Genomic DNA, 121,896 nt, shown 5'->3' with positions numbered 1-121,896 from the left:
AATAGAACTTTTAGGCTTCTCTACCACCATCATGGGGAATATTAGTGTAGAGACTGGGGATGTCAAAGGTGACCAATAGAAGATCATCAGGAAGGTTAGTGAAGTTAAAGATCTTATTAATGAAATCCGTGGAGTCTCTTATATACACTGGTAGTGTTTGGACATAAGGTTTGATATAGTGATCCACAAACTCTGACAAAGGTGATAGTAAAGCGTTCATCTGGGCGACCAGGAGGATTTGACAGGCTTTTGTGCACTTTGGGTAGTGTGTAAAAGACTGGACAAACGGGATGCTGACAATACAAGAATTCACAAGAATTCAGAAATGCTCAACCTGAAATGCAACAACTTTATTCTTCAGCTGTCTCGATACCAACTAACACAAGAGTACAGTCACAGTGCCGCCTAATGGTCAGACAGAGTAATGCACTTGTTTTCAAATATACTACATAGATGAAGGGGAAGACCGAAGGATCAGGACAAACTTTAAACCTCACAAATACAATCAACACTGGGAAGCACTTTTGACTTGTTAAAATCCCATCTTTTTGTCCCTTTTTGTAATTCCAGAACTCCCACAAGAAAATGTTTGTAAGGTGGAGGAGGACGGGGTTTTCAGTGACCGGCACCTCGATAACCTGGAGAGGAGCTGCAGCCCGGACCAGGAGGAACCAGGGCATCCACAGACTGCAGAACTGGAGGAAGACTCCAGCGGTCAGGAGATGAAGCACGAGGACGTAGAGGTGGATGTCTCATTGGTCATTGTCGCTGATGTGAAAGTTGAAAATGTTGAACCAGGACCAAACTGTGGCCAGCTGCTGTTGCACATTTCTCCTGAAGCTCAAAACAAAGATGAGGAAGGGACTGAAAGTTTACGCTCAGACTCCAGTAAAACTGCAGATCCAGAGTCAATGAGACGACACGGTGACCAAGAAGATGCTGCTGTCCCGTCAGACAGCAACTGTAAATCAAAGCTGACCAGGACCCACACGGGGAAGAAGGCGTTTTCTTGCAGCTCTTGGAAGAAAGAGTTCAGTGAAAGTCGTTATTTAATGGATCACATGAAGATCCACACTGGCGAAAGGCCGTACCTGTGCAACACCTGCGGCAAAACCTTTACTACATTATCAAATCTTAAACAGCACATAACCACACACACGGGCGAGAAGCCCTACATTTGCACAACATGTGGAAAAAGTTACAGGCTACGTTCAACCCTGGTGATTCACTCGAGGACCCACACCGGCGAAAAGCCGTACCTGTGCAGCACCTGCGGCAAAAGCTTTATTAAATCATCAGATCTTAAACGCCACATAACCACGCACACAGGAGAGAAGCCCTACATCTGCAAAATATGTGGAATAAGTTACAGGCTACGTGGCCACCTGGTGGTTCACTCGAGGACCCACACTGGCGAAAAGCCGTACCTGTGCAACACTTGCGGAAAAACCTTTACTCAATCATCACTTCTTAAAAGCCACATAACCACGCACACAGGAGAGAAGCCCTACATCTGCAAAATATGTGGAATAAGTTACAGGCGACGTGGCCACCTGGTGATTCACTCGAGGACCCACACCGGCGAAAAGCCGTACCTGTGCAATACTTGCGGAAAAACCTTTACTCAATCATCACTTCTTAAACGCCACATAACCACACACACGGGCGAGAAGCCCTACATCTGCAAAACATGTGGAAAAAGTTACAGGCTACGTTCCACCCTGGTGATTCACTCGAGGACCCACACTGGTGAAAAGCCATACCTGTGCAACACCTGCAGCAAAACCTTTACTAGATCATCATCTCTTAAAAGCCACATAACCACGCACACGGGCGAGAAGGGATATTTGTGCAAGACGTGCAACAAAGATTTTAGCCGCAGAATTGATTTGCTGAGTCACATGAAAAATCACCCGGAGGAGAAGTCTGGTGACTCGTGACAAATGAAGCTCATGTTGTCGTCCTCCGGGGGCAGCTGTCCACTCCTGTCTGGCCCACAGAAGAAGAACCCGCAGAAGTCCAACCACCACCTCCTGTGGCTGATGAGCCTAATCCCCTCCCCACAAGGGTTGCAGGTTCAACACAGATTTATGCTTCTCCATCAACTTGACGCAGAGGGAACCATGTGGTTGTGTACTTTTTTTTAAAGTTCTGCATTGACTTTGTTTGAATCCCTGTTCCTTCTTAAAACTGTTATTTGTTTCTGTTGGTAACCTGCTGTCTCCACGGTTCAAGTAAAGGTTTGTTAGTATGTGCTGATTTTTCTTTAAACGTGACAGTTTATTTCGTTCATCTACAAAGCCTCTCTCACACGCCCTTTTTCCCGTCTGTTTCTTAGGTTAGTCCAAGTTTGATATATTTACATGTTCAGTTTTTACAACGTTCCTCTGAAAAACATGAAGAATCTTCAGAGAAACGAGGACAAAAGAAGAAATGCAACCATCAACACGTCAGAAACAGAACAGCCAACCATCTGTCACCATGTTATAAACTTTAATGTCTGCAGCATTAAACAAAAAACCTTGAAGATTTCAAAAGTCAGTGCAGTCAGATACGGTTTGCTTTTATTTCCCTTTTAAAATGTTTTTATTGATTTTGGTTTAAAGGTGAATGAGGAAATGAGTGTGATGTGGGATAGACATCACGATACTTGAGTCGCGATACAATACGATATTGCAGTATCCAAATTTTGCGATATATTGTGATGTTATACATAGTTCGCTGAAAACTGTAAAAGGGTTTAAGAATTTTAAATCGGAGCTGCACGTACATCAGATTATCCTGTAATTCATGGGACAAACTTAGTCAAAACAATGCAATTCAAATGATCCATGCTGTGTTATTGTAACTATATAAGCTAAAGTTACAACATATTTGTGTATGTTTTTCACATTATTTAAATAATATGAAATTAACTATTATTGAATCACATGTATAAAATCAAGGTGTACTAGATTTACAACTCGTCTGACACATGATTTATTATAAAGCTGATGTTGAGATCCTTGTTGAAGCTGCAGATCTGCAGGTTGGAGAGCAGGAAGAAGAGGGAGGATCATCGGGATCAGATTCCAGGAAGAGGACAGACTTTGGATTTAACCCTTTTATATCAGACATCCGTTTAGGAGTAAATGTCTTTTTACCTCAACTCATATTTAGTCAGAAATAATCATGAAAATGTAATTAAGTTTTAATTTTAGATGGATGAATTATTTTATTGTTTATAATTCTGGAATATTACACTCTCCATATGTAGAAAGAGCAGCAGTGCCCCCTGGTGGTGAGTTATAAAAGCTCAACATAAACCCAAGAGTGAACAATCTATCATAATAATAATAAAAACACAAATTAAAAAAAGACTAGTGCATCAACAAGAGGAAAGTTGTCAGTGACGCAGATTATTGGTACAGCGTGATCAGTACAACCAGCATTTAGCTCAGAAAACAATGTTGAAAGAGAAATGTCATCAAATGAAGTTGAAAAGTGGAGATGCACTTTTGTCCTTTATCCTCAACTTCCTCAATCACGTCATTTTGATCCAGTTTGTTATTTCACTGGTCTTGGCTTCATCAAATGAACATCCAGGGACAGAAGCCGTGCATAGGTGTTCATCCTGTCCAGGTGTTGGAAGGTGAAGTGAAGCCGAAGCCATCGCTTCATCCACTGATCTGTTGGCACGGTAGGAAAACTGATAGGAATCCACTGTGTCAGGAACCATGGAGTTGATGTGGGTTAAAAAAAGATGATCTGCTCTGTTGGTCTCTGGAGAAGGTTTAATGAAAATGTTTCTGGAGACAGACACCAATTCACTAATTACAGGCCTGATTCTTTACTCCAAACATTTTCTAAGATCGTAGAAAAAGTATTTATTTAGAGGTTGGACAAAAGAATGCCAATCAAAAGGCCACGCCACTAATTACGCATTAAACTTCTTGTTTTATATAATTCCAACCTGCCACAATACGAGGAAAAAGAGGCTTCAAACCCCTGCAGAAAACCTGTGGGTGATTCATGCATGAATGAACCGTCATTCTGAGTTTGGGGGTTAGTTTGGGATCTTTATTCCCTCTAGTGGTTAAATGTTGGAAACTGCAGCTTTAAATGAGTCTTGTATATCTATATATTTCACACCAAAATCAGTTTGATAGTTTGATCAGTTTGATATTTAAATGTTTTAATGTCTCAAAGACTTACCATGTGTATTATTTTGAAGCCCATTGCAATAAAAGTTTCTTAACAACATAAATGTTTTATGACAAATAATAAAGAACACATGAATTCAAAAATATTTTTATTTTATATATTGATATTAACAATCAGAAGCTTATCATATAAATTGCGTCAGCTCTCATTGTGTCGGAAAAAATAAAACTCTTTCTAAACCTTCTTGCTTGTGTTGTTTTCTCAGATGTAAATCACTTTGGATAAAAGCGTCTGCTAAATGACAGAAGTCGTAGTAAACCAGTGATGAAAAGAATGTTGTTTGCATTTTGTTCTAATTACTTTCGTTGGTGAATGAAATACTTACTGTAACTGCAAGAAGGAACTATGTCATTTGTTCAGACTCCACTGCAGCCCTTCAGAGTTTGACTTCAAATAAAACAATAAGAGAAGATCTAGTGTTGGAAATATTAATGGTGTTGTGGAGGTTATGCAGAACTGGAATTACTGTGCAGTTTTGTTGGGTTCCTGCCCACATGGGTGTTGATGGCAATGAGAAAGCAGACAATATTGCTAAAAGAGCATTGAAATTGAGTAGTGAGGTAATTGTGGAAATTCCTTTTGGTAAAGGTGAAGCAAAATCATGAATTAGAAAGGCAGTGAGGGATTCATGGCAGAAGGTGTGGGACAACGGTGTAAAAGGGAGACATTTTTATAACATACACAAGTCAATTAACGTGAAGGTTTTCAAAGGAAAGTGTAGGAGAGAGGAAGTCATCATTTCTAGATTAAGATTAGGTCATACTAGTTTAAAATCAACTCTGTATTTAATGTCAAAGTCCGTGTGTGATAAATGTGATGAGTGTGATGTCACAGAGAATGTAGAGCATGTGATTCTTAAATGTGGCAAGTATGAGGTAGAAAGGAACGCTTTAAGAGACAGGATGTACGAGCTGGGACGGGAATGGAGTTTAGTAGGTTATTAGGGAGGAGTGAGGTGATGAGGGATTGTTATAAGGAAATCCTTGTCTTTCTTAAAGATGCAGGGATAGATAATAAGATTTAAATGTGGTTATCTTATTTTATTTAGGTATTTCCTTTTCCCCCCCCTTTAAGTTAGACTGTAACCTGGTGTAATAATGATCCTGATGTTACACACTCCGGTACAGCAGGTGGCGGTAGAACCTAATAACGTTGGTTGTGATCCGCCATTAAACCTAGAGAAGAAGAAGGAGAGGACGGTTCTGTTGTTTCCTTTCTTTTTCCTCTTCAACAATGTCTAAGGTGAATCATCTGAGAGAGTTTATCGGTCAGCGACTAACAGCAGCTGCTGTAGAAATATTGTCAGTGTTTGAAAAAAGCATCTTGGAGTATGAAGAAGAGCTCGACCGTCAGCGCAGACTGTTGGACCTCGCCTGGAAACCTGAAATCAGACTCCACAGAGTCGGTACGTAACCCTGGAAAGTTGAATGAATGAACACATGAGTATGACTCCTACAAGATCCCTTTGTTTCCAGTTAAAAGCCGTGGTGATGAAGCAAACCAACTAAATGGGAAACTCCCCAGCTCAAGCAGCTGCTGATGTGGGATTCGGAAACATCCCGAACTAACTTGTTGTTCTGTTTACTTGGTGCTGCCTTTCATGCTCCATTCAGACTCTGGACCAGACTGAGATTTCACACTTTACACTTAATCCTTTAATCTGTAGAAAAGATGCAGATCACACTGGCTCCGTGTAGATTTTTTTTTTTTTTTTAGATTTATTTATTCAGCACAGTTTAAAAAACAGAACAAGTAACATACAAATGTAAAAGAGAGATTGTTAAAGTGCTAGGCTCCGGTCCAGCCGTCATTACGGTCTAATCAGCTGCTCCTAAATGTTCATGTGCTCCTATTTCAGCCTTTACGGTAAATGAATGAACGCGGCTCAGAAACGGAGAGATATGAAAATACTGAGTTTGAGATAATGCAGATATGTTTTTTTTAAATATATTTTTTTCATTACCTTGATTACACCCATACTTCCACCGTAATATTTACACACTCTTACTGTAAAAGAAAAGGAGGAGGAAAACACTTTTTTTTTTTTTTTTACTTCAGGTTCTGTTTTGAAGACTATAAAAATGAATTCTCCCATAATTTCACCCAATGCCTCATATAGCCCTCTTCATAACTAGAATCACTACAAGCATGCTTAATTTCAAACAATTTTTCTTTAGAAATATTGAAATATTAAGGTGTAAACTTCAAACACTAATTTTCTACAAAGGTCAGAACTTTGCCTTTGTTGCAGAGACTAAAATTGCAGGTTTGACATGTGTTTAACTTAAAGATGGGTAAAATATTGAGTTGTTGTTGTTGAGTTGAGAATGAGCAGACCAATTACTATGAATGAATGAATTGTTGTTAATTAATGTGTCATACACCTCTAAGGTTCCAGCCTATAAGGCCTTACAAGACACAGATACACTAAGCCAGTAAACAAACATCAGCTGCGTACAAACACAAAATTATAAATTCCACTTATAGGTGGTGGTGAAAGGAAACCAGATTCATGTCATACTTTTAATGTCATCACATATCAGACTTATAATATAATAGCGCTGATCGTGTCCCTCTGTGTTTGAAACACAGCGTCAGTCAGGACTCTGGTGCTGCAGCCGCGGTGCAGGACATGCCGGGAACCTCCTCATCACCCACCGCTTCCAACTGGAGAGTGACTGAGGACAGAACCAATGAGTGCCGGGCCACTCTACGGAGCCCCTAAAGGGACTCAGATTTTTTTTAATATATATATAATGAGTTTTAGGCACACGTAAAACTCATTATATATATATATATATATATATATATATATATATATAATAAAAATCTGTGTCCTTTTAGGGGCTCCGTACCTCTTGGTCTCCACCTTCAAATCAAAGCACTTCTTTTTTTTTTTTCTGCAATCCGTCCGTGGCACTCGCAGCGTTTAGCGCAGCAACGACGTGCTGCCACTCACTCGCTTTATTTTTTATTATTTATATACTTTTTCTACTTTTACTGTGACCACCAAATAATGTGGTTTTCCTGCCTCCACCTCATCCACAACATCTCCATGCAACTCCAACGTCTTCATATGCAAATACTACTTTGCATTGCCCATGAAGTGGGCGTGTAGAGGGCGGGATATGAGGCGAATTCACATGCGCAACCTTCCAGCTGGACTGTGATTTATAAAGCGAACATTGCGTGCAAGTGTGCGTGCACACGGTTTTATCAAGCCGGATTTTTTTTGCGCACGCCATTTTTGGCTTTTGGGTGCATGTGCACTTTTAGTATGAATCCTACGCACTGCTTTGTAAAATAAACTGTCAAACCTAGCCCACACAAGTTTAAACTCCAACAAATCTCTGTGCACACAATGAAAAGCTTTTTGAAAATCAATAAAACAAACAAAAGACTTTCCTTCAAAAGTTCTAGCTCGTATTACAGTACACAGGTTATAAATATGATCTAGACAGGATCTATGTTTTCTGAACCCATTCTGCTCCTCCACTAAAATGTTTTCCTCCTCTAGGTACTGATACAGCCTAAAATTTTAAATATATTAGAAAACAGTTTATGAACTGTACTTAAAAAGCTGATTCCTCTATAACTAAGAGGGACCCTAGGGTCGCTTTTAGTTGACTTTGGAATCTGTTTAATAAGTGATTTATACCAATCAGAGGGAACAGTTGCAGATTTAAAACATACTTGTAAAAGAGAGGTCATAAACTAACAATTTTGGTGCTTTCAAAACTTCATTAGTGTGTGGCAATCCTGCAGAATCTTTTTTACAACATATGAAGTTTATGAAGATGTGTGTTGTAGGTAGCTCCCCAAATAATATTACAGTAAATGAGATATGGATATATCAAGCTATAGTAAAGAGTTTGGGAGACAATTTTCATTCACCAAACTACGGAATTTGCCAATAATACCAATAGATTTAGATATTTTTTACAGACATGGTTGATGTGGTTTTTCCAGCTTAAACTTTCATGGATAATTACACCAAGGAAGGTTGTTGATGTAACCTGGGTGAGCGGGTCATCTCCTATAGACAGACCGGTGTTAGATTTACAATATATTTTATTTTTTGATGTAAATATACTAAAATTTGATTTTTTATATTCAGTGATAGTTTGTTAATTTTAAACCATTTTGAAATGTTTTGTAAATCATGGTTAGCCTTTCCCATTAGAGATGAAAAATCATTATGTAAAATAAATATGTTTGTATCATTGGCAAAAAGTACAGGAAACAAGGAGGACAAGGCTGCGGCCAAATCATTTATATGAATCAAAAACAACAGGGGCCCTAGTATAGACCCCTGGGGGACCCCGCATTTTAAGGCGGCCCTCTCTGATGATTTAACATCAATGATAACTGTTGGAGCCAATATGGGTGTTTTTGGTTTCTTTTGGTTGTAAGTTAATTTTGGGTGTTATTTATTTACCAAGCCACAAGGGGTCAGCAAAACCCTTGGTAATGGGTCACGTCACGCAATTAGGTGATAAATACACACAGGTGTGTGGGCGCAGCGTGTTTAGAACCACATGGAGAATAATGTTTCTTACCGCACGCAGCACGCAGCACGCAGCACGTATGTTAAACACTTTATTAAATGTTATATAAACTGCAAAGAAAACAACATCCCACAACAATAAAGAGAGAGAGAGAGAAGATCGGCGAAGCAACAACAAACAAACAATAAGGTGCGTGTAAAGAAGTATTCATCTAAGGTTCCATTCACCACCGTGGCTAATTGGGTCACAACAATAACAAACTGCTGACAGTTATGAATATAATTGAAAAGCCACACACGTGTGATTCCAGCAAATCCACAGTGTAATAATTTTTGAAGAAGAATATCAAAATTAACTGTCAAAAGCTTTGGATAAATCAAGAAAGCTTTCCAAAGCGTATTCATTATTATTGATTGCAGTGTGAATTTTATCAACCAATTGAGTATAGCCATTTCTGTTGAAGGATTTTTCCTAAATCCATATTGGTGTTTATACAGTATATTACAGTCCTGCAAATGTTTCATCATTCTGTTATAGACCAATTTCTCCAGGATCTTTGAGAAACCTGGGAGAACAGAAATGGGCCGGTAGTTTCTAAATACACTATGGTCTCCAGATTTGTAAACAGGGACTACTTTGGCAATTTTGAGGTCATTGGGTATTATTCCAGTTTCTAGAGATTTGGTGAAAATATGGGTGAAAGGCTTAGCAATTGAATGTCTAGTTTTAATAATTAAGTTAGATCTGACCTCATCATGACCAGCAGCTGAGTCTTTCAGGCACATAATTATGTCCAAGATTTCCTTCTCTGTAGGAGGCTTGAAGCTCTGAATAGATCGATAGGAATGTGTGAGAAACCAATATTACCAATATTAACAAAATAATTGTATGCAATGTCAGATGGGTCAGAGTAGACTCGATTTTCATCAACAAATTGAGATGGAAGAGTGGCTGTAGACTTATTCATATTTAGAAGCTGGTTAATGACTCCCGAGGTAGTTTTTATGTTATTAGAAGCCTCATTGAATTTGTCGGAAAGGTACTTTTTCTTGGCAGTTCTAACAAGATGATTATAATTGTTATGAAATGTCTTATAATTTTCTATATTAATTGGGGATGGATTACTGATGAATTTCTTATACAATCTATTCTTAGCTTTCAGAGACTTATGGAGATCTGGTGTAAACCAGGGTTTTCTAAATGCAGAGATAGGGCTGGGCGATAGGGGCGGGCAAAGATATTGATATGGCAATATATTGCGATACATAGTCTCCCGATACGATATCGATATTCAATGTATGTATCGCGATATATTGCCGTATCAATATTTTTGCCCACCCCTAGCTGCACTTTATTTTGTGATTTCAGTGTGGGTGAGACACTGCATTTTATTTTTGTCATTTTAAGTCAGGGGCAAGTAGCTGTTCTGTATTTTTGTGATTTCAATTTCAGTGTGGGTGAGACACTGCATTTTATTTTGAGTATTTTGTATCTAAGAATAATGCACACACTGCACTTTTCATTGTGTTTTTTCATGCAAATATGTTGCATAATTAAAATGGAAAGTTTGAATTACATTGTTTTGACTCAGTCTGTCCAATGCATTATCACTATCATCTCATGTACATATATACAACTTGGATTTTAAGATGTGTAATACATTTTTAAATTTTTCAATGAACTATGTAGAATATCGCGATATATCGGGATATATCGCATAATCGGGATATCGCAATTTGTATCGTATCGTGATGCGTATCGTATCATGAGGTCCTTCCCAATACCCACCCCTACTGGGCGATATGGACCAAAAGTCATATCTCAATATTTTGTAGCTGAGTGGCGATACTCGATATATATCGATATTTTTTCTGTGCCATAATTGGGGGTTCCCCCAAAGCATTATAGCATAGCATCTCTGTTAGCTTCATTTTTTTCTGACGCAAACCCTGAAATAAACAGTCAGTTTTAATACAAAACCTCGTGCCAAATGTCACACAGGTACCTTTTATTAACAGAGGTCTGAACAATATCAAAATGTATAAAACAAATGAAATAAAAATAAACTGCCTGCATATATAGAATAAAAATGCTTCTTGAATAAATTAAAACAAATATCCCTTTCCTGCATAACAATTAAATTAAAATACACTGTGCAATTAATACAATGTAAGTAACAGGCAGACTTTTCCACTGAGGTTGACAGTTGTGCAAATAACAAAACATTTGCGCAAATCTCAAATAAAACATTCAAATTTTTCAAAATCCTAAAATAAAATAAATGAAAAAAAAAATGTAATAATCGATATAAACGATATTGTCTCGTACCATATCGCGTTTGAAAATATATCGATATATATTAAAATCTTGATATATCACCCAGCCCTATGCAGAGACCTTGTTTGCTTTTCTGCTGACAAGAGGAAAGCACCTGTTGAAAGACTAGAAGAATGACTGATATGCTTGTTCAACATCATCATGGGTGTATATTCATCATCCCATAGGCTGTCATCAACCTGCATCTCAAACCGGTCAACATTTCTGTTGTTATACACTCTATAACTTAGAACTAGAACTAGTAAGATGTGAGATGACACTGGCAAAAAACACGATGCTTGGAGGATGCTCATATAGGTGTTCATATGCAGTACTTGTATTTAGATCGTTATATATGACGCGGAAGAAGCCATTTCTAGAACAACAACTTTATTCTTCAACTGTCTCGATACCAACGCAGTAACACAAGAGTACAGTCACAGTGCCGCCTAATGGTCACACAGAGTAATGCACTTGTTTTCAAATATACTACATAGATGAAGGGGAAGACCGAAGGTTCAGGACAAACTTTAAACCTCACAAATACAATCAAACAATCAACACTGGGAAGCACTTTTGACTTGTTAAAATCCTATTGTTTTGTCCCTTTTTGTAATTCCAGAACTCCCACCAGAAAATGTTTGTAAGGTGGAGGAGGACGGGGTTTTCAGTGACCAGCACCTGGATAACCTGGAGAGGAGCTGCAGGCCGGACCAGGAGGAACCAGGGCATCCACAGACTACAGAACTGGAGGAAGACTCCAGCGGTCAGGAGATGAAGCACGAGGACGTAGAGGTGGATGTCTCATTGGTCAATGTCGCTGATGTGAAAGTTGAAAATGGTGAACCAGGACCAAACTGTGGCCAGCTGCTGTTGCACACTTCTCCTGAAGCTCAAAACAAAGATGAGGAAGGAACTGAAAGTTTACACTCAGACTCCAGTAAAACTGCAGATCCGGAGCCAATGAGACGACACGGTGACCACGAGGATGCTGCTGTCCCGTCAGATAGCAACTGTAAATCAAAGCTGACCAGGACCCACACGGGGAAGAAGGTATTTTCTTGCAGCACTTGCAGGAAAGAGTTCAGTAAAAGTTGTATTTTAATGGATCACATGAAGATCCACACTGGCGAAATGCTGTACCTGTGCAGCACCTGCGGAAAATCGTTTAGAAAATCATCAATGCTCAAGAAGCATAAAATGATCCACAAGGGCGAGAAGCTCTATATCTGCAAAACATGTGGAAAGAGTTACATGCAAAATTCCAAACTGGTGATTCACTCGAGGACCCACACCGGTGAAAGGCCGTACCCGTGCAATACCTGCAGCAAAACCTTTACTAATTTATGGGATCTTAGACGCCACATAACCACGCACACGGGTGAGAAGCCCTACATCTGCAAAACATGTGGAAAGAGTTACAGGCAAGATTCCCACCTGCTGGTTCACTCGAGGATCCACACCGGCGAAAGGCGGTACCTGTGTAAAATCTGCGGAAAATCGTTTATAAACTCATCACATCTTAAACGCCACATAACCACGCACACGGGCGAGAAGCCCTACATCTGCAAAACATGTGGAAAAAGTTACACAGAACGTTACAACCTGGTGGTTCACTCGAGGACCCACACTGGTGAAAGGCCGTACCTGTGCAACACCTGCAGTAAAACCTTTACTAGATCATCACATCTTAAAAGCCACATAAACACGCACACGGGCGAGAAGCGATATTTGTGCAAGACGTGCAACAAAGGTTTTAGCCGCAGAATGGGTTTGCTGAGTCACATGAAAAATCACCCGGAGGAGAAGTCTGGTGACTCGTGACAAATGAAGCTCATGTTGTCGTCCTCCGGGGGCAGCTGTCCACTCCTGTCTGACCCACAGAAGAAGAACCCACAGAAGTCCAACCACCACCTCCTGTGGCTGTTGAGACTAATCCCCTCCCCACAAGGGTTGCAGGTTCAACCCGGATTTATTCTTCTCCGTCAACTTGACGCAGAGGGAACGATGTGGTTGTGTACTTTTTTGCATTGAGTTTGTTTGAATCCTTGTTCCTTCTTAAAATTGTTATTTGTTGCTGTTGGTAACTTGCCGTCTCCACGGTGCAAATAAAGAGCTGTTAGTATGTGCTGAAGTTTCTTTAAACGTTTATTTCGTTCATCTACAAAGTCTTTTTCTTCTTCACTTACATTCCCTTTGTAAAGTTAATCTGCAGCTCGATGTTGTCAAACTCTCTCCATCTACTCCGTTTGAGGTTAGTCCAAGTTTTTACAACGTTCCTCTGAAAACATGAAGAATCTTCAGAGAAACGAGGACAAAAGAAGAAATGCAACCATCAACACGTCAGAAACAGAACAGCCAACCATCTGTCACCTTTTTATAAACTTTAATATCTGCAGAATTAAACAAAAAACCTTGAAGATTTCAGAAGTCAGTGCAGTCAGATACGGTTTGCTTTTATTTCCCCTTTAAAATGGTTTTATGATTTAGAAAACAAGAACATTTGGTTTGCAAATGAATGAGGAAATGAGTGTGATGTGGGATACACATCACGATACTTGAGTCACGATACAATGCGATATTGCAGTATCCAAATTTTGCGATATATTGTGATGTTATACATAGTTCGCTGAAAACTGTAAAAGGCTTTATGCATTTTAAAATCTGAGCTGCACGTGCATCAGATTATCGCGATAATTCATGGGACAAACTAAATCAAAATAATGCAATTTAAATTATCCATGCTGTGTTGTGTACGTTTTTCACATTATTTAAATAATATGAAATTAACTATTATTAAATCACATGTATAAAATCAAGTTGTATTAGATTTACAACTCGTCTGACACATGATTTATTATAAAGCTGATGTTGAGATCCGTGTTGAAGCTGCAGATCTGCAGGTTGGAGAGCAGGAAGAAGAGGGAGGATCATCGGGATCAGATTCCAGGAAGAGGACACACTTTGGATTTAACCCTTTTATATCAGACATCCGTTTAGGAGTAAATGTCTTTTTACCTCAACTCATATTTAGTTAGAAATAATCATGAAAATGTAATTAAGTTTTCATTTTAGATGGATGACTTATTATATTGTTTATAATTCTGGAATATTACACTCTCCATATGTAGAAAGAGCAGCAGTGCCCCCTGGTGGTGAGTTATAAAAGCTCAACATAAACCCAAGAGTGAACATTCTATGGTAACAATAATAATAACAAGCAGTGGCTGCTGGTGATAAAAAAAATTTGGGGGGGCACTGGCGAGTGAGGATTACAACACAACTATAAACTGTACTTGAACATAAATTGTTTTGTTATTTTTTATTGCATATCATTACATATACTACATATACATATACTACATATTCATGTAGCATATTTTACATAAACTTATTTAAAAATTTTCAAGTAACAAAATAACATTTTAACAATTTTTCAGATTTTTTCAGTTATCATATAGAGATTTTGACAGATATTGTCTGAAAAATGGTTCGATTATGTTTTTTTTATTTGAAGAATCTAAAATTTGTTTTGTTGATGAGAAAATATGTTTCTCTATTTTTCTTATTTTTGTGAGGGGGATATATATTGTTTTTCGGCACTACCTTGTTCTCTATAGCTGGTATAACATGAATTACTCCTATGTGGGATCAATAAAGTTCTTATTTTTGCCATCTCAGAAAATTAAATATATTATATTTGGTGCCTAACTGTTTCCCAAGTATATTAGTGCATGTGTGAATGAATAAATGAGACGTAAAACGTACATTTCTTTGTAGAAAAGGCGCTTTATGAAAATAAGTCCATTTACTTGTATTAGTTTACAGCGCAGTCTTGAACATCCAATATGGCGGCGACGTTGACGTATCAGCAGCTCCATGGAAGGAGGAGGAGACATGTCTATGCGGAAATCCAGATTGTAACACCTGGCGGAAGAGCGAAAGTTTGGAGCGAACGGAACACGTGAGCAGTGATTCCTTTGAGGAGGACGGTTCTGTTGTTTCCTTTCTTTTTCCTCTTCAACAATGTCTAAGGTGAATCATCTGAGAGAGTTTATCGGTCAGCGACTAACAGCAGCTGCTGTAGAAATATTGTCAGTGTTTGAAAAAAGCATCTTGGAGTATGAAGAAGAGCTCGACCGTCAGCGCAGACTGTTGGACCTCGCCTGGAAACCTGAAATCAGACTCCACAGAGTCGGTACGTAACCCTGGAAAGTTGAATGAATGAACACATGAGTAGGACTCCTACAAGATCCCTTTGTTTCCAGTTAAAAGCCGTGGTGATGAAGCAAACCAACTAAATGGGAAACTCCCCCAGCCAGCCGTCATTCGTACTTCCGTGGTCAAATCAGCCGCTCCTAAATGTTCATGTGCTCCTATTTCAGCCTTTTAATGCAAATGCATGCGGCTCGGAAACGGAACGATATGAAATACTGAGTTTGAGATAATGCAGATAATGCAGATATGCAGATAATGCAGATATGTTTTTCTTCCTTCAGGTTTTGCAGAGACTATAAAAATTAATTCTCGCATAATGTCACCCAATACCTCATATAGCCCTCTTCACAACTACAATCACTACAGGCACAGTGAATTTCAAACAATTTTACTGTATAAATATTAAAGGTGTAAACTTCAAACAGCTTACTTTTCTAAAAACTTTTCTATATTTATATAGACCAAACTGTTATTTGATACTTTAACTTTAATCGTTTATTTAGTAGAAAAGATTCAGATCACAGTGGCTCCGTGTAAGAGGATATTCATATAGGAGTTTTTATGCAGTTAGATTGTTTATATATATATATATATGTGTGTGTGTGTGTGTATGTATTATAACCCCATCTTATCTGATTTCTGTAGCTCCCATAACATACTGCCGGTAGATATATGGCACCTTAAAAATCCCCACTCCAAACAATATTCATGGTTCAAACCAAACAATTTAGCAAAATCGAGGATTGATTTCTGGTTAATTTCGGACTTGTTGTTGGCCTCGGTTTCTGATTGCTCTATTTGCGCTGCTCTGCTCACAGATTTTTTTTTTTTTTTTTTTAATTTAACCTTTATTTAACCAGGAAAATCCCATTGAGATTAAAAACCTCTTTTCCAAGGGAGACCTGGCCAAGATAGGCAGCCGCAATTACAACACATAGTTATAAATGACGGAAAACACCAACAGATAAAATACAATTAAAATTAAATTAAAAAAGCAAGCAAAAAACAGGTACATGTAATGGAGTCGGCCTCAAGTATTTTCAATTTAGATTTAAAATTTCTCAGAGAAATTAACTCTGTTAGCCTCCAATATCAGATCATTCTATCGTCAAGCTAAATTTGGGACCCCCTGGTATCCATCACTGCGGTCCAGCCAGCCGTCATTCGTACTTCCGTGGTATGAAGTACTGAGTTTGAGATAATGCAGATATGTTTTTTTCATATACTTCCACCGTAATGTTTACAATCTCTTACTGTAAAAGAAAAGGATGAAACACTTTTCTTTTAGATCTAAACTTCAAACACCTTTTCTAAAAAGGTCAGTCTCATTTTTTCGCTTAAGCTTCTGTGTTGCAGAGACTATAAAAATGAATTCTCCTATAATTTCACCCAATACCTCATATAGCCCTCTGCACAACTAGAATCACTACAAGCACAGTGGATTTTAAATAATTTTACTGTGGAAAAATTGAAATATTAAGGTGTAAACTTCAAACACCTTACTTTTCTAAAAAAGTCAATCGTCTTTTTTGCTTCAGGTTCTGTTTTGCAGAGACTGTAAAAATGAATTTTCCCATAATTTCACCCAATACCTCATATATCTCTCTTCACAACTACAATCACTACAGGCACAGTGATTTTCAAACAATTTTACTGTACAAATATTAAAAAGAAAACTCCTGCACACCTTCTTCTCACCGTACTCGTGTTTATTGGGCCAACGTTTCGGTCATAGACCTTTTTCAAGGCATCAAACAGATCATAACAAAAGCTTGTCTATTATAGGCTGGTAGGACTATGTGGTCCAATCAGGCGCCGCCACACAAACACCTGAGCACCTTCAAACAAGGTCACATACCGAAATACAGTCAGTAAGCATCACCAAAAACCAGGGAAGAAGAGACAACACCCATAAAGTGCATGCATGAAATGCATCAATCAATGACCATCGAATCCAAAGGTATAATCATTAGAAAGGGAGGATGATTATACCTGTAAAGTGTCAATCTTAGGTAGCAATCAATTAAAAATATTTACAATGAGGGAAGAGAGTCGCACAGCAAAAATCCCATCTAAGTGTTCTGATCTTATACAGTATAACAAATAGGGAGGATGGTACTGTAAACACACAAAGTACATCAAAACTTATAAGGAAAACATCTTAGAATAAATAGGAGTCACCCATTCCCTGGAGAAAGGAAGGGAAAGGAAAACTGGTCAAATTCAACTCACAAAATGTTTAAAGATACTTAAAAGAGGTGTATATATTAGGGCTGGGCGATATGGCAAAAAAAGTGATCACGATTTTTTTTTCCCATATTGAACGATCTCGATTTTTAATCACGATTTTTAAAATCAGAAGATCCCCCCTCCCTTCTGGAATAAAATAGAAAGAAACCAGAGATTAGTTTTTTTTTCTATTAACAAATAAAGCAAATAGCATGTTTTAACAAGAGCCATATAGAAAATGGCACAACAAACAGGTAGTTTTAAGCAGTTTAAAAAAGTTTCAAGTAGTTTTAGCAGACAAAAAACATTTTCATGATCATTTAAAATGTAAACCAACCAAAACATGCGGTTGTTCACAGTTTTTCATTTATTTTGCCTTTTTTTTCACAATTGCATAGATAAAATTGCAATGACATTTTTAACAACAAAACCAGTAAACTAATATGAGCGCGCACACACACACGCACACACATGCACGCACACACACACCCATGTCGGGGCCGCGGAGTTTCTCCCGGTGATCAGTAATGTGTACAGTGTACAAGCAGAGCGAATCACAACTTTAATGAGTGCGGTTCAGTTTGACATTATTGTCAGTCTATGAGAAAAACATTTAATTTTATTAAAATCTAAACCTAATATTTATAGGCTAAAAAAATAAACGTCATTAAAGTAGCCGGCTGGACCTAATCGAGTAGTCGGCTATATGGCCGGCAGTCGGCGCTTGTGGAAAGCCCTGCTTTAAGGAACGGACCAGAATTATGCATGGAATGGTGAATAAACGTAAAACACAGAGCTACGTACGTCTCCCGTCTGGATCCTTACCGACTGCCGCGGCATGTCATGCGCATGATCAATTAATGCAGACAGCGCGGTGCCAGGAAAGCGGGTTGTGATTGGTTGTCGTGCACTTTGCTGCAGCATGTTTTGCACGATCGAACTTAATTTGATCGCGATCACAAATCGAGATCGTATAATCGCCCAGCCCTAGTATACATATATATATATATATATATATATATATATATATATATATATATATATACACACACACACATTACACGTAATACATATAGATACTGGCTATCGTTATTGTGGGGAAGTGTGAGGAAGGAAACTACACATGATAAAAAACCAAATCATAACACTCAAAGGCAGTTCATCATTCCCTTCGGTGCCAGTGTTTGCAAAGTAAAAATCCAGAAGAGCTCTCGACGTTTTAGCAGCAAGTCCAGTTTCCCGACCCCTCCGTGGAAGGCTGACTTTTTCAAGTCCACAAAAACGTAAAGTTGAGATAACATGTTTGTTCTCGTTGAAATGAACAGCCACAGGATAGTTAATGTCTTTTCTCCATATGGAGCTTTTGTGTTCACTTATCCTTTGTTTTAACTGCCTGGAAGTTTTTCCCACATATGCTAGACCGCAAGGGCAGCGTAGCATATATATGACATGTGTAGATGCGCAAGTAATCACCTCTTTGATGGAACATTTTTTATTAGAGTGGGGATGATAAAAAAAAGTTGGTCTTGGAGGTGTTATTGCATTGTGCGCAGTTACCACACCGGTAATTTCCAGCAGGTAAGGGAGCCAACAGTCTCTGAGTAGGTGTCTTAGGTGTTCATCTCTGATGCCTTGTCTATTAAATTCTCTGTACTGCTGCAAATTCTCCGGAGTCTGAAAAACTGCCTTTTGGGTAGGCCTCTTTTGAGGGGAGGAAGATGAAAACTACTAGCCAATAAGAACGTATTTCCTTCGGTTTCTTTGCGGTAGAGTGAAGTGGATAAGGAGCCATTCTTTTTTTCAACCCACATATCTAGAAAATTAACTTTTTCACTACTATACTCCATTGTAAATTGGAGGTTGCTGTCGAAGCTATTCAGTAAGGTAAAAAAGTATTTCAGTTCATTAGCATAAGCTTTAAAGCAGCACAACGTAACTTTCAGCTTTTCTGAGTTTGGCGGCATCTTTTGGACAAAAGCGGTAGTGCTTTACCAGAAAGAACACTACGTTTCCCATGAGCACCAGCGCGTACTGCCGGAAAACTCCTGTCCCGTCGCGTACATTTGTTTTGAGAGAAGACGGGACGCTTTTCTGTTTCACCAAGTGAACTGATTGAACGCAAAAAAAAGATGTTAAACTGCTGGAAAGGAACTGGAATTTACCGGGATACCTTAAACAAGGAAGCCAGGGAGCGGTATATGGAGAAAATAATGATTATTAACGGTCTGGATCCATATGAAATCCCTACTAAAGAGTGCAGCTCCTCGTCGGAGCGCCACTCTTTAGAAGGATTTACTGACGCAGTTCTGCAGAACCCACGTCTTACTACCTTGTTTAGGAGTGTTTGGCAGCTGCTTTGGTAAATGTTTGACTCGCCATGTGTTTCAATGAATTAGTATAATAGTACAACATACAGTACATGTTTTGTATCCCTCTTACTTCTCTTTTCTTTTTTTGACTGCTTTTAAGAGGCTGCGAGGCGTGAGCAATATTTTTTTTTCCTCTGCAGCAAGAAATCAAATAGTTAATATTTTTTCCTCAACAAAATGAATCGCACCGCAGAGAGCTGGCCAACAACTGCGTTTAGCTGGAGAAGTGGGGAATAAAACCCGTTTGAATGATCCGACCCCGGTCTGTGTGTTTGTGGTTTAATAAACCCGTGTTTTGATCCGACGCCCGTCTGTGTGCGTGTTTGTTTGTTTGTTCACTGAGGAACGTTATGTTTGGTCGGACTCGTTACAGCCGCGATCCAACCGAGCCGACGACTCTTTTACTCTTTTAATTTGTTATCTCAGATAATTGGCCGGCCTCCGTGGTTCTGCCTCCAAGCAGGAAAGCGGTGAAAAGTTAAACCATTAACGATCTTTTCCCCACGTCTGTTGTGTGGAGCTGCTGCAGCCACAACACAGCAACGGGTTACCAGCTTCTGTGGAGCTGCGCTCCACGCCCCGCCCATTTTCGTCTCAAATACGAATCGGGAAGGAGGGGGAAGTGACGTATGCCGTAAAGCAGTCAAAGCCGTAAAAATGTGTAGTTTTTTAGTGTGGCATGGTTCCTACCATGCTCCTCAAAGTTACATAGTGCCAGTGAAGGTGATACAGACCCCTCAGACCATGACAGAGGTGTCATTAAACCTGTTGGAAGTTGATGTACCATATGATATTAAGGTGGAAAAGTTACATAGTGCCGCTTTAATTAGACAGAAGATGTCATCAATAAATCTGTACCATTTTAAGATTTTTGGCAAAAAAATATTGTGCTCAGGATTTCACACGAAGTTTTTTTTCAAAGTGACCCACGTATAGATTTGTGTAATTCGGAGCACAAATAGAGCTGGTACCAGATACTTGTAAATAATATTCACCATTAAAGTTAAAGTAGTTTTTCTTCATGATGAAAGTAGCTAAGTCAACAATAAACGTACCCAGGGGCATGAGTAAGTCCTGCAAATACAACTTTTAGGATTCTCTACCTCCATCATGGGGAATATTAGTGTAGAGACTGGGGATGTCAAAGGTGACCAACAGAAGATCATCAGGAAGGTTAGTGAGGTTAAAGATCTTATTAATGAAATCAGTGGAGTCTCTAATATACGCTGGTAGTGTTTGGACATAAGGTTTGATATAGTGATCCACAAACTCTGACAAAGGTGATAGTAAAGCGTTCATCTGGGCCACAATAGGGCGACCAGGAGGATTTGACAGGCTTTTGTGCACTTTGGGTAGTGTGTAAAAGACTGGACAAACGGGATGCTGACAATACAAGAATTCACAAGAATTCAGAAATGCTCAACCTGAAATGCAACAACTTTATTCTTCAACTGTCTCGATACCAACGCAGTAACACAAGAGTAGAGTCACAGCGCCCCCTAATGGTCACAGAGAGTAATGCATTTTTCAAATATACATAGATGAAGGGGAAGACCGAAGGTTCAGGACAAACTTTAAACCTCACAAATACAATCAACACTGGGAAGCACTTTTGACTTGTTAAAATCCCATCTTTTTGTCCCTCTTTGTAATTCCAGAACTCCCACGAGAAAATGTTTGTAAGGTGGAGGAGGACGGGGTTTTCAGTGACCAGCACCACGATAACCTGGAGAGGAGCTGCAGCCCGGACCAGGAGGAACCAGGGCATCCACAGACTACAGAACTGGAGGAAGACTCCAGCGGTCAGGAGATGAAGCACGAGGACGTAGAGGTGGATGTCTCATTGGTCAATCTCGCTGATGTGAAAGTTGAAAATGATGAACCAGGACCAAACTGTGGCCAGCTGCTGTTGCACACTTCTACTGAAGCTCAAAACAAAGATGAGGAAGGGACTGAAAGTTTACGCTCAGACTCCAGTAAAACTGCAGATCCGGAGCCAATGAGACGACACGGTGACCACGAAGAGGCTGCTGTCCCGTCAGACAGCAACTGTAAATCAAAGCTGATCAGGACCCACATGGGGAAGAAGGTATTTTCTTGCAGCACTTGCAGGAAAGAGTTCAGTAAAAGTTGTAATTTAATGGATCACGTGAAGATCCACACTGGCGAAAGGCCGTACCTGTGCAACACCTGCGACAAAACCTTTACTACATTATCAAATCTTAAACGGCACATAACCACGCACACGGGCGAGAAGCCCTACATTTGCAAAACATGTGGAAAAAGTTACACAGAACGTTCCAACCTGGTGATTCACTCGAGGACCCACACCGGCGAAAAGCCGTACCTGTGCAACACCTGCAGCAAAACCTTTACTAATTTATCAGCTCTTAAAAGCCACATAACCACACACACGGACGAGAAGCCCTACATCTGCAAAACATGTGGAAAAAGTTACAGGCTACGTTCCACCCTGGTGGTTCACTCGAGGACCCACACTGGCGAAAGGCAGCACCTGTGCAACACTTGCGGAAAAACCTTTACTCAATCATCACTTCTTAAACGCCACATAACCACGCACACGGGCGAGAAGCCCTACATCTGCAAAACATGTGGAAAAAGTTACAGGCTACGTTCCACCCTGGTGATTCACTCGAGGACCCACACTGGTGAAAAGCCGTACGTGTGCAACACCTGCAGCAAAACCTTTACTAGATCATCATCTCTTAAAAGCCACATAACCACGCACACGGGCGAGAAGTGATATTTGTGCAAGACGTGTTGATGTTTTTAAAAAGAGGCTCAAGACCCATCTCTTTAATCAGGCTTTTAACTGACTCATTTAACTCTTTTAAATTTTTTATGCTCACCCTTATTTTTATTGGATCTTACTGCTCTGTTTTATATTTAGTTTATCCTTTTTTTATCATAATTTATTTTCATTGTTTTATCTTAATGTTTTATCTAAATATTTTAGTCGTTATTTATGGTCTATTTTATACATTTTACTGTCTTATTCCTTTAGTTTTTAATGTCTTGCTTTTTAGACATACTTTTAGGATTTTACGTTATGTTATACTTTTTAAACTCTATCAGTGTATTTTATCCTGCTTTCTTGTAGCTTTTATCTCCAGTGTTTCCTCATGGGGAGCCTCCATGCTGGGAGAGACTCTGGCCTGCAGGGGGTCGTCCTGGGGGTGATTCTGGCCTGGATGGTTGTGGAGCTCTGCACCACGGCTTCACCGCTGTGGTGTGGACTCCTCTATCTGTCCGGGCCGGGATGGTCTCTGTGGGCCCCCCCACCCCTTGTAGCTGCGGGCTATGAGACCTCCTGGCGTGGACGGCTCCCTGTTACCGTTTCCTCACCTGGATCCTCTGTGCCTAGCCATGTCTGCACCGTGTGTCTGCTTGTGTCTGTCTGTGTGTGTGTGTGCGGGGAGGGGGGAGTGGGAGGGGGGGGTGGCATTAATACATTTTATGTTTATGTTTTATGTTATGTATATGTTTGTGGAAAGCACTTTGTGTTACATTTTTTGTTACATTTTTTGTATGAAAGGTGCTTTACAAATAAAGTTTGATTTGATTTGATTTGAACTAAGGTTTTAGCTGCAGAATTGATTTGCTGAGTCACATGAAAAATCACCCGGAGGAGAAGTCTGGTGACTCGTGACAAATGAAGCTCATGTTGTCGTCCTCCGGGGGCAGCTGTCCACTCCTGTCTGACCCACAGAAGAAGAACCCGCAGAAGTCCAACTACCACCTCCTGTGGCTGATGAGCCTAATCCCCTCCCCACAAGGGTTGCAGGTTCAACCCGGATTTATGCTTCTCCGTCAACTTGACGCAGAGGGAATGATGTGGTTGTGTACTTTTTTTTTAAAGTTCTGCATTGAGTTTGTTTGAATCCCTGTTCCTTCTTAAAACTGTTATTTGTTGCTGTTGGTAACTTGCTGTCTCCACGGTGCAAATAAAGGTTTGTTAGTATTTGCTGAAGGTTCTTTAAACGTGGCAGTTTATTTTGTTCATCTACAAAGCCTGTCTCACATGTATTTTTTCCCATCTGTTTCTTCTTCACTCACATTCTCTTTTGTAAAGTTAATCTGCAGCTCCATGTTGTTAAACTCTCTCCATCTACTCCGTTCTGAGGTTAGTCCAAGTTTGATATATTTACATGTTCAGTTTTTACAATGTTCCTCTGAAAAACATGAAGAATCTTCAGAGAAACGAGGACGAAAGAAGAAACGCAACCATCAACACGTCAGAAACAGAACAGCCAACCATCTGTCACCATTTTCTAAACTTTAATGTCTGCAGCATTAAACAAAAAACCTTGAAGATTTCAGAAGTCAGTGCAGTCAGATACGGTTTGGTTTTATTTCCCTTTTAAAATGTTTTTATTGATTTAGAAAACAAGAACATTTGGTTTAAAGGTGAATGAGGAAATGAGTGTGATGTGGGATATAGTGACCCACATCCAAATTTGCGATATATTGTGATATTATACATAGTTCGCTGAAAACTGTAAAAGGCTTTAAGAATTTTAAATCTGAGCTGCGCGTACATCAGATTATCGTGTAATTCATGGGACAAACTAAGTCAAAACAATGCAATTTAAATGATCCATGCTGTGTTATTGTAACTATATAAGCTAAAGTTACAACATATCTGTGTACGTTTTTCATATTTAAATAATATGAAATTAACTATTATTGAATCACATGTATAAAATCAAGTTGTACTAGATTTACAACTCGTCTGACACATGATTTATTATAAAGCTGATGTTGAGATCCGTGTTGAAGCTGCAGATCTGCAGGTTGGAGAGCAGGAAGAAGAGGGAGGATCATCGGGATCAGATTCCAGGAAGAGGACAGACTTTGGATTTAACCCTTTTATATCAGACATCCGTTTAGGAGTAAATGTCTTTTTACCTCAACTCATATTTAGTCAGAAATAATCATGAAAAATGTAATTAAGTTTTCATTTTAGATGGATGAATCATTTTATTGTTTATAATTCTGGAATATTACACTCTCCATATGTAGAAAGAGCAGCAGTGCCCCCTGGTGGTGAGTTATAAAATCTCAACATAAACCCAAGTGTGAACAATCTATCGTAATAATAATAAAAACACAAATAAAAAAAGACTTTAGTGCATCAACAAGAGGAAAGTTGTCAGTGATGCAGATTATTGGTACAGCGTGATCAGTACAACCAGCATTTAGCTCAGAAAACAATGTGGAAAGAGAAATGTCATCAAATGAAGTTGAAAAGTGGAGATGCACTTTTGTCCTTTATCCTCAACTTCCTCAATCACGTCATTTTGATCCAGTTTGTTATTTCACTGGTCTTGGCTTCATCAAATGACACATCCAGGGACAGAAGCCGTGCATAGGTGTTCATCCTGTCCAGGTGTTGGAAGGTGAAGTGAAGCCGAAGCCATCGCTTCATCCACTGATCTGTTGGCACGGTAGGAAAACTGATAGGAATCCACTGTGTCAGGAACCATGGAGTTGATGTGGGTTAAAAAAAGATGATCTGCTCTGTTGGTCTCTGGAGAAGGTTTAATAAAATGTCTCTCCATGAATAAGGACTAAAAATAACGTAAATGTTCAAGACAGACTAATTATCCACAATATTTAACCAATAACAATGAAGTCATTACAGTTTTTCACAATTGTTTAAACACGTTTATTGGAACATCAGACACAATATGCACAACCTGAAACTCATGTTTCAGGTGGCTAAACCAATCCTGCTGAACTCCAAGCACATTTACTGCTCTAGACTCAAATTCCCATTCCATACCACACATTTCTCACAACACTACACATAATTCCCAATACCCTGCACACTCTTCCTGAATTCCCTCTCTTGCTGTTCACACAGAACACACAGTCAATCACATTTCTAAACTCCAAAGGCTGTTGTGCAATATGCAATCAGCAATTTGCCATTGTATTCATATTCATTGATGAAGCGGGTTCAACCTTGTAAAAAGAAGGCGCAGAGGGAGGAATATCATCGGCCAGCATGCCATCACAGAGGTCCCTGGCCAACATCACGTTATAGAAGTCAGTAGTCGATACAAAGTTGTTTTTTTTGCATGTACATCAAACAAGGACCAAAAGGTGTAGACTGCAGCCAAAGCTTATTTTGTCTACCCTTTTACAGTAACACAATGTAACCACTATAGTGCAAGATTTGAAAAAACATAACAAAATAACTACATGAGAAGAACATACATATATATGAGAGAAAGAAAGAAACAAAGTAAATAAATAAGAAAAATAAATAAATGTTGCTCAAACTGGCAAACTGGACTCAATCATCACGGCGTCCTCAATCACCATGCCACCCTTGGCCCCTACAACACTGCACTTCTTCTAGCATTCCTACTCATACTGTAAAATATTACGTATTTGTTGTTACAGTAAAGAATTGTGTGTTGTTTTCTATTTGAGTAGCCTATACATAGGAATACTATATGGTGATATATTCCATCCAACAGCTGAAGGTGTAACACTGAGGCATTCATATAGTGTTTTCCATTCATACTATAGCGTCTTCCATTCTGCACATCAGTGTTCAGTGGGTGCTTAGAAACGTCTACTCAAATGATGTATGTGTTTGGCATTTGAGAAGGAAATACCATTTAGTGAAGAGTTAACACTGTTTTGAGGGTAGAGTGTGCTTTTGCAAGAGAAGTGTAGGATTTTGCATTCTGTGTGTGGATTTTGTAATTTGTGTTTAGAGTTTTGAGAAAGTGAGGTAGTCTATCAGGAAATGTGTTTAAACAATTGTGAAAAACTGTAATGATATGAATGAGGTGGTTAATAATTTTAACAGGTATTTTGTGAGTGTTGGACCAAAGCTGGCAGAAAAATGTGTGATCCTGGATCAGCTGATGGATGGAAGGAAACATTAATAAGTAGAAATCCAGATTCAATGTTTCTCACAGCTGTGGAGGAGAGAGAAATCATAGATATTGTAAGTAAATGTAAAAACAAGGTGTCAACTGACTGTGGTGATATGACAATAGTCAAAAAGGTTATTGATGGATTGTTAACTGACATACAGCTGTAATCAGTCGCTCAGAACTGGGACATTTCCAAAAACAAATGAAAACTGCAAAAGTCATCCCACTGTACAGAACTGGAGACAGACACCAATTCACTAATTACAGGCCTGATTCTTTACTCCCAACATTTTCTAAGATCTTAGAAAAAGTATTTATTTACAGGTTGGACAAATTAATTCCAATCAAAAGGCCACGCCCCTAATTACGCATTCAACTTCTTGCTTTATTTAATTCCAACCTGCCACAATACGAGGAAAAAGAGGCTTCAAACCCCTGCAGAAAACCTGTGGGTGATTCATGCATGAATGAACCGTCATTCTGAGTTTGGGGGTTAGTTTGGGATCTTTATTCCCTCTAGTGGTTAAATGTTGGAAACTGCAGCTTTAAATGTGTCTTGTATATCTATATATTTCACACCAAAATCAGTTTGATAGTTTGATAGTTTGATATTTAAATGTTTTAATGTCTCAAAGACTTACCATGTGTATTATTTTGAAGCCCATTGCAATAAAAGTTTCTTAACAACATAAATGTTTTATAACAAATAATAAAGAACACATGAATTGAAAAATATTTTTATTTTATATATTGATATTAACAATCAGAAGCTTATCATATAAATTGCATCAGCTCTCATTGTGTCGGAAAAAATAAAACTCTTTCTAAACCTTCTTGCTTGTGTTGTTTTCTCAGATGTAAATCACTTTGGATAAAAGCGTCTGCTAAATGACAGAAGTCGTAGTAAACCAGTGATGAAAATAATGTTGTATGCATTTTGTTCTAATTACTTTCGTTGGTAAATGAAATACTTACTGTAACTGCGAGAAGGAACTATGTCATTTGTTCAGACTCCACTGCAGCCCTTCAGAGTTTGACTTCAAATAAAACAATAAGAGAAGATCTAGTGTTGGAAATATTAATGGTGTTGTGGAGGTTATACAGAACTGGAATTACTGTGCAGTTTTGTTGGGTTCCTGCCCACATGGGTGTTGATGGCAATGAGAAAGCAGACAATATTGCTAAAAGAGCATTGAAATTGAGTAGTGAGGTAATTATGGAAATTCCTTTTGGTAAAGGTGAAGCAAAATCATGAATTAGAAAGGCAGTGAGGGATTCATGGCAGAAGGTGTGGGACAACGGTGTAAAAGGGAGACATTTTTATAACATACACAAGTCAATTAACGTGAAGGTTTTCAAAGGAAAGTGTAGGAGAGAGGAAGTCATCATTTCTAGATTAAGATTAGGTCATACTAGTTTAAAATCAACTCTGTATTTAATGTCAAAGTCCGTGTCTGATAAATGTGATGAGTGTGATGTCACAGAGAATGTAGAGCATGTGATTCTTAAATGTGGCAAGTATGAGGTAGAAAGGAACGCTTTAAGAGACAGGATGTACGAGCTGGGACGGGAATGGAGTTTAGTAGGTTATTAGGGGGGAGTGAGGTGATGAGGGATTGTTATAAGGAAATCCTTGTCTTTCTTAAAGATGCAGGGATAGATAATAAGATTTAAATGTGGTTATCTTATTTTATTTACGTATTTCCTTTTTCCCCCCTTTAAGTTAGACTGTAACCTGATGTAATAATGATCCTGATGTTACACACTCCGGTACAGCAGGTGGCGGTATAACCTAATAACGTTGGTTGTGATCCGCCATTAAACCTAGAGAAGAAGAAGGAGAGGACGGTTCTGTTGTTTCCTTTCTTTTTCCTCTTCAACAATGTCTAAGGTGAATCATCTGAGAGAGTTTATCGGTCAGCGACTAACAGCAGCTGCTGTAGAAATATTGTCAGTGTTTGAAAAAAGCATCTTGGAGTATGAAGAAGAGCTCGACCGTCAGCGCAGACTGTTGGACCTCGCCTGGAAACCTGAAATCAGACTCCACAGAGTCGGTACGTAACCCTGGAAAGTTGAATGAATGAACACATGAGTATGACTCCTACAAGATCCCTTTGTTTCCAGTTAAAAGCCGTGGTGATGAAGCAAACCAACTAAATGGGAAACTCCCCAGCTCAAGCAGCTGCTGATGTGGGATTCGGAAACATCCCGAACTAACTTGTTGTTCTGTTTACTTGGTGCTGCCTTTCATGGTCCATTCAGACTCTGGACCAGACTGATGTTTCACACTTTATGAATGAATGAATTAATTATTTTTTATTTCGAACATGTATATGAAACATAAACAGTAACATCTTCATATTCACATATGTTCGAAAAAAGGAGTAGGAAGAAGTCTACACTTTTTCCTAGTTCCTACCCCTTTATAACTCTATGAATTTACATTATTGCTATTATTATATCTACACAATATCCATATAAATATAGTCTATAAATACTATGTAAAACATGCCTATTACCACATAATTATCCATATAAGTATATAGCTAAAAATTAATATTACATGAATATTATATCGATATATAGAAAATACAAATGTTTTATAAATCTATATAAATATACACTATATAACTACATAAATATCCATATAAATATATATATGCTACATACCTAATAAATATATAACATATATTTCATAATTATAACTATCCCTCTCAACATATAATATATACTACATAAATATCCACATAAATATCTAAACATATCTTAAGCAAGTATAATATACCATTTTTCCCTATTTTATTTGTTTCTCACACTCGTTACCCCATTTCCTCTTCCATATACCTGTTTATAAATAATTTTTTGTATCTCTTTTTAAACAGATTTATGTTAGTACCTTTTCATTTCCAGCTCCAAACTGTTCCACAGAGTCTCCACAGTTCCATATGCACATGCTGCACATTGTTGTTCCTACTTTGTTTTCTTTATGTTTACTTTATTTAACAAAAAAATGAAGTTTACAAATTATATATCTGAAACAGAACATAGAAATCACATTTAATGCCAGGGGGGATAAGAGTGGTGCTGCCTTTCATGCTCCATTCAGACTCTGGACCAGACTGATATTTCAGACTTTAAACTTAATCCTTTATTTAGTAGAAAAGATGCAGATCACAGTGGCTCCGTTTAGATTTTTTTTTTAGATTCATTTATTCAGCACAGTATAAAAAACAGAACAAGTAACATACAAATGTAAAAGAGAGATTGGTAATGTGCTAGGCTGAGGCAAAAAGCCCAAGGGGCTTATACGAGGCCTCTACCTGTAAAATACAGCAAAATATTGTACAAATATTTAAAATATGCAGAGTACATGATTTGAGTCTAAAAACAAAGACAAAGCAAATAAACAGCAGCATGAATAGAATACATGGTTTCTACATGATTAAAGAAAAAAATAACAAATCTAGAAATATCATTAGGTAATCTGATCAATTAAATGTGTCCTGAGTTTACGTTTAAAATGATTGAATGAAGTAGAGGTAGACGAGATTGCTGTAGGTGTTCCATAACTGTATCTGATGGAGAACTGACACAAACCAGTACGGAACTTCAGGAGATTTAAATGATTAGCCTGTCTTGTATTAAAATGGTGCATATCACTGTTGAACTGAAAACAATCTTTACATGGCAAAGAAAATGAAACTGGAAGGAACAATACTTTGAAAACCAAATAGCAGGTTTGATATGTATTTAATCCATCGTAGGAACAAGTTTATTGAAATGCCAGGCCTTTCATGATGGAATAGAAATCTTAATCTCAGATGTAAAGTGTGAGGAATCAATAATATCTTATGTTGCTAAATGGGAATTCTTAAAATTTAAAATTCTAGAATTTGCTATTAGTTTTGGAAAATCACGTAACAGAAGTAACAAATTATCCGAAATTAGCAAAGAAATAAATTCTATTGCAATAAAATTTCACAGACTGATGAGGATAAACAAAAATGACAAATTTAGCAAATTAAGCTTGATGAAATCTATCTCAGGAGAGCCGAAGGTTCTTATATAAGATCAAGAGCAAAATGGATAGAGGAAGGAGAGAAAAGCACATCATACTTTTGTCGATTAGAAAAAAGAAGACGGGAAAGAAATTCAATCAAATCACTGGTGATTAAAGATCAAACTGTCACAGATCCAGCTGTGATTGCCAGAGAAATAGTTTCCTTCTACAGTAAGTTTTATTCCTCATCTTTCTCTAGAGATGATGCTGACAACTTTTTTAACTATATCAAAGATCTTATTCCAACTATAGAAAAAGAGTTTGCAGATTTACGTGATGCTGATATTTCTTCTGTTGAACTTGACCAGTTAACAGTTTGTCTTTGGACAAATCCCCAGGGAGTGATGGTCTTACTGCAACTTTTTATAAACATTTCTGGGATTTATTAAAGAACCGTTCTCTCTTATGTTAAAAGAAGCAACTAACAATATCACATTTCCCTCTAGTACGAAACAAGGAATAATAACTGTGATTCCAAAACCGGGTAAAAACCCAAGAGTGTTAGAAAATCTTAGACCGATCACCTTATTGAACCATGACTACAAAATTGTAACCCTCATTTATGATAACAGATTAAAAAAGCACTTGCACAAAATCATAAGTGACTCTCAATCTGGCTTTATGAGGGGTAGATCCATTCACAACAATATTCGCTTAATCCTCGATCTTCTACACTATAATAATTTAATAGAAGATGATGATTTTATTTTGACTTTTATAAAGCGTTTGATTCAATTGAGCACCCATTCATTTTTCAGTGTTTAAAATTAATTGGATTTGGTGATAAATTCATAAATATCTTTGAATCCCTTTATCAAAGTTCAAATAGCTGTATATCTTTACCAGAAGACACATCACCTCGATTTACAATTAAACGAGGAGTAAAACAAGGCTGTCCTATTTCTCCATTTTTCTTCATAATAGCTACAGAAATGCTCTCTATCCTTATCAAAAATTCCAATATTGCACCTTTAGAGGTACTTGGAATACATGTAATCATTATCCAGTTAGCAGATGACACTACTATCTTCACGAAACAATTATCTGAAGTCGCAAAAATATTGCATAATATTGCTATTTTCTCCAAAGCCTCAGGGCTGAAATTAAATTTTAATAAATGTGAGTTAATGCCAATTCACCATAGTCACTTATCAGAGGCATACAACATCCCTATAAAATCTGTTGTCAAATATCTTGGCATTTCCATCTCTAAAGATTCAGCAGAACGTGAAAATAAAAATGTGTGGAGGGTAATTAATGAATGACAAAACCAATCTTAACTCCTGGTTATTAAGAGACATCAGTTTATTAGGTCGTATCTTCTTAACCAAAATGGAAAGTCTCTCCAGATGTATTTATCCAGCAAACTCGTTGTCTATTCCCAATAACGTAATCAAAAAGATTAATCAGGTTAACTTTGATTATATCTGGAGAAAGAAAATTAATTACTTTAGGAAAACTGAACTGACCAAAGAATTCAAAGATGGAGGCCTGCAAGTTATAGATTTAGATTTTATTAATGGAAACCTAAAAAAGGAACTGGTTGAAATCTTTTCTACACAATAAGAGCTTTTGGTATCATATCCCCAGAGTCATTTTTTTTTATATAGATATCTTTATTGAGGGCAGTAAAAAAAGAAAAAAAGATTTTATTATTTTAAGAGAACAATATAATTATCAATATTCCCCCCCCCCCCCCCTTTTTTTTTTTTTACTTTTCATAACATTAATTAAACAAAAATAAATAAATAATAAGAGAAAAAAGAAAAATAAGAAAAAGAAAAAATAAATTAAAAAAGGAAATAAATAAATAAGTAAATAAAGATAAAAACAACAGCACACCCTCTCCCCTTCCCTCCGTCACATGGTCAATAAATTACATCATTCAAAATCATTTAACATATGTCTATTAATACTAGAACAAAAATGAATAATAAATATAATCAAGTCCTGTGTAAACACATTCATTAATACAGTAGATGATTCAGATCATTTCAGTTCAGAGTCATTTTTAATAAACTGGGAGGCATTGAACTGTTACTAAGATGCAACTTTACCGTTCAAATTTCATGCTTTAGACTTAATCGTTTATTTAGTAGAAAAGATGCAGGTCACAGTGTGAGATGTGAGATGACACTGGCAAAAAACGTGATGGTTGGAGGATGTTCATATATGTGTTGATATGCTGTACTTGTAGTTAGATCATTATTTATGACACTGAAGAAGCCATTTCTGGAACAACAACTTTATTCTTCAACTGTCTCGATACCAACGCAGTAACACAAGAGTACAGTCACAGTGCCGCCTAATGGTCACACAAAGTAATGCACTTGTTTTCAAATATACTACATAGATGAAGGGGAAGACCGAAGGTTCAGGACAAACTTTAAACCTCACAAATACAACCAAACAATCAACACTGGGAAGCACTTTTGACTTGTTATAATCCTATCTTTTTGTCCCTTTTTGTAATTCCAGAACTCCCACAAGAAAATGTTTGTAAGGTGGAGGAGGACGGGGTTTTCAGTGACCAGCACCTGGATAACCTGGAGAGGAGCTGCAGCCCGGACCAGGAGGAACCAGGGCATCCACAGACTACAGAACTGGAGGAAGACTCCAGCGGTCAGGAGATGAAGCACGAGGACGTAGAGGTGGATGTCTCATTGGTCAATGGCGCTGATGTGAAAGTTGAAAATGGTGAACCAGGACCAAACTGTGGCCAGCTGCTGTTGCACACTTCTCCTGAAGCTCAAAACAAAGATGAGGAAGGGACTGAAAGTTTACGCTCAGACTCCAGTAAAACTGCAGATCTGGAGCCAATGAGACGACACGGTGACCACGAAGATGCTGCTGTCCCGTCAGACAGCAACTGTAAATCAAAGCTGACCAGGACCCACACGGGGAAGAAGGTATTTTCTTGCAGCACTTGCAGGAAAGAGTTCAGTAAAAGTTGTAATTTAATGGATCACATGAAGATCCACACTGGTGAAAGGCCATACCTGTGCAACACCTGCGGCAAAAGCTTTACTAGATCATCATCTCTTAACCGCCACATAACCACGCACACGGGCGAGAAGCCCTACATCTGCAAAACATGTGGAAAAAGTTACAGGCTACGTTCCACCTTGGTGGTTCACTTGAGGATCCACACCGGCGAAAAGCCGTACCTGTGCAACACCTGCGGAAAAACCTTTGCTGATTTATCACGTCTTAAACGGCACATAACCACGCACACGGGCGATAAGCCATATTTGTGCAAGACGTGCAACAAAGGTTTTAGCTGCAGAATTGGTTTGCTGAGTCACATGAAAAATCACCCGGAGTAGAAGTCTGGTGACTCGTGACAAATGAAGCTCATGTTGTCGTCCTCCGGGGGCAGCTGTCCACTCCTGTCTGACCCACAGAAGAAGAACCCGCAGAAGTCCAACCACCACCTCCTGTGGCTGATGAGCCTAATCCCCTCCCCACAAGGGTTGCAGGTTCAACCCGGATTTATGCTTCTCCCTCAACTTGACGCAGAAGGAACGATGTGGTTGTGTACTTTTTTTTTTTAAAGTTCTGCATTAAGTTTGTTTGAATCTCTTTTCCTTCTTAAAATTGTTTTATTTTTTGCTGTTGGTAACTTACCGTCCCCACGGTGTAAATAAAGAGCTGTTAGTATGTGCTGAAGTTTGTTTATACGTCACAGTTTATTTAATTCATCTACAAAGCCTCTGACACACGTCCTTCTTCTTCACTCACATTCTCTTTGTAAAGTTAATCTGCAGCTCCATGTTGTTAAACTCTCTCCATCTACTCCGTTCAGAGGTTATATATTGTGATGTTATACATAGTTCGCTGAAAACTGTAAAAGGCTTTATGCATTTTAAAATCTGAGCTGCACGTACATCAGGTTATCGTGATAATTCATGGGACAAACTAAGTCAAAACAATGTAATTCAAATTATCCATGCTGTGTTATTGTAACTATAAGTTACAACATATTTGTGTACGTTTTTCCACATTATTTACATAATATGAAAACGGATCTCAAATGATGTTGAGATCCGTGTTGAAGCTGCAGATCTGCAGGTTGGAGAGCAGGAAGAAGAGGGAGGATCATCGGGATCAGATTCCAGGAAGAGGACAGACTTTGGATTTAACCTTTTTATATTTGACATCCGTTTAGGAGTAAATGTCTTTTTACCTCAACTCATATTTTGTCAGAAATCATCATGAAAAATGTCATTAAGTTTTCATTGTAGATTTATTGTTTATAATTCTGGAATATTACACTCTCCATATGTAGAAAGAGCAGCAGTGCCCCCTGGTGGTGAGTTATAAAAGCTCAACATAAACCCAAGAGTGAACAATCTATTGTAATAATAATTGTAGGAGCAGGGATGTATTGTCTCACCATGTAGTGGGTGTCGGTGTGGAGGTGTGTCTGTGTGTGGGTGTGTCTGTGGAGGCGTGTCTGTGTGTGGGTGTGTCTGTGGAGGCGTGTCTGTGTGTGGGTGTGTCACTGGGGCAGAGTGGGTGACTGATTAAGATCACCTGCACCTGCAGTGGATCGGGGTTTTGTTTGTCAGAGAGAGGAGCTGATAATTTCTGTTGACCGCAATATAGGCTAACCAATATACGCATCCACCATCTGTCATTTGAAAGTAAAAAAGTTGAACTTCGGCCTTACAAATAAATAATCAAAGAATGCATCTACTGTGTCATGTTGGTTTCTTGAATTCAGCGTGTCGGACAGATCTCAGCCAATACTCTCTCTGCGACTAATTGTTTGAAAGATAGTCGACTTACAATAATAATAACAAGCAGTGGCGGCTGGTGATAAAACATTTTGGGGGGGCACTGGCGAGTGAGGATTACAATACAACTATAAACTCTACTTGAACATAAATTGTTTTGTTATTTTTTATTGCATATCATTACATATACTACATATACATATACTACATATTCATGTAGTATATTTTACATAAACATTTTACATTTTTCAAGTAACAAAATAACATTTTAACCATTTTTCAATTTTTTTTAGTTATTATATAGAGATATTGACAGATATTGTCTGAAAAATGGTTCAAATATGTTATTTTTTTATTTGAAAAATCTAAAATTTGTTTTGTTGATGAGAAAATATTTTCTTATTTTTGTGAGGGGGATATATATTGTTTTTCGGCACTACCTTGTTCTCTATAGCTGGTATAACATGAATTACTCCTATGTGGGATCAATAAAGTTCTTATTTTTGCCATCTCAGAAAATTAAATATATTATATTTGGTGCCTAACTGTTTCCCAAGTACATTAGTGCATGTGTGAATGAATAAATGAGACGTAAAACGTACATTTCTTTGTAGAAAGGCGCTTTATGAAAATAAGTCCATTTACTTGTATTAGTTTACAGCGCAGTCTTGAACATCCAATATGGCGGCGACGTTGACGTATCAGCAGCTCCATGGAAGGAGGAGGAGACATGTCTATGCGGAAATCCAGATTGTAACACCTGGCGGAAGAGCGAAAGTTTGGAGCGAACGGAACACGTGAGCAGTGATTCCTTTGAGGAGGACGGTTCCGTTGTTTCCTTTCTTTTTCCTCTTCAACAATGTCTAAGGTGAATCATCTGAGAGAGTTTATTGGTCAGCGACTAACAGCAGCTGCTGTAGAAATATTGTCAGTGTTTGAAAAAAGCATCTTGGAGTATGAAGAAGAGCTCGACCGTCAGCGCAGACTGTTGGACCTCGCCTGGAAACCTGAAATCAGACTCCACAGAGTCGGTACGTAACCCTGGAAAGTTGAATGAATGAACACATGAGTATGACTCCTACAAGATCCCTTTGTTTCCAGTTAAAAGCTGTGGTGATGAAGCAAACGAACTAAATGGGAAACTCCCCAGCCAGCCGTCATTCGTACTTCCGTGGTCAAATCAGCCGCTCCTAAATATTCATGTGCTCCTATTTCAGCCTTTACGGTAAATAAATGAACGCGGCTCAGAAACAGAAATATATGAAGTACTGAGTTTGAGATAATGCAGATATGTTTGTTTTTTTTTCATATACCCAAACTTCCACCGTAATATTTACACTCTTACTGTAAAAGAAAAGGTTGAAACACTTCTTTTTTTAACTTCAGGTTCTGTTTTGTAGAGACTGTAAAAATGAATTCTACTATAACTTCCCCCAATACCTCATATAGCCCTCTTCACAACTACAATCACTACAGGCACAGTGAATTTCAAACAATTTTACTGTACAAATATTAAGGTGTAATTCAAACGCCTTACTTTTCCAAAAACTTTTCTATTTTTAGTATTTCAATGTTTTTTTTTATCTTTTACTGTCCTTATTGTTCAGCTATGTTTTTGAATATTTATATTCCTATACTAATAATAATATTTATAGGCGCCTTTCAGGACACACAAGGTCGCCGTACAAAAGGACATTAAAAACAATCAATAAAACATTGCCATCAATTAAAAACATAGCAAAGTACAATACATAAAACGGTAAAGTCCAATAGTGAGATTATTCCAGTTCCAAGATTATGAGTGGGTAACGCACTTTTTTGTAGTGCAGTGGCACAACCACATTTTAACACTGGGTTACATCTGCCTTTCATGGTGGATTCAGACTCTGGACCAAACGGTTATTTGATACTTTAGCTTTAATCGTTTATTTAGTAGAAAAGATGCAGATCACAGTGGCTCCGTGTAAGAGGATGTTCATATAGGAGTTCATATGCAGTTAGTTTGTTTATATATATATATATATATATATATATATATATATATATATATATATATATATATATATATATATATTATAACCCCATCTTATCTGATTTCTGTAATTCCCATAACATACTGCCGGTAGATATATGGCGCCTTAAAAATCCCCACTCCAAACAATATTCATGGTTCAAACCAAACAATTTAGCAAAATCGAGGATTGATTTCTGGTTAATTTCGGACTTGTTGTTGGCCTCGGTTTCTGATTTCTCTATTTCCGCTGCTCCGTTCACAGATCACTATCGTCAAGCTAAATTTGGGACCCCCTGGTATCCATCACTGCGGTCCAGCCAGCCGTCAGTCGTACTTCCGTGATATGAAGTACTGAGTTTGAGATAATGCAGATATGTTTTTTTTCATATACCCATACTTCCACCGTAATATTTACAATCTCTTACTGTAAAAGAAAAGGATGAAACACTTTTCTTTTAGATCTAAACTTCAAACACCTTTTCTAAAAAGGTCAGTGTCCTTTTTCGCTTAAGCTTCTGTGTTGCAGAGACTATAAAAATGAATTCTCCTATAATTTCACCCAATACCTCATATAGCCCTCTGCACAACTAGAATCACTACAAGCACACTGGATTTTAAATAATTTTACTTTGGAAAAATTGAAATATTAAGGTGTAAACTTCAAACACCTTACTTTTCTAAAAAAGTCAATCGCCTTTTTTGCTTCAGGTTCTGTTTTGCAGAGACTGTAAAAATGAATTCTCCCATAATTTCACCCAATACCTCATATACCTCTCTTCATAACTACAATCACTACAGGCACATTGAATTTCAAACAATTTTACTGTACAAATATTAAAAAGAAAACACCTTCTTCTCACTGTACTCGTGTTTATTGGGTAAACGTTTCGGTCATAGACCTTTTTCAAGGTATCAAACAGATCGGAACAAAAGCTTGTCTATTATAGGCTGGTAGGACTATGTGGTCCAATCAGGCGCCGCCACACAAACACCTGAGCACCTTCAAACAAGGTCACATACCGAAATACAGTCAGTAAGCATCACCAAAAACCAGGGAAGAAGAGACAACACCCATAAAGTGCATGCATGAAATACATCAATCAATGACCATTGAATGCCAAAGGTATAATCATTAGAGAGGGAGGATGATTATACCTGTAAAGTGTCAATCTTAGGTAGCAATCAATTTAAAATATTTACAATGAGGGAAGAGAGTCAAACAGCAAAAATCCCATCTAAGTGTTCTTATCTTATACAGTATAAAAAAATAGGGAGGATGAATGTACTGTAAAAACACAAAGTACATCAAAACTTATAAGGAGAACATTTTAGAATAAATAGGAGTCAGGCCCAGTCTCCTAATCCACCTATTCCCTGGAGAAAGGAAGGGAAAGGAGAACTGGTCAAATTCAACTCTAAAAATGTTTAAAGATACTTAAAAGAGGTAAATGGATGAATGAATATATATATATATATATATATATATATATATATATATAATTCATTTTATTTCGAGGCGCCTTTCATGTCAGCCAAGGTCACCTTACAGGATAGAAACAAGAAATACAATAAAACATCCGTAAAAGCAGCAATAGACAGTATACAAATAACACAACAATAAATAAACAACTGGTGAGAAGTAGTGCATGATGTCCGGTCAGAGTGAGTGGGCAAGTTTGAACAGGTGAGTTTTGAGTTGAGTTTTGAATGTGGTGATGGAGTCTATTTGTTTTATGTGTGGGGGGGAGGGAGTTCCAGAGTCTGGGTGCCGAGCAACTGAAAGCTCGAGCACCCATGGTGCTAAGGTGTGAGGTGGGAGTGAAAAGAAGTCCAGCAGAGGTTGAGCGGAGGGTGCGGGAGGGAGTGTATTCTTGCAATAGGTCACAGAGGTAAGTGGGGGCTAGGTTGTGAAGGGCTTTGTGGGTGAGGAGGAGGTTTTTGTAAATGATACGGTATTGGACTGGGAGCCAGTGGGTTGGATAAGGACGGGGGTGATGTGGTCAGATGACTTGGTGCAGGTGATGATCCGGGCGGCCGAGTTCTGTATGAGTTGTAGTTTGTCGGTGAGTTTGGTTGGGAGGCCAGTGAGGAGGGCGTTGCAGTAGTCAATCCGGGATGTGACGAATGAGTGGACCGGGATTTCGGTGCTGGATTGGGACAGTGCTGGACTGGGACAGTGCTGGACGGAGTCTGGAGATGTTGCGGAGGTGGAAGAATGCAGTCCGGGTGATGCTGTGAATGTGAGGTGCAAATGAGAGTGTACTGTCCAGAATGACGCCGAGGCTCTTGACGTGGGGGGAAAAGGGTACTGGAAAGCCGTCGATGATGATGGGAAGGGCGGGAGAGGGTTGTGACTTGGTGAGGGTGGATTTGGAGCCGAGGAGAAGAGCCTCAGTTTTATTGCCGTTGATTTTTAGGAAGTTATTGCCCATCCAGGTATCAATGTCGTGTAGGCAGGTGGTGAGGGAAGTGGGAGGAATGGCAGCAGTGGGTTTGGAGGAGATATAAATCTGTGTGTCATCGGCGTAGGTGTGAAAATGGACCCCATGATGACGGAGAATTGAACCCAGGGGTAGGAGGTAGATGGTGAAGAGAAGTGGACCCAACACTGACCCCTGGGGGACACCCAGGGTGACACCCGTGCACCCAGATTTATGGTTCCGTAGTTGGACAAACTGTTGACGGTCAGTGAGGTATGATGAAAGCCAGGAGAGTGCAACACCAGTGATCCCAATGCCAGCCAGGCGGTCCAGGAGTATTGGGTGAGAAATGGTGTCGAAAGCTGCGCTGAGGTCCAGGAGGATGAGGATGGTGAGTAGGCCGGAGTCAGCTGCACGGAGGAGGTCGTCGGTGATTCTAACCAGGGCTGTTTCAGTGCTGTGATTTGGGCGGAAACCAGATTGGAAGGGTTCGTGGAGGTTATTTGAATTGAGGTGGGACTGTAGTTGTGCTGCAACCACCCTTTCCAGAGTTTTGGAGATGAAGGGAAGGTTGGAGATGGGCCTGTAATGGTTGAGGTCAGATGGGTCTGCACCGGGGTTTTTTTTTTTTCAGGGTGGGTGTGATGGCAGCTAGGTTGAGGATTGGGGGAACAGTTCCAGTGGTGAGGGAGGAGTTAATTATTTCAGTAATCATGGGGGAAATGGATGGCAGACATGCTTTGACAAGCAGGGTGGGGAGGGGATCAAGCTGACAGGTGGTGGTTTTGGCTTTACGGATGAGTTCTGAGATGGTGTGCTCTGATACCGGAGTGAAGTTGGTGAGAGAGCTGGAGAGAGGTTGGTTTGTGGTAGTTATCCAGCAGTAGTAGTAGTAGTAGTAGTAGTAGTAGTAGTAGTAGTAGTAGTAGTAGTAGTAGTAGTAGTAGTATCCAAGGTGGGTCATTTGTGGAAGTGCGTGTTGAGGCCAGTTGCTGGTGAATGATGTTGATTTTGGAGCTGAAGAAGTCCAGGAAGGCGGTGCACTGGTCAGTGGAGATGTCTGGAGGGAGGGTTTTTGGAGGCTGAAGTAAGTGGTTGACAGTTGAGAAAAGGACTCTATTGTTTCCTGTGGCAGAATTAATGAGGTTGGAGTAATATGATGATTTGGCATTATTAAGTGCATTCTTGTAGTAGTGAAGGTGATCGGAGTATATTTGGCTGTGCACAGTGAGTCCGGTCCTTTTGTACAGTCACTCCAGTCGACGGCCTGTGGTTTTGAGCTGGTGGAGGTCAGGGGTGAACCAGGGGGCGGAGTGAGTAAATGAAACTGAGCGGGTTTTCAGTGGAGCCAGGGCAGTGAGGGAGGAGGAGATACAGTTATTGTAGTGGTTCACCAGATCAGCAGGGGAGGAGGATGAGGGAGGATTGGGGAAGGAGCTGATAAGGGTATATATATATATATATATATATATATATATATATATATATATATATATATATATATATATATATATATATATAATCTCACACACACACATTACACAAGTTATACATATAGATACTGGCTATCGTTATTGTGAGGAAGTGTGAGGAAAGGAAACTACACATGATAAAAAACCAAATCATAACACATAAAAGGCAGTTCATCAATCAATCCCTTCGAAGAAGATGTCATCAATGAATCTGTACCTTTTTTTTTTTTTTTTTTTTAAGATTTTTGGCAAAAAAAATATTGTGCTCAGTATTTCACACAACGTTTTCACAAGAATTCAGAAATGCTCAACCTGAAATGCAACAACTTTATTCTTCAGCTGTCTCGATACCAAAGCAGTAACACAAGAGTACAGTCACAGTGCCGCCTAATGGTCAGACAGAGTAATGCACTTGTTTTCAAATATACTACATAGATGAAGGGGAAGACCGAAGGTTCAGGACAAACTTTAAACCTCACAAATACAATCAACACTGGGAAGCACTTTTGACTTGTTAAAATCCCATCTTTTTGTCCCTTTTTGTAATTCCAGAACTCCCACAAGAAAATGTTTGTAAGGTGGAGGAGGACGGGGTTTTCAGTCATCATTACCTGGATAACCTGGAGAGGAGCTGCAGCCCGGACCAGGAGGAACCAGGGCATCCACAGACTACAGAACTGGAGGAAGACTCCAGCGGTCAGGAGATGAAGCACGAGGACGTAGAGGTGGATGTCTCATTGGTCAATGTTGCTGATGTGAAAGTTGAAAATGGTGAACCAGGACCAAACTGTGGCCAGTTGCTGTTGCACACTTCTCCTGAAGCTCAAAACAAAGATGAGGAAGGAACTGAAAGTTTACGCTCAGACTCCAGTAAAACTGCAGATCCGGAGCCGATGAGACGACACAGTGACCACGAAGATGCTGCTGTCCCGTCAGACAGCAACTGTAAATCAAAGCTGACCAGGACCCACACGGGGAAGAAGGCGTTTTCTTGCAGCACTTGCAGGAAAGAGTTCAGTAAACGTAGTATTTTAGTGGATCACATGAAGATCCACACTGGCGAAAGGCCGTACCTGTGCAACACCTGCGGAAAATCGTTTACCCAATCATCAGATCTTAAACGCCACATAACCACGCACACGGGAGAGAAGCCCTACATCTGCAAAACATGTGGTAAAAGTTACAGGCTACGTTCCCACCTGGTGGTTCACTCGAGGACCCACACGGGCGAGAAGCCGTACCTGTGCAACACCTGCGGAAAAACCTTTACTCAGTCATCAGTTCTTAAACGGCACATAACCACGCACACGGGAGAGAAGCCCTACATCTGCAAAACATGTGGAAAAAGTTACACAGAACGTTCCAACCTGGTTATTCACTCGAGGATCCACACCGGTGAAAGGCCGTACCTGTGCAACACCTGCAGCAAAACCTTTACTAGATTATCAGATCTTAAAAGCCACATAACCACGCACACGGGCGAGAAGCGATATTTGTGCAAGACATGCAACAAAGGTTTTAGCCGCAGATTTGATTTGCTGAGTCACATGAAAAATCACCCGGAGGAGAAGTCTGGTGACTCGTGACAAATGAAGTTCATGTTGTCGTCATCCGGGGGCAGCTGTCCACTCCTGTCTGACCCACAGAAGAAAAACCTGCAGAAGTCCAACCACCACCTCCTGTGGCTGATGAGACTAATCCCATCCCCACAAGGGTTGCAGGTTCAACCCAGATTTATGCTTCTCCCTCAACTTGACGCAGAGGGAACGATGTGGTTGTGTACTTTTTTTTTAAAGTTCTGCATTGAGTTTGTTTGAATCCCTGTTCCTTCTTAAAATCGTCTCCACGGGGCAAATAAAGAGCTGTTAGTATTTGCTGAAGTTTCTTTAAACATGACAGTTTATTTCGTTCATCTACAAAGCCTCTCTCACACGTCCTTTTTCCCGTCTGTTTCTTCTTCACTCACATTCTCTTTGTAAAGTTAATCTGCAGCTCCATGTTGTTAAACTCTCTCCATCTACTCCGTTCAGAGGTTAGTCCAAGGTCGTTTCCGAATTCGGACACTACCGCACTACATGCTACATACTGCAAAGTATGCACTGTATACTGCATACTAAATGAACGATTCAGTACGCTGCTCCAGCAGACGGTTCACACAGCAGTGTGCTACAGTGTATCCCAGAATGCATCTCGCACCAAAACGTCAGCGAAAGTTGAGATGTAAAAGCACACACCACAAGCTGTTGTAATTCCAGCTGTAGCGCTGTTAATATGCCACTTTATTACGTTTTAACATCTTTTCAGGCGTAAAAGTAACCGTTTAGTTTAGTAGCAAGTTTCTCCAAATAACGCCTGATAAGAAATTTGATCCGATGTTCCGGGGATCAAAAGAGCCGCCGGTCCGGCCGCATCAGCTGCAGCTGTTACCATGGTAACAGCAGCAGCTCACGGCCGGAGAACAGACGCGATCGCCGGGTCAAACTACGCTGTCGTCCCGGGGAGAAACCTGCTCTGTGGAGAATTGTCGCCGGCTGAAATAAATCATTTAGGAAAATAAATGTTGGTTTAATAGATTAAATCTAACAGTCGTAGCTGTCACGTTAGTTTGTCTGAATATAAAGTGAAGCTTCATGTTTTTACTAGATGGATGGATAGATAGATAGTAGGGGTGTAACAATATATCGTGCCACGAAATTTCGCCATACAAAAATGTCACAATACGTGTCGTGGAGGTGACAAACTGTATCGCGATATTGGGTTATTAATATTAATCTATTGTGTTGACTAGAAACGCGCCTCCGACCGCGGCCGGACCGCGCGGACCAAAATCTTCCTCCGCTCAGAAACTAGTCCCGTTTTGCAGTCCCGTTTTGAGGTCTGAACCTTTACTTATGTAAGTCTGGTGTAGAGTTAAGCCTTACCTTATTAAATTAAACCTTTTTGGGGTGGTGAGTAGGATAAACACGGGGACAACTTCTGCTAAGTTCCAGTGTACTTCAATGTCCGCTCAACAGCGTAGGATTTTAGAACATCAACACAGCACCTAGTGCTGTATCACTCCGCCCAATCTAAAACAGACTAATCACTACAGATAAACTGACTAGTGTCATTATAGACCCTGATTTACAGAATATAAAGAATATATTTATAAAATAATGAACCCTGAATTAACAAAATAACTTTCTTAACAAAAATAATTCCCTCTTACACTTATAAGGTGAGCATGAATCAATCTTTTTATGATGTAAAATTGTATGTATTTATTTACTTGTATTTATTTATTTAATTTTAGTTGTTAAATTTCTGGAAAAGAAAAAAGTAAAATCATACATGAGAGAAACTATTCAGTTTGTGGCAAAATATTTGTACTTGTATGAAACTGAAGATGCATAATGCAAACCTGACATTTTCTTTTAGTTCAGTTTGTGGAAAATGGTTGGCCTGGCTTTCTCTTTAAAACTTAAACAGTTATAAAGCATTACAAACTGTAATAATAGGGCAAACGCACAGCATTATTTTGTATTTTGTGTCTTTCAAATAAAAGACAATTTCCTCATGACTACTTCATTCAAGGTTGTTAAAAAAAATACTGCTATATCGTATCGTATCGTTATCGTGACCTCAATATCGTGTATCGTACCGTATCGTGAGATTAGTGTATCGTTACACCCCTAATAGATAGATAGAAAGAACTTTATTCATCTATCTAGTAAAAATAGAGAACATGAAGCTTCACTTTATATTCAGAGAAAACTACAAACGGCAGACAAAACAAAGCTATGTGTAGCTCAACGGGTTGCGTAAGCGACTTGCGTACAGCGAACGCGGGTTCGATTCCAGTCGGGACAATTTTTGCAAATTTCCCCGATGTGGGACTAATAAAGGATTATCTTATGTTAAATGTTGAAATAGCAGTAAAACCACATTCATTGATGAAATGACATAAGGGATGGAAAGGGATTTTAATAAATGTATTGAAATGAACATATCAGTCTATTGAATTTCATTTTATTTTATTATTAACAAAATTCTTCACTCTAGCTCTCTCTCCATCTTCTCCTCCTTGTCCAAACCCTCTCTCTGCATCTATTTATTTCAGCTCCCGGACAAATTCTCTGTCAAAACACAGCAATGAAAAGTAGTTATTTCATGAAAATACAACGAACTACCGATATATAACGTTGTCATAACACTTAGTTCACTTTTATTTACGTAGCAAGCACACTAAGATAACTAACAAAAACCTAACATACTATTAAAAACCCACAATTTTTAATCGTTGTCCTTACACTAAATTGAATTAAAAAAGGTTATATATTAAAGTTACTTACATTTATATTCCTCCTTCTCCCTCTCCACGGTGCAATTAGTCCTTTCTGCCTTCACATCACATCACTGTCCGATTGCAGCTGTTTTCTCAATAAAGCTTTGAGGAAAAAAGAAAAAAGCGCTGCCCGGCCGAGTCCGCATTGCATTCTGGGATATAGTAAGCGAGGTAGGCTGGTCTGAAGCATGCTGAGGATTTTTTTCCAAATCAGTAAAACATCCGGGTATTTTTCGCACACTGCAGATTTCCTTCTGTTCACATACAGCATACTACTTACTACACTTTGCCCAAATCAGTGTATACTTGTAGTACAGTATGCAAATTCGGAAACAACGCAAGTTTGATATATTTACATGTTCAGTTTTTACAATGTTCCTCTGAAAAACATGAAGAAACTTCAGAGAAACAAGGACAAAAGAAGAAACACAACCATCAACACGTCAGAAACAGAACAGCCAACCATCTGTCACCATTTTATAAACTTTAATGTCTGCAGCATTAAACAAAAAACCTTGAAGATTTCAGAAGTCAGTGCAGTCAGATAAGGTTTGCTTTTATTTCCCCTTTAAAATGTTTTTATGATTTAGAAAACAAGAACATTTGGTTTGCAAATGAATGAGGAAATGAGTGTAATGTGGGATACACATCACGATACTTGAGTCTCGATACAAATACTTGAGTCTCGATACGATACCAAATTTTGCGATATATTGCTATGTTATACATAGTTCGCTGAAAACTGTAAAAGGCTTTAAGAATTTTAAATCTAAACTGCGCGTACATCAGATTATTGTGATAATTCATGGGACAAACTAAGTCAAAACAATGCAATTCAAATGATCCATGCTGTGTTATTGTAACTATACAGGACTGTCTCAGAAAATTTGAATATTGTGATAAAGTTCTTTATTTTCTGTAATGCAATTTAAAAAAAAAAAAAAAAAAAAACAACAAAAATGTCATACATTCTGGATTCATTACAAATCAACTGAAATATTGCAAGCCTTTTATTATTTTAATATTGCTGATTATGGCTTTCAGTTTAAGATTAAGATTCCCAGAATATTCAAATTTTTTTAGATAGGATATTTGAGTTTTCTTAATATGTAAGCCATGATCAGCAATATCAAAATAATGTCGCGTTGTGGCTCTGTGTGGAAGCTAAGCTGCTTCGTCGGGATGCGTGGGTGGAAATCCCTTCACACGACAAGGGATCTTCTGTTTGGAACTTTACTTAACTTGCAGCAGGTGAGTACAGAACATGCAGCGGTTTATATCAGGCCAAGCAATTGTAATGGGTTGTGGGCTCTAGCTCGGGCACAGAACAGCAGTTAGCACTGTCCATGCGATGAGCCGTGAGCACCATTCAACCTAGTTCAAAAACAACTAACTCTCGTCAAGTCTCGTTGTCCTTGCGCGTTCGTGTCCGGTTCACGAACCAATCAAAACCTGCATTCGTTAACAAGTAACCTCCCATGTAAGGGGATGGAGGAGGAACAAACTTCTCTATTGCGACTGCCTTACACTACCCCCCTCCAGGAGTACTGAGTCCCTTCAGTATACAACTAACCATATCTAGGGACTAACTTCACTTAAGTCAAAAAACACTTTAACATACAGTAACTCTAGCTTAAAACGAAATTAATAAACAAATTTAGAGTTTAACTAAACAGTTTCCCTCCATCCATAGCCTAACTACATCCTGAATCTCTCTGGCTTATTAACAATGCGTCCACTGGAGGTTTTAACAGTCTTTTCTGGAATGACCTTGACTGCTCCTCTGTTGTCCTGTCGACCCCCCGGAGTGGTGGGTCGAGGTGTTTCCTCTGGGTCGCATGGCTCTCGAGAAACCCCTTCCTCAGTTGGAACTTGGTCCTCTTCTCCTGGTAATGGCAGCTCTGGCACCAATGTCACATCCTCTTCCAGCTGTAAGGCTGGGTCTTGGTAGCGTTGCATGACTTGGTTTCTTCTACGCTTAACCCAGGCAGGAACCACCTCTCCATCGAACGGTTTAAGCCGATCGTGATGCATAATCTTACTGCGTTTCAACCCCTGAATCTCATAGAGGACAGGACCTCGACATCCTGAGACAATCAGGGGTCCCTTCCACGGAGCTTGAAGCTTGGGGCTTAGTCCCTTCTTTTTGGTGTCATCCTTTACATACACCAAATCTCCCACAGCGTAAGAATGTTCCCGTGCCCGAACATCGTACATCCTCTTTTGTCGTTCTTGTGCTGTACGAAGATGCTCTCTTGCTGTGTTTTGTGCCTCTTCGAGTCCTTTACCCAGGCCGTAAAGGAAATCTGCTACCTCCATTCGGTTGGATTTGAGTTCTGCAGCCCCGGACTGGATATCTTGTGGTTGATGAATCTCTCTGCCAAACATGAGTCTATTGGGTGTGAACCCTGTGATTGCATGACGCGAACTGCGGTAGGCAGAGGTGAGTAGTGGCAGATGCTCGTCCCAGTTCTTTTGGTTTTGGTTCACGTAGCACCTAATCATCTGTAGTAAGGTTCTATTGAACCGCTCCACCTGTCCATTAGATGCAGGGTGGTAAGGGGTGGTCCTGGTCTTGGTGATATGTCGGAGCTTGCATACACTTTGGAAAAGGGAACTCTCGAAATTGCGGCCCTGGTCAGTGTGCAACTCGAGCGGTGCTCCAAACCGAGCGATAAAGCTGTACACAAGCTTTTTCGCTGTTGTTTCGGCTCCTTGGTCTGGAACAGGAAATGCTTCAACCCATCTCGTGAACTGGTCGATTATGACGAGAATGTACTTGTTTCCTGAGCTGGATACAGGAAAGGGGCCAAGGATGTCCAAATGTAGACGGTCCAGAGGTGCTCCAGCTTGGTAATTTTGTAGCCTGGCTCTCTTTAAGGGTCCGGTAGCTTTGCAAGCATTGCAATGCTGGCATTTCTTTAGGAGGAGATGGACATCCTGTGCCATTCCATACCAGTGGTAGCTCTGGCGTAGGCGCTCCAGGGTTTTTGCTTCTCCAAGATGCCCAGAGTGAGGAGGGTTGTGGCAAGCTTGTAGGACTTCTCTTTGCATGGAAACTGGAACGAGTAACAGCAAGGTTGGGTGTTGCGCTCCCACTCGTTCCCATGAATAGTAAAGAACTCTTTGCCGCAGTATCACCTGAGACCAGCAGAGCCAGAACTTCCTCACCGCAGGACTCTCAAGCGTCACCTGATCTTTAGAAGGGATGGTCCCCGCCTCTTTCCATGCATAAAGGATGGAGAGAACCGGATCAGCTTTTTGGAGATTGACCAGCTCCTCGGGGCTGACACACTGCAACCAATTAACTACTGGAGTCCCTGGCTGGCGTGCATGGGACTGCCCTGCTTCCTTCGACTGAAGTTGATCATCACTGGCCTCGGTACCGGATTGGATGCATCTCACAGCCAGTGGCAAAACATCATCAACGTCTTCTTCGAACTTTGACCACTGCTCATGAAGTCTTTGGCAGCGCTTACATCCTCGACATGGCAGATCAGACAAGTTCTCTCCGGCTTGGTAACAGTCACATGGGTGTGACTGCTCGTTGCTTTGCCTGGACATGGCATCAGCATTCGAGTGTTGTCGGCCTGCTCGGTGCTCAATGTTGAAATCATATTGGCTCAACTCTTGGAGCCAGCGAGCTAACTGACCTTCGGGGGATTTGAACCGAAACAGCCAGGTGAGACTGCCATGATCTGTCCGCAACACGAACTTTCTGCCCAATAGGTAGTGACGAAATTGGCGGGTGTAACGGACTACAGCAAGTAATTCACGTCTAGTAACACAGTACCTCTGCTGGGTTGGCGTCAGTTGGTTACTAGCGTATATTAGAACACGCTCTTCTCCCCACTGGACTTGGGACAGAACAGCTCCAATACTATGGTCGGAGGCATCAGTGTCAAGTATGTACTTGCCCTCAACATTGGGGTACCCCAGAACTGGTGTAGTTGTGAGTTTTTCCTTGAGCTGTGTGAAAGCATTCTGGTGTTCATCTGTCCACAGGAATGTGGTCCCCTTCTTTAGTAGATTGTGGAGGGGGCTTGCCAGCTTGGCGAAGCACGGGACGAACTTGCGGTAGTAGTTACAGAGACCAAGGAAAGCTTGCAGATCCTTTAGGTTGGTGGGGGGCTCCCAGAGAAGCACATCCTTGATTAGGGCGGGGTTTGGACGAATCCCGTCACCACTCACAACATGGCCGAGGAAGAGGACTTCTTCTTGAAGTAAGTGACATTTAGATGGCTTGAGCTTCAACCCATAGCTGTGGAGACGCTGGAAGACCTGCGCCAGTCGATCTAGGCTTTCATCCACTCCTCTGCCAAGGACAATGACATCGTCCAGATAGATCAGCAATGTTTCCCACTGAAGCCCCCTGAGGACAAGCTCCATTGCCCTTTGGAATGTGCTTGGGGCATTGCAGAGCCCGAATGGCATGCGTGTGTACTCATAGAGGCCCCACTTGGTTATGAAGGCCGTCTTCTCGCGGTCTTTGTCATCCATCGCTATCTGCCAATAGCCCGACTGAAGGTCAAGAGTTGAGAACATAGTAGCCCCTCCCAGAACATTGAGACACTCTTCAATTTTGGGCAGAGGATATGCATCCTTGACTGTCAGATTGTTTAGGCAGCGGTAGTCTACACACCACCGCACTCCTCCATCCTTCTTTCGGATTAAGACGACTGGGGCGGCCCACTCCGAGGATGATGGTGTAATAACCCCTGCTTGAAGCATGGCTTGAAGATGTGTCTCCTCTTCACTTTGAAATCCAAGAGGCGTCCTTCTTACTGGCTGCCGCACAGGCTTAGCCGATCCTGTATGAATTTTGTGTGTGACGTCGGATAGGAAGCCTAGGTCGGAGTCGTTTTTGGCAAAGAGAGATTGGTAAGTTAACAGCAGCTGGATAAAACGTTGTCGCTGCTCCTCAATGAGTATCTCACTAGTAGAACCAACCAAGCCTTGCAGATGTTCCGGGAGAGCTGACATTTCTGCTACCGTTCCTGCTACCAGTGACGGTACTATCTTTGATTTGTTCTCCTCACTGGACACTGTATTTTGCTCAGGTGAAGATGATAGCTCCTCCGGGTACGCCTCAACCAAGAGACCCAGGCAGGCTCCTTTAGGCAGGGATGCTTTGCTGGTTGAGAAGTTGCATAATCTGACGGGCACCCGCTTCTCCATGGTGGTAGCAACACTTCCGGAGGCTACAGCTCCTGTAATGTTCAAGGGTTCTAGTACAGCTGGAACACCTGGCCTTGGGTCTTCCACCTCACCCCAGACCACACATTCAGATGTGGCTGGTATGGTGGTATTCTCTCCTAGGGTCACTCTGGCCGCATAATAGTCGGATCCATCCCCGGTTGTGACTTTGGAGGGCACAAGTTCACTTCCGATGAAAACCTTTCCACGGGTGTGGATGACAACATCATGCGACTTCATCAGATCTAATCCAAGGAGGACAGAGTCGCGTATGGGGGCTACATGTACATCCCAATTGATAATTTTTGATCCAATTTTAAAGGTGACATTTAGTCCCCGTTTTGCCTCCATGCCATCCCCCACCCCTGCATTTAGAAGGTAGGTCTTTGACAGGCCTGTTAGATAAATATCAGAGAAACTCTGATACAGTTCCTCGGAAATGACTGTGGTCTGAGCTCCGTCTCCGTCTCCGTCCGGTCTGAGTGTCCACCACTGCCTGTGTTTGAATGCCGTTGCCCATCACAGGAATCTGCAGACTCTCACCCTTGTTTTTGGTGCAACCAATCTGAAGTGGTTGGCGGTCTGGATTCCTTCCCCTTTCAGGCGGCGATCGTTGGTCTGAGTCTCTGCCACCATAGTGTGTTGGGCTCTGCGACCTGCTACAGTCCCTCTTGAAGTGTTCAGGTGTTCCGCATTTAAAACATGAACCAGTGGCTCCACGATTTGGACTTGGACTTTGAGAGCGCTTTCGGCTCGGTTGCACCTGATTATGCTCCTTTTTCCTCTCTAGTGGCTGTGGAGATTGTGCTGTTGTTCTAGTTTGCTGGTGGGTTGAATACGTAGAGTGGAACCGTTCCATCTGGAGCTGTAGGTTCCCTACTGAATTAACTAGGGTCTTGACTTGGTCAGTCAGTGCAGCAAACTGATCAGTAGTTACATACTGAGGGGTCTGCACCCTACGAGAAGTTGCAGTGAAGTCCTCGCAGGTTTCTCCATCATCAGCCCAAGAAATGCGTCTTGCTCTGTTCTTCATTTCAGTGTCACGTCCTACAGTAGCTTTGAAGTTATGTTCATGCGCCTCCACACTCTTCTGAGCTTCTGCAAGGGAGCATGGATCTCGGTTCATAACTTCGTAGGCCACTCTTTGATTTTTTAGACCTTTAAGGAAGGCATCAGTTGCTAACTGATCTTGCAGTTGAAGATCCACTCCTGGATATGCAAATGTGACGAGGCGTCGCACTTCTTCTGCAAATTCAGCTGAGGTCTCCCGACCTTGTCGAAGTTCTCCCAACTTCCTCCGAACTGTGGTAGGGGGGTCCCTTTTTCCAAAACGCTGCGTGTGTTGCTCCACTAACAGAACATAATCCTCTCTTGTGCGCTCTGGCAGTGAGCAAACATACCGTACGGCAGCTCCCCTTAAGCATTCATGAACCCTGTCCACTCTCTCAGCAGCGCTCCATCCATACTTCCTGGCCTGGCGTTCAAATGGCAACATAAAAGAGTCCCAGTCCTCGCCTCCATCAAATGTGGCCAGTTTAGGCCTGTGCACTTCCTGCAGGGCGTGCTGACTGTTGTGGCCTGAGCTGTTTGACCTCTGCTCATCGTGGTAGGTCAACAGGCGTGGAGTTTCACGTTCAGGGTCTCGAGCTTCTCTCCGTCCCCTGTCTGTTTCAGGATTTCCTCCTCTCCTATTAGGACCAGAGTTGCGAGTCCGCTGGTGGATGACATCCAGCTCAGCAGCGAAGGGACCACTAATAGGACGTCTTGGTCTTACTGGCATCTCCCAAGAGACTGAAGGTATCGCATCAGGCTCAGGTGCATGTCTGTCTAAGGTGGGAGGTTGTAAAATTCCATCTTCATCCCTGCATGAGGCAACAAGAACCGGTGGGGCTTGCGGCCCAGCAGGATTTCCTCCACTTATGTGCGTTAGGACAGGGGCCAGCATCATTTGCAGGTGCTTTGTCTGTTGATTTTGGTTATCCAGCAAAGCTTGCAACCATTTGGGTGCTTTATCAGGTTCGGGAGAGCCTGCTGTAGCACCTTGCTGTTCTTCAGTCATTTTAATGTTTTTCTTAGTTTATGTAATTATTATTATTATTTATTTCAACTCTGTGGTCTGTTCCATTCCGTTCTGCTTTTGTTTTAACTGGAGTTTCAGCAATGTCCTTTATTTCTTTCTTTTTCTCTTTCTTTCTTTCCTCTTCTCTTTCTTTCTTTCTTCTTCTCTTTCTTTCTTTCCTCTTCTCTTTCTTTCTTTCTTTCCTCTTCTCTTTCTTTCTTTCTTCTTCTCTTTCTTTCTTTCCTCTTCTCTTTCTTTCTTTCTTCTTCTCTTTCTTTCTTTCTTTCTTTCTTTCCTCTTCTCTTTCTTTCTTTCTTCTTCTCTTTCTTTAGGGGGCAACAGGTTGTTATTTTCCTCCTCAGGTAACTGGAGTTATGAATGGGGACGCGCGCCGGCGGTGCGCTTTGATCAGCGCACGTTTACAGTCAGAGCGCCGGGAGCGAGCATGGTAACATTCGCGTCGGCATCCAGCCGGTTGGTTAATTAGCTCGGATTGTTTTTACTACTTCCAATGGCGGTGTACTCACGGATGGAAAGTTTTGGAGATCCCACTTCTGACACCATTTGTCGCGTTGTGGCTCTGTGTGGAAGCTATGCTGCTTCGTCGGGATGCGTGGGTGGAAATCACTTCACACGACAAGGGATCTTCTGTTTGGAACTTTACTTAACTTGCAGCAGGTGAGTACAGAACATGCAGCGGTTTATATCAGGCCAAGCAATTGTAATGGGTTGTGGGCTCTAGCTCGGGCACAGAACAGCAGTTAGCACTGTCCATGCGATGAGCCGTGAGCACCATTCAACCTAGTTCAAAAACAACAACTAACTCTCGTCAAGTCTCGTTGTCCTTGCGCGTTCGTGTCCGGTTCACGAACCAATCAAAACCTGCATTCGTTAACAAGTAACCTCCCATGTAGGGGGATGGAGGAGGAACAAACTTCTCTATTGCGACTGCCTTACAATAATAAAAGGCTTGCAATATTTCAGTTGATTTGTATTGAATCCAGAATGTATGACATTTTTGTTTTTGTAATTGCATTACTCGAAATCACAATATTCAAATTTTCTGAGACAGTCCTGTACAAGCTAAAGTTACAACATATTTGTGTACGTTTTTCATATTATTTACATAATATGAAATTAACATTATTATTTAATCAAATGTATAAAATCAAGTTGTACTAGATTTACAACTCGTCTGACACATGATTTATTATAAAGCTGATGTTGAAGCTGCAGATCTGCAGGTTGGAGAGCAGGAAGAAGAGGGAGGATCATCGGGATCAGATTCCAGGAAGAGGACACACTTTGGATTTAACCCTTTTATATCAGACATCCGTTTAGGAGTAAATGTCTTTTTACCTCAACTCATATTTAGTTAGAAATAATCATGACAAATGTAATTAAGTTTTCATTTTAGATGGATGAATCATTTTATTGTTTATAATTCTGGAATATTACACTCTCCATATGTAGAAAGAGCAGCAGTGCCCCCTGGTGGTGAGTTATAAAAGCTCAACATAAACCCAAGAGTGAACAATCTATCGTAATAATAAAAAAAACACAAATAAAAAAAGACTTTAGTGCATCAACAAGAGGAAAATTGTTAGTGACACAGATTATTGGTACAGCGTGATCAGTACAACCAGCATTTAGCTCAGAAAACAATGTGGAAAGAGAAATGTCATCAAATGAAGTTGAAAAGTGGAGATGCACTTTTGTCCTTTATCCTCAACTTCCTCAATCACGTCATTTTGATCCAGATTGTTATTTCACTGGTCTTGGCTTCATCAAATGACACATCCAGGGACAGAAGCCGTGCATAGGTGTTCATCCTGTCCAGGTGTTGGAAGGTGAAGTGAAGCCGAAGCCATCGCTTCATCCACTGATCTGTTGGCACGGTAGGAAAACTGATAGGAATCCACTGTGTCAGGAACCATGGAGTTGATGTGGGTTAAAAAAAGATGATCTGCTCTGTTGGTCTCTGGAGAAGGTTTAATGAAAATGTTTCTCCATGAATAAGGACTAAAAATAACGTAAAAGTTCAAGACAGACTAATTATCCACAATATTTAACCAATAACGATGAAGTCATTAATGATATGAATGAGGTGGTTGATCATTTTAACAGGTATTTTGTGAGTGTTGGACCAAAGCTGGCAGAAAAATGTGTGATCCTGGATCAGCTGATGGATGGAAGGAAACATTAATAAGTAGAAATCCAGATTCAATGTTTCTCACAGCTGTGGAGGAGAGAGAAATCATAGATATTGTAAGTAAATGTAAAAACAAGGTGTCAACTGACTGTGGTGATATGACAATAGTCAAAAAGGTTATTGATGGATTGTTAACTGACATACAGCTGTAATCAGTCGCTCAGAACTGGGACATTTCCAAAAACAAATGAAAACTGCAAAAGTCATCCCACTGTACAGAACTGGAGACAGACACCAATTCACTAATTACAGGCCTGATTCTTTACTCCCAACATTTTCTAAGATCTTAGAAAAAGTATTTATTTACAGGTTGGACAAATTAATGCCAATCAAAAGGCCACGCCCCTAATTACGCATTAAACTTCTTGCTTTATATAATTCCAACCTGCCACAATACGAGGAAAAAGAGGCTTCAAACCCCTGCAGAAAACCTGTGGGTGATTCATGCATGAATGAACCGTCATTCTGAGTTTGTGGGTTAGTTTGGGATCTTTATTCCCTCTAGTGGTTAAATGTTGGAAACTGCAGCTTTAAATCAGTCTTGTATATCTATATATTTCACACCAAAATCATGTTAATTGATCCTCATTTCCTTCCCTGTGTTCCCTCTGGTCGTACCATCCGAAGTTTAACTTCCCTCTGACTTAACTTACTTTTTTATTTTAATGCCAAACGGTGACTCATGAGTCCTGCATGTGCACGTCAATAATAAATCCACCGACTGGAAGCGCTGAACTAAACTAAGTTGGATGTTTAAATGTTTTGATGTCTCAAAGACTTACCATGTGTATTATTTAGAAGCCCATTGCAATAAAAGTTTCTTAACAACATAAATGTTTTATGACAAATAATAAAGAACACATGAATTAAAAAATATTTTTATTCTATATATTGATATTAACAATCAGAAGCTTATCATATAAATTGTGTCAGTTCTCATTGTGTCAGAAAAAATAAAACTCTTTCTAAACCTTCTTGCTTGTGTTGTTTTCTCAGATGTAAATCACTTTGGATAAAAGCGTCTGCTAAATGACAGAAGTCGTAGTAAACCAGTGATGAAAAGAATGTTGTATGCATTTTGTTCTAATTACTTTTGTTGGTAAATGAAATACTTACTGTAACTGCGAGAAGGAACTATGTCATTTGTTCAGACTCCACTGCAGCCCTTCAGAGTTTGACTTCAAATAAAACAACAAGAGAAGATCTAGTGTTGGAAATATTAATGGTGTTGTGGAGGTTATGCAGAACTGGAATTACTGTGCAGTTTTGTTGGGTTCCTGCCCACATGGGTGTTGATGGCAATGAGAAAGCAGACAATATTGCTAAAAGAGCATTGAAATTGAGTAGTGAGGTAATTATGGAAATTCCTTTTGGTAAAGGTGAAGCAAAATCATGAATTAGAAAGGCAGTGAGGGATTCATGGCAGAAGGTGTGGGACAACGGTGTAAAAGGGAGACATTTTTATAACATACAGAAGTCAATTAATGCCAGAGGTGTCTTCAGTATTGACCTTCATTACTCAGGTAGAAGTATAGATACTAGAGTTTAAAAATACTCCTGTAGAAGTTGAAATATCGACTCAAGTTTTTTACTTGAGTAAAAGTATAAAAGTACTGGTTTCAAAACTATTTAAAGTATAAAAGTAAAAATAATGTAAGGGGGGAAAAAGCCATTAAGGACAAAAGCCATTGAAAATGAATGCATCTTAGTATAATGCAAATATATTAAAGAAGCATATATGTGTACTATTGAGCATTAACATGTGTTTCAGAAAGCAGGAGATATGATGACTAGTTGACTATAAGTATTGTAATGGTGCAAAAAGTCAAACTTCAGAGGCATGTTATCATTTATCCTAACCTTTATTGGAATGTACATCCAAGTTTAGTTGCAGGAATCTGAAGGAACGGATGTAAGAACAAAACTGGACAAGAACATCTGAAACAACCACAACCAAATTCACTCTATCCGGATGGAGCAATTTAACTGGATAGTTTTTATTTTAAAGGCTGAAATGAAATAGAGTAACAAGGCTGTTTTTAAAATGTAAGGAGTAAAAAGTACAGATAATTGCGTGAAAATGTAAGGAGTAAAAGTAAAAAGTCGTCTGAAAAATAATTACTCCAGTGAAGTATAGATAACCAAAATTTCTACTTAAGTAAGGTAACGAAGTATTTGTACTTCGTTACTTGACACCTCTGATTAACGTGAAGGTTTTCAAAGGAAAGTGTAGGAGAGAGGAAGTCATCATTTCTAGATTAAGATTAGGTCATACTAGTTTAAAATCAACTCTGTATTTAATGTCAAAGTCCGTGTCTGATAAATGTGATGAGTGTGATGTCACAGAGAATGTAGAGCATGTGATTCTTAAATGTGGCAAGTATGAGGTAGAAAGGAACGCTTTAAGAGACAGGATGTACGAGCTGGGACGGGAATGGAGTTTAGTAGGTTATTAGGGAGGAGTGAGGTGATGAGGGATTGTTATAAGGAAATCCTTGTCTTTCTTAAAGATGCAGGGATAGATAATAAGATTTAAATGTGGTTATCTTATTTTATTTAGGTATTTCCTTTTTTCTCCCCTTTAAGTCAGACTGTAACCTGGTGTAATAATGATCCTGATGTTACACACTCCGGTACAGCAGGTGGCGGTAGAACCTAATAACGTTGGTTGTGATCCGCCATTAAACCTAGAGAAGAAGAAGGAGAGGACGGTTCTGTTGTTTCCTTTCTTTTTCCTCTTCAACAATGTCTAAGGTGAATCATCTGAGAGAGTTTATCGGTCAGCGACTAACAGCAGCTGCTGTAGAAATATTGTCAGTGTTTGAAAAAAGCATCTTGGAGTATGAAGAAGAGCTCGACCGTCAGCGCAGACTGTTGGACCTCGCCTGGAAACCTGAAATCAGACTCCACAGAGTCGGTACGTAACCCTGGAAAGTTGAATGAATGAACACATGAGTATGACTCCTACAAGATCCCTTTGTTTCCAGTTAAAAGCCGTGGTGATGAAGCAAACCAACTAAATGGGAAACTCCCCAGCTCAAGCAGCTGCTGATGTGGGATTCGGAAACATCCCGAACTAACTTGTTGTTCTGTTTACTTGGTGCTGCCTTTCATGCTCCATTCACACTCTGGACCAGACTCATATTTCACACTTTATCAATTAATTAATTAATTAGTTAATTATTTTTTATTTCGAACGTCTATATAAAAAATAAACAGTAACATCTTCATATTCACATATGTTCGAAAAAAGGAGTAGGAAGAAGTCTATACTTTTTCCTAGTTCCTACCCCTTTATAACTCTATGAATTTACATTATTGCTATTATTATATCTACACAATATCCATATAAATACAGTCAAAATACAAAATATAAATATTACATGAATATTATATCAATATATAGACAATACAAATATTTTATAAATCTATATAAATATACACTATATAACTACATAAATATGCCTATAAATATATATATGCTACATACCTAATAAATACATAACATATATTACATAATTATAACTATCCCTCTCAACATATAATATATACTACATAAATATCCACATAAATATCTAAACATATCTTAAGCAAGTATAATATACCATTTTTCCCTATTTTATTTGTTTCTCACACTCGTTACCCCATTTCCTCTTCCATTACCTGTTTATAAATCATTTTTTGTATCTCTTTTTAAACAGATTTATGTTAGTACCTTTTCATTTCCAGCTCCAAACTGTTCCACAGAGTCTCCACAGTTCCATATGCACATGCTGCACATTGTTGTTCTACTTTATGTTTTCTAAAATGTAGTTCTCCCCTTAGATTATAGCCCCTTTCTCTCTCAGTGAACATTCCTCTCATATTTTTTGGTAGTAGATTATTCCTTGCTTTGAACATTATTTGCACTGTTTTGTATTTAACCAGATCCATAAATTTCTTAACTAGATCCATAAATGTCTTTAGACTTAATCGTTTATTTCGTAGAAACGGTGCAGATCACAGTGGCTCCGTGTAAGATGTGAGATGACACTGGCAAAAAACCAGATCGTTGGAGGATGTTCATAAAGGAGTTCATATGCAGTACTTGTAGTAGTGGTACTATAACTGGTACTATAATAGTACTACAACTGGTACTATAATAGTACTATAACTGGTACTACTAGTACTATAACTGGTACTTATACTGGTACTGTGACTGGTACTACAACTGGTACTGTAACTGGTACGATAACTGGTTCTACTGGTTCTTTAACTGGTACTATAACTGGTACTACAGTTGATACTATAACTGGTACTACTGGTACTACAAGTGGTTGTACTGGAACTATAACTGGTACTACAGTTGATACTATAACTGGTACTACAAGTGGTACTACTGGTACTATAACTGGTACTACTGGTACTATAACTGGTACTACTGGTACTATAACTGGTACTACAATTGATACTATAACTGGTACTACTGGTACTACAAGTGGTTGTACTGGAACTATAACTGGTACTACTGGAACTATAACTGGTACTACAAGTGGTACTACTGGTACTATAACTGGTACTACTGGAACTATAACTGGTACTACTGGTACTATAACTGGTACTTTTATCTTTTATGTTGTGATCTGCTGGAGCAGCAGCATCACAGCAGTAGAAAGAAACAGACTGGAAAAGGTGAGGAAAGCGGGCTCTGTCCTGTACTGTAGTAGTAGTACTAGCTCTGTCCTGTACTGTAGTAGTAGTACTAGCTCTGTCCTGTACTGTAGTAGTAGTACTAGCTCTGTCCTGTACTGTAGTAGTAGTACTAGCTCTGTCCTGTACTGTAGTAGTAGTACTAGCTCTGTCCTGTACTGTAGTAGTAGTACTAGCTCTGTCCTGTACTGTAGTAGTAGTACTAGCTCTGTCCTGTACTGTAGTAGTAGTACTAGCTCTGTCCTGTACTGTAGTAGTAGTACTAGTCATCCATCAGCACCATGGACAGCTCCATCAGTGACCAGCTTCGTCACCCGCCATGCATCACTGAGAGGCATCATCATCATCATCATCCTCACCATCATCATCCTCATCATCATCCTCCTCATCATCATCATCATCATCATCATCATCCTCACCATCATCATCCTCATCATCATCATCATCCTCACCATCATCATCATCATCATCATCATCATCATCATCCTCACCATCATCATCCTCACCATCATCATCCTCACCATCATCACCATCATCATCCTCTTCATCACCATCATCACCATCATCATCATCCTCACCATCATCATCATCCTCACCATCATCATCCTCACCATCATCATCCTCACCATCATCACCATCATCATCATCCTCACCATCATCCTCATCATCCTCACCATCATCATCATCATCATCATCCTCACCATCATCATCATCATCATCACCATCATCATCATCATCATCATCATCATCATCCTCACCATCATCATCATCATCATCATCCTCACCATCATCATCATCATCACCATCATCATCATCATCATCATCCTCACCATCATCATCATCATCATCATCACCATCATCATCATCATCATCATCATCCTCACCATCATCATCCTCTTCATCACCATCATCACCATCATCATCATCCTCACCATCATCATCATCCTCACCATCATCATCCTCACCATCATCATCCTCACCATCATCATCCTCACCATCATCACCATCCTCATCATCCTCATCATCCTCACCATCATCATCATCATCCTCATCATCACCATCATCATCATCATCATCATCATCATCCTCATCATCACCATCATCATCATCATCATCCTCACCACCATCATCATCATCATCATCATCATCATCATCATCATCCTCATCATCACCATCATCATCATCATCATCCTCACCATCATCATCACCATCATCATCCTCACCATCATCATCCTCATCATCACCATCATCATCATCCTCACCATCATCATCCTCACCATCATCATCCTCACCATCACCATCATCATCACCATCATCACCATCATCATCCTCACCCTCATCATCATCATCCTCACCATCATCACCATCATCATCATCATCATCATCCTCACCATCATCATCATCATCATCCTCACCATCATCATCCTCACCATCATCATCATCATCATCATCATCCTCACCATCATCATCATCATCCTCACCATCATCATCATCCTCACCATCATCATCTCCATCATCCTCACCATCATCATCATCCTCATAACCATCACCATCGTCATCATCATCATCATCATCATCACCATCAGCTGCAACCACAATTCATCAGAATTCTCCCACACAGGGCCCTTTCCAAGTTGTCCCTGGCTAGTGGATAGTAGGGGGCCCGACAGACAGCTGACGTGCATTGTTCTTTATGACCTCAAACTCCACTCTTTGTACTGACATGTCAACATGACTTTACCTTAAGCTGGAATGTGGTGTCCTGCATAAGCAACAAGCTTGGAGTGAGATTTGCTCACCTTTTTTATCCAGTCTCAACTTTCTGAGGTCTTTCATAGAAATTACGTTGCGATCAGCCCCAGTGTCCAGCCTGACTTTCAAAACTTTCTTGTTGACAATCAGATCTTCACGCCACTTTTCTTTCTTTGCATCCACTGCATCGATTTGTGAGACTTGTTTTTCTGCTTGGATTGTGCCAACAAAGAAGTCCTGATCTGCCTCGGCCTTGTTTATATGATGCCCTTTATGATTATTTGTGTGTTTGCGTGAGTTGCACATTTTGGCATAGTGATTTTCCCCCTGGCAGGCTTTGCACATTTGTCCGTAGGCAGGGCACTTCTTTCGCTCATGCCTGTAGCTGCATCTTGTGCAGTTTCCTTGAGTTCTCATCTTTACATTCTGTGGTGTGGTACCACTGTCTTTCTGTTTGTCACGTTGTTTTATCTTAGTGACTTTATTGACAGGAATTTCAACCTCTTCATGTAGACTTTTTAGCTGACACCGACTCAACTCACTGGCTCTGCAAATGTCTATTGCTTTATTTAGCGTGAGGTCCGGTTCTCTCAGTAGTCGTCCTCTCACTTGGTCATCTGTGATTCCACACACGATTCTATCTCGTATCAGTGAGTTGGTGAGGTGCTCAAACTCGCAGTCTTTCACTTTGTTTTTTTAAATCAGTCACACATGCATCTCTGTCTCTGATTTTCCTTGCACTCAAATAACAAACAAGTGCCTCAAATATGTCACAATTTTCCTTGGCTCACAATGTTGGCGAAAAAGTTCTTTCAATGTATCATAGTCATCTACGTCTTCATCAAAGTCAAAGGTTTTATATACCTTTTAATTGCTTCGTCCCCGGCCACATGTAGGAACGTGGCTCTTTTCACTGCATCAGATTTTTTGTCTATTCCGCTGGCGACAATAGAGACTCTCCAATTTTCCGCTAGATTTCCTTCTACACTTAATGAGGTCGGAGGTTTCATCTGCTCCATTTTATCTTCCTATCTTTGTTTTACTTCAAGTTTTTACTCTGACACCATGTTATATATGACGCGGAAGAAGCCATTTCTAGAACAACAACTTTATTTTTCAACTGTCTCCATACCAACGCAGTAACACAAGAGTAGAGTCACAGTGCCACCTAATGGTCACACAGAGTAATGCACTTGTTTTCAAATATACTACATAGATGAAGGAGAAGACCGAAGGTTCAGGACAAACTTTAAACCTCACAAATACAACCAAACAATCAACACTGGGAAACACTTTTGACTTGTTAAAATCCTATCTTTTTGTCCCTTTTTGTAATTCCAGACCCCCCACAAGAAAATGTTTGTAAGGTGGAGGAGGACGGGGTTTTCAGTGACCAGCACCTGGATAACCTGGAGAGGAGCTGCAGCCCGGACCAGGAGGAACCAGGGCATCCACAGACTACAGAATTGGAGGAAGACTCCACCGGTCAGGAGATGAAGCAAGAGGACGTAGAGGTGGATGTCTCATTGGTCAATGTCGCTGATGTGAAAGTTGAAAATGGTGAACCAGGACCAAACTGTGGCCAGCTGCTGTTGCACACTTCTCCTGAAGCTCAAAACAAAGATGAGGAAGGGACTGAAAGTGTACGCTCAGACTCCAGTAAAACTGCAGATCCGGAGCCAATGAGACGACACGGTGACCACGAAGATGCTGCTGTCCCGTCAGACAGCAACTGTAAATCAAAGCTGACCAGGACCCACACGGAGAAGAAGGCGTTTTCTTGCAGCACTTGCAGGAAAGAGTTCAGTAAAAGTTGTAATTTAATGGCTCACATCAAGATCCACACTGGCGAAAGGCCGTACCTGTGCAACACCTGCGCAAAATCGTTTACTAAATCATCAGATCTTAAACGCCACATAACCACGCACACGGGCGACAAGCCTTACATCTGCACAACATGTGGTAAAAGTTACAGGCTACGTTCCCACCTGCTGGTTCACTCAAGGATCCACACGGGCGAGAAGCCGTACCTGTGCAACACCTGCGGAAAAACCTTTACTCAATTATCAGCTCTTAAAAGCCACATAACCACGCACACGGGCGAGAAGCCCTACATGTGCAAAACATGTGGTAAAAGTTACAGGCTACGTTCCCACCTGCTGGTTCACTCAAGGATACACACGGGCGAGAAGCCGTACCTGTGCAACACCTGCGGAAAAACCTTTACTCAATTATCAGCTCTTAAGAGCCACATAACCACGCACACGGGTGAGAAGCCCTACATCTGCAAAACATGTGGAAAAAGTTACAAGCAACTTTCCCACCTAGTGGTTCACTCGAGGATCCACACCGGTGAAAGGCCGTACGTGTGCAACACCTGCAGCAAAACCTTTATTAGATCATCAGATCTTAAAAACCACATAACCAAACACACGGGCGAGAAGCGATATTTGTGCAAGACGTGCAACAAAGGTTTTAGCCGCAGAATTTATTTGCTGAGTCACATGAAAAATCACCTGGAGAAGTCTGGTGACTCGTGACAAATGAAGCTCATGTTGTCGTCCTACCGGGGCAGCTGTCCACTCCTGTCTGACCCACAGAAGAAGAACCCGCAGAAGTCCAACCACCACCTCCTGTGGTTGATGAGACTAATTCCCTCCCCAGAAGGGTTGCAGGTTCAACCCAGATTTATGCTTCTCCATCAACTTGACGCAGAGGGAACGATGTGGTTGTGTACTTTTTTGTAAAGTTCTGCATTGAGGTTGTTTGAAACCCTGTTCCTTCTTAAAATCGTATTATTTGTTGCTGTTGGTAACTTTCCGTCTCCACGGTGCAAATAAAGAGCTGTTAGTATGTGCTGAAGTTTCTTTAAACGTGACAGTTTATTTCGTTCATCTACAAAGCCTCTCTCACACGTCCTTTTTCCCGTCTGTTTCTTCTTCACTCACATTCTCTTTGTAAAGTTAATCTGCAGCTCCATGTTGTTAAACTCTCTCCATCTACTCCGTTCAGAGGTTAGTCCAAGTTTGATATATTTACGTGTTCGGTTTTTACAACGTTCCTCTGAAAAACACGAAGAAACTTCATAGAAACGAGGACAAAAGAAGAAACGCAACCATCGACACGTCAGAAACAGAACAGCCAACCATCTGTCACCATGTTATAAATTTTAATGTCTGCAGCATTAAACAAAAAACCTTGAAGATTTCAGAACTCAGTGCAGTCAGATACGGTTTGCTTTTATTTCCCCTTTAAAATGTTTTTATTGATTTAGAAAACAAGAACATTTGGTTTGCAAATGAATGAGGAAATGAGTGTGATGTGGGATACACATCACGATACTTGAGTCAAGATACAATACGATATTGCGGTATCCAAATTTTGCGATATATTGCGATGTTATACATAGTTTTCTGAAAACTGTAAAAGGCTTTATGCATTTTAAATCTGAGCTGCGCGTACATCACATTATCGTGATAATTCATGGGACAAACTAAGTCAAAACAATGCAATTCAAATGATCCATGCTGTGTTATTGTAACTTTATAAGCTAAAGTTACAACATATTTGTGTATGTTTTCATATTATTTACATAATGAGATTTTACCAATATTATTTAATCACATGTATAATATCAAGTTGTACTAGATTTACAACTCGTTTGACACATGATTTATTATAAAGCTGATGTTGAGATCCGTGTTGAAGCTGCAGATCTGCAGGTTGGAGAGCAGGAAGAAGAGGGAGGATCATCGGGATCAGATTCCAGGAAGAGGACAGACTTTGGATTTAACCCTTTTATATCAGACATCCGTTTAGAAGTAAACTCTTTTTACCTCAACTCATATTTGTCAGAAACAATCATGAAAAATGTAATTAAGTTTTCATTTTAGATGGATGAATTATTTTATTGTTAATTCTGGAATATTACACTCTCCAGAGCTCCAAGAGCAGCAGTGTCCCCTGGTGGTGAGATATAAAAGCTCAACAGAATCAGAATCAGAAAAAGGTTTATTGCCAAGTTTGTTAAACACACACAAAGAATGTGTTGTGGTGATTGGTGCAATACAATACAAATATAAAAGCAAATATATAAGAGAGAAAATGTATAAACAAAAATGTACAATATGAGGTTTTTAAAGTGCCGGATATGAGTCTGTACAAAAGTGATTTATGATGTGCGTTAATGTAACGCACAGGTCAGGATTGGAATCTTTACGTTAATGTAACGTAGAGTGGGAAGGGGGGACAGTTCGTGGTAGACGGGGGGGAGGGTGGACCGGGGCCTTGTTGATGAGGACAGCTGCAGTCGGGAAAAAACTGTTCTTGTGGCGTGAGGTTTTGGTTCTGATGGACCGCAGCCTCCTGCCAGAGGGAAGAGTCTGGAACAGTTTGTGTCGGGGGTGGGAGGGTCTGCTGCAATCTTTCCTGCACGCTTCAGGGTCCTGGAGGCTGCAGGTCCTGGAGAGATGGGAGATTGCAGCCAATCACCTTCTTTGCAGAGCGGATGATACGCTGCAGCTGCTCCTGTCCTTCACAGTGGCAGCAGCTACCAGATGATGATGGAGGAGGTGAGGATGGACTCAATGATGGAGGAGGTGAGGATGGACTCAATGATGGCCGTGTAAAACTGCACCATCATTGTCTTTGGCAGGTTGAACTTCTTCAGCTGCTGCAGGAAGTACATCCTCTGCTGTGCTTTTTTGGTGAGGGAGGTGATGTTCAGCTCCCACTTGAGGTCCTGGGTGATGATGGTCCCCAGGAAGCGGTAAGACTCCACCGTGTCTGCTGGGGAGTCACACAGGGTGAGGGGGGCCGGTGGGGCTGCGTTCCTCCTGTAGTCCACCATCATCTCCACAGTCTTTAGAGCGTTGAGCTCTAGGTTGTTCCGACCGCACCAGGGGCCTCATGTACTAAGAGTGCGTGGATTTCAACGTGAAACCGTGCGTGTAATTTACACGAACGCAAAAATTCAGATGTACAAAACTGCGTACGCCCAAATCCACACAGGTTGCTCTGTACACACCAATTAGCGTGGATTTGAGCGTACATGCGGGAGCACAACACTCCTCCCTGTCTCCTCCATCAAATACATATGTTTGAATACGATAATGAAGATAATTATCCATTAAAAACCGCTCATCCAAAAAGAAATGTGCAAAAACAGGTCAAACAAATTAAAAAAAAACATCAGCTGTGAGCTGGAATAAATAATTTATTTGGGGGCATTTCTTCCGATTTCAGCTGCATTGCATTATGGGTAATGCTGTTCTTTGCTTTATGTTGCGTTCCGTGGAGAGTTGTAGTTTTATTATGATCGTAAGGGTTTGTGAATGTTTATGAGCAGCGTTAGTGCATCTTTACACTCTGTTTTCTTGTTTGTATTTTAAGAACCGACACCAGAACTTAAGTTGGTGGAGGAAAAACGGCTCCTCGTTCTGCTTTATTGTCACGCGTATTATATACTGACGGATTAAGACCAATGTACACGTTTATTGAGTCCTAAACACTGTGGATGTCCGCGATCACCTCTCTCATAAGTATAACAATGTGAACAATAGATAGATAGATAGATATAACTTTATTCATCCCCAAAGGGAAATTCAACTGTCCAGCAGCTCATCAAAACATAAAAATCAACCACACTTCCATTCAGACAATAAAAGCACATACATAAAAAATAAACATGAAATATAAGGTTTCAAAAATATAATGTAAAGTGCAAACTAAAATATAGTCCAGTTGTGGCAGAGGTGAGTGTGTGTGTGTGTGTGTGTGTGTGTGTGTGTGTGTGTGTGTGTGTGTGTGTGTGTGTGAGTTCAGGAGGAGTTAAACAGTCTTATGGCTGTGGGGATGAAGGATCTCCTGAATCTCTCCGTTCTGCAGCGCAGTGAGAGGAGCCGACCGCTGCAGCTCCTGCTCCTCTGTTGCTCCAGGAGGCTGTGGAGACGCTGTCTGCTATTGTCCATTATAGCACTCAGTTTGTTCAGTGTTCCCTCTCCACCACAGATCTTAGCGGGTCCAGACTCCTGCCCAACACTGAGCCCGCTTTTTTCACCAGTTTGTCCAGTCGCTTGGTGTCTTTGATTGCAAGGCTGCCTCCCCAACACACAGAAGCAAAAAAGAGTGCACTGGCCACCAGCGTGTGGTAGAACATGGCCATCATCTCCACACACACATCAAAAGACCTCAGTGTCCGCAGGAAGAACAGGCGGCTCTGCCCCTTCCTGTAGAGGGCGTTGGTGTTAGGGAACCAGTCAAGCTTGTCATCCAAGAGGACCCAGAGGTATTTGTATGTACATTCATATTTAAAACATGAAGCATCACGATCTGATTCCTCTGCTGCAGAAATAAAGACAACTTGTGCCGACGGGATTATCGAGGTGCAAACGTGAGAAATAAAGAGCAAAGTTGCTGTAACTCGGAGTGTTGCATCTTCAGGAGGAGAGACCCGGTCCCGGTTCATCACCGGAGAAACACTTTCTGGATCCTGCAGCTCCTGCAGCCGACTCCATATCAGACTCTGAAAGTTGCCTAAACATTCAATAAAAACTTTATTCATTATTTCTCAGTCACATCAGTTCGTACCAACCAACCTTTCCGTGACATCCTAGTTTTATTTTAAAAGACAACTTTACAGAACCGATTTTTCGCTGCAAAATGTATTTTAATGTTTTTCTGTCCAGACACAGTTATGGGATGTTTTAGGATCTGGCTTTAATCTCCAGTACTCGTCCCATACAGTCGTCATGGCGACAGAGATGTCGGACCTGTAGCAGCTCCAGCTGAAGCATCATGTTGGTCTGAACCGGAGCAGCTGGTCCAGTTCAGGGCAGAGATCCAGAAGATCCTCTTGGTACCTGAACCAGCTGATGGTCCAGTCTTAGTCCTGGACCAGCAGATCCAGACTAAACCAGCTGATGGTCCAGTCTCAGTCCTGGACCAGCAGGTCCAGACTAAACCAGCTGATGGTCCAGTCTTAGTCCTGGACCAGCAGGTCGGTGTGATCTGATCATCAGCAGGTTCCTCTAACGGAGCCAAAGCTCCATCAGGATTTGCAGGTTCCATCGTTGAGCTCCTTTAGTTGTTTGTTCAGATCATGTGGTTGATTGTGAGATTGTTGCAGCTCCACTCGTGTGTAACTTACCCGGTGATGTGGGGACTGTCGTGTCCTTCATGTGGTTGTGAACTTAATGTTTACGTTACGTTTCCTCATATTCTGCACTTCACTGCATCACCAGTGAGAGTCACCAACAGACAAAACCTCAGAAAAGTGCGTACGCCAGTCTTGATGTGTGCGTGAAAGACCGCAACTTTCTAAGTTCAAATCAATTTTTGTATATCCGACCGTGAGCGTATAAATTGGCGTACGCACGTTTTTTTGTGCACGTTTTGTACATGAGGCCCCTGGCCCTCACACAGGCTCAGAGGGCTGGGTGGAGAGTACTGTATAAACCTCCATTAACCAGGAGGGTTGGGGATTTACAGTGGAGGCTCCTGCACAGGGTGCTCGCTGTGAATGCCTTTGTTTCTGTTATTAATCCAAATGTTCAGCCTGTTTGTCCCTTCTGTGCACAGAGAGAGACGGTGTTTCATTGTTTCTAAGAGTGTGCTCGTCTTTCTGCTCTGTTTCACCTGCTGAGTCGAATGTTCTCGATGTTTGGTGAGACTTTTTTACACCAGGTGTTCATTTTATGTGTCAGGCACAGTAAAACGAAAAAATCTAAATGTCAATTGTTACATTTTGTCATTGGTCAAGCCAAATTGGTGATTTATGTCAGCAGGAGAAGCAGACTGGAGGGTTCTGTGGATATTGATGTTGGATTAATCTTTTTGTCGGATGTTAAAAGTCAGACTCAGGACTGTTTTTAATTTCTACTGTCTCACTAACAACATAAAGGAGTTTAATGAAATGTGGTGTGTTGGCAAGGTGTTGTGTTCAGTGGAGGGCAGCATGCTGCTCTTTGGAAATATTCTGAGTTGAAATTTATTGGTTTTGTATTGTTTTTGTTTGTACTGAAAGTTTTTGTCTGCGTGTTTGGTTGGACACGTTTTTGAGTAAATAAAAGTGGTTTGAAAAACTCAAAAAAACTCTCTCTGTTTCTCACACACACACACACACACACACACACACACACACACACACACACACACACACACACACACACGGTCATTAATATTAATTCATTAAACCACAGTATTTTTTCTTCGTCTCATTAATGTAATGTACCATTGCTGTGGATCTTGTCTTTTATAATAATAATTATTAAAAAAGATAACATTTCAAACGTTTTAATGTATTATAATTGTTTTGGGGTTTTCTAGATAAAGAGCACACATATTTGGATATTATACAACTGATTCTGAGAAATCGTTTTTATATTGACATTGATGAACATTTACAATGTGAACATATGATCTTGGTACTAACTCCTGTCTAAACTTAATTGTGTTTTGCTGCGGGCGGTGCTCCCTTGCTGAAGGCGGCCGTGTGGCCTGCAAGGGTGGTGGTGACAGAGACTGCCTTTAATGGTCTCCGGGCTGTGGATGACGTGTTCCCGGTGGTGAAGGGAGCATGGGAGGTTGGGATGGAGGGGCCTGGTGTCCTCTCCTCCGGTAGGAGTCGGCCTCTCATGTGGATGGTGCAGCAGTGGAGACTAAACTGGGAGGGGCTGCACCACTACTGTCCATCTGACGTCTCATGTCCATCACCATCAGCTGCAGCCTCCGGTTCTCTTGTATTTGCTGCAGCACATACATCATTGCAGGTGGGCCCTGATACGGCTGTGGCCTACCCACATACACAGGTGCTCCAATGTGAATGGGAGATGTCTCTACAACCTCAGGTGATTCTGACCTGGGCGCCGGGTGAGGGGTGTCATCTCTGCAAATCCCTCTCTATACCTCCATTCAGTCTCCTCTATCACAGCGGGGGATCCTGCAGGGTAACTGACAGCCTGTGGGAGGGTGTACCCTTCATAATCTTCCATCAGTCTTGGTTGTTGCATTCGTCGGCGTGGACGTCCATCTTCACTTGGGGGAACATTAGCCATTATCACTTCTTAATGACCTTATCCAGCTCCAAGGACCATATGTTTTGGAGGCTTAATGATTAACAGTTGTACACTGGCTTTCTCTGTATTTTAATCATGAAGCGCATGTCAAGACTTAAATGAAGAGGCAGGAAGCGGTCAGTTTCCTTTACAGTGCTTTAATCCAGTTTAGAGAGAGCACTTACAGTTATGGTGTGTGTGTATGTGGTTCTGGAATAAACCATAGAATAATAGAAATCAATAAACAACAATAAACATATGTTTAACCATAGCACACAATCCAAATAATAATTTTATAAGCATGAACATCATATACATGAGATAATATCACATTTAACTGGCAACAAAGAAAACAATCAGTGACATTCAGATAACATAACTAATGACTTTTGAACAATTAGTGAAGTAAATAACACTCCTGAAAATACTCACCAGCAGAATTATAAAATATAACACATATGGAAGTTCTTAAATCAACCACTCTGTCAGGCAAACCGTAAGACCAGAGCTACATATTTGATTATTAGTACAAATGGATTTTGAATATCCGATTATTTTTATACCTGATCATTTCTACAGATGTGGGACTTCATGATTTGCTAGAAGTGTTATGCTGCTTAATTTCATATAAATGGGACTTGATTTGAAGAGGTTCATGATTTTCTACTAAAATGTTACAGAAGTGATCATTTGAAAATTGGAACATTTTAAATTGATTAAGAATAAAAAATGTTTTATTCTGAAATATGTTTCCTAGCATGATAAATCAATTGGATAATTATTTTGAGGAAATGTTGAGGTAGCGCTTTTAATGAGTGGATATCAAATATTGTCATCAAAGAAGAATTCTGTTAAAAAAGTAGCCCTTCTTAGTACAGTGTAAAATCAACAAGGCCGACCCCCGGGAACCTGAACATGAAGAAGCAGTTCTAGACGATGGATGGATCATATTATTCATCTTGGTGAGAGCTCACACATAAACAAACCCTTTACCATGACAGAAACCTGACAGTCCAGTAGTGATGTCATGGCTGGAACAGGAAGTGGGTGAGAATAAAGACCAGGATGAACCCTGGCTGCACAGCAACCTTGTGCTCAGATCTGTCTGCAGGTTGTAACTTCATCTTGACTGATTGCAGCTCAGTGATTCCTCTCTGACATCACAGTTGGTCACATGTGCAGCAAACTAACTGCAGCTGACATGAAGTGAATGATCTCAGCTTAACTGAGCTGCAGAGAAACAACATGCTGGTGTTCACTGTGAAGCTCTGACTGGAAACAGACAGAAGAACAACATGTGGATCCTGAAATAACGGCAGCGTCCACCTTTAAAGGACTGGAAGAGGAAGAAGTTTCCAAGGAATCAGAACAGTTTCACCAACATGTGATTCAAGTGTTCTGATGGAAACAGAGACAGACATGTACAGACTCAACTATCTGTCCAACAGAGACGGTTTCTCTGACAGGAGGAGACTCTTGAGACTGAACTCAACACAGAGTCACTGAAGAACCAGGATTGAACCCGAACCTGAACCCAGGAGAGAGGAGTTCAGTGAATGTGGTGTTGAAGGTGTGGAGGTGGATCAGTCTGTCAGAGGAGACGCTGTAGAAGGACAGAGTTCCAGCAGGAACGTCCACAAACACTGCTACTCTGTCAGAGACTGAGGGAGAGGAGGAGGGAGATGTTGGTTTGTTATTGTGCCAGACACAGTACCGACCATCATCAGAACATGACAGACTCCAGGACTGATCGTTCCTTCCAAACCTACAGTCATCAAAGTCTCCTTTCCTGCTGATTCTTCTGTAACTCACTGATACAGAAACTTTTCCTCTCCTCTGGACCTCCCAGTAACAGCGACCCGTCAGAACTTCTCTACACAGCAGCTGAAACCAGTAACTAAACCTGTCTGGATGATCAGGATATAAATGATACCCCCACATATACATAATTTTCCTGTTGTTGTCAGACAGTTTGATGCGTTTGTGGACTGTGTTTGTGTCGATGGTGAGTTGACAGGAATCTGATGGAGAGAACAAACAATCCAGCTGCAGTTATTATTGATCTGTTGTGATCATTGATGGACTTGTGAATGAGTGATGTGTCAGTGTGAAGATGGTTGAATCTGTGAGTGAAATAAAACAAAACTTACACTTCCTCAGACCTGGTGTCATCCATCGTTGTCCAGCAGGCTCCATCCTGAAATGAGGAGGGGGGTCAGACCAGCAGAGTCTCAGCAAACATGGACATTACATGGCTCTCACAGACTGATGAAGGAACAGTCCAACACTTGAACAGATGCACTTGAATGCAGCATCTCTGGAGTCTTGTCCTGTGGTCGTCACGTTCCAGCACAGTTTGAACACATTTTTTTCATCTGATTTCATCTTTGCTGAATCAGGAGCAGGAGGAGACCGTGTCATGGATATTATGGTTATTGTGCTGTGATGGGCCTGAAAACCACACTGCTGTGGTTCTGGGATGTTTACTGGGTCAAGAACGGGTCAGTTGTGAAGTGCATCTATCAGATCTGCTGCAGCACCAGATGAGCTGCAGCAGCTCCGTCTGCTCAAAGATCTCTGCTCAAAGTGTCATGGAAAACATTGTGGTATAAAACATGTAAATGCAGATGAAAGGGTCATATAGGAGCCAAATATGTTGTTGTTCACTGTGTGTGTCTGTGGGTGGCGCTGTGTTGTTACCTGAGCCACAGGTATAAAGGTGATGACGTACCATTTGTTTGACAGATGTTTGGCCTGGAAGGGCGAAAGGTTTTTGACCGCTGTGTCGCTAAAACTGCAAACTGTTATGCTTTGTCTGAGCACAATAAATACACTTTTAATTGCATCAAAAGAAAAACGTCCTGGCTCGTCTGTCACCGCCGGGGAACGTGGGCAGCAGCAGCCAAAAGCATGTTGACCAGGTTCTATCTAGGTCAAACATTCTCAGTAGCCATAAGCATTGGGCTTGGCTCCTTCAGGTCACATCTCTTTTGTAATGTATAACTTCCTCTAAGAGGACTAGCATCCACATGTCAGGTGCAGGTATCTGTATTTTACTCTGTGCAATTAATAAAAATTGCCACAACAAAATCCAGAGAGCCACAAAGATGATGTCCACAACAACACAATGAAGAGTCCAGCACACTGATGTCCTTCTGTCTTCCTACCTGAGAGTGTCCAGTCTCCAGCGGGGATCCTCCAGTCCAGCAGACAAAAGCTTCACTGCTGACTCTCCTGGATGGTTGTAGCTCAGGTCCAGCTCTCTCAGGTGGGAGGGGTTGGAGCTCAGAGCTGAGACCAGAGAAGCACAGCCTTCCTCTGAGATCAGACAGCCTGACAGCCTGGAGACACAACACACAACACACATGCAGAGACTCTGAAAGAACTGCTCTGAGACTAAAGCTGACTCTGTCCTTGTGTTCACCTGATGGCCATCATCAGCTGAAGGAAAAGTCAGAGGATGAGCAGAAACACATCAACAATCCTTCAATATCAACCACAGTTCTAACGGTCAACTATTGAACACTTGGTGGATTCTGACCTGAGAGACTCCAGGTGACAGTGTGGACTTTCCAGTCCAGGACACAGCTTCTTCAGTCCTGAATCCTGCAAGTCGTTGTTACTCAGGTCCAGTTCTGTCAGACTGGAGTACTGAGAGCTGAGAACTGAGGACAGATCTGCACAGATGTCTCTGAGAGGTTACAGTCACTCAACCTGCAGAGGAGAAATGATGAGGTTATTTAGGAAAGTCTGTGTATAACATTTCATGTACAAGACAACTCAAAGGGCTTAAAATAAAAAGATGAAAAAAAATGAATACAAATTTAAGAATTTTAAAGCAGTAATTAAAGACAGACGACATAAGTAAATAAAAAGGTTTTCAACTTGACTTAAGGCTATAGAGAGTTTCAGCATCCCCAATCCATTCTGGGTATAGTTTTAACTCTGGGTATAGAAAGTGTTGTATGGTCCACTCTCCTCCACATGTTCTTTAAATGAAACAGGCTGACTTCACTACTGTCTTATTGTGGCTGTTCAGGTCTGAGTCCAGAACCACTCCCTGATTTGGCTATTTGTTTTTAGCTTCACTACTTGAAGCTGAGTGCTGACGTTTAATCTTATTTACTTGGTTTCAAACGCTATTATTTCTGTTTTTATCTTCATTTAACTGAAAAAAAAGTTTGGCACATCCACTCTTTAATGTGATCAATGCATTTGAAAAAAATTTGAATTGGATTATAGACTCTAGGTGAGATGCTTATACGGATTGGGGTGTCATCTGCATAGTCATGGCCGCACATTTTGTTCTTTTTCTAAATTTGACCATGTGACTGTGTGTAAATATTAAACAACAAAGACCCCAGAATTGAACGTTGAGGAACTCCACATATTATTTGTGTTAACTCTGATATATAGTTACCTAAATAAAAAAACTGTCTAGGATTGTGAATGGCTAGCAAAATCATTGGCAAGTCCCAAAAGGCTTTGTGCCTGCTGTACAAGGACAGGGTAAGGAGGAAAGCTCTGAGCATCGCAGCTGATGGCTCCCGTCCTCTCTCCAGAGAGTTTGTGCTTCTGAACTCTGGTAGACGCAACCAAAAATATTTATAAAAAGTCTTTTGTCCCCAGAGCAGTCAACATTCTTAATTTGACAGAATGACCAACTGCATGACGGGGATGGTGGTGGTGGAGGTGGTGATGATGATGATGATGATGATGATGATGATGATGATGATGATGATGATGATGATGATGATGATGATGATGATGATGATGATGATGATGATGATTATGATTATGATGATGATGGTGATTATGAAACAGTTTTATTTCCTTATGTTGGTATATTTCTTCTTAGTGCAGTTTTATCTTTTATACGATGTGATCCTCACTGCTGTATTGTACCCCACAATGTCTTGTCTGTATATTTTCTGGTGAGCCAAAGATGAATTTCCACCCCGGTGAACAATAAAGAATTATTATTATGATTATTATTATTTTTACTAAAGTCCCACCCAGTTCTTTAACCTGTCTATCAAGATGTTCTTGTTGATTGTGTTGAATGCAGCCCTGAGATCGAGTAAGACTAAGACTGAAATGTTGCCATTATTGGAGTGGATATCATTAAGGACCTTTCCTAGAGCTGTCTCAGTGCTGTGATGTGGCCGGAAACCTGACTGGAACACATCAAAACAGTCATTTAGTGTCAGGAAGTTGTACAGGTTTTTGAAAAATGGGTTAAATTCAGAATATCAACATGCATACAAGAGAGGCCACTCCACAGCTACGACACTTGCTCTAATGATGGATGATTGGTTGCTTGAAATTGATGACAAAATGTTGGTATTGTATTGGTGGATATGAGAGCAGTAATTGATGTTCTTGACTATAATTTGTTATTGAATAAGTTAAGCTGCTATGGTCTTGAATCAGCTACTATTGCATGTGGTAAGAGTGTAGCTGGATGGAGGTGCAGCCACTCAGGTGATGGGACACAGGTGTGCCCCATCAACCTCTCCACCCTGCCTGCCTTCATAAGAAGGGACTGCACAGCAGCAAAGGGGGCTGTTGGAGAGGCTGCTGAAGCCGATGCACGTCTGTCCTGGGTGTTTGGTGAATAAAGTGGTTGTTGAAACTCCATGTCCTCTCTGTCCTGTCGGCCGGGCCCCGTAGCACTCGCCCTGCTACAAAGAGTTATTTGTCTGATATGAAAAGCACTGTTTACTTTAATGGTAGTGATTCCAAGCTGAGAGTCATGAGCTGTGGGGTTCCCCAAGGCAGTTCTTTGGGTTCCCTTTCATTTTCAATATTCAATGATTTACTGCTTTTCTAAATTATGCCACCATTGCAATGTATGCTGACGACTCGACAGTTTATACATCAGCAAATGCACCTGCTGAATTAACTGAGATTTAAAGGGTGGAATTAAAATTGACATAATAATGGATGATTAGAAACAAATGAGTTCTGAATAAGGTGAATAGAAAGTGTACTGTTTTAGGTTTAAAACATTTATTTAGAAATGACCCTGTGCTATGTTTAACTATGGGTGATGTAGTGATACAGCAAGTAACAGAAGTGAAGATATTAGGGATGTTGTAGTGTAGCGGCACGCCTTGGTCTCCGCTGCTCTATCCGAAGCAATGTTGAGAGTATGTATGCTGTGCTGTCTTGGGTGACGGTGGAGGATAGACTAGCATGCAGCCTTATTATGTTTTAAAAAAATATCTGTATGTGGCAGGGTGCGTGCCACGGGGGCCTGACCGAAGGACGGAGAGACACAGAGAAATCGTGCAGACCCTTTTTATTATCTTACACCCACATGTGCACAAGCATTACAGCCTGACAGCAGCTCCTCCAACCCCTCTGCTGCTGTCCGGCTCCGCCTTATAAGGCAGGCAGGTGGAGAGAACCATCCACTCAGGTGGATGGGACACAGGTGCGTGTCCCATCCACCTCTCCAACCTGCCACACACCCCCAACGCCAACCTCGAGCCGGGGTCCGTCCGGCCGAGCCTACTCCCCCCCCCGCCCCCTCGGAGCGGGAGAGGAACCCTCCGGGCTTCCTGGTCGGGTGGTCGCCCCCGGCGTCGGCCTGACCTGCGGTACGGTCGCGGGGGTCGCCCCCGGCGTCGGCCCGCCCGCCGTGGAAGAGGCTCTCGGGGCCGGGCCCATGGTGGCCTCGGGCCACCCGGTGCGTCCAGGACCGCGTCCCTCGCGGCGCAGCCCCGTCCTGGAGCTGGTGCGTCCCGGACCACGCCCTCCTTCGTGAGGCGGCCCCGCGCCAGCTGCCGGTCCGCCTCCGGGACCGCCTCCTCCTCCTCCGCGACGCAGCCCTGCGCGGGCTGCTGGTCCGCCCCCGTCTCCGCGGGACCCGCCGTCGCTGGCGGCTGCGCCTCCGCAGCCGCCTCCCCAGCCAACTCCGCCTCCGTCTCCGCCGCTGACTCCATCCCAGGAGCCGTCGCCTGGCGGCCCGCAGCTTTTGCCTCGCGGCCCCAAAGCTGCGGCGCTACCAGCGCTGCCGCGGCGAACCTCAGGCGGGGTGCAGGGATGGGTCGCTCCGTCGGTCCCGCCGTCTCGGGAGCCTTCGCCGCCAGCTCCTCCCGCGCTGCTGGCGCAGGGGTGGTTCTCCCCGCGGCCACGAGCGCCTCCATCGCGGCCAGCTGCCGCTCGCCCTGGTCCCAGAACATGGCCGTCATGCCCGCCATGGCCTGGGCGAGCGCGTCCAGGGCCCGCTCCATGCGTCCCCTCCTCCGCCCTTCGAAGCCCCACGTTGGGTGCCAGATGTGGCAGGGTGCGTGCCACGGGGGCCCGACCGAAGGACGGAGAGACACAGAGAAATCGTGCAGACCCTTTTTATTATCTTACACCCACGTGTGCACAAGCATTACAGCCTGACAGCAGCTCCTCCAACCCCTCTGCTGCTGTCCGGCTCCGCCTTATAAGGCAGGCAGGTGGAGAGAACCAGCCACTCAGGTGGATGGGACACAGGTGCGTGCCCCATCCACCTCTCCAACCTGCCACACTGTATATTACGCAAACCTGGCTTCTTGTTTATGCAACTTCTACCAACAAATAATAGACAGCTATGATACCAGAATGGCCCTAGCTAATCACTTTTCTCTGCCTATGCCCAGAACCAATGCATTGAAAAAAACAGTAATGTATAGAGCAGTGGCACACTGGAACCATCTCCCCCCATGTCTAGTTGCAATAAACAAGGTGTCAGGTTTTAAAAGGAGACTGAAGCAGGCTGTGGTTCAGAAGGAAGTCATGATCGGTCCTAGGTATATACTGTGATTATTGTGCAAATTGTAAGTATATTATAAATTCAATAGTAAATATATTCTAAATCACTGTAGGTTATGAGTGTGTGTATATATAGTATAGTAGTATGAGTATATTATAATGGATGAGTATATTATGATATATAGTATATTTATACTACTATAAGTAGGGGTATAGGTATATTATAAATTATAGAGTCGTTGCAAACTTTTTTTGCTCAAAGTGGATATAGATCTGGTGATAGTAACAAATATTGTTACTTAAGATGTGGATAGTTTTGCTTGGTTACTTAATCTTTTATTTTTTGTTTCAATGTATTATTTTCAGGAATTCTAGTGAATGTTTTTCACCCTTTTTGAGTTACATGTATGTTATTATATTATTGTAATCTTTGTATGTTTATGTGTGGACCCCAGGAAGAATAGTCTTCCCATGGTGAAGACTAATGGGGATTCGTTTTAAATAAACAAATAGCAGGGCTAGTGCTACGGGGGCCGACCGACAGGACAGAGGACACAGGGTTTTAGTGCACAAACTGTTTTATTCACCAGAAACTCTCACGCGTGCACAAGCACCTTCTCCCATAGCAGACCCCGTGCTGCTGTGGAGCCACGCCTTATGAAGGCAGGCAGGGTGGAGAGGTTGATGGGGCCCACCTGTGCCCTAATCAACCTGAGTGGCTGCACCTCCACCCTGCCACACCCTCATCACCAACCTCAGGCCAGGGTCCATCCGGCCGAGCCAACTCCCCCCGCCCCCCTCAGAGCGGGAGAGGAAGCCAGGAACCGCCGTCTGCGCCTCCGGGCCTTCCTGGTTTATCCGACCACCGGGAACGGTCGGGGGGTTGCCCTCGGTGTCGGGCCAACCACCGGGACGCGTCGGGAGGTCTTCCTCAGCGTCGGGGCGACCAGCAGGACCGGTCGGGAGGTCGTCCTCGGCGTCGGGGCGACCAGCACGACCGGTCGGGAGGTCGCCCTCGGCGTCGGGCCAACCAGCAGTACCGGTCGGGAGGTCGTCCTCGGCGTCAGGCCGACCAGCAGGACCGGTCGGGAGGTCGCCCTCGGCGTCGGGCCGGCCGCCGAGAGCGCCGCTCCCGGGACTGGGTCCAGGGTGGCCTCGGGCCAGACGGCATCCGTAGCCGTGGCCAGGGTGCGTCCAGGACCCCCTCCTCCGTGATGCAGCACTGCTCTGGCCGCTGGTCCACCTCCGGAGCTGGTGCGTCCAGGACCGCCTCCTCCCTGACGCAGCACTGCTCCAGCAGCTGGTCTGTCTCTGCCTCGTCGACCTCCATCTCCGCCTCCGACACCCCCGCGACCTCCATCTCCGCCTCCGACACCCCCGCGACCGCATCCCCCGGGACCGCATCCCCCGGGACCGCATCCCCCGGGACCGCATCCCCCGGGACCGCATCCTCCGGGACCGCATCCTCTGGGACCGCATCCTCCAGGACCGCCGTGGCGAACCTCTGTTGTGGCGCCGGGGTGGGTCGTGCCGTGGGTCCCTCGCCTCGGGAGCCGTCGTTTGGTAGCCCGCACCCTCTGCCTCCCGGCCTGCTGGCTGCAGCGCCACCGCCTCTCCAGGGCTGCGAGCTGCTGCTAACCCTGGCCCTGAAGCAGGGCTGCCAGGTCCGCCAGTGCTCGGGCCAGGGCCTCCAGGGCCCGCTCCGTGCCTCCCTCCTCCATCCTGTCGGGCCCCACGTTGGGCGCCAGTGTAGCAATGCTACGGGGGCCAACCGACAGGACAGAGGACACAGGGTTTTAGTGCAAAAACTGTTTTATTCACCAGAAACTCTTGCACGTGCACAAGCACCTTCTCCCATAGCAGACCCCGTGCTGCTGTGGAGCCACGCCTTATGAAGGCAGGCAGGGTGGAGAGGTTGATGGGGCCCACCTGTGCCCTAATCAACCTGAGTGGCTGCACCTCCACCCTGCCACACACCCCCATCACCAACCTCAGGCCGGGGTCCATCCGGCCGAGCCAACTCCCCCCGCCCGCCTTAGAGCGGGAGAGGAAGCCAGAAACCGCCGTCTGCGCCTCCGGGCCTTCCTGGTTTATCCGACCACCGGGAACGGTCGGGGGGTTGCCCTCGGCGTCGGGCCAACCACCGGGACGCGTCGGGAGGTCTTCTTCGGCGTCGGGGCGACCAGCAGGACCGGTCGGGAGGTCGTCCTCGGCGTCGGGGCGACCAGCAGGACCGGTCGGGAGGTCCCCTCGGCGTCGGGCCAACCAGCAGGACCGGTCGGGAGGTCGTCCTCGGCGTCAGGCCGACCAGCAGGACCGGTCGGGGCGTCGCCCTCGGCGTCGGGCCGGCCGCCGAGAGCGCCGCTCCCGGGACTGGGTCCAGGGTGGCCTCAGGCCAGACGGCATCCGTAGCCGTGGCCAGGGTGCGTCCAGGACCCCCTCCTCCGTGATGCAGCACTGCTCCAGCAGCTGGTCTGTCTCGGCTTCGTCGACTCCGTCTCCGCCTCCGACACCCCCGGGACCGCATCCCCCGGGGCCGCATCCTCCGGGACCGCATTCTCCGGGACCGCATCCTCCGTGACCGCATCCTCCGGGACCGCATCCTCCGGGACCGCATCCTCCGGGACCGCATCCTCTGGGACCGCATCCTCCAGGACCGCCGTGGCGAACCTCTGTTGTGGCGCCGGGGTGGGTCGTGCCGTGGGTCCCTCGCCTCGGGAGCCGTCGTTTGGTAGCCCGCACCCTCTGCCTCCCGGCCTGCTGGCTGCAGCGCCACCAGCTCTCCAGCGCTGCGAGCTGCTGCTAACCCTGGCCCTGAAGCAGGGCTGCCAGGTCCGCCAGTGGTCGGGCCAGGGCCTCCGTGCCTCCCTCCTCCATCCTGTCGGGCCCCACGTTGGGCGCCAGTGTAGCAGTGCTACGGGGGCCGACCGACAGGACAGAGGACACAGGGTTTTAGTGCAAAAACTCTTTTATTCACCAGAAACTCTTGCACGTGCACAAGCACCTTCTCCCACAGCAGACCCCTTGCTGCTGTGCAGCCACGCCTTATGAAGGCAGGCAGAGTGGAGAGGTTGATGGGGCCCACCTGTGCCCTAATCAACCTGAGTGGCTGCACCTCCACCTTGCCACATGTAGAGAGTAAAATGTCCTGGAAAAGACAAGTTGACCAAATAGTGCAGAGAATGGGTAGAGGTATAGCTGTGACTAAACACTGCAGGAAGTTTTTGCCTAATGATTTGATTAAACAGGTGATACACGCATCGGTCTTGTCAAATCTAGATTATTGCTCTGTGATTTCGTCCAGTACAACCAAACATAAAGTGGCCAGACTGCAGGTAAATCAGAACAAAGCAGTAAGCTGACTCATTCAGGGCCTTGATCAGACCAGTGGAAATATAATGAATCCCCATCCATCCTAGTGAAGTGGAGAATGTAGGATGCAATATTCATTGATACGTTTATTCAATAAAGTAGTTATTACTAAAACACCAGAAACACTCTACAGAAGATTATCATTTTTTTTCACAAAACAATCATTTGCCGAGGCGGATATCAGCAGGTAATTTGTGTTGCCTCCATGTAGAAGTCACTTAAAACAGAAGACAATGAATCACAGAGTGATGTTGGTGTGGAGTGAATTACCAGACCTTTGGACTTTAGATAATATGATAAGCTTTGAGAAGAACTTCAAGTTATTTTTGTTTACTCAGGAGAATAAAATTGACTTTTAAGAATTGAGCTATTCATCTGTTTATTGTGTTGAAACTGTTTCTTTTCCTCTATTTATTTTGTGTTTGTGTGTGTAGTTTTTTTGAAGGGGGGTGCGGGGTGTTAAAATGTGGACAACACATGATTATTTGTTCTATGTCACACTGTCCAGAAAGTTGTTGAAAAATGGAAACAAAAATTTGTATTCTTTTTAAATTGAGTTATGGATTTGATTTTTCTTAATATCTTGTTTGAGAGTGCGATGAGAAAATGTAAATCCTGACTTTTAAAAGAAGAAATGTAGAGTCATAATGCCACTGTGCTGATTATAATGTTTTTTTTTACTTTGAGCAGGTGTCCTAGTGTCTGTTGCTTCTAAGTTGTGAGCATGTATGTTTATGAATTTTATTTTCTAATAATGTTGTAATTCAGCTGATGACTCTGATGAGACCCCAGAGAAACTGCAGCGAAAGGTCAGCACCTAACAGGGATCTAATAAAACATCCAAACAAACAGTTCTAAAGGTCAATAGTTGAACAATTGGTGGATTCTGACCTGAGAGACTCCAGGTGACAGTGTGGACTCTCCAGTCCAGGACACAGCTTCTTCAGTCCTGAATCCTGCAGGTGGTTGTTACTCAGGTCCAGTTCTGTCAGACTGGAGGACTGAGAGCTGAGAACTGAGGACAGATCTGCACAGATGTTCTCTGAGAGGTGACAACCACTCAACCTGCAGAGGAGATTAAAGAGAGATCATGCGGTTATTTAGGAAAGTTTGTGTATGATATTTCATGTATAAGACAACTCAAAGGGCTTAAAATAAAAATATTTAAAAAAATGAATAAAACATTTAAGAATTTAAAGCAGTAATAAAGGCAGACAGACATAAGTCAATAAAAAGGTTTTCATTTTAACTTGTGAGGCAGCTAGAGAGTTTCAGCATCCCTGATGCATTCTGGGAGTTTGTTCCACAGGTCAGGAGCAAAAGCTGAACGCTGACTCATCATGTTTGGTTTTAACTCTGGGTACAGATAGTTCCTGACGACCTGAGGGTTCTGGTTGGTTCATCATGGACAAGGAAATCAGAGATGTATTTTGATCCGAAATCAAGTGAAGAGAAATTGTACTGTTTTAGTTAGTTTCAAAACATTTATTTAGAAATTACCCTGTGTTATGCTTAACTATGGGTGATGTAGCGATAGAGCAAGTAACAGAAGGTATTAGGGGATGTTGTAGAGAGCCAAATGTTGTGCCACGAGTCCCTCTGCCAGCATCCAGCACCACGAGCCCCTCAGCCAGCAGCCAGCACAGCTGTGGCAGATTCCAATCAGCCCAGCTGCTCCACCATCATGATCAACGGCTGCCTTCATAAGCTGCTGAGAGACAACGCTCAGCGCTTACGTTGACTACTGTGGCTCCCTCCAGTCTATCCAGTGTCTTCCCGCTCCACCGCTCCGTCCACCTCCCTCGGATTGAGTTTACTCATTAAATCCTTCATTTGCAACTTCAGTCTCAGTGTCTTTGCTTTTGGGGTCCCTGGCACATTTGGCTATTTCAATTCTTGAGTGAGCATAACACCAAATGTCCTGGAAAAGACAAGTTGACCAAATAGTGCAGAGAATGGGTAGAGGTATAGCTGTGATTAAACACTGCAGGAAGTTTTTGCCTAATGATTTGATTAAACAGGTGATACACGCATCAGTCTTGTCAAATGTAGATTATTGCTCCGTGATTTGGTCCAGTACAACCAAACGTAACCTGGCCAGGCTGCAGGTAAATCAGAACAAAACAGCTGGCTGAGTCATTCAGCACCTTTATCAGACCAGTGGAAGTATAATGAATCCCCATATATCCTGGTGAAGTGGAGAATGTAAAATGCAATATTCATTGATAAGTTTAAACAATAAAGTAGTTATGACTAAAACACCAGAACCGCTCTGCAGAAGATTATCATTTTTGTCACACACGCAGTCATTAGTCGAGTCAGACATCAGCAGGTCATTTTCTGTTGCCTCCATGTAGAAGTAACTTAAAACAGAAGACAATGAATCACAGAGCGATGGTGGTGTGGAGTGAATTACCAGACCTTTGGAATTTAGATAATATGATAAGCTTTAAGAAGAAGCTCAAGATATTTTTGTTTACTCAGGAGAATATAATGGATTGTTAAGAATTGAGCTATTAATCTGTTTATTGTGTTGACACTGTTTCCTTTTCCTCTATTTCTTTTTGTAGCAGGGCGAGTGCTACGGGGGCCCGACCGACAGGACAGAGAGGACACAGGGTTTCAGTGCAGAACTCTTTATTCGCAATTCACCCCCACACATGCACCAACACCTTCAGCAGCTTCACAGGGAGACCACTTGCTGCTGTGCAGTCATGCCTTATGAAGGCAGGCAGGGTGGAGAGGTTGATGGGACACACCTGTGACCCATCACCTGAGTGGCTGCTGGTCCTCCACCCTGCCACACTTTTGTGTTTGTGTGTGTAATTTTTCAGGTAGGGGGTGTTAAAATGTGAACAGCACATGATTGTTTGTTCTACCTCACGCTGTCAAGAAAGTTGTTGTGTTGTTGAAAAATGGAAAATATTTTTTTTTTAAATTGAGCTATGGATTTTACTTTTCTTAATATCTTGTTTGAGAGTGTGATGAGAAAATGTAAATCCTGACATTAAAAAGAGGGAACATAGAGTCATAATGCCATTGTGCTGATCATATTGGGTTTATTTTTTTACTTTGTGGAGGTTTCCTAGTGTCTGTTGTGAGCATTTATGTTTATGTATTTTAATTACAGGCCCATCTCCAACCTTCTCTTCATCTCCAAAACTCTGGAAAGGGTGGTTGCAGCACAATTACAGTCCCACCTCAATTCAAATAACCTCCACGAACCCTTCCAATCTGGTTTCCGCCCCAATCACAGCACTGAAACAGCCCTGGTTAAAATCACCAACGACCTCCTCCGTGCAGCTGACTCCGGCCTACTCACCATCCTCATCCTCCTGGACCTCAGCGCAGCTTTCGACACCATTTCTCACCCAATACTCCTGGACCGCCTGGCTGGCATTGGGATCACTGGTGTTGCACTCTCCTGGCTTTCATCATACCTCACTGACCGTCAACAGTTTGTCCAACTACGGAACCATAAATCTGGGTGCACGGGTGTCACAATGGGTGTCCCCCAGGGGTCAGTATTGGGTCCACTTCTCTTCACTTCCTACCCCTAGGTTCAATTCTCCGTCACCATAGGGTCCATTTTCACACCTACGCTGATGACACTCAGATATATATCTCCTCCAACCCCACCGCTGCCATTCCTCCCACTTCCCTCACCACCTGCCTACACGACATCAATACCTGGATGAGCAATAACTTCTTAAAACTCAACGGCAAATAAAACTGAGGCTCTTCTCATCGGCTCCAAATCCACCCTCACCAAGTCACAACCCTCTCCCGCCCTTCCCATCATCATCGACGGCTTTCCGGTACCCTTTTCCCCCCATGTCAAGAGCCTCGGCGTCATTTTGGACAGCACACTCTCATTTGCACCTCACATTCACAACATCACCCGGACTGCATTCTTCCACCTCCGCAACATCTCCAGACTCCGTCCAGCACTGTCCCAATCCAGCACAGAAATCCTGGTCCACTCATTCATCACATCCCGTATTGATTACTGCAACGCCCTCCTCACTGGCCTCCCAACCAAACTCACCGACAAACTGCAACTCATACAGAACTCGGCCGCCCGGATCATCACCCGCACCAAGTCATCTGACCACATCACCCCCGTCCTTATCCAACTCCACTGGCTCCCAGTCCAATACCGTATCATTTACAAAAACCTCCTCCTCACCCACAAAGCCCTTCACAACCTAGCCCCTACTTACCTCTGTGACCTATTGCAAGATTACACCCCCTCCCGCACCCTCCGCTCAACCTCTGCTGGACTCCTTTACACTCCCACCTCACACCTTAGCACCATGGGTGCCCGAGCTTTCAGCTGCTCGGCACCCAGACTCTGGAACTCCCTCCCCCCACACATAAAACAAATACACTCCATCACCACATTCAAAACACAACTCAAAACCCACCTGTTCAAACTTGCCCATTCACTATAACCGGACATCACGCACTACTTCCCACCAGTTTGTTTGTCTACTGTTATATTATTTGTATTGTTGCTTGTATGGATGTTTATTGTATTTTTAATTGTATTTCTTGTGTTTTTATTCTGTAAGGTGACCTTGGGTGTCGTGAAAGGCGCCTCCAAATAAAATAAATTATTATTATTATTATTATTAATTAATGATAATGTTGTTATTCAGCTGATGATTCTGATGAGACCCGAGAGGAACGGCTGTCAAAGATCAGCAGCTAACAGGGATCAAATAAAATATCCAAACAAACAGTTCTAATGGTCAACAGTTGAACACTTGGTGTACCGTATTTTCGCGACCATAAGGCGCAACTTTTTTTTTTTTTTTTTTTTTTTAATGTGCCGGGCGCCTTAAGAAACGGTGCGCCGTGTCTATTAGCTGAATTACGGTAACGTAAGGCCGGCCACCATGAGAACGGTAAAGGGAGAAGGGGGCGGGTGAAGCCCCCGTGAGCTGCGACGTGAATGAGACCATCCACTGAGCTGTTTAATGCGAAACAGATGATGAAGACTTTTAAGGATTTGCTTGATGTGTAAAGTGAAATAAAATACAATCAAACTAAGTTTTGCTCCGCTCTATTTAAATAAGCACACTTGTTCTGCAGCGCGCGTGTGTTTTGCATCTCGGAACCGATCGCACCTGCCGTGGGGTTGCGGGTCCGATCGCCGGTTCCCCGGGGCAGATCCGGCTGAAATGCCGGTGCTCTTTCCCCGGGAGCCCCTGCTACCAGTCCATGTGGGCTGCTCCGGTCCCGGTCGGTCGGAACCGTCCACTTTCCCCGGTTAAAGCTGCGGTGATGGGCGCTGCTGCAGCCGACTTCCTGGTTCCCCAAGCGGTCCGATCGACCTGGTTCCCGGCCGCTTTAAGAGCAGAGATTTCTGGGGTCTGTCTCAGGTCGGATCAGCTTCACACTCCGAGATTTGCAGCCAAATCTGTCGGTTACAAACCCGGTACCGGATCCCGACATGCGCGGGTGTGTATTGTACACACACACATACTCATGTATGTGGCGCTTGCCTGCCGCAGCTGATGGACAGAAACTGTATGGGGATTTTTAAAAGAAAAACTTTGCATAAGACGTTTCCAGCCGGAGTCATTATAAGGACGAATGAAAAGGGGGGGCTGGATGAAGGGATGATGATCAAGTGGCCGAGACAGGTATGGCAATTCGGACTGGCGCAGCTGAATTAGCGCCGGAGCGGAGCTCCTGTCGGATACAAATCCCGGTACCGGCTCCCCAACAGCGCGTGTGTGAGCGGGACCAGCACGGGGGGGGGGGTGGGGGGACTGGGACCCGGGACGCGGGACCAGCGCGGGGGAGCGGGACCCGGGACCGCCGCGGTCGGGATCCGCAGCACAACGGGGTATGAAAAGTGTATTTAGTCTTGTGCTTGCCTGCCACGCTGATGGACAGAAACGGCCGGCGATGGTGATTTTTAAAAGAAAAGCGTTGCCGAGACTTTTCCAGCCAGAGTGAAATGAAAAGGGCTGGTGGCTGAGACAGGTTTATGTGCGGCGCCCCGGTGGTTTTTTTAAATTCTTTAATGCAGAAACAGAATATGAACCTTTGAAGGGTTTGATTGATGTGAAAAGTGAAATAAAATATCAAACTAAATTTTGCTTCCGCTCTATTTTTAGCGCGTGTGTGTTTTCCAACACGTGTGTGTGCAGCTCCGTCTCCGTAGACGCCGCCTTTTGGGTCGGTGCGCCGTATGTGTGTTTTAAAACCAAAAATGACACACAAAACTGAGGGTGCGCCTTTCCACACAGTGCGCCATATGGTCGTGAAAGTACGGTATTCTGACCTGAGAGACTCCAGGTGACAGTGTGGACTCTCCAGTCCAGGACACAGCTTCTTCAGTCCTGAATCCTGCAGGTGGTCATTACTCAGGTCCAGTTCTGTCAGACTGGAGGACTGAGAGCTGAGAACTGAGGACAGATCTGCACAGATGTTCTCTGAGAGGTTACAGTCACTCAACCTGCAGAGGAGATTAAAGGGAAATTATGAGGTTATTTAAAAGTTGATTATGTAATTTAACAAAGAAATAAATGATATAATATCAATAAATATTGATTATTTCAACTAATAATCATCAAGTGTTGATCAAAGTGATTGCTGCATTTCTCTTCTCTGCATGCAAATGTTCAGTTTATACATGCTGCCATTGGGAAGTATAATCCAGAATCACGGTATACACTTTCATTGTTATGCTGATGATACACAGCTCTATTTGTCTATGAACCGGATGAAACAGAACCGTTAGTTAAACTTCAGGCATGACTTAGGGACATCAAGGACAGGATGTCCAGAAATTTCTTACTTCTAAATTCAGATAAAACAGAGGTTATCATTCTTGGTCCAGAGCATTTTAGGAAGGGATTAGATGGTGTTGCGATGGCTTCCAGTGCAACTGTGAGAAACCTTGGTGTTGTTTTCGATCAGGATTTGTCGTTTAAACCATATGTTAATCAGGTTTGTAAAATAGCATTTTTCCATCTCCGTAATATTGCAAAAATTAGGAAAATCCTCTCGCAGAGTGATGCAGAAAAACTAGTTCATGCGTTTGTATCTTCTAGACTAGATTACTGTAATGTGTTATTAGCAGGGTGTCCAAGTAATTTGCTGAATAGGCTCCAGCTGATCCAAAATGCAGCAGCACGAGTACTGACAGGAATCAGCAGGAGAGACCACGTCTTCCCAATGTTAGCGTCGCTCCATTGGCTACCTGTAAAATTCTGAATCCGATTTAAAATTTTATTACTTGCATATAAAGCCCAAAACGGCTCAGCTCCGCAGTATTTACAAGACCTGATAGTGCCTTATGTTCCTGGCAGAGCTCTCCGCTCTCAGAGTGCAGGTTTATTCGTAGTTCCTAGAGTATCTAAATGTAGATTTGGAGGGCGGGCGTTCTGCTATCAGGCACCATTACTATGGAACCAACTTCCAATCTGGGTTAAGGAGGCTGACACCACCTCCACCTTTAAAACTAAACTTAAAACCTTTCTGTTTAGTAAAGCCTATAGTTAGTGTTTAGTATAACCTCTAGCTGGTGTTGGTAAATCTCTAGGTAGTGTAAACTCTAGTGTGTTAGAGTCAGTAGTCATAGTTGCAGCTATAGAACAAGACTATAATAGTTATTCTCAAATATAGCTTCGCGGTAGATATGCTGTTTAAGGCCTATGCTGCAGGGGGGCACCAACATGATCCGCTGGGCGGTGCCTCTCACCCTTCTTCTCCTCTCTCTTTCCCTTCCTCTCTTCTCCATTTCCATTTTTATAAATGTCTCATAGCTATCGTTTTGTCCATCGCTCCTGTAGTTTCTTGTGCTGGCCCCCCTTTTCTCTTTTTTGTGCATGTTTGCAGGCCGGAGCCTCGGGAGCTGCGTTCTGGCCTGCGGTCCCGGCCCCCCCCCCCATCCCTGGTCATCCCGTTGCTGCTTCCGCCTGCCTGTGTCCCCCCCCTCTGGTCATCCCGCTGCTGCTTCCACATGCCTGCTGTGTGCTGCTGACGTCCCCGACTCCCCCACTCCGGCCTTCGGCAGGAGGGTCCCCCCTTATGAGCCGGGTCCTGCTCAAGGTTTCTTCCCTCCTGAAGGGGAGTTTTTCCTTGCCACTGTTTGGCTTAAGGCTTTTCTCCCACTATGGGAGTTTTTACCTGCCATTGTTTATTTAATAATTGCTCGGGGGATTATATTTATAATTATGTTTATGTTCATGTTCTGGATCTCTGGAAAGCGTCTATAGACAACATCTGTTGTATTAGACGCTATATAAATAAAATTGAATTGAATTTAATTGAATTGAATGTAAAGTTTCCTGAGATTAATCATTGATGAGAACTGGTCCCACATGAACCTGAACTTAGTTGAACAGTGAATTTAACTGGTTTCCTCCATGAACACAATATGTGATTGTAATTAAATCAGATGTGTCTGTGTACGTCCTTACACAACTTTCTTGGAGTCTTTGACTACCGGCAGCAGCCTCTGTAGAACCTCCTCTGAAGCTGAGTATTTCTTCAGCTCAAACACCTCCAGATCTTCTGATGACAGTAAGATGAAGACCAGAGCCGACCACTGAGCAGGAGGCAGTTTATCTGTTGAGAGACGTCCTGACCTCAGGTACTGTTGGACCTCCTCCACCAGAGAACCATCGTTCAGTTCATTCAGACAGTGGAACAGGTTGATGCTTTTCTCTGCAGAGAGATCCTCACTGATCTTCTTCTTGATGTATTTAATTGTTTCCTGATTGTTCTGTGAACTTCTTTGTTTTGGTTTCAACAGACCTCGTAGGAGAGTCTGATTGGTCTCCAGTGAAAGACCCAGGAGGAAGCGGAGGAACAAGTCCAGGTGTCCGTTGGGACTCTGTAAGGCCTTGTCCACAGCACTTTGATAGAGCTGAGTCTCTGTGTCTGTTATTTTAAACCACCAGAAGGTGTTCTTTTGTTCCTCCAGCAGGTTGACTACAGACTTGATGAAGGTCTGATGGACATGAAGAGCAGCCAGAAACTCCTGGACACTCAGATGGATGAAGCAGAAGACCTGGTCCTGGTACAGGCTGCTCTCCTCTCTAAAGATCTGGGTGAACACTCCTGAGTACACTGAAGCCTCTCTGACATCGATGCCACACTCTCTCAGGTCTTGTTCATAGAAGATCAGGTTTCCTTTCTGCAGCTGCTCAAAAGCAAGTTTTCCCAGAGACTCCACCATCTTCCTGCTCTCTGGACTCCAGTGTGGATCCGTCTCAGCTCTTCCATCATACTTGACCTTCTTCAGTTTTACCTGGACCACCAGGAAGTGGATGTACATCTCAGTCAGGGTCTTGGGCAACTCCCCTCCCTCTCTGGTTTCCAGGACTTTCTCCAGGACCGTAGCAGTGATCCAGCAGAAGACTGGGATGTGGCACATGATGTGGAGGCTTCGTGATGTCTTGATGTGGGAGATGATCCTGCTGGTCTGCTCCTCTTCTCTGAACCTCTTCCTGAAGTATTCCTCCTTCTGTGGGTTAGTGAACCCTCTGACCTCTGTCACCATGGAAACACACTCGGGAGGGATCTGATTGGCTGCTGCGGGTCGTGTGGTGATCCAGAGGCGAGCAGAAGGAAGCAGGTTCCCCCTGATGAGGTTTGTCAGCAGAACATCCACTGAGGTGGACTCTGTAACATCAGTCACAACCTCATTGTTGTGGAAGTCCAGAGGAAGTCGACTCTCATCCAGACCGTCAAAGATGAACACGACCTGGAACTCTTCAAAGCAGATTTCTCTGGTTTCAGTGAAGAAGTGATGAACAAGTTCCACCAAGCTGAACTTTCTCTCTTTCAGCACATTCAGCTCTCTGAAGGTGAATGGAAGCAGGAACTGGATGTCCTGGTTGGCTTTGCCTTCAGCCCAGTCCAGAGTGAACTTCTGTGTTAGGACTGTTTTCCCGATGCCGGCCACTCCCTTCGTCATCACTGTTCTGATTGGTTCATCTCTTCCAGGTGGGAGTTTAAAGATGTCTTCCTGTCTGATGGTTGTTTCTGCTCTGTCTGGTTTCCTGGATGCTGCTTCAATCTGTCTGACTTCATGTTCATAGTTGACCTCTCCAGTCCCTCCCTCTGTGATGTAGAGCTCTGTGTAGATCTGCTTCAGAAGGGTTGGGTTTCCTGCTTTAACAATCCCCTCAAACACACACTGGTACTTCTTCTTCAGTTTAGACCTAAGCCGCTTTTTACAAACTGCAGCAAAAATACCTTAATAAAGTGGGAAAAAAAAACAATTAGTGTTTTATAACGTTCAACTTAATTCTCCTAAAGAATCAGGAGGTGAACTGACACTGATCAACTAACGTTACGATGAGCTGTCCAAGATTGAATAGAATCACTTTTACCACCAAAACACCTCTGAACATTCAGGACGTGAAAGTGACAAGAACATCTGGGGTCCTGGAGTTTCTAGTACCAGGATGTTAGCAGTAGAGCCCTGATGGGTTGTGGGTTTGTGTGTTCTAGTTATTGTTGTGGTGTCTGTGAAGTGGATTTTCCAGGTTTAGGATTTGCAAATACCAGAAGATGATCTGATCAAATAATCTGTGGAACCATCAAGACAATCTGGAGTTCAGCAGGATTCCTGGAAGAGGAAAACCTGGACAAAATCTTCCGGTTATCTTGTGGTGTTGGTCAGTTAAACATATTTATGCTGTCCTGTACAGGGAGGGTGCAACTCTAGGGGGGGTGGTACCATGTGGGGGGTCAATGTTGTGGCTGATCTGTGAATGTTGTTCATCCCCTGAGGCATTCTGGGTCATTTATCCAGCAGCTTAAATGTTCATAGAAATCCTCTTACTTCTCTGCAGACGCTCAGCCAGCTCCTCCTGCTTCATTCTCCTCAGGAAGTTCACTGTGATCTTCACAAACGCATCTCTGCTGCTCCTCCTCTGCTCGTCTTCCTCACCCTGCAACAGATGCTCTAGGGATTCTGGGTAATCTGGACTCAGACCCCTCTGGATCTTCTTCAGCTCGTTCTTCACAAACATGACAATGTTGTCCTCCAGCAGCTGGAACAGAAGACCACATGAAGGACACAATCAGACTGAAACCACTGAAACAAACATCAGACCCATGTTGGACAGACTGACAGCCCACTGGTCTCCAGAGACCAGCATGGAGACAAACATCAGACCCATGTTGGACAGACTGACAGCCCACTGGTCCCCAGAGACCAGCATGGAGACAAAAATCAGACTCATGTTGGACAGACTGACAGCCCACTGGTCTCCAGAGACCAGCATGGAGACAAACATCAGACCCATGTTGTACAGACTGACAGTCCATTGGTCTCCAGAGACCAGCATGGAGACAAACACCAGACCCATGTTGGACAGACTGACAGTCCACTGGTCTCCAGAGACCTGCATGGAGACAAACATTGACAGAACAGGTGGAGAAGCAGTTGTTGTTCATGTACAGACCAGAAATATGGAGTCCAGCTGTGTCTGATGCTGCTGGACAGACGGACCGCTGGGAGGCTCTGAGATCTGCTGGTCCACTCTGTGGAGGAACCAGGAAGAATTAGCTTACATCATGTCTGTCCTCACAGAGACAAACACAAGCTGAAGGTCCATGAAGTCCTGTTTGGATGAGGACAGTCCATCAGAGGACTGTTGGTGGTGAATGTTTACTAGTCCTGCTGATCCACCGAGAACACGTGACCTCAGTGAGAGCTCTGCTCATTCACATATTCACAAGATCCAGTTCTGCTCAGAGAAAAGATATGAGATCAAGATGACAGACAACTGATGGAGACATGAAGCAGTGATTAACTCTGGATCATCATCAGGATCAGTCCTCTGGAAGGTAAGACCTCCAGATGTGTCAACCAGAGTAAAAAGCTCCTGACAGGACATGAAGATCTACGAGGAGGAAGCTCAGATCACCATCAGGTGATGGAGGACCACAGGGGTCCAGGACTACACAGATCTACTCAGGAAGAAACATGGACATTTCCTAACATGAGGACTGATCTAAATACATTTAATGCGTTTAAATACATCTCACCTCTCTGAAGAAGAATGTTGGTCTCCTTTAAATTTAATTAACCAGTCCCTTGACCGGTCGCTCTTCAAGGACAAACAGCTGGGTTCATGTTCAAGAGACTCTCTTTTCCTGATAGAAGACAACAGTTCAAAATGTAAATATTATATTTATATGAGAAACAAATTATACAGATAAAAATATTTAGTCTATTTCAAAAGTATTAAATATAAATCCTTGGCAGTGTTTGGATACACTCACCTCTTTACAGCAGAATGTTGGTCTCCTTTAAATTTAATTGGCAACCCTTTTGACCGGTCGCTCTTCAAGGACACACAGCTGGTTCCAGGTCCAGGTCCAGGTCCGGGTTCAGGTCCGGGTTCAGGTCCAGGTCCAGGTCCAGGTCCAGGTCCAGGTTGATTCCTGTAATAATGATGTTTGGTGATGTGAGTCTTGAGCTCTGACATGCAGAAGAGTCAGGGACAGTTAGAGATGCTCATCTCACCTCTGAGCTTTGCTCCGACTCTCATGTTCCCCACACAGAGAGGTTTTAGAGGGAGGAACTCCCTCCTCTCCGTCCTCACACTGATCCATTCTGCTGAATTCACGTCCACATCAGCTCACACACACACACCTTCATCTGCAGAGGAAACACACATCACTGGTGCTGCACACAGATCAGCTGATCCTGCTCTGGTTTCTTTCCTCTCTTTTGTTTTTTTTTTTGCTTCGACTGAGCAGTGGCGGTCACTTGGCGCTATTTTAATTTTTGTTTCTTTCGCATCCTTCAAATGTTGTAAAGGGTCCCAAAGTAATCAGCCTGTCCTCCACCAAGTCAGTCCATCAGGACTAACATAACATGACGTTGTCACATCAGACGTTGGCTACACCCACTGATATTAATCAACAGGTTAACAACTTTACCTCAGTTGGGACGGAGGATAGCAGACTGTTGACGGCCAAAATATTAGATCATATTACATTCATATTCATATTATCATATTACATATTTCATATTGATCATATTACATTGTCAAATTGTTTCTCCCTTCTTTTTCAACACATCAATTTGTCATGAACTTACAGACAAAGAAAACTTTAAATTAGGATAACAGCTATGAGACAAAACTTAGCAGATCATCACACACACACATTCAGCATCTCTCATTCATCACAAGATTTTAAAATAAAGGCAAATTATTTTGACAATTTCTATTAAGATGTGGAACCATTCGTAAATTTCACTTTAAACAAATCCTCAGCAGGATTCCAACAGACATGAGCAAAAAAAAAAAAAGTTTAAATTAATGAACACGCGCTTCAGTGCGATCTGTCAGTGGAGTGAGAGTGGAGTGAGAGGGGACCAATATTGGTCGAAATCCGTGACTCGCTGTAATCGTTGTCTATCAGAGCATTTAAATTTCAACAGCATGCATCAAAGGGGACATATTATGAAAAACAAGTTTTTTCTTGTTTTAACATATATAAAGTGGTCTCCCCTCACCCTGCCAGCAGATGGGAGACGAAATCCCATGAATTTCTGCAAGATCTGTGACCCCCGCCCGACAGAATCCCCCAGTGTCACGTGATTTTTTTTTTAGCCTATTAGAATCTGCGCCTATGGTGACGTCACCCGAGGCGCAGAGGTTCGGCCTCCGCTGCTGAAACCACGCCCACAACCAGATCTCTCCGCCGGCTTGAGCTCCGCCATTGTTTAGAAGCGGTGGCTGTTTGAACAGCGAGGGAGAGTAGAAATGCGATTTTGCATCGACATTTACCCTCATATAAGGATCAGTTCCCACAGCACGGACCCGGCAACTGCACACGAGTCAGCGGTAAGTTCCTTTTTTTTAATGTTATTTATATTTGTATGATCTTTGCATGGGCTAAGTATTTAGCTTAGCTCCGGAGCCCCGGCGCATACGGAGCTGCCGGAGCTGCTCACGGACCGGTCCGGCTCCAGTGTTCCCCTAACGTAGCCACTCACTCGTTAGGTAAATGAGTAATACATTTTTTCTGTTTGGTTTCAGATCTTCCAAGCACCTGAAGCTCAACGACACCTTCAGAAATCGCACGGTCCTTCCTTGAGCCAGCAATAGTGCATAAATGTTATTTATATACAACTCATATTTTATTTTTTTAACAATAAAGTTGCCATTTGTGAAAATTCAGTGTTGTGATTTATTTACAGTTAACATGATTCATCTGTCTTGTAACATAAGAAATGATGAGAAATCTTCCTGTGTGAAGACGAGGTGACTAAAGGCTGATTTATGGTTCCACGTTACACCAACGCAGAGCCTACGGCGTAGGGTACGCGTCGATTTCAGGCTTTAAGCTCCGTTTACACCGTGTAACTGCATGCAAGGGTCCGACTATCGCGTTGAGCTGCGTGACATCGGACGCTCTCTGTCCACACTGCGCAGTGACGCAGCGGTGCAGCGATTCAGCGCATATATATATATATATATATATATATATATATATATATACATATATATATATATATACATACATACATACAGGGCTGTCTCAGAAAATTAGAATATTGTGATAAAGTTCTTTATTTTCTGTGATGCAATTAAAAATACAAAAATGTCATACATTCTGGATTCATTACAAATCAACTGAAATATTGCAAGCCTTTTATTATTTGAATATTGCTGAGTATGGCTTACAGCTTAAGAAAACTCAAATATCCTATCTCAAAATATTAGCATATCATGAAAAAGTATACTAGTAGGGTATTCAACTAATCACTTGAATCGTCTAATTAACTCAAAACACCTGCAAGGGTTTCCTGAGCCTTGAAAAACATTCAGCTTGGTTCAGTAAACTAAATCACAAGTATGGGGAAGACTGCGGATCTGACTGCTGTCCAGAGGACCATCATTCACACCCTCGGAAGGGGGAAATGTGGCAGAATTCTTAATTGCATTACAGAAAATAAAGAACTTTATCTGTGTACATATGGAGGAGAACATGACTTAAGTTGATTATAGGATTATAAGACTAACATCAGTCCGTCTGCTACTTGGTAAGTTTCCTCTTGATGCTTCATGTGTTTCAAAATGAAATGATAAAGAAACTAATAGCTGAAGTGAGTTCATATCATAAGTGCTTGTCTGATTATGAAAATGAGATCTAAGGTGTGTTGATAGGACATTGTTTCAGCATCGCCGACAGAACTTCATGTGTAGTGTGTGTGTGTGCGTGTGCGTGTGCGCATGTGTGTGTGTGTGTGTGTGTGTGGGGGGGTTATAAACAAACAATCCTCAAGTGGATATTACAAAGGAGACAAACACCTTCACATTAATATCATCCTATTAATAATCAATAACAACAGTAATTTTTTTATTTGGTTTCTGCGGGGCACCGCGAATAACTACCTCTGAGGGTACACTTAATTGCTTAATTTATGCTATAAAAAAGAAAAACCCTGCAATGGCCATTGTCTCTTCACAATATTCATGCTATATTAAATAATTTGTCTTTGTGATGTAAAACAATAATGATTGAACAGCAGTGGGCTCATTCTGATTCAAACAAACAAACAAACAAACATTTTTTTTATAAAAAAATAATAATTTAGCCGCAAACGGGTCCCATGAGCGGTGGCTGTTATTCTGTTCCTGTGTTTGTTTGTGTGTGTGTGTTTTAAGAGTGATGTGTCCTGTATCTTAGGTTACCAAAGCTACGCATTCATGAAGCACCTGAAGCTGAAACTCAGACCTCACCCGGCAACCCAAAAAATAGCATTTTCTGATTGGCTGACAGATTCTATTTTCTTATTGACTGATAGGTTGGTAACTACGGTGAAGTTAATTTCTACTAACACGCACTTCAGCGCCCACAGCTTAGAGATGGGTCTCAATAATACTGGACTCAATTTTCAACCTCACAGATCTTCCAAGATTATATGGAAATACTTCCAAAACCTTTCCAAATATATCTGTAACAGATGCAGCGTAGAAGAGGTGGAATAGTCCTGTTCAGGCTGGGATGTCAGATTTAGATTTAATTCATGGACAAGTTCTAGCTCCCGCTGCTCCAGCGTTTTATTATCTCCAGATGACCTTTAGTGTAGCACACACCGACCAAAACAATGTCTTGACTGTTCATTTAAATGTGATAACTTTTCTTTTGGTTAGAAGTAAGAGTCAACAAAGTTCTACTCTGGCTGTCTTAGCTTTGTTCATCAGATTAGTTAACTAAGTTAATGCTCATCACAATGTTTTAATCAGCTAAGTATAAGAAAACCGTAGAGCCTTACCTGGACAGGTGATTCCTGACATCAGGTCTCGGTGGTACAGGTTCCCAGAAAAGTATGTTTTAACATTCAGAACAGTCGTCCCGGGAGAAGTCTTATCAGTCTGTGTGTCTTGTGTTACTGTAAAATACCTGCGGTGTTAACGCAGGTGGAACGAGGAAGCGTCTTAGTACAAAACTCAACTTACCTGTTAGTCAACTACAGAAGACACTTCCTCTTTCTGAGTGTGTGATTCAAAAAGATCAACATAGAATCTCCTCACCCGTTCATATAACAGTACAACATGAATGAATTTAAAAGATCCTACTGAGCCTACGGTCTTTTGTTAGTTGTGAATTTATGGTCGTCATTCAAAATAAGGGTTTCTGTAGAAGAATAAATTATGGTTCTTGAGATTCTTTTTGTTTATTTTTTAAATAATTAAGGTTTTGGAGTTTCTTGAGATTATAAACCTATTCTATTAGTTTTCTTTTTTCTTTTTTATTATTAAAGTTTTAGAAAGAGAGAATAAAGAAAAGAGAGAGGAGAGACACAGATGTTCTTTCCTGTCTTTGGTTTGGATTCAGCCCCTAGTGGTCAGCAGGTGAACTGCAAGTCTTTCCTGATTAGTCTCAATTCAAATATCTAGGTTGTCTGGAGGTTTTGCTAAAAACTATATCCCCTTCACTGCATTTATCAGACTAATGTTCTGTAGAAAAGATAGATAGATAGATAGATAGATAGATAGATAGATAGATAGATAGATAGATAGATAGATAGATAGATAGATAGATAGATAGATAGATAGATAGATAGATAGATAGATAGATAGATAGATAGATAGATAGATAGATAGATAGATAGATTGGTAACGAGGCATAAGGTGTTCATGTGTCACAATTTTGTTTTTATTGTACGTGTTATTGTGTCACACCATTTTTAAACAGTAATACCAATGTACTATTTTGTATCGATGCTTATGATGACGTTATAGAGATGTGAAACATGAACATGTACTGATGCTCAAAAAATGGCTTAAAGATACATGTGTTGCACAATCACTGACCTTTATTGACAAATTCAACATTTTTTGAGAACGACATGTTTTTAAGTCAGGTGGGTTTTGTCTTAATAAATATATAGCTGTTCACCTCAAACATGTTTTATTCTGTGAATCAGACACCAGCAGGCCAGGAAATCACTGGTATACCAGATGTTAAATACCCCGTTATCCTATTTCATGTTCCTTTGGCAAGATCATTTCTGTATTTCTGGTGTGCTGTTAAACAGTTTTCTGTTGTTACGGTAATAAAAATAGATCTTCACTTTAATGATTGCTATCTATAATGAGCACTGTTGGCTGTGACATCAGCAATGACATCACGTGTCTTTGATGACATCCCAAGGCTGCAAGAAAGAGTTAATATTTATAACTATGTATCTGATCCACATATTGATTCTCCGATAACGATGATAACTTGTGCTCGTTCCAACGTGTAGCAACAGCTCCCTCTGCTGTTTACATTGAAGTTTAAATGTTTGGCTTTGATTCAGTTTCATTCTGCAGTTATCCATGTGCAAAAAGCAACATCATCTCAGGTATGTGAGTCTCTATGTTGCCATGGAAACCATCCCAATCTCACACACTCTCACAGAGCAGTAACATCAGAAATGTTTCACCTCTATACTCCAATACTGACCTGCTGATTTCATCATGTTTTCATGTTCCTGTGGCAAAATCATTTCCCCTTTTCTGGTAATAACATGAATAAATAGATCTTCACTTGAACCAGTTCTGTGAATAAACTCCATAAACACTAGTCTTTGTGACGTCATCAATGAGGTCACATGTCTTTGACGACGTCCCAATGGCTGCATGACAGAGTTGCTGTTTACAACTATGTGTCTGATGCAACAATTATCACATCTACTGTCACTTCTTGTTTTCTTCTTCTTAACCAAACAACACTAACATCTGTATGCTGTCATTTTAGGACTGAAGTACTTCTTAAAATAGATTAATTGTACTCATATATTTATTATACCCTCTTATATGCTCTGAAAAGCGATTGATCCTATTTCCTATTTTCTCCTTCACACTCTTCCATTACACCCTGCAGCTGCTCAGCTCCGTATCTGGGCTGATGATGGACATTAATGGCTTTGCCAGAGGAATCTGTGATGTGGAACAGACGTTGGTGAAGGCGCTCAATGCCAGCGGCCCCAGAGGTCAGCAGGTGAGACCAGGAGGAGATAGGCGCATGTGCGTAAGCTGCACAAAAGATGAAATACAAGTTAAAACTGTGACATTGGCTAAATAGGGAAAATAGAAATACATCATTAATGTCAGCATCAATTTTTACAATGAAGCTACAGTGGCTGGGGATGATCTGGTTCGTTTGTCTAGAGTAAACTGCAGTAAATCTCGCCGTTTTTGTCTCGATTATTATTGAATTAAAATACAAAAAGTAAATGCGTTGCCCTCACAGCTCATGGGAAATGATTTAGAATCAGAGATGCACCTCTGCAGTCAATGTTCCCTCTAATTTTTCATGTATCTGGGCACACACACAAGCTCCCTGAGCAAACTGAGGACGACTGTGAGCAATGTTCCCTCTAAGCTGCGCGCGTGCGCAATCGCGCACTGCCCGCATATTCTCAGCGCACAAGAAAGTCTATCCAGCGCAGTGCTTTAAGTGGACCGGTACGGAGTACCCCCACTTCTCAATATTAGCCTCTGGCGTACCGGGACTTCTCATGAGCTCAGTTCTCTGTTCTCTCCTTGCGATTTGGCTACAGTGGCGTCGCAACGCGACTGCCCCTCGTGAGACGTTCACTCGCAAAGCCTGATTTATGGTTCCGCGCTAAATCGACGCAAGGCCTACGCCGTAGGGTACGCGGCAACGCGCAACGTACATGCGCGTCGCCGCGTACCTTACGGCGTAGGCTCTGCGTTGGTGTAACGCGGAACCATAAATCAGTTTACGGAGGTCCCGCGAGTCGAGAGGAGGAGAAGTATTCAAGGATTTGGGGAATACAAGGAGCTGTGGGGATCCCGGACACGAGAAAGTCTGAAGCCTCTGCTAAAAGCTATCCATACCATTGCTGTGTCTACCAGCAGTACTGGAGTTAATGGGGGATGAGGGGAGATGGCATCCCCCCTGAAATAAAAACGGTCCAAATCATCCCCCCCTGAAATAAAAACGGTCCAAATCATCCCCCCCTGAAATAAAAACGGTTTAAGTCATCCCCACTGAAATAAAAACGGTTTAAATCATCCCTCCTGAAATAAAAACGGTTTAAATCATCCCCCCCTGAAATAAAAACGGTCCAAATCATCCCCCCTGAAATAAAAACGGTCCAAATCATCCCCCCCTGTAAAACTGTCATCCCTCCTTTCCATCCCTTATGTCGTTTCATCAATGAATGTGGTTTTACTGCTATTTCAACATTTAGAGTCATCACCAGAAAAATAACTTATTTGACAATTTTCACCTGTTTCAAGTACATTTTCACTTGAAATAAGTAGAAAAATCTGCCAGTGGGACAAGATTTATCTTCTCATTACAAGCAAAAATCTTGTTCCACTAGCAGATTTTTCTACTTATTTCAAGTGAAAATTGACTTGAAACAGGTGAAAATGGTCAATTAAAACAAAATTTTGTCAACATTTCAACTTTTTTCATAAAATTTTTGACTTTTTTTTCCTCAAAATCTCAACTTTTCTCTGGACATTTTGACTTCTTTTCTCTAAATTTTGACTTTTTTCTCAAAACTTTTTTTCTCGACATTTCGATTTTTTTTCTCAAAATTTCGAGAAAAAAGTCGAAATTTTCACCTGTTTCAAGTAGATTTTCACTTAAAATAAGTAGAAAAATCTGCCAGTGGAACAAGACTTTTTTGCTTGTAATGAGAAGATAAATCTTGTCCCAATGGCGGATTTTTCTACTTATTTCAAGTGAAAATTTACTTGAAACAGGTGAAAATTGTTGTTTTTTCCAATGAGATACTTAAAAATAAAGCGTGCATATGTGATGTTGCTCACAGTCAATGTTCCCTCTAATTTTTCATGTATCTGGGCACACACACAAGCTCCCTGAGCAAACTGAGGACGACTGTGAGCAACATCACATATGCACGCTTTATTTTTAAGTATCTCATTGGAAAAAACAACAATTTTCACCTGTTTCAAGTAAATTTTCACTTGAAATAAGTAGAAAAATCCGCCATTGGGACAAGATTTATCTTCTCATTACAAGCAAAAAAGTCTTGTTCCACTGGCAGATTTTTCTACTTATTTTAAGTGAAAATCTACTTGAAACAGGTGAAAATTTCGACTTTTTTCTCGAAATTTTGAGAAAAAAAATCGAAATGTCGAGAAAAAAAGTTTTGAGAAAAAAGTCAAAATTTAGAGAAAAGAAGTCAAAATGTCCAGAGAAAAGTTGAGATTTTGAGGAAAAAAAAGTCAAAAATTTTATGAAAAAAGTTGAAATGTTGACAAAATTTTGTTTTAATTGACCATTTTCACCTGTTTCAAGTCAATTTTCACTTGAAATAAGTAGAAAAATCTGCTAGTGGAACAAGATTTTTGCTTGTAATGAGAAGATAAATCTTGTCCCACTGGCAGATTTTTCTACTTATTTCAAGTGAAAATGTACTTGAAACAGGTGAAAATTGTCAAATAAGTTATTTTTCTGGTGATGACTCTAAATGTTGAAATAGCAGTAAAACCACATTCATTGATGAAACGACATAAGGGATGGAAAGGAGGGATGACAGTTTTACAGGGGGGGATGATTTGGACCGTTTTTATTTCAGGGGGGATGATTTGGACCGTTTTTATTTCAGGGGGGGATGATTTAAACCGTTTTTATTTCAGGAGGGATGATTTAAACCGTTTTTATTTCAGTGGGGATGACTTAAACCGTTTTTATTTCAGGGGGGGATGATTTGGACCGTTTTTATTTCAGGGGGGGATGATTTGGACCGTTTTTATTTCAGGGGGGATGCCATCTCCCCTCATCCCCCATTAACTCCAGTACTGCTGGTAGACACAGCAATGGTATGGATAGCTTTTAGCAGAGGCTTCAGACTTTCTCGTGTCCGGGATCCCCACAGCTCCTTGTATTCCCCAAATCCTTGAATACTTCTCCTCCTCTCGACTCGCGGGACCTCCGTAAACTGATTTATGGTTCCGCGTTACACCAACGCAGAGCCTACGCCGTAAGGTACGCGGCGACGCGCATGTACGTTGCGCGTTGCCGCGTACCCTACGGCGTAGGCCTTGCGTCGATTTAGCGCGGAACCATAAATCAGGCTTTGCGAGTGAACGTCTCACGAGGGGCAGTCGCGTTGCGACGCCACTGTAGCCAAATCGCAAGGAGAGAACAGAGAACTGAGCTCATGAGAAGTCCCGGTACGCCAGAGGCTAATATTGAGAAGTGGGGGTACTCCGTACCGGTCCACTTAAAGCACTGCGCTGGATAGACTTTCTTGTGCGCTGAGAATATGCGGGCAGTGCGCGATTGCGCACGCGCGCAGCTTAGAGGGAACATTGCCCCCAACGGTCGTCGTGGTGAAGGGTGGCGCTAGAGAGTCTCATTTCTTAAAAGGAGCCTCATGCTCCTTTAATATTATACTTATATGTATACGTATCTACACAGCACTTAGCAACCAAACACATTGACATTGATTGATGGAGTACTCAGATGATTTATTTAAGCAAAAGAACATATTGGAAAAACAGCCCAACTCTAATTGTTATGTTATTAAATAACAATGTTAATTGAAATTATATCATTTCATTGAGATTTCAGATCCACTAATGTATAAGCAGCATTTTCATTTTGTAAATGCTTGAATCAGAGCTACTTTTTCTATACCTTCTATACTTTATACTGTGGGTAAGAGAATAATGCATCACCATTAATAAGATGCTCATAGGTTTGGGATTAAAGTGCAAAGTAACTACAGCTATTCAACCTCTTAAAGGGAACCCTGCATATTAAGACATGTAGTCCCTAATTAGCCACAACTGTTCTCTTATACTAAAATATGTTGTTAGAAACACGTAAAATAATCTAATTGCTTTAAAAATCTACAATGTTTATTACATATTTTGACCTGCGGGAGGCGCCATGTTTTACCTGCGCAATGTATTCTGGGGGCGATGACGTACGACGGTGGCTCTGGGAAGATAAGCCCCATTAGTTTAACTGGGACAGGTATCTAAAACATAGTTGAGCAGCTCTCTCCCGGCCGTGGAGGCTGACGAGGGAGCCCATAAGACGTCTCGGTTCAGGCAAACTGGATCAAAGTTCTGTGATGCACGGGAGATCTGCAAAAATGATCAATGTTGTGCGCATCTTACCAGTGCATTAGGCTCCTGCGTAGACGGCGTAGCCTACGGTGTAGACGGCGTAGGCTACGCCGTAGCCTGCGTAGCCGGGGCTCTACAGCCCGCAGCGCTCCGCCACCCGCTCTCCGCTCTCCGCTCTCGCTGCCGCCGCCGGGATGGAGACGCCGGTGGGCAATATGCACGTTTGAGTGGGCATAGCCCCCCCCTGCCCCCCCTAAAACCGGCCTCGGTGCTGGGTGATGACAGACCAGAGGCTGAGGGGACTGGCCCGGGACTTTGACGAAACGGGAGGCGCAGACTTCGCTTCAAATAGGCAAGAACTTCTTTATTTAATTTAATGACACCAGATCTGGCTGGGGTTTTTATTGTAGCATCGGTTATCTGCTGGTTGAAACGTGTGGTCGGTTAGTCTATCTGAGTTTTATGGTGTTTTTATAGTTCATGCTGTATAGGGCTGCACTTTTTTTTTAATTTTATTTTACTTTTTTGTAGGTGCGCCGTCACCTTAATGTTCAGCTGTGTTTTCATCTGTGTTTCTGGTGCGCCGTGATCTGTTTAGCTGTGTTTTGATCTGTTTCTGGGTGTCAGAACAGTGGACGGGGGTTAGCAGGTGCCACCGTGTGACGTACTACCCAGAATGTAAAAAACAATGGCGACCTACATGTTAAATTATATTTTCAAATTTTATAAAAACGAAGACATCAACAAGTTTTTTTATATCACATTGTTATAATTGATACCAACATTTATCTTTTAAGATCTACATGTCTTAATATGCAGGGTTCCTTTTAACCCCTAGGCTTTTGGATAGCCCTAAATGACATGCCACTACAAGATCTATATGTATAATCTTGATATCATAATATTGCATAAATGAAGGATTTATAGTAACCCTAACCCTAAACTTTCCCCAACAGGGAGCTTTAGTGATTAACAGGTTAATGAATATAGTGAAGTATAAACTTTAACAAAATACTGATTAATGAAGTGAACTATCCAATCCAATCCACTTTATTTATATAGCACATTTTAAAAACAACAAGGTTACCAAAGTGCTGCACAATGAGTAAAGCAAGACATAATAAAATAATAAAAACTAAAAAGAGTAAAATAGATAAGAGCCCATAAAAGCACGAAATAAAAACACACCAAACAGACAACAACCAGTGATTCATAAACATAAAAGACAGGACAGAGACCACACAACTCTCATGCTGGATTAAAAGCCAAAGAATAAAAATGAGTTTTAAGACGAGATTTAAAAATTTCTTGTGTGGGGGCCATTTTGATGTGGGGAGGAAGCTCGTTCCAAAGTTAAGGGGCTATTGCTGAAAAAGCACGGTCGCCCCTGGTTTTTTGCCTGGTTTTGGGAACGACAAGACCTGACTGAGCAGAAACCTCAAAGACCTCGAGGGAGTGTAAACATGTAAGAGGTCTGAGATGTACTTTGGTGCCAACCCATTTAGTGACTTAAAAACAAACAATAGTATTTTAAAATTAATTCTAAAAGAGACAGAGAGCCAGTGAAGGGAGGCCAGAACGGGGGTGATGTGATCATGCTTGAGGGTTCCTGTTAAAAGAAGTGCAAATACCTCAAACTGTACATAAGTACGTATACTTAAGTAAATGTACTTTTAATATAATCTGTGTTCATTAAATTATGTGTAAATGCAACCTGATCTCACAAAAATCCGTGAAATGCCCACGACCTCTTACCACTATTTTCCGTGGTACCAACACGGAAAGTGGTATAATTCCGTGTGAGCACCACGGATATTGTACCATGCAAAGTCAATGGGATCCGTGGTCGTGATATATACACGGATTATGACATTATTATTATCTATATATTATTCTTTGTTATAGTGGCTAAATTATGCGTTTTTGTCGCGCAAGGTACTGTTTGTTACTGTCAGTTTGTAAAAACATGTTTTTAACGCTGTTTTAGCAGTGTTTTATTGAGGTTTTAATGGGAGCACCGCGGATATAGTACTATGCAAAGGCAATGGGTTCCGTGGTCGTGATATATACACGGATTATGACATCATTATTATTTATATATTATTCTTTGTTATAGTGGCTAAATTATGCGTTTTTGTCGCGCAAGGTACTGTTTGTTACTGTCAGTTTGTAAAAGCACGTTTTTAACGCTGTTTTAGCAGTGTTTTATTGAGGTTTTAATGGGAGCACCACGGATATAGTACTATGCAAAGTCAATGGGATGCGTGGTCGTGATATATACACGGATTATGACATTATTATTATTTATATATTATTCTTTGTTATAGTGGCTAAATTATGCGTTTTTGTCGCGCAAGGTACTGTTTTTTACTGTCAGTTTGTAAAAGCACGTTTTTAACGCTGTTTTAAGAAGAAACAGGCAATATTTAAAGTTTCTCCCATTTCGTCAACCACAGGGGATTCCCTGGGCGTCCCCTCTACGTCATAGAGTGACGAGGGGGGATCCTGATCACGTGACAGATGCCCCCGAATTAATTTGTATGGCTAATAATTCAGTCTGAATACTAGTGCTCCAACTTCATCTGTTTTGAATGGATATTTTTGGTTGCCCGAGCATAATAATTATACTACTACTACTACAACTAATAATAATAATGATAATAGTAATAATAATAATGATAATAATAATAATAATAATAATAATAATAATAATAATAATAATAATAGTAAGAAGAAGAAGAAGAAGAAGAAGAAGAAGAAGAAGAAGAAGAAGAAGAAGAAGATGATGATGATGATGATGATGATGATGATGATGATGATGATGATGATGATGATGATGCCATCTTAACCCTAAACCGGAAGGAGGTTACCAGAACTTTTTTAACTTTTTTTTTTTTTTTTTTAAATTTTCTAAAATATTTTTGCATAACTTAAACACACAGAAATGTATTAGCACTATGATATATTATAAATTTGATCGTCCATTTTAACTGTCAGTTTGTAAAAACACGTTTTTAACGCTGCTTTAGCAGTGTTTTATTGAGGTTTTAATGGGAGCACCACGGACTGTGAAGTCTGAAAGATCCGTTTTTTACGTTACGCCACTGAACGCAACTCTTTCTGTCGGCGAAATAGAGCAGCGGGACAAAACGTTAATACTGCGGGTATACTGAACTAAATGCTCTTGTTTGGAAGTCACACCATATTAAAACAAATTATAAACCACATTAACACTTCATAGAAACAAAATAGATCGAGGGATGAGGTATGAAAGATCTGTTTTGAAACGTTGCTTAATACGTTACGGCATTGAACACAACCCTTCCTGTCGGCGAGATAGGCAGCAGGACAAAACGTTAAAATAGCACTAATAAATGCATATATTGATCTTTTCCATCACATACATCTACTCACAATATAAATATACATTTTATGGTCACACTTTGTCTGTTGAAAAATGAGCGGATATATGATTTCTGAACCCTAATGTCAACATCTTAACCCAAAACCGGAAGGAGGTTACAGAACTACAATTTGTGCCAAGTTACAATACACAGCATTGTGCTACGTCATAGCTTTTGTAGTTCCAATGAATTGGCGTTTATAAAACTGTGATCACGAACTTTGCAAGCTTATTATATGTTTTTAGGGGTGGGGAGCACGCCTGTCTGGTCTGATTTTGACTTTTGTATTGGTAAGAGGGTGAAATCATGTTTTTTATAGGTTTTGACCCTATTCAGTGGCGCCCCCTATTGGACTACTGTCGGGCATGATAGTAAAGGTGCAGAGCTTTCCAAAACTGTTCACCTCATGTCTCTAGCATATTTTTCTGTTGAACTACAGGCCTTCAAAAGTGTCACAGGTACAAGGTTCAAAGGGCACACCTGGGGAGCAGGAATTGCCCACAAATCTCATATTGACATATGTTGCTCCTGAGGTCAAGACCTTTCCAACGATGTCTTCACTGTTGTCCTACGACAAAGTTTGATTTTCTTGTTGGTACACATCATGGATGTTTGACTTGTATATTCAGAGACCTCTTTAGGGGCCAAGCTGGAAACAATCAGTCAAAATCTTTTAACGAGTATTTTGTTGCCAGATTTCTTTAAGATATTGATGATAGTATTATACACAGTCATAGTATTCAATTTGGACCAGTTCTGAGTTTATTTTCCCCTTTAAATACTGATTGTTTCACCTTTTGAAAATTTCCCATTAACTTAACATGGCTATTTATAGACCCTTTAACCCCTTCCCCAGTCTGACAGGATGATCCTGGATGATCAAATTTATAATATATCATAGTGCTAATATATTTCTGTGTGTTTAAGTTATGCAAACATATCTTAAAAAAAAAAAAAAAAAAAAAAGTTAAAAAAGTTCTGGTAACCTCCTTCCGGTTTAGGGTTAAGATGGCATCATCATCATCATCATCATCATCATCATCATCATCATCATCATCATCATCATCATCATCATCATCATCATCATCATCATCATCTTCTTCTTCTTCTTCTTCTTCTTCTTCTTCTTCTTCTTCTTCTTCTTCTTCTTCTTACTATTATCATTATTATCATTATTATTATTATTATTATTAGTTGTAGTAGTATAATTATTATGCTTGGGCAACCAAAAATATCCATTCAAAACAGATGACGTTGGAGCACTAGTATTCAGACTGAATTATTAGCCATACAAATTAATTCGGGGGCATCTGTCACGTGATCAGGATCCCCCCTCGTCACTCTATGACGTAGAGGGGACGCCCAGGGAATCCCCTGTGGTTGACGAAATGGGAGAAACTTTAAATATCGCCTGTTTCTTCTTAAAACAGCGTTAAAAACGTGCTTTTACAAACTGACAGTAAAAAACAGTATTGCGCGACAAAAACGCATAATTTAGCCACTATAACAAAGAATAATATATAAATAATAATAATGTCATAATCCGTGTATATATCACGACCACGGAACCCATTGCCTTTGCATAGTACCATATCTGCGGTGCTCCCATTAAAACCTCAATAAAACACTGCTAAAACAGCGTTAAAACGTGTTTTTACAAACGGACAGTAAAAAACAGTACCTTGCGCGACAAAAACGCATAATTTAGCCACTATAACAAAGAATAATATATAAATAATAATAATGTCATAATCCGTGTATATATCACGACCACGCATCCCATTGACTTTGCATGGTACAATATGCATGGTGTTCCCATTAAAACCTCAATAAAACACTGCTAAAACAGCGTTAAAACGTGTTTTTACAAACGGACAGTAAAAAACAGTACCTTGCGCGACAAAAACGCATAATTTAGCCACTATAACAAAGAATAATATATAAATAATAATAATGTCATAATCCGTGTATATATCACGACCACGCATCCCATTGACTTTGCATGGTACAATATGCGTGGTGTTCCCATTAAAACCTCAATAAAACACTGCCTAAACAGCGTTAAAAACATGTTTTTACAAACTGACAGTAACAAACAGTACCTTGCGCGACAAAAACGCATAATTTAGCCACTATAATAAAGAATAATATATAAATAATAATAATGTCATAATCCGTGTATATATCACGACCACGGATCCCATTGACTTTGCATGGTACAATATCCGTGGTGCTCACACGGAATTATACCACTTTCCGTGTTGGTACCACGGAAAATAGTGGTAAGAGGTCGTGGGCATTTCACGGATTTTTGTGAGATCAGGTTGTGTAAATGTTTTCTGAGTGGATTAGGGTTAGGTTTATAAATTGTGAAGCTATACCAGCTGTGTCCATGTGAAAATTAAAACTTTGTCATATCACAGAACCAAATAGGCTACATCGTTGCAAAGGCCTTGATCAGGAGAACAACATCATGCCAGTCTGAAGATGATACATGGCTCATGCTTGGAAATATTGACCTCTGAATGTTGAACCTGGGGCACGTTTGAAGACGTTTTCATTCAGCAACAGAAGGGACTATAGGACCAGCTGTTATAGAAAGCTCTTGACCTCAGCTGTCATGTGGGTTTGGTCACCATTGGGCACCAAATAGGGGCGCTGTCAAATATCGAGGGCCGAAGAACATAACCTCCTATCTGCAAAATTGTCTGACTGGTGTTTTTCACTTTAGATGACATCACAAGGTGGGCTGCACCTAATCAGCCTGTCTGTACGTTATTTCCACCCATATAGGTATCCTTAAAACAAAATAGCATTAACACAGTTTTTTGTGTTTTCCCAAAAAAGTGACATTTTCCGATAGGAGGTTATGTTCTTCGGCCCTCGATATGGAAAACTTTTTTTTTCCCACACATTTAACAATTTGATTTTTAAAATCAAATAACACCAATGTGTTTCTCACTCCTAAAACCCCCCAGGTATACCTGTAATTTAATACTGTCAACTTCTTTTTAAGGGGAATAGATCAATTTATTAAACTACAATTCCCATTAGAAAAGTGTCATAAAATTTGTTAGGAAGCGTAAATCAGCCAGCATATTTGTAGTTCTTCCGTTTTGTATGTATGGTTGTAATTAGCCTACATGTTTATAAATAGCTTATAGATGTCTCTGAGGTTGGCTCTACTTAATAAACACATCTTCTTGAGGCTCCCTGAGTTTTGGCAGGAGGACCCCGGCTCCTGGTTCGAGCATATCGAGGCGCTGTTCCATCTGCTGATGATTCCCGGTATCATCTGGTCGTCGTCGCTTTGGGCCAACAGTCAACTCGGCGGGCCCTGCAGCTTCTTCGTGCGCCCCCGCGACGGGACAAGTACGCCGCGCTAAAACAGCTGTTGCTCCGGAGGTTAAGCCTTTCTGCCTCGGAGAGAGCGGACAGACTCCTTTCCCTGCCGGGCTTGGGTGACAGGTCGGCGGTGGATCTGATGGACCAAATGCTTTTACTGCTGGGCCCGGACGATGGCAGATTCCTGTTTCCGCATCTTTTCCTGCGCCAACTGCCGCCGCCCGTCCGCGCAGCGCTGGCGAACTCCAGCTGCCTCGCAACGGGCGACTACTGCAGTTTGGCTGAGGAAGCGGACCGAGTCTTGCTCGATACCCGGAGTTTGGCCGTTCACCACGTCGCAACAACCGCCCAGCGATCGACGTCGGAGGACGCGGACCCAGTGGTGGTGGCTGCAGTGAAGACCCAGAGACGACGCGGGACAAATCTGTGTTTCTTCCATCAACGGTTCGGCGTCAAGGCGAGACGCTGCGTCCCTCCGTGTCAGTTCGAGCCGCCGGGAAACCGGCGCTCAGTAGCAGTGATCGGCAGTCAAGAGCTGCTGTTCATTGCAGACTCTGCATCAGGGAAACGTTTCCTGGTGGACTCCGGCTCCCAGCTGAGCCTCCTACCGCCGACCGCCACGGACCGGTCGACCGGAGGTAACGGACCGCCGTTAAGCGCTGCCAACTGCTCCTCCATCACCACTTTCGGGACCCGGTCAGTGACTGTATGTTTCCAGGGACGCAGGTTTGAGAGTGACTTTGTCATCACCAGTGTTGCTGTTCCTATTATCGGTGCTGATTTTCTGTGTGCGGTTTGCTGGTGGACGTTGCAAACCGCAGATTGATCGATGCAGTGACTTTTATGACTTTCCCGTGTGAGACTGGGGGATCTGGAACGCTAGCACACGCTAGTTTTTCAGCAGCAGGTAACGTGTTCCAACGTCTGCTGGCAGATTTCCCGCGGCTGATTAAACCTGTTTTTTCCACCGCGACAACCAGGCACGGCGTCGAGCATTACATCACCACCACGGGCCCCCCGGTTTTTGCGCATGCTCGTCGTTTAGACACACAGAAGCTGGCCATTGCTAAAGAGGAGTTTGCCTCTATGGAGCGTTTAGGCATAGTTAGACGCTCCAAGAGCCCCTGGGCCTCACCGCTTCACATGGTGCCCAAGGCAGACGGTTTGTGCCGCCCCTGTGGGGATTTTCGAAGTCTTAACAACATCACGGTGCACGACTATCGGCTATCCAGTCCCGCACATCCAGGATTTTTCCGCGCATTTAGCAGGGACAGCCATCTTTTCAAAGGTGGATTTAGTACGCGGTTACAACCAGGTTCCCATGAGAGCACAGGATGTGCCTAAGACCACTGTAATTACCCCGTTTGGGCTTTTTGAATTTCTGCGCATGCCCTTTGGCCTGAAGGGGGCAGCGCAGACCTTCGAGAGGCTGATGGACTCTGTGTTGCGAGACCTCACGTTCGTGTCCATTTACCTTGATGACATTTTGGTGGCCAGTTCCTCAACAGAAGAGCATTTGGCACACCTCAAACTAGTCTTTCAAAGGTTAAATGAACACGGCCTTATTGTCAACCCGGCCAAATGCCAGTTCGGCCTGCCGGTTATTGATTTTTTAGGGCAACTCATTTCAGCTCAGGGTGCAGTTCCACTGCCGTCTAAAGTACAAGCGGTGGCAGAGTTTCCCCGCCCAGCCTCGGTTAAGGCGCTGCAGGAGTTTTTGGGTATGATTAATTTTTATAACCATTTCCTCCCTCGCGCCGCCCACCTCCTGCAGCCACTTTATGGAGCCTTGCAAAAAAAGAAAGGCTGTGACCCAGTGGACTGGACACCTGACCGCATCAGTGCCTTTGAGGGTGCTAAGTCTGCCCTGGCCAATGCAGTACTTTTAGCTCACCCATCACCTTCGGCCCCCATTTCTTTGACAACCGACGCTGCGGACATAGCAGTAGGGGGAGTCGTAGAGCAACGGGTGGCAGGAGTTTGGCAACCTCTTGCATTTTTCAGCCGCAAACTACGTGACAGTGAGCGAAAGTATAGTGTCTTTGACCGTGAATTGTTGGGGCTGTACCTCGCCACCCGTCATTTTCGTTTTTTCTTGGAAGGCCGTTCATTCACGGCATATGTAGACCATAAGCCGTTGATCTTTGCAATGTCTAAGGTGACAGAGCCGTGGTCCGCTCGCCAGCAGCGCCATCTAGCGTCCATCTCAGAGTTTACTACGGACATTAGGCATGTGGTGGGTAAAACAAACCTTGTGGCCGATTGCCTGTCACGCGCGCTTGTGTGCCCTGTAAACCTGGGAGTTGATTTTTCTGCTATGTCTGCTGACCAGGCCGATGACCAGGACATTGCGACTCTTATGGAGCCAAATCAGGGCCAAAAGTTTTGCTAATTTGAAAATAAAATTTGAACCTGAAATTTTTTTTTTACAGTTTCAGTTTTATTTTTTTCAGTATCAGATCTTTTTTTCAGTTTCAAATCTTTTTATTTCAGTTTCAAATCTTTTTTTCAGTTTCAAATCTTTTTTTTTCAGTTTCACTTCTTTTTTTTCAGTTTCACTTCTTTTTTTTTCAGTTTCACTTCTTTTTTTTTCAGTTACAAATTTTTTTTTCAGGTTCAGACTTTTGGCCCGGATCTGGCGTGGGGGGCGTGGCATCAACTGAGAGGGGCGTGGCATCATGAGTGACAGCAGAACAGAGAAGGCGGGGGTCGTTCCTCAGTCATGTTGCCTTCAGGAAACGTAGGTTGCAGAAGTTATCAGTAGAAGTATGATTCAACACTGTATATTCACCATATTCACGTGATTGGCAGTGGAAAAAACTGATATTAGTGACACATTTCTGTTTAAAAAGCTGTTTTAGACCGTACTTGGTAGTATGTGGAAGTGGGAAATGTCAAACTTTAAAGTGTGGCTGTTGAACTGTACAGTCTGGCATAGTTTATTGCTTTTATACTGCGATTGGTGCCAAGTACGGTCTAAAACAGCCTTTCAAACAGAAATGTGTCACTAATATCAGTTTTTTCCACTGCCAATCACGTGAATATAGTGTATAGTGTTGAATCATACTTCTACTGATAACTTCTGCAACCTACGTTTCCTGAAGGCAACATGACTGAGGAAGGTCCCCCGCCTTCTCTGTTCTGCTGTCACTCATGATGCCACGCCCCTCTCAGTTGATGCCACGCCCCCCACGCCAGATCCGGGCCAAAAGTCTGAACCTGAAAAAAAAATTTGTAACTGAAAAAAAAAGAAGTGAAACTGAAAAAAAAAGACGTGAAACTGAAAAAAAAAGATTTGAAACTGAAAAAAAGATTTGAAAGTGAAATAAACAGATTTGAAACTGAAAAAAAGATCTGATACTGAAAAAAATAAAACTGAAACTGTAAAAAAAAATTTTCAGGTTCAAATTTTATTTTCAAATTAGCAAAACTTTTGGCCCTGATTTGGCTCCATAGACTCTTAACTCTGCTGGTAACGGTCTCAGACTGGAGAACTTGGCGGTGGAGGTCGGAGGTCCAGCTTTTCTCTGCGACATCTCCACTGGTCGGCCCCGTCCGGTGGTCCCAGTTTCCTGGCGCCGGCGGGTTTTCGATTCCGTGCACTCCCTTTCACACCCTGGCATCCGGGCGTCAGTGAAACTGGTTGGGGCCAAGTTCGTCTGGCCCGGCCTCCGCAGGGAGTTTAAAGAGTGGGCAGCTGCATGTGTAGCATGCCAGCAGGCTAAAGTCCACCAGCACACAAAGGCGCCCCTGGAACCGTTCCCGATTCCAGCCAGGCGGTTTGACGATGTCCACATCGACCTGGTGGGCCCTCTTCCTCCATCGCAGGGTTATACGCACCTCCTCACCATGGTGGACCGTACCACCAGGTGGCCCGAGGCAGTGCCCCTGTCCTCTACAGCAGGGGTTCTTAACCTTTCTGACCTTGGGGCCCAATTTTTTCAGTACAGAGTGGCCCGGGGCCCATTAAATATTAAAACTGTATAGCAGGGGTATTCAACTAAAACTTTGAGGAGGTCCATTTAGAGAAAATTTACTCAAGCGAATGTCCAGAACCTCATAATATATGTATGTATGTATATATATATATATATATATATATATATATATATATATATATATATATATATATATATATATATATATATATACTGTATATACTGTATATACTGTATATACTGTATATATACATATATATATATATATATATATGGCTGCAACTAACAACTATTTTAATAGTAGAGTAGTCACCGACTATTGAAACGATTAGTCGACTAATCGGATAATTAGTAATTTTTTCTTGAATTTAGTATGTTGCTTTAATTATGTGGCAAATGACAATAAACACAAGAAAGATGGGTACTTCAATGAAAAATACAGGAAATTAAAATATTGTGATAAAGTCCTTTATTTTCTGTAATGCAAAAATGTCATACATTCTGGATTCATTACAAATCAACTGAAATATTGCAAAGCTTTTATTATTTTAATATTGCTTATCATGGCTTATAGCTTAAGAAAACTCAAATATCCTATCTCAAAAAATTAGAATATTCTGGGAATCAGCAGCACACAGCAGTCATGTGGAAGCAGCAGCGGGATGACCAGAGGGGGGTGTGCAGGCAGGCAGAAGCAGCAACAGCAGACATCCACGTAGGTAGGTGGAAGCAGCAACGGGATGACCGGGGATGGGGGGGAGGGCCGGGAACACAGGCCAGAACGCAGCTCCCGAGGCTCCAGCCTGCAAACATGCACAAAAGAGAAAAAAGGGGGGCCGGCACAAGAAACTACAGGTACGATGGACAAAAATGATAGCTATGAGATATTTATAATAGATAAAAATGGTAATGGAGAAGAGAGGCAGGGAAAAGGAGAGGAGAAGAAGGGTGAGAGGCACCGCCCAGCGGATCATGTCGGTGCCCCGCTGCAGCATAAGCCTATAGCAGCATATCTACCGCGAAGCTATATTTGAGACTAAATTATTATAGTCTTGTTCTATAGCTGCAACTATGACTACTGACTCTAACACACTAGAGTTTACACTACCTAGAGATTTACCAACACCAGCTAGAGGTTTACTAAACACTAACTATAGGCTTTACTAAACAGAAAGGTTTTAAGTTTAGTTTTAAAGGTGGAGGTGGTGTCAGCCTCCTTAACCCAGATTGGAAGTTGGTTCCAAAGTAATGGTGCCTGATAGCAGAACGCCCGCCCTCCAAATCTACATTTAGATACTTTAGATTTAGATACTATAAGGCACTATCAAGGCACTATCAAATCTTGTAAATACTGCGGAGCTAAGCCGTTTTGGGCTTTATATGCAAGTAATAAAATTTTAAATTGAATTCTGAATTTTACAGGTAGCCAATGGAGCGACGCTAACACTGGAGAGACGTGGTCTCTCCTGCTGATTCCTGTCAGCACTCGTGCTGCTGCATTCTGGATCAGCTGGAGCCTATTCAGCAAATTACTTCATCCTGCTAACAACACATTACAGTAATCCATTACAGTAATCCAGTCTAGAAGATACAAACGCATGAACTAGTTTTTCTGCATCATTCTGCGAGAGGATTTTCCTAATTTTTGCAATATTACGGAGATGGAAAAATGCTATTTTACAAACCTGATTAACATATGGTTTAAACGACAAATCCTGATCGAAAACAACACCAAGGTTTCTCACAGTTGCACTGGAAGCCATCGCAACACCATCTAGTCCCTTCCTAAGATGCTCTGGACCAAGAATGATAATCTCTGTTTTATCTGAATTTAGAAGCAAGAAATTTCTGGACATCCAGTCCTTGATGTCCCTAAGACATGCCTGAAGTTTAACCAACGGTTCTGTCTCATCCGGCTCCATAGACAAATAGAACTGCGTATCATCAGCATAGCAATGAAAGTGGATGCCGTGATTCTGGATTATACTTCCCAACGGCTGCATGTATAGACTGAACAAGATTGGCCCTAGCACTGAACCCTGCGGAACACCATAACAGACCCTTGACTGTTCTGAAGAAACCTCATGTACATGAACAAACTGGAACCTGTCAGATAGATATGATTTAAACCAACGTAGAGCTGTCCCTTTAATCCCAACAACATGCTCTAACCTGTGCAGCAAAATGCCATGATCTACAGTGTCAAAAGCAGCACTGAAGTCCAGTAGAACCAATATGGACACTAATCCCTTATCTGAGGCCATAAGAAGGTCAGTCGTGACGCGAACCAGTGCTGTCTCTGTGCTATGATGCATTCTGAACCCTGACTGAAAGACTTCAAACAGATCATTTCTATACAAATAGTCACATAACTGGCTTGAAACTGCCTTTTTCAGAATTTTAGATACAAATGGAAGGTTAGAAATTGGCCTATAATTAGCTAAGGTGTCTGGGTCAAGAGAAGGTTTTTTAAGTAAACGTTTAATTACTGCCACTTTGAAAACCTGTGGTACATATCCTAAGCTTAGGGATAGGTTGATTTGGTCCAGTATTGTCACACCAATAAGAGAAAAAACATTTTTGAATAGTCGAGTCGGGATGGGGTCTAACATACATGTGGTAGACTTAGCTCTATTAACGAGTGAAGTCAGCTCAGGGAGGTCTATAGGATCAAAACAGTCTAAAGACAAGTCAGAGCCTAGGGAAGTCGCTAAAGCTGAAGAAACGCCCACAACCGGCTGGTTGATTTCTTCTCTAATTCTCGTGATTTTACTGTTAAAGAAGCTCATAAAGTCCTCACTACTGAGAGCTGCAGGAATACACGGCTCCACAGAGCTGTGACTCTTTGTCAGCCTGGCTACAGTGCTGAACAGAAAACGTGGGTTACTTTTGTTATCCTCTATCAACGTTGAATAATAAGCTGTTCTTGCTTTGCGAATGGCTTTTTTATATACTATTAGAATATCTTTCCACTCACGATAGAGTTCTACAGACTTACAAGAGTGCCACTTCCTTTCCATTTTACGCACGCTTTGTTTCAACATGCGAATATCTGAATTGTACCAGGGAGTTAAGCTCCTGTGGCTAGAAACCCTCCTTTTCAAAGGAGCAACTTCATCTAAAGCTGAGTGCAGATCAGCAGTGTTACTAACAAGAAAATCAACATCAACATCAGAGGTAGAACCCAGGTCACTGGCCTCTATTGCTTCAGTAGAGGCTTCACTATTTTCCACTGTCGCAAGATGAGCAATGGTCTCCTTAAATTTAGCAATAGCTTCATCAGACAAACATCTGCTAAAATAATACCTCCTGCCCTGCACTTCAACATCAACAACATTCAATTCAAACGTTATTAAATAATGGTCGGATAAAAGGGAGTTTACAGGTGACACCAACAGATCATCAGTTTCAACACCGTAGGTGAGAACGAGATCGAGAGTATGATCAAAACAATGCGTCGGCCCGTCCACTTTTTGTGAGATACCCATTGATTCTAGAAGAGAATTGAAAGCTAATTTAAGATTATCGCTTTCAACATCCATATGAATATTAAAATCACCCACTATGAATTTATCTGTACTGATCAATAATCCAGAAAGGAAATCTGAAAATTCAGACAAAAACTCTAGATAAGTGCCAGCAGGGGTCCGATACACTACCACTAACACAACTGGCTTCTCTGATTTCCAGCTCGGAAATTTCAGACTAAGCGTGAGGCTTTCAAATGTATTATAATTGCACTTAGGTTCAATTTTTGTTTGGAGACTGGAGTTATAAATTGCTGCGACTCCTCGCAGCCTTCATTTGTAATGAATCCAGAATGTATAACATTTTTAGGGCCCGAGCACCTTCAGTGCGAAGGCCCTATTGTATCTGTAGGAATTTTTCTTCTGACAAAAGGAAGGCCTTTTTGCCCCCCTAAACATGCCCAAAAAGTCACCAAATTTTGCACGCAAGCCAGGCCTGGCGAAAAATTTTATATTTAATGGTTTACATCAATGGGCGTGGCAAAATGGCTCAACAGCGCCCCCCGGAAAACTTTGTGCCTCAAGCCCCACGATACGGTTTGACGTAGATGCACGAAAATCGGTACACACCTGTATCATGGCCCAACTTAAAGAAAAGTCTCTTGGTGCCATGGCCGAAACCGAACAGGATGTCGGCCATTTTGAATTAATCGTGTCATTTTGGCGAAATTTATGCCATTGCTTCGGCAGTTAATTCGGCCCGAACCATCGTGCACCCAGGTGTGTTATACATCAAAATGTGCGTCTCCATCCTGCGACACCACGCATTGCTTTTCTCTTTCAAAAGCTTTACCGTGGCGACGCTAGACGCCAAAAAGCGCGCCCACCCTTCATCTGATTGGTTCAGACCGAAAAAACTTTGCGCCTCAAGCCCCATAATACGGTTTGACGTACATGAACGAAAATCGGTACACACCTGTATCATGTCGCAACTAAAAGAAAAGTCTCTTGGCGCCATGGCCGAAACCGAATAGGAAGTCGGCCATTTTGAACATTCTGAATTAATCGCGTAATTTTGGAGCAATATATGCCATTCCTTCGAGAATTAATTCAGCCCGAACCGTATCGTGAACCCAGATGTGTTATACATCAAAATGTGTGTCTCCATCCTGCGACTACACGCATTACTTTTCTCTTTCAAAAGTGTTACCGTGGCGACGCTAGACGCCAACAAGCGCACCCCCCTTCATCTGATTGGTCCATATTTGATAGTTCCCCAAAAGGCACCAAATTTGGCATGCAAGCCAGGCCTGCCGATAAATATGATATTTCATGGTTTGCAATTAATGGGCGTGGCAAAATGGCTCAACAGCGCCCCCCGGAAAACTTTGTGCCTCAAGCCCCACAATACGGTTTGACGTACATGCATGAAAATCGCTACACACCTGTATCATGGCACAACTTAAAGAAAAGTCTCTTGGAGCCGTGGCCGAAACCGAACAGGAAGTATTTGATAGTCACCAAATTTTGTATTGCAAGCCAGGCCTGGCAATACATTTGATATTTCATGGTTTGCATTAATGGGCGTGGCCTAACGGCTCAGCAGCGCTCCCTAGAATACTATTCTCTGCCATAACTTTTGAATGGTTTGACATAAAGAGTCGTGGGTGGTGTCATGGGACTCGGTATTGAGTCCTTTACCATAATTGGTGAAAATTAGCCCCGCCCCTTCTTTTGATTGGTTGTCCCTATTTCCTGCTATAACTTTTGAATGTTTTGACATAGAGAGTAGTGGGTGGTGTCATCTGACTCTGTATTGAGTCCTTGAGCTTAATTGGCCTGAATTAGCCCCGCCCCTTCTTCTGATAGGTTGTCCGATTTTCTGCTATAACTTTTGAATGGTTTGACATAGAGAGTCGTGGGTGGTGTCATCAGACTCTGTATGGACTCCTTGACCTTCATTGGCCTGAATTAGCCCCGTCCCTTCTTCTGATTGGTTGTCCCTATTTCCTGCTATAACTTTTGAATGTTTTGACATAGAGAGTAGTGGGTGGTTTCATCTGACTCTGTATTGAGTCCTTGAGCTTCATTGGCCTGAATTAGCCCCGCCCCTTCTGCTGATAGGTTGTCAGATTTTCTGCTATAACTTTTGAATGGTTTGACATAGAGAGTCGTGGGTGGTGTCATCAGACTCTGTATGGACTCCTTGACCTTCATTGGCCTGAATTAGCCCCGTCCCCTCTTCTGATTGGTTGTCCCGGTTTTCTGCTATAACCTTTGAATGGTTTGACATAGAGAGTCGTGGGTGGTGTCATCAGATTCTCTATGGAGTCCTTGACCTTCATTGGCCTGAATTAGTCCCACCCCTTCTTATGATTGGTTGTCCCTTTTTTTCTAAAATACGAATTTCTCGCTATAAACCTTAATAAAATGCATTTTAATGCCGAAACTATCTTGAAAAATATTGCATTTTCCAAGAAAAATAAAATGTATGTTAACTTCTGACATGTTAGTACGTTACTCTAAACTTAACTATCTTTAAATATTAACCGTTTACTTCCACGTCCCTAGCAACAGTAACCATGACCACACATCCGGGTCCCTACCTACTAACAACCAGCGCCCTGATTGGCTGAGACTTACCAAGCGTACACATCATTACTGGGCTACACAAACAAGGGATAACTCAAACAAATGGCTGGTAACTACTAGCAGGTTACTAGCCTCCCCACTAGCCTATACTTATGGGACTAAATAACGCCTCATTCAATGGGCTGATAACAGTCAACGGCAAACGATCGGGGCATCTGTCACGTGTCCAGGATCCCCCTCGTCATTATGACGTAGAGGGAGTTCCCAGGGGAATTCCCCGTGTCAAACGTTCCACATAAATAATAATAATAATGTAATAATCCTAGCTGCTCCCGGTTGTCAGCCCAGCGCCGTTGTGTAGGTAATAACAGTCTACAATGTAAAGCATTTTGCGGCTGTAGGAGTACAGCTGGAAAGCGCTATATAAGTGTGAGCCATTTACCATAATAATGTAATAATCCGTTTATATATCAGGACCACGTATCCCAGCACCAAAATGTTGCAATTTCACATTATTGAAACGTTGCGATTTCACATTATTCTGGCAATATCTGAAACAACTTCCCAACGAGGAAGCGTGTGATTTGTTTTTTTTGGTGTGACGGCCAGAATCTTGAAAGTCAGTGACTTGGTCGCAAAAGGAATAGATACAGCGGGACGACGGCTACTAGTCCCCTAGTTAAGTTTTTAAAATATATATACATCTCC

At 41.9% G+C, this 121,896-nt stretch overlaps 4 protein-coding genes across 4 annotated transcripts; 3 read left to right on the top strand and 1 right to left on the bottom strand.

The window, feature by feature from the left end:
- Positions 1-1,052: 1,052 nt before the first annotated feature.
- Positions 1,053-13,037, top strand: LOC133440694 (zinc finger protein 420-like). Its single transcript, XM_061718012.1, has 2 exons — positions 1,053-1,913; positions 12,147-13,037. The coding sequence occupies exons 1-2, from the start codon at positions 1,053-1,055 to the stop codon at positions 12,849-12,851; spliced, it is 1,566 nt and encodes a 521-aa protein (XP_061573996.1). The 3' UTR covers positions 12,852-13,037.
- Positions 13,038-21,505: 8,468 nt separating this feature from the next.
- On the top strand, positions 21,506-22,769 carry LOC133440425 (zinc finger protein 239-like). The gene has a single exon (XM_061717683.1). It carries the CDS (start codon positions 21,654-21,656, stop codon positions 22,605-22,607), a length of 954 nt encoding a protein of 317 aa, XP_061573667.1. The 5' UTR covers positions 21,506-21,653; the 3' UTR covers positions 22,608-22,769.
- Positions 22,770-33,302: 10,533 nt separating this feature from the next.
- On the top strand, positions 33,303-64,219 carry LOC133440693 (zinc finger protein 665-like; the record flags this gene model as incomplete). The annotated part of the gene is made up of 6 exons (XM_061718011.1): positions 33,303-34,093; positions 42,477-43,030; positions 48,082-48,232; positions 50,850-51,086; positions 52,660-52,817; positions 63,044-64,219. Coding segments are annotated over exons 1-6 (2,919 nt in total), but the record flags the coding sequence as incomplete, so codon positions are not given.
- Positions 64,220-70,892: 6,673 nt separating this feature from the next.
- LOC133440389 (NACHT, LRR and PYD domains-containing protein 3-like) lies at positions 70,893-94,289 on the bottom strand. The gene is given in 12 exon segments (XM_061717647.1): positions 70,893-72,771; positions 72,901-72,947; positions 73,918-74,091; positions 74,292-74,436; positions 74,439-74,464; positions 82,763-82,936; positions 88,170-88,343; positions 90,313-92,095; positions 92,688-92,898; positions 93,313-93,391; positions 93,899-94,006; positions 94,136-94,289. Coding segments are annotated over 9 exon segments (3,246 nt in total). The 5' UTR covers positions 92,878-92,898; positions 93,313-93,391; positions 93,899-94,006; positions 94,136-94,289; the 3' UTR covers positions 70,893-72,238.
- Between the last annotated feature and the right edge of the window lie 27,607 nt (positions 94,290-121,896).

The sequence above is a fragment of the Cololabis saira genome, chromosome 3 (genome assembly GCF_033807715.1).
Source record: "Cololabis saira isolate AMF1-May2022 chromosome 3, fColSai1.1, whole genome shotgun sequence".
NCBI classification, from domain to species: domain Eukaryota; kingdom Metazoa; phylum Chordata; class Actinopteri; order Beloniformes; family Belonidae; genus Cololabis; species Cololabis saira.
Note: the sequence above shows the minus strand (reverse complement) of the source record. Positions and strands in the feature narration are given on the sequence as shown.

Bases quoted from the DNA above. Each gene is read 5' to 3' on its own strand.
- LOC133440425 (XM_061717683.1), top strand. From the start codon at position 21,654: ATGAAGCACGAGGACGTAGAGGTGGATGTCTCATTGGTCAATCTCGCT.
- LOC133440694 (XM_061718012.1), top strand. From the start codon at position 1,053: ATGGATCACATGAAGATCCACACTGGCGAAAGGCCGTACCTGTGCAAC. The intron at 1,914-12,146 runs CCGGAGGAGAAG...GATCACATGAAG, and splicing joins TGAGTCACATGAAAAATCAC to ATCCACACTGGCGAAATGCT.